This window comes from Ovis canadensis, chromosome 10, assembly GCF_042477335.2.
Source record: "Ovis canadensis isolate MfBH-ARS-UI-01 breed Bighorn chromosome 10, ARS-UI_OviCan_v2, whole genome shotgun sequence".
In the NCBI taxonomy this organism is placed as follows: Eukaryota; Metazoa; Chordata; class Mammalia; order Artiodactyla; family Bovidae; genus Ovis; species Ovis canadensis.
In genome coordinates this window covers 57985766-58129944 of record NC_091254.1, presented here as the reverse complement: position 1 = coordinate 58129944, position 144179 = coordinate 57985766, and positions in this window count along the sequence as shown.

Sequence of the window (144179 nt, the reverse complement as noted above, 5' to 3'; positions counted from 1 at the left end):
ACCAGGGAGAGCAAAACTGATGGTACAGTGCATCTGTGCATTGAACATTTCATGGCTCAAAGCCACCAGACTCTTTTCTGCATGACCAACTGACTAATTGCTGTACTTGGCCTTTTCTATTCTCTTCAATTAATGCAATGCACAATTGCACATAGCAACAGAGTCACCCATACAGAACAGAATCTGGGCCAGAATTAGGCTCTAAATCCCAGAAGCACCTGTTACAAATATAATATGTCCAGATGGTCCAGTCTTTGTGAGGAAGTGTCAAGCATTGACTTATCTGTCTCTCTTACTTTTGGTTTAAGGTCAAGAACATGATCTGTTGGAAGCAAGGAGCCAAATAAAAATCATAAAAATTATATCTGGGATTACTGTAGAAACTTCACAATTTGTTTATCTGAATCTTTATTGCCCACTGGAGCTCATTGTTATCATTTTCTAAGCATGCAAATGGGATTAGTCTATGATTACATGGCTGGCTTCAGTATAATTAGATAGATTTATTTAAACACAGCTGTAAATCATAAGAAAAAATATGAAATATTTGATGATTGTAAATTCAGCATTTTGTATATTCAAACTGTAGTCTTCAATCAGTCTCATTGTTCTGATTTTGTTCAGGATTCTAGGAAATGCAAAATACTACCTCAGCTTAGCTCAGCTCTTTATTGTTTTCATTTCAAGCATACAGCAAAATAAGTATGATATTATATTATAATATGTTTCAAGTGAATCTTAATGATATATAGCTTTCATATTCTTCCTTTTTCCTCTCACTGACATATTTAAATTATACTTTTGTCATATGCATAATCCTTGGCAATAAGAATTAACTCTCATGAACCATCTCGATACTTTAAAAAATTTACAAAAGATGTTTATATGATACATCAAAGTTTTGCTCCTTGTTCTCAAATTTTATATCATATATTATTAACTTCTCTTGGAATTAACATTTTATGCAAATTGTCTTCGAGAGGAAAAGTTATTTTCTGAAAACAACCATGTTATTATAGCCACAAGTCCATTTGTTAAAAATTGAGTAATTCTCAAGTATTGCAACCAACAGGAAGTGTTATTTTTGTTTTCCTGCTTGTGCCTAAGCTTTAAGGAATTTTGCTACCAAAATGATCACACTGGCTGTCTCTCCTTTCAGACTTAGATTGGATATAATATGTACAGTTCATTCTACAACTTTTATTCCAAGTCAAAATTACCAGTTGACAATAATTTTTTTAATTTTACCCTTTGATTTTTTAAAATATAAATTTATTTATTTTAATTGGAGGTTAATTACTTTACAATACTGTATTGGTTTTACCATACATCAACATGAATCCGCCACGGGTATTTGATTTTTTTCTTTAAAGAAGGATACATTTTAAAGACAGTAGGGTCTAGATCTTTCTTTACTTTCTTACTGAGATTAAGTTATGACATCTGTTGTCACACAATATTCAAAATCCAAACTGATGCTCTTCATCATTATAAAGAAATGGTGCATATTCTAATGAAGTGTATTATAATTTTAAGGGTTTCTCAGGTGACTCAGTGGTAAAGAATCCATCTGCCAAAGCAGGGGATAAAAGAGACTCCAGTTCAATCCCTATGTCAGGAAGATCCCCTGGAGGAGGAAATGGCAACCCACTCCAGTAATCTTGCCTGGAAAATCCCATGGACAGAGAGACCTGGCAGCTACAGTCCATAGGGTCACAAAGAATCAGACATGACTGAGCATGACCTGTTTATAATTTTAAGAAGTTGCATTAGAATAACTACAGACTGAGTTGTTTAATTAATAAAATTTCATTTATAAAATCATCCTGTAAAAGCTCAAAAGATTAAGAAATTGTCTACTCAAGACATGTAAAATCTATATATTCTGAAAGAAAAAAAAATTGTACTGAGAATAATATTTTTGAAGTTAACTTTGTTGAGATGTTCCAATTTCTAATTAACATTTATTTACCCAAAATCTCTTGTTTGGGAATTGCCTATGGGTTGGCAGTACGCTTAAACACTAATGTTTTAAGTTATGCATATTCATAGTGAACTTATATTTTAATATTATAGAAAAAATTGTTAGAGCTTCTATATTGAAAGATCAGGTTACAGTTGCCACTAAAGTAAAATCAAGGTTGTGATTTCTTTTTATTCTGAAGAATAATGTGTTCCTTATTTATGAGCTGGATATACCTGCTAACCTCTTTCTAAAATAACAGAAATAGAAATATTCTCTTAGTAATGTTGCTTGGTACTTGTCAGGAATGAAAATAGGAAAATAGAAATTTGGCTTCCCAAACTAACTCTTACTCAAAAAGAAAGGAAATAGTCAAGCACCTAGTTAATACGTTTTACTACAAATGCCTACTGGAAACAACTATGAAAGCTACACAAAATATATTGAAGTATGTCTGAAGAAATCAAGGAGATAGGATTTATGAAGAAATTACAAATGGAAATCTGTGAGAAGAGGAATGATACATAGGTGAAGTATTGAAGATATGTCTATTCATGAAAACATAGTTGAAAAATGAAGGGCTAAATGCAACTAAATATATTGGAGCTATGGTTATTTATGTACTTAGGAACATTGGACATGGTGAATTTAAATAAATCAATATTCACAGGGAATAAAGACTAATTGTAACTCATCCTAACCTCTCAGTGGATTAAATTAACCTGGCATTGCTAGTGCCCATTGCCTAGTAATCTCCCAGAATTCAGTGAAATACCTTTTGGAGAAAGATAATATCATGCAGAGTCTCAAATTATCCCAAGTATTTTCACAATATCTATTGTAGGTGTAAAAAGTTATCAAATATATATTGGGATAGTATTTTGTGATAAAAGCAAGAGAAATAAGAGATAGTAAGGAAAGATAATGGAGAGAAATCAGGTGATATCAATGTCACTAATTTGTTTAAGTTAATTAAGCCTGATATATTTAAGGAATTAGAAGGTAATAGCAATTTTGGCAGTAGACTAGTAACTGTACAAACATACAAATAAACTTTAAAAAGAGTACCTAATATATGAATATATCAATGAATCAGATAGTGCTAAATCTATTATTACACTGGGATATATAATCAATCCTCTCTATTCGTGGATTCCAAACTTGCAAATTCACCTATTTGGTAAAATATTTTTGTAACTCCAAAGTCAACATATGTGGTGCTTTCATGGTCATTCACTGACATAAACATGTGGAAAACCATGGAGATTTTGAGTCACATATGTATATATTCCCAAATAGATAAAATAAGGCAGCACTCTGCTTTCTTGGATTAGAGTTCAAACTCTTGCTTCTTGACCTCCACACAGACTTCTCAGGAGACAGATAAGATGGTCTGGTATTCCTGTCTCTTTAAGAGCTTTCCACAGTTTATTATGATACACACAGTCAAAGGCTTCAGCATAGTTGATGAAACAGAGGTAGATTTTTTGTTTTTAATTCCCTAGATTTCTCTATGATCCATAAAATATTGACAATTTGATCTCTTGTTCCTTTTCCCTTTCTAAACACAAATTGAACATCTGGAAGTTTTGGGTTCACATAATGCTGAAGGTTTAGCATGCAAGATTTTAAGCATGACCCTGTTAGCATGGGAGATAAATGCAACTGTTCGATGGTTAGCACATTCTTTAGTACTACCTTTCTTGGGAATTGGGATGAAGATCAATCTTTCCCAGTCCTGTGGCCACTGCTGGGTCTTCCAGATTTGCTGACATATATAATGCAACACCTTGATGGCATCATCCTTTAGGGTTTTTGAATAGTTCTACTGGAATTCCATCACATCCACTAGCTTCATTAAGAGCAGTGCTTCCTAATACTCACTTGACTTTGCTCTCTAGAATGTCTGGCTCTGGGTGGCTGACCACACCATTGGTGTCATCTGGATCAACTCGATCTTGTTTATACAGTTCTTGCATGTATTCTTTCCATATCTTCTTGATCTCTTTAGTATCTATTAGGTCTCTACTGTTTATATCCTTTATTGTGCCTACCTTTGGGAAAAATGTTCCCTTGATATCTCCAATTTGCCCAAATGGGTCTCTAGTCTTTTCCCTTCTTTGCTTTCATTTTTTAAAAATTAATTAATTTATTTTAATTGGAGGCTAATTACTTTACATTATTGTAGTGGCTTTTGCCATACATTGACATGAATCAGCCATGGATGTACATGTGTTCCCAATCCTGAACCCCTCTCCCACCTCCCTCCCCATCCCATTCCTTAGAGTCATCCCAGTGCACCAGCCCTGAGCACCCTGTCTCATGCAACTGTCTCATTTATTTTTATACATCATTCATTGACAAAGACCTTCTTGTCTCTCCTTGCATTTCTTTGGAATTATGCATTTAGTTGAATATTCCTTTCACTTTCTCCCTTGCTTTTGGCTTCTCGTCTTTCTTTAGCTATTTGTAAGACCTCCTCAGATAACCATGTTGCCTTCTTGCTTTTGTTTTTCTTTGGGATGATTTTCTTCACTGTCTCCTGTACAATATTATGGACCTCCCTCCATAGTTCTTTAGGCATACATTTTACAAGTTCTAATCTCTTGAAAATATTCATTGCCTTCACTACACATTCATAATGGATAAGCTGTCCCTGGACGGCCTAATGGTTTTCCCTACTTTCTTTAGTTTAAGCCTGAATTTTGCTATAAGAAGCTGATGATCTGAGTCACAGTCAGCTCCCAGTCTTGTTTTACTGACTGTATACAGCTTCTCTGTCTTCAGCTACAAAGAATACAGTCAATTTATTTTGGTATTGGCCATTTGGTTGTGTCCATGTGTGATGTGTCTCTTGAAAACGTGTATTTAGTATTATTAATGTATTCTCTTGAAATAATTCAGTTAGCCTTTGCCCTGCTTCATTTTATTCTCCAAGGCCAAACTTGCCTATTACTCCAGGTAGCTCTTGATTTCTTACTTTTGCATTCTAATCCCCAATGATGAATGGAACTTTTTTTTTTTTTTTTTTGTGCTAGTTCTAGGAAGCCCTCTAAGTCTTCAAAAAACTGATCAACTTTAGCTTCTTCTGCCTTGGTGGTTCAGTTCAGTTCAGTCGCTCAGTCGTGTCCAGCTCTTTGTGACCCCATGAATCGCAGCAAGCCAGGCCTCCCTGTTCATCACCAGCTCCCAGAGTTCACTCAGATTCACGTCCATAGAGTCAGTGATGCCATCCAGCCATCTCATCCTCTGTCGTCCCCTTCTCCTGCCCCCAAACCCTCCCAGCATCAAAGTCTTTTCCAATGAGTCAACTCTTTGCAAGAGGTGGCCAAAGTACTGGAGTTTCAGCTTTAGCATCATTCCTTCCAAAGAAATCCCAGGGCTGATCTCCTTCAGAAAGGACTGGTTGGATCTCCTTGCAGTCCAAGGGACTCTCAAGAGTCTTCTCCAACACCACAGTTCAAAAGCATCAATTCTTTGGTGCTCAGCCTTCTTCACAGTCCAATTCTCACATCCATACATGACTACTGGAAAAACCATAGCCTTGACTAGATGGACCTTAGTCAGCAAAGTAACATTTCTGCTTTTGAATATTCTTCTTAGGTTGGTCATAACTTTGCTTCCAAGTAGTAAGCATCTTTTAATTTCATAGCTGCGGTCACCATCTGCAGTGATTTTGGAGCCCAAAAACGTAAAGTCTGACACTGTTTCCACTATTTCCCCATCTATTTCCCATGAAGTGATGGGACCGGATGCCATGATCTTCGTTTTCTGAATGTTGAGCTTCAAGCCTAGTTTTTCACTCTCCTCTTTCACTTTCATCAAGAGGCTTTTCAGTTCCTCTTCACTTTCTGCCAGAAGTGTGGTGTCATCTGCATATCTGAGGCTATTGATATTTCTCCCAGCAATCTTGATTCTAGCTTGTGTTTCTTCCAGTCCAGTGTTTCTCATGATGTACTCTGCATAGACATTAAATAAGCAGGGTGTCAATATACAGCCTTGATGGATTCCTTTTCCTATTTGGAACCAGTCTGTTGTTCCATGTCCAATTCTAAGTATTATTTCCTGACCTGCATACAGATTTCTCAAGGCATATATAAGGGTTACTGTGATGTTGAATGGCTTGCCTTGGTAAATGAACTGAGATAATTCTGTCATTTTTGAGTCTGCAGCCAAGTACTGCATTTCAGACTCTTTTGTTGATTATACAGGCTACTCCACTTGTTCTATAGGATTCTTGCTCACAGTAGTAGATACTACTCATTCCTAAAATGTTAATGTTTCTTCTTGTCATTTTCTGCTTGACCATGTTCAATTTACCTTGATTCATGAACTTAACATGCCAGATTTCTGTGCAATATTGTTCTTTGCAGCATTGGATTTTACTTTCACCTCCAGACACATCCACAACTGAGTTCATTTCCACTTTAGCCCAGCTGCTTCATACTTTCTGGGCCTATTAGTAGCTCTCCTCCACTCTTCCTCAATAACATATTGGACACCTTCAGACCTGGGAGACTAATCTTTTGGTGTCATATCTTTTTGTATTTTATACAGTTCATGAGGTTCTCACAAGTATACTAGGGTGGTTTGTCATTCCTTCCTGCAGTGGCTCACATTTTATAGATCTCTCCGCTATGACCTGTCTATCCTGGGTGGCCCTACTTAGCCCTCACAGCTTCAGTGAGTTACACAAACCACTTTGCCATGACAAGGCAGTGATCCATGAAGGGGATCACTAAGAACACAGTCTTAGTTGCACTATAATCTTCTTTGGAGTTACTAAATTCAGCCAGTATTAAAGGAGTGGGGGCCAAATAATCTTCAGTCATGTTGAAACCATAACATTAAAAAAAAAAAGTGACTAAAATAATAGATGAGAATTGTGACTCTGTTTGGCGAAGGCAATGGCATCCCACTCCAGTACTCTTGCCTGGAAAATCCCGTGGACAGAGGAGCCTGGAAGGCTGCAGTCCATGGGATCGCTGAGGGTCAGACACGACTGAGCGACTTCACTTTCACTTTTCACTTTCATGCATTGCAGAAGGAAATGGTAACCCACTCCAATGTTATTGCCTGGAGAATCCCAGGGATGGGGGAGTCTGATGGGCTGCTGTCTATGGGGTCACAGAGTTGGACACAACTGAAGTGACTTAGCAGCAGCAGCAGTGACTCTGTTAATGCATTTGAAAATCTGAATGAATTAGCTTAATTTATATAAAAATAATATGCAGTTTTGGAAGGCAAGACATGATAAACTTTTATTGATCAATAAGTATTAAAATAATTGAAGGATACTCATAGTGGGCATCTCACAGTCACTAATACTTTGTCTTCCCACTGAGAAAGATCAAAATGGAATCACAATACACCAAAACTTATGAGATACAACAAAAGGAGTACTAATAGTTATAGTGAAAATTTATACATTAAAAAAGAATAAAAATTTTAGGTCAAGAACCTAACATTATACCTCAAGGAACCAGAAAAAGAGCAAATTAAAATAAAATTTTACAAAGGAAAGAAAATGTTTAAGATTAGAGGAGAAATTCATTAAATTGAGACAACAGGAAAGAAAATCAAGACAGCTAAGATTTTGTTCTTTGAAAAGATTAACAAAATTGGTAAATGTCATATTAACCGTATTAGACCACATTAACACAATGAAGAACAGAAACCATATGCTGAATTCATTTGATTTGGAAAATAATTTAAGAAAATTTAATACTTTTCCATGATAAAAGTGCTAAACAAACTAGGAATAGAAGAAAATTGCCTCAATATGATATAAGTCATATATGTCAGGCTCATAGTTAATATCATACTCAATAGTGAATACCTGAAAACTTTCCTTCTCAGATTAGGAGTGAAGCTAGAATGCTGTATCTCACAACTTTTGTTCAACATAGTAATGAACATTTTAGCTAGAGCAATTAGACATGAAAGAGAACTAAATCCATTCAAATAGGGAAGGAAGTGGAAAAATTATCTCTCTTCATAGATGATAAGATCTTGTATGTATAAATCGATAGCAATTCAACAAAAAAGTATATAGAACAAATAAAGAAATTCAACAAAAGTAATAGGAAATAAAATCAATACACAAAAATCAGTTGTTTTCTTTATATTAGCGATGATCTACATATTAACAATTTCCCGAGGGAAATTCAAAAATTTTTATTATTTTTTGAGTATTTATTTTATTTTATTTTATTTTATTTTTTCTTGTTGGCTGTCCATTTTATTTTTTTATTTTTTTTAATTTTTATTTTTACTTTTTTTTACTTTACAATACTGTATTGGTTTTGCCATGCATTAACATGAATCCACCAGGGGTGTACATGCAATCCCAAAATTTTATTTTTATTTTATGGGGCTTCCCTGGTGGCCCAGAGGTTAAAGCATCTGCCTGCAATGCAGGAGACCTGGGTTCAATCCCTGGGTCAGGAAGATCCCCTGGAGAAGGAAATGGCAACCCACTCCGGTATTCTTGCTTGGAGAATCCCATGGATGGAGGAGCCTGGTGGGCTACAGTCCACGAGGTCGCAGAGTTGGACACAACTGAGCGACTTCACTCACTTTCACTTTTGCTTTATAATACTGTATTGGTTTTGCCATACATTGACATGAATCAGTCACGGGTGTACAGGAGTTCCCAAATAGCTTTTAAAAATATATTTAGAAATTAACCAAAGAGATGAAAGACTTATGCAGTGAAAAACATAAAACTTTGCTGAAAGAAATTAATAGAAACACAAATAAATTGAAGGCATTTTGTTTTCAAGGATTGAATAACTTAATATAGTTAAGATGTCTATACCACCCAAAGTGATCTATAGTTTCAGTACAATATCTATCAAATTTTCAATGGCATTTTTTTAACAAAAATAGAAAAAAAAGTCATCCTATAATTTATATGAAATTGCAATATCCAAAACCATCTTGTGAAAGAAAAACATAGCTGGAGTCTGCATACTGCCTTATATCCAAATATTTTAACAAATTTGAAGCAGTAAACCAATGTGGTATTGGCATTGACTGACATAGACAAATGGAAGAGAATAAGGAATCCTAGAAATAAATTTTCACATATATAGCCAAATTATCTTCAGCATGACATTTCATGTGACATCATGTGCATTTCGTAGAGTGTATCACCATTCTAGTGAATACAGTAATTCTGATGGTCAAATAACTATCAGCAGTACTATATACTGGATTTATCCCTTTAAGAGTCATACTATTTATACAAGGCTCTAAGAATTCCTACAACAAAGAACCCTTTCCACAAACATATAGTTTGAATTAAGTTTCTCTAAAACACATCTAGGGCATGCTTCACTAGAGAAGTAAAAAGAAAAGACTGTGTAAAGAAATAACTGATAACTCAGTTGGTAAAGAATCCATCTGCAGTTCAGGAGACCCTAGTTTGTTTCTTGGGTAGGGAAGATCTCCTGGAGAAATTTATTCTTGGATTTCCCTTGTGGCTCAGCTGGTAGAGAATCTGCCCACAATGCGGCAGACCTGGCTTCAATCCCTGGGTTGGGGGATCATCTGGAGAAGGGAAAGGCTACCCACTCCAGTATTCTGGCCTGGAGAATTCCATCAACTGCATAGTCCATGGGGTTACAGAGAGTAGGATATGACTGAGTGACTTTCACTTTCACTTTCACTTTCAAAGCAGCCTAACTAAAATGCTAAAATGTTTAAAGTTGAAATTTAAAGAGTGAAATACAAATAAAGGAAAATTGTTTGAACAGGAATAAAGCAAAATTAGATGATTCAAATGGCTAAAAGAATGTGACATAAAGAGATTGACTTAAACTGAATTTTAAAAAAGGAAACTTCAGAGGACTAAACAATAATTTAGAATAGAAGTACATACACATTTCAAAGTTAAAATTCTCTACTAAATATATGTTCCTAATTTCTTCTTCTTAGGAACTCCTTCAAAGAAAAAAAGAAAAAAACAGAAACAAAAACAAAACCACATGACATGGCATTTCTGAAAATCAATTAAACAAATGGAAAAACACCATAAAATCCAATACCCAGATTCCAGTGGCTCATTTTTCCCACTCCACACTAAAGTCATTCAGCCCTTCCTTTGGATATACATGTGATTATAGTACCTGTTTTAAGAATATTGACTTAAATATGAATACTGTTGATGGCTACACATCTGGCAGAAAGATTGCCTAATGATTCTCTAGATTCTGTTATAAAATTATAAAATTCATCAGTTTCTGCAGGACATGAGACCAAAGTGATGGATGATGTTTGAAAAGGTCAATCCATTTGCTTGGATATTTTTATTTGTGAGGATCTGATAGTTAATCAGAGATTATTAAAGTTGCAAATTCATTTGTGTGTTCCTTGATGAGAGTGACCATGTCACAGGCATTTTTATTTCAGCAATTCCACAGAGTATATTGTAATTAGTGGCCATTTGAATAAATATTTAATGAATTATGCATTTTGAAAAGCCATTTTGGCATCAATAGTCAAAGCCAAAACTAAAAATCCAGATGTCTGGAAAGATAGTGAAAAAATGATGATGAATACAAAATTTAATTTGCTATTATGATGTAGATTTTAAAAAGGCTCATAAATAGTGTTCAGATGACTTCTTAAATATCATGTATCTTGTCATATTCATCTTTCACAATATGGCTATAATGTACTTTCTTAGTACCCCCTACTCCCCCAGATATTATACAAGCACATCTTAATCACTATCTTTTGCTTGACCTTCTGGCTGAATGATCTTGCCAGTACAGATTTGAAATGGAGAATCTGGGACAGAATAACACATAACTCTCTGGTATTTAAAGCAATAAAAGTCGGGAAAATCTAACAACTTCAGAAGGCATTGTTAGAAAAAAACATTTAAAATTATTTTAATATTCCAGTAGTTTTATTGTAAAATTTATGGCACATGAAACAAAGGATATTTAGAATAATTAATGACATTAAATATTTTTATAAGACCATAGTTGAAATATGTTAGAAAATCATTACTTTGTTTTATCCATATATTAATATATATAACAATAAATATTATTTATTTACTGCTGCTGCTATTGCCAATTCATATTCTGAAAAAAAAGGATATGGATAATTTTGGTTTAATTTTCATTTCAGTAAATTCAGTAAAGACACAGTAGATCTTGATAATGAATATCCAATCTACATGTATTGTGCAACATAATAGCAGAACATATGTAACATTTTCAAGTGTAACTTGCAGATAAAATTGGTAACAGTGGCTTGATATAGTAAGAGTGTTCTTTTATATGTTTTCCCCAAAAATGACACTCAAACATTACTTCACAGATGTGTTTTTTTTTTTCTTGTTTCATTTATCCTATTGAATTTTAAGTTCTTTTCAGTGGATATAGTCAGATGATGAAAGTGGTATATCCAGTTTCAAACTATGGTGTGTATTTGATTGTATGGCTGCACGTCAGTGCACTTAGAATAGATGGCACATGTCTTTAGGAGTAAAAATATCAATTATGATCATTTATAGATTTTGTGCAAAGAAAATATCTCTGCAGTATGAAATCTAAGGTTAAACATTAATGTCAAAAACAAATTGGTTTCTAGCTATATTTATGATTGTGAATTGAAGTCTAATGATCATGATAAATTAAAAAGTTGCCTAGTTTTAATTTTGAATAAATTATAACAGCACATATTAGCCATATATGTGCCTAGTCAGTCAAAGCATTTATTTGTTTTCAGCCCTATGTTTTTGTTTACTTGTTTTGTAAAATAATAATAATAATTTAATGGTTAGGAAAGAAAATGCACCAAAGCGCCCTGAATTATATACTATTAAAGCTATATATGAAATAGATGGGGAAACAGTGGAAACAGGGTCAGACTTTATTTTGGGGGGGCTCCAAAATCACTGCAGATGGTGACTGAAGCCATGAAATTAAAAGATGCTTACTCCTTGGAGGAAAAGTTATGACCAACCTAGATAGCATATTCAAAAGCAGAGACATTACATTGCCAACAAAGGTCCATCTAGTCAAGGCTATGGTTTTTCCAGTGGTCATGTATGGATGTGAGAGTTGGACTGTGAAGAAGGCTCAGTGTCCAAGAGTTGATGCTTTTGAACTGCGGTGTTGGAGAAGACTCTTGAGAGTCCCTTGGACTGCAAGGAGATCCAAGGAGTCGATCCTAAATGAGATCAGTCCTGGATGTTCTTTGGAAGGACTGATGCTGAAGCTGAAACTCCAAAACTTTGGCCACCTCATGCAAAGAGTTGACTCACTGGAAAAGACCCTGATGCTGGGAGGGATTGGGGGCAGGAGGAGAAGGGGACAACAGAGGATAAGATGGCTGGAAGGCATCACTGACTCGATTGACCTGAGTTTGAGTGAACTCCGGGAGTTGGTGATGGACATGCAGGCTTGGTGTGCTGTGATTCATGGGGTCGCAAAGAATCGGACACGACTGAGTGACTGACCTGAACTGAACTCATGATATGTGAAAGTGAAAGAGAACTTATGAAAGTAGGTCAGTCGTGTTGACTCTCTGCAACCCCATGGACTGTAGTCCATGTAATTCTCTAGGCTAGAATACTGGAGTGGGTAGCCTTTCCCTTCTCCAAGGGATCTTCTCAACCCAGGGATCAAACCCAGGTCTCCTGCTTTGCAGGTGGATTCTTTACAAGGTGAGCCACAATGGAAGCAACAAAATAATGGTAATATTTTAAAGATAGCTTGAAAATATATGGTGATCAGAAACAGCTATTCACATAGAAAACTTGGAATATTGTCAAACAAAAATAGCATTATTTATCATTTTTCCATAGAGATGATAATTTAGTGTTCAATTCAGTCCAGTTCAGTCACTCAGTCATGAGTTTATACAAACTCATGTTCATTGAGTCGGTGATGCCATCTAACCATCTCATCCTCTGTCGTTCCCTTCTCCTCCTGTCTTCAATCTTTCTCAACATCAGGATCTTTTCTTTTTCTTTTCTTTTTTTTTTTTACAAGAGGTTTAAGGTTATTGTATTGCTCCAAGGAGGATACAGATTTTTATTACACAGATTTTTATGCATATTAAAAATTTTACATTAAAGGAACATATAAAAGGTATAATATCTTGACCAGTAGAGTAGGAAACAAAGAAAATTAAGAAAAATATATATATATATATATATATATATTTAGTTTTCTATTTTCTAAATTTTAAAATCTTTAATTCTTACATGCATTCCCAAACATGAACCCCCCTCCCACCTCCCTCCCCATAACATCTTTCTGGGTCATCCCCATGCACCAGCCCCAAGCATGCTGCATCCTGCGTCAGACATAGACTGGCGATTCAATTCACATGATAGTATACATGTTAGAATGTCATTCTCCCAAATCATCCCACCCTCTCCCTCTCCCTCTGAGTCCAAAAGTCCGTTATACACATCTGTGTCTCTTTCCCTGTCTTGCATACAGGGTCGTCATTGCCATCTTCCTAAATTCCATATATATGTGTTAGTATACTGTATTGGTGTTTTTCTTTCTGGCTTACTTCACTCTGTATAATCGGCTCCAGATTCATCCATCTCATCAGAACTGATTCAAATGAATTCTTTTTAACAGCTGAGTAATACTCCATTGTGTATATGTACCACAGCTTTCTTATCCATTCATCTGCTGATGGACATCTAGGTTGTTTCCATGTCCTGGCTATTATAAACAGTGCTGCGATGAACATTGGGGTACATGTGTCTCTTTCAATTCTGGTTTCCTCGGTGTGTATGCCCAGAAGTGGGATTTATGGAAAACCCTTAAGACTCCACCAGAAAATTACTAGAGCTAATCAATGAATATAGTAAAGTTGCAGGATATAAAATCAACACACAGAAATCCCTTGCATTCCTATACACGAATAATGAGAAAGTAGAAAAAGAAATTAAGGAAACAATTCCATTCACCATTGCAACAAAAAGAATAAAATACTTAGGAATATATCTACCTAAAGAAACTAAAGACCTATATATAGAAAACTATAAAACACTGATGAAAGAAATCAAAGAGGACACTAATAGATGGAGAAATATACCATGTTCATGGATTGGAAGAATCAATATAGTGAAAATGAGTATACTACCCAAAGCAATTTACAAATTCAATGCAATCCCTATCAAGCTACCAGCCACATTTTTCACAGAACTAGAACAAATCATTTCAAGATTTGTATGGAAATACAAAAAACCTCGAATAGCCAAAGCAATCTTGAGAAAGAAGAATGGAACTGGAGGAATCAACTTGCCTGACTTCAGGCTCTACTACAAAGCCACAGTTATCAAGACAGTATGGTACTGGCACAAAGACAGACATATAGATCAATGGAACAAAATAGAAAGCCCAGAGATAAATCCACACACATATGGACACCTTATCTTTGACAAAGGAGGCATCAGGATCTTTTCAAATGAGTCAGGTCTGCGCATGAGGTGGCCAAAATATTGTTTTTATAGTAGTTCATATATACACATTAACTTCATAGAATTTTTACAAGATTGTCGAGAAGTTGATTAAAAAAGAAACATAAAAATTGCAATTTTTTTTTAAACAAAATACCTGCAAAAAAATCGAGTGCTTAATTAGAGTGGAGAGTGGAGCTTGCATTTAAATAGAATTATCAGGAGAGACTTTTCTAAAAGATGATGTTCAAGCTCATAAACACAATGAAGAAAAAATAGCCGGACAAATAGAATGAAGAGAGGTAGAGTATTGCAAGTTGCAAATGCAAATGTTCCTATTATGTTAAACATCCTGATAGATTTGAGAAAGAAGATGTGTCAAATAACAAGTAGAAACAAGGTCAGAAAGGCAGGCAACAGAGGTAATGCCATGCATTCTAGGATGTGGTATAAAGGTAGGATTTTATTTTGGGTAAAATAGAAAAACAGAGAACGTTTGTTAATGGCTAATAAAGTTAGGCTCAGTTTGACTATGGGTAGGACTAAAATAGAAATGGATCTTACTTACTTAGAAGAAAGGATTGGCAGGGTATGCTAATGAATTGGAAGCTGGTTAGTGAATAAAAGGGGGAGTGGTCATGGCTTTCCTAAGTTTATTGGTTGAGCAAGGGCAAGGATGGTAGTCTTATTTAGAGAGATGTGAAAAACTGGCTTGGAGATGGGAAAATATTGTGAGAAATTTAAAAAAAAGTTTTAATTTAGTCATATGGTTTGAAATATATTTGAAATATATAAGTGGAAGTTTTACAGGGTAAGGTGGCTATGTGTCAGAGGTGACGTGTGATCTGAAAATTGGTAAATTACAGCATAAATAGAGTATTCAAAAAGCAAAATTGAGAGTCTACCTAGGTAAAAAGTATTGAGAATAAAAATGAGCCAAGTTATGATAACAGGAGGCAATTCAACATTTAGAGGAGGATGATATCTAGGCAATATTGCTGGGGGAAAAATAATCTCCTAATTATGATGTTAGAAAGAAAAGAAACTAAGGAAAGAAAACTGTATAATAAGCTACAGTTTACTTAAATATATACTTTAGGGATTTTCCTCCTGGTCTGGAGGTTAAGATTCTATGCTTTCATTGCAGGGGGTGTGCGTTTGGGATGCCAGGTGATGCAGTCAATAATAATAATAAGTATATACTTTAAATTTATTTTTTTATTTTTTTAAATATTTGAATTAACTTTGTAAAGAGAAGCTTAGAAAAATCATATATAATTACTGACATGTTCAACTCACTTCTGTGATTTTATTTGATTTATTTCATATTTCCCTTGTATTTTGGTATGTTTAAAGTGTTTCTCAAAAATGAATTATTATTAAAGCTATTTTCATTTTGCCTGAATACAAGTGCATATTTATGACTCATGTATTTTAACCATTTCCTAAATGCTGAGTATAGATCTCAAGACTTGGATAAAGAAGATATAAATACATACTCTTTGAATCAACAAATATTTTAGTTGTCAATATGTTCAAATATCCCCACTCTTAAATAATTTCCCCTGTATCAAGGATTTATGTCTTTCTAAAAAGGATGGAAATGAAAGTGTTAGTCACTCAGTCATGTCCAACTCTTTGGGACCCCATGGACTATAGCCAGCCAGGCTCCTGTGTCCATGGAATTTCCAAGACAAGAATACTAGAGTAGGTAGCCATTCACTTTTCCAGCAGATCTTCCCGACCCAGGGAGCAAACCCATATTCCATGAAGATTTTTTGCCATCTGAGTCACCAGACAAACGCTAGTGAAAATGTTTAGCTATTCAGTTGTGTCTGACTCTGGGATCCCTTGGTAAAACTGCATAAGTTGTAACTTTTTTTAAAAAAATTCCATATATTATTTTACCCTTTTATTATTGTGATAAAATTTCTATAAAATAATGGACTCTTTGTTTGCTTTAAAGTTATTTGAAAACACTCCAAAAATATTTAAAACCTGAAATATTGAAATTTCTATTCTGTCTGATATTTAATGCAGGAAAAGTTGAGTCCTAATATTTATGAGGATATTGATAGCATCTACAGAGGTCCATTCTGGCTATCTGTATTTGTTATTGTTTAGTTGCTAAATGATGTCCAACTCTTTGGGATCCCATGGACTGTTTCCCACCAGGCTCCTTTGTCATGGGATTTCCTGGGCAAGAATACTGGAGTGAACTGTCATTTTTCTCCACATCTCCGGCACTGGCAGATGGATTCTTTAATGCTGATGGCTCACTGTACTTGTGGATGAATTACTCAACACGTTTTCAGTGGGAACATGAGCCACGTTTTGTAACTGAGGACTCTAGAGAGGCATTGATTGAAAGTTTTCAGGATTAAATTACACAGGGGGAAGAAGGGGGAATTATGTTGATTTGGAGGGAACTCCTTTCAAAGTGTCTTCTATTTTGGAGGCTAATCCAGAGATGAGTGAAGGGCAACTGGTTGTTGAAAAGATCAACCATGAATCTAGAATGGATGAAAACGACCCCCTCAAAAGAAGTCTAGCCACAGAAAGAGTGTTGGTAGAATTGGTTAAATTGCTTAAGAAACAGGCTTCTATCAGAAACTTAGGATAAAATGACAATGGGAGAAATTTCTCTGTGCCTTCAATGGCAAATTAAATGATTAAATAAAATATGGTTTTATGAAAGATTGGTTTCATGTGAAACACTGTTTGCTGTTATCAGTTCTGTTAATAAAAATGTTCTTATACTTTCTTATTGAGAGTGCATATAAATCTGGAAAACAAACTGCTTAATATATTAGGGATGATGATGTAATTTGTTGTTAAAATTGTGATGCTTTGGAAAATAAAATTGGGCTTTGCCACTAAATGTGTTAGGGCAGGGCTTCCCGTGTGGCTCAATGGTAAAGAATCTACCTGCCAATGCAGGAAACATAAGAGACATGGGATCAATCCCTGAATTGGGAAGATCCCCTGGATGAGAGCATGGCAAACCACTCCAGTATTCTTGCCTGGACAATTTTCATGGAAAGAGGATCCTGGCAGTCTACAGCCGGTAGGATCACAAAGTGTTGGACAAAACTGAGGCAACTAAGTATGCATGCACATGTGTTAGGGCAACTAGCATAAACTAGACTGAGATAACAAGGACATCTAACCATTTTAATTATGCAACAAACTTCTCAGGCGATATGAGTGGAGAGTAGGCTTTTAGATATTCTTCAATACAATATAACCTGAATATTTCTTGTAAGGTAGGTGTGTGTGTGTATGTGTGTGTGTGTGTATTTAAAGAGTCTTTTGTTTTTGGAAATGGAAAGATTTGATTGAAACTTTAAGAATTGATCAAGAAATGCCATTCTGAATATTAAGGAAAACATCAATAGCTTCATGGGATAGCTCAACTGTGAAAATTAATATTGTAAATTTTGGGTAAGTGGACACTTTTCTCTAAATGAATAATATTAAAATTTTGAAAATTATCAAATAGAAAACATTGTTGTAATTTATTTCTTAAAGTCCGTATGAATTTATCTCAATTTTTAAATTAAGCCACTGAATTCCACATCACATATTTGAAACTCAAATAGTTACTTCAAAGCCATGTATTTTTTTTTTTTTAACCTGCAGGCAGCACAGAGGTTTGTTTTGGACGTAAATTAAAACTACAAATGACTAATATCTGCACTATTTATAGGCACCAGTTAGTTTGTCATTAGTGTTATGTTAAAGATAATTAGTCACATACCCTAGAGGGAAAGTCAGGGCACAAGATAATTATATGTCTACTTCTTTATAACTCAGCTCCAGGGACCACTTTGCTCAAAATTTAACTTTGATTCAAATCATCTCTTGTTAAACAATTTTTCTTTAATTATTTTAAAATATTATTATAGTTGATTTACAATAGTGTGTTAGTTTCAAGTGTATAGCAAAGTGATTTAGTCATACATACATATATATTATTTTTCAAATTCCTTACCATTGGTGTTTAAAGAACTGCCATTTCCCTCTGTGACTGAGAATTCTACTCTGTAGTGCTCCCTGTGTCTACATTCAAAATTGGTCCCTGAGATCATCTTTAGAGACCTCTAGCACCAGTAAAATCCTTCATATTGAGCATAGATATTTAGCCTGTAAAAGTGGAAAATTTCCCTCCAACAGGCATCATAACCATTTTTCACAATGCATATTAATCTTTTCCAACTTTGTTTCGTTAAAGCAAAAGTTGCACTGGACGATTTTACACAGGAAAGAAAGACTTAATTTTAGCTACTGCAATAGGAGAGAGAGACTAGAACTCAGCCTGAACTCAACATGGGTGAAAGAGAAGGTGACAGAGTTTTTAAGTACTAGTTTTTAAGTAGTTGGATGCCTTGAGTTATTCTTGAGTTTTCAAAAGCAAATGTTTTTTCTTTGTGATTAGGTCACCTGTGCTTGTGAATTGGCAGTCACCAATATTAGGCTCCTACCTTCACAAAAGACTGAGAGATGGGGATGTAATCTCTATTGACATGTGATATTTCAAAGAGGTATCTCCCACATCATTGAGAAAGACATTCATTGGTTTTCAGACTGGCAAGAGTACTTTAAAATTATTTATATGCATATCAAAGGAATGATTTTATAATTACATGATTTTAAAAAAAATCAATTCTTTAAGAAAAGGAAGATTGAGAGTATAGAGTTAGCAAGAAGCCAGTCAAAAGTTGTCAAGCTGTGGGGAAGGCTGCCGTTTTGGTCATGTTCATGCTATCATATAGCTAATACCTACCCTGTGAAGACCAAATCTACTTAAGGACCTTGTCTCTCATTAGCTTTTCTATCAATTAGAACAATTTGGTCCTTGTTTTCTTGTCAGAGCGATAGGCTATTGTGCCTTATAATTGTCCTCATGCTATACTGATCTCTTAAGACTTTTCTAGTCAGTGCAGCTCTTGACACAAAATAAGACAAACCAAAATATTATTTTCATTCTCATCTACCAGCCCAAACTTCTCCTATGTCACTTACCATGTCAATCCACCTGAGTCTTGTACTACTTTTCAAAAATAGATTCATATTTTTTCTCACTCATTAGAAAGCATTCTATGAAATAAAACTATAAAATCTAAATATATAACTTTAAAGACATACATTTAAGTTCAGATCAGTACAGTATGATTCAGTTTACCAGGTATTTGGCAATATTTTAACAATTAAAAATATTAATATTGTTGACTGAATTTAGTGGCGAGCTTCCCTAGTGGCTAAGATGGTAAAGAATCTGCCTGCAATGCAAGAGACCTGGGTTTGATCCCTGGGTCAGGAAGATGCCCTGGAGAGGGGAATGGCACCCCGCACCAGTATTCTTGCCTGGAGAATTCCTTGGACAGAGGAGCTTCACATAGAGTCACAAAAATTCAGACACAACTGAGTGACTAACATTTATATACTTAATTTACTGGTAAGCATTCATTAAGTGGAAAAATGGTATGATATGAAAATATAATTAAGTGTAATAAATATATCATTAGTTAGTAAACTAATTAATTAATAAAACATAAAGTTTTGCCTGTCATGACATATAAAACAAGGATAATTATTTGATGTATTTTCAGCTGTTCAATTTAAAGTTGAAGAAAGGATATAGTAACCTGTAGAGCTGGACTACTAACCCAGATTAAAATGAACTTTAAATTACTTATTTAATTATGTAGATAATTAGATCTATTTACTTAATAGATTATCAATATATTACAGGAATGCTTCAGATTAATTACTATGTCATTTTAAGGACATTTCTCTGATAATTTTTAGTACCTGCTTTATCAATATAGTTATATTTTTGAAAATAGATGCATGTTGCAACATCAAGAACTTAATTATTTACCTCTGAGTAAAATCATATAGTGCAGAGAACATAGCATTGGAATTTAGAAAATCATGGTATAAATACAAATTATGCCATTACAGGCTTAGGACTTGGAAAAAGCAGATGTTGCTCTTTGTTCCAAAGAATATATGGCTGTTAAGTATAAAGATTGAAGGTAGGAGAAGGGGATGACAGAGGATGAGATGGTTGAATGGCAGATGAATGTGAGTTTGAGCAAGCTCTGGGAGTTAGTGATGGACAGGGGAGCCTGGCGTGCTGCAGTCCATGGGGTCACAAAGAATTGGACATGACTGAGTGACTGAACTGAACTGAACTGAAAAATAAAGATGCTTTTATTCAGCACTATCAAATAAAGGTATGTGTCAAGAACAAAAGCCACAGGAAAACTGCTCCTAGTTTATATTGAGAATAAGATCAAAATAGTAAGATTCATTGAAACAATGATGGCAGAGTTTCTGCTCCACAAAGTTTGCCATACTGAGGGTTACAAACAAATATGTAGGCAATTACAATATACTGTCCTGAATTTTATCATGTGAAGACAGAATGATACATTATCAGGCTTACTTATGGGAATGATTAACATAGAGTTAATATGTAAAGCTCAAAGGCAAATGAAACTAGCAGGAGTTATAGCCAGAGGAGATATGTGAGAAAACCAAAGAACAGTGAGAATTTGGGACTTCTAAATATTTATTTTGGAGTTTATGCTTAAATAATTTAAGCATGTAAGTAATATTATTTAGTTTGCATTTATAAAAATTAACTTTTTTAATTATAAGGGGTTCCTCAGAAAAGTCCAGGACAAGAAACAGAAAATCCAGTTATGAAGCTCTGTGATGAAAGGCAGATTAAACTGGTAGTCCATTTATACCTACTCCAGTGTTCTTGCCTTGAGAATCCCAGGGACAGGGGAGCCTGGTGGACTGCTGTCTATGGGGTTGCACAGAGTCGGACATGACTGAAACGACTTAGCAGCAGCAGCAGCAAAGTGCTCTTTGAAGGTCTACTATGTAAACTAGTATGAACTGAAGGAGATGCAGCAGATATTAATAGAAAACAAATTACACAGGGCTGAGATTAATTTCAAAATTGGAAATGGTTAGATTTACGGATTGTATTTATTCCATTTTTTTTTTGGTAGAATATAAGCAGAAAGTATGCTAATGATGTTGGAAAAATTAAAGGGATAAATGGTAGTGAACAATTACTATTTATTTTTCAAAATTTCAACAGTCAAGAAATCCTTTCTTTTGGTTATGGATATTTATGTACAGAACTCATACCCCAGGGATTGCATTGAATTTGTAAATTGCTTTGGGTAGTATACTCATTTTCACTATATTGATTCTTCCGATCCATGAACATGGTATATTTCTCCATCTATTAGTGTCCTCTTTGATTTCTTTCATCAGTGTTTTATAGTTTTCTATATATAGGTCTTTAGTTTCTTTAGGTAGATATATTCCTAAGTATTTTATTCTTTTCGTTGCAATGGTAAATGGAATTGTTTCCTTAATTTCTTTTTCTACTTTCTCATTATTCGTGTATAGGAATGCAAGGGATTTCTGTGTGTTGATTTTATATCCTGCAACTTTACTATATTCATTGATGATCTCTAGTAATTTTCTGGTGGAGTCTTTAGGGTTTTCCATGTAGAGGATCATGTCATCTGCAAACAGTGATAGTTTTACTTCTTCTTTTCCAATTTGGATTCCTTTTATTTCTTTTTCTGCTCTGATTGCTGTGGCCAAAACTTCCAGAACTATTAATTTCACAATTTGTATGGAAATACAAAAAACCTCGAATAGCCAAAGCAATCTTGAGAAAGAAGAACGGAAAGGGGGAATCAACTTGCCTGACTTCAGGCTCTACTACAAAGCCACAGTCATCAAGACAGTATGGTACTGGCACAAAGACAGACATATAGATCAATGGAACAAAATAGAAAGCCCAGAGATAAATCCACACACATATGGACACCTTATCTTTGACAAAGGAGGCAAGAATATACAATGGAGTAAAGACAATCTCTTTAACAAGTGGTGCTGGGAAAACTGGTCAACCACCTGTAAAAGAATGAAACTAGATCACTTTCTAACACCGTACACAAAAATAAACTCAAAATGGATTAAAGATCTAAATGTAAGATCAGAAACTATAAAACTCCTAGAGGAGAATATAGGCAAAACACTCTCAGAAATAAATCACAGCAGGATCCTCTATGCTCCACCTCCCAGAATTCTGGAAATAAAAGCAAAAATAAACAAATGGGATCTAATTAAAATTAAAAGCTTCTGCACAACAAAGGAAACTATAAGCAAGGTGAAAAGACAGCCTTCTGAATGGGAGAAAATAATAGCAAATGAAGCAACTGACAAACAACTAATCTCAAAAATATACAAGCAACTTATGCAGCTCAACTCCGAAAAATAAACGACCCAATCAAAAAATGGGCCAAAGAACTAAATAGACATTTCTCCAAAGAAGACATACGGATGGCTAACAAACACATGAAAAGATGCTCAACATCACTCATTATTAGAGAAATGCAAATCAAAACCACAATGAGGTACCACTTCACACCAGTCAGAATGGCTGCGATCCAAAAATCTGCAAGCAATAAATGCTGGAGAGGGTGTGGAGAAAAGGGAACCCTCCTACACTGTTGGTGGGAATGCAAACTAGTACAGCCACTATGGAGAACAGTGTGGAGATTCCTTAAAAAATTGCAAATAGAACTCCCTTATGACCCAGCAATCCCACTTCTGGGCATACACACCGAGGAAACCAGAATTGAAAGAGACACATGTACCCCCAATGTTCATCGCAGCGCTGTTTATAATAGCCAGGACATGGAAACAACCTAGATGTCCATCAGCAGATGAATGGATAAGAAAGCTGTGGTACATATACACAATGGAGTATTACTCAGCCATTAAAAAGAATTCATTTGAATCAGTTCTGATGAGATGGATGAAACTGGAGCCAATTATACAGAGTGAAGTAAGCCAGAAAGAAAAACACCAATACAGTATACTAACACATATATATGGAATTTAGGAAGATGGCAATGACGACCCTGTATGCAAGTCCGGAAAAAAGACACAGATGTGTATAACGGACTTTTGGACTCAGAGGGAGAGGGAGAGGGTGGGATGATTTGGGAGAATGGGAATTCTAACATGTATACTATCATGTAAGAATTGAATCGCCAGTCCATGTCTGACGTAGGGTGCAGCATGCTTGGGGCTTGTGCATGGGGATGACCCAGAGAGATGTTGTGGGGAGGGAGGTGGGAGGGGGGGTCATGTTTGGGAATGCATGTAAGAATTAAAGATTTTAAAATTAAAAAAATAAATAAATAAATTAAAAAAAAAAAAAGAACTCATACCCCAAATTGAAACAGTGACACCAGAAAGTCACTTATCTGTACCCTCTTTGCTAAAGCATTAACTAGTTTGGTATTAATGACTGAGCAGTTAAAGACCACCAAAACCAAACTGTAGTCCCACAAAGTCAGATTTACTGACCCATAACAAAGGAAGATGACCCAGAAGACTGAGAATTGCAGTTAAATAATGAGAAGAAGGCCACTTATAAGTTTTGGGTGCTTGTTGAAGGATTCTGCAGAGGACCTCAGAGAAGCAGGGATCAGTTCTGGATTGGTTGCTTTTTTCAGAAAGATCAGCATTGATTAGAGATTTAGGAGGCTTTTTTTTTTTTTTTTTTTTTTTTACAAACAAGTGTCCCCAGTTAGGGGTAGGAATAGAGCTGGGGCATTACTGGTACAAAAGAGGTAGTCAATCAAACAGAAGTCGTTATGGCAATTAACAGCTCCTATAGCAATGGCACTCCACTCCAGTACTCTTGCCTGGAAAATCCCATGGAAAGAGCCTGGTAGGCTGCAGTCCATGGCGTTTGGAAGAGTCAGACACGACTGAGCGACTTCTCTTTCACTTTTCACTTTCATGCATTGGGGAAGGAAATGGCAACCTACGCCCGTGTTCTTGCCTGGAGAATCCCAGGGACAGAGGAGCCTGGTAGGAGGCCGCTATGGGGTCGCACTGAGTTGAACATGACTGAAGCGACTTAGCAGCAGCGGCAGCAGTATGACCTTAGGGGGAAAAGATGTCTCTGTTCATTTTGCAACTGTTTCGACATTTGTCTCCTCTTATTCTGATTAATGGCAGGGTTGCTTTTTTTTTTTTTTTTCCTTCTGTGTCGTTTCACTTTTTTATTTCTGAATAGTTTTCATTCATTGTCTGCAGTCTGACAATTTGATTAACTCATCCCTGACTTTGATTCAGGAACTAGAAGGAAGAGATTTCTAGTGGTAGGCCAGAATAACAGTGGTAGAGCATCCATGTAGGAGACAGCAGCTGGTATAGGCAAAATCTGTACACTCCCTTGTCAGCACTGATGGCAGCAGTTCTCAGAAGAAATGCCCTAATTTTGGTTACTCGAGATGCTTCAACCTATCCAAGCTCTTGTTTCTGCCTATGTTCCAATATTAATATTTATACATAATTCTGTGAATTTCCTAGTGACCTGTGGACAATTACTTTCTGTTTTTCTGATAAAATCTCATTGTGATCTTTCATCAGCAAATATACTAAAATTGTAATAATATAATGTTGTTTATAAAAATTAAACCACAAAAGGAATATCCAACTTCTGGGTAAATCTGCCTTGTAATGTGGCTTAGCTTCCTGTGTGTTTGAGAATGAAAAACTAATTTAGAACTTTAAATATTACAAACACATATGATTTTGTGAAGAGATTTCTAGCCTCTATCAGGAGGTTTAAAAATCACCTTTACAAGTGAGCAAGCCTAAATCTTAAGCTTTATTGACTTTAGAGAAAATCTAACCCAGATAACTTGAAAGTCAAACATGGTGATTTAGACAGTAGACCTTATTCCTCCTTGCCTACTGAAACATTGTCTCTGGATTCCCTGGTTATTCTGATGAGTCTACTTGCAAGAATCCACCTGCAATGCAAGAGACCAGGGTTTAATCCTTGGTTTCGGAAGATCTCCTGAAGAAGGGACTGGCAAGCCACTCCAGTAATCTTGTTTGGAAAATTTCATGGACAGAGGAACCTACAGTCCATGGCGTCATAAAGAGTTGGATACCGCTGAGTGACTAACACTTTCACTTTGGAATTTCTGCTTGCTGAGCACTCTTTCAAGTTCTTTCTCTTCTGATTCTGATGTATTTGGTATTTTAGTGCTGTCAACTGAGTGAAAATTGCACAATGTAAAAGTTAAGAGTTAAGCTTTTTGGAGAATCTGACTGAGAATTATAGCCCAGGAGACAGCTTCTTAGGTAGCTCTGAAGAATTTCTATCAAAGGTTAAGGAAAGAGATAGGATATATGTGAACACTTGCTGGGAAAAAAAAAAAAAAGTGTCAAACTTCCAAAAAGTTTTACTAATCACCAAGAATACACATCTCAAGTTGATGATTTTAGTACTTTTATTTGTATAGGAAGATTTAAGAATCTAGATTCATTGAGATTATTCCTTAAATATGCATCTTAACTATTTAGAGCCAGTATCCAAAGAACAGAATGCTTCCTGTTTTTCTCCATCTTGAATTCTACTCAAAGTATACTATCAGTAGGTGACTGCAGTGATTGATAAATTGATTATTACATTATTAGAACTGAAATGGTATGCAGCATTCTCTGCTTATAGTGTTATCCAGTCCAATGCCTGGGTTTCTTTGAATTAATAACCCTATTAGGTGAGGGTAGGAATTTGTTAGAAATCTCTCCTTGTAAGCATTTTAAAAATGCTTGCTATAAAAACAATGAGTAAATAATGAAAATAAATTGTGCTTGAATGATGATAGAAAATAGTGAAGACCCATGTTTATCTGACAGACTGCAAGTCAAGCATTGTTTATAAATATATTTGCCTTTATTTTGGATGAGAATTACCAATATTTATTTTAATTACATAATCTCTGACTCCAATGGCCTGACAGATCATTGATAGTTTTTAAATAGTTTCAGTAACTCTACTTAATGAGAATATTATAATCAATGTACAATGGCTGTCAAAATACAAAGAAGTAATCATAAGAAACTCATGCAGTAGATTACTTTCATTTCAGTTTTCACAAGAAATAGCCAAACTAATGATGGGGATAGCAAACTATTTATATTTCAGTATATAAAAATTGCATATCTGCAAATTTGTTATCATTTGTAATATTATTAAAATGACTTTACTATGGTTAATATAGTATTAATGAGGTTTAAAAGTTAAGCAAAATAGAATTTTTATTTCATACAAGAGTTTAAATAATTTAAGAAGTCATTGGGCAATAGGTTGGGGTTTATTTTAGTAATCATAATAAAATATTAGTGCCTAACTTAAACTGAGTTACAAACTGAGAGAGACAAAGAAATAACAGGGATATAGAATTTTCTCCTGCACTGTTATCCTTCTTCATCCTCAAGTTTCCCACATTTGTCTGTGCTCAGTTGCCATATTCACCAAATCTTTATCAGAGGATGGTCCTCAGACTTTAGTTTAATATTTATATAATCATGGTTTTGAGGCATCTCACTTTAATATGAAATAATTCTTAGGTTTCATCTCTCATTTCTTCTTTGAAATACTTGAATAATCCATTTTCTTACATAAACTTTTGACCCATATCCAGGGTTCAAGGATATTGTTGTTAATCACTCAGACATAGTACCTACTATTTTTCCTCCAGAATTGAAGAGCTTAGTTTCAATTTTCTACTCACACAAGGAAAAAATAAAACACAGGAAAAGTCAATGTAATAAATAAATACTTCATAGAAAAATGGAGTGCTTGTGAATATCCAAAAGAATACATACCCATAGTTCATGGGTGGGCAAACAATCAACAGAAAAAAAACTTCTGGTTATTCTGTTTATATTTTTTAATGAAACTGCAAAATGGGCTAGTAAGCAGAGCTTGCTTACAAAAGTGTCCCATTTTTAACATCATACTGTTAAAAAGAAAAAGAGAGATCAGGGACTAATACTTCACTCTTCAAAGCTAAGTGCAAATGTGATTTTTTTTTTAATGTGGTTAATTAAACATCATTTTCATTACTGGAAAATGTACAATATAAATGTGTGTGTGTGTGTGTTAGTCTCTCAGTCATGTCAAAATCTTTGCAACCCATCAGGCTCATCAGCCCATGGGATTCTCCAAGCAAAAATAGTGGAGTAGTTGCTATTTCCTTCTCTAGGACAATATAAATGCTGTAAGTTAAATTAAAAGATATTATTAAAAGTAATGGGTTAGATCAAATGGTTTTAAAAGTGAAAGGAAAACAAGTTACTTATAAAACTATTATTATAAAATGCAAATATTTCATTTATAATTGTGTATCACTTTCAGCTGAACAGTCCAGGTAAAGTAAAATAAATGGAGTTACATTTCAAAGATTTACTTTATAAATACCATTTACTTATATTTGATAATATTTTATCATTTTTAAGTGACAAAACATAGCCTATATACTTCATTACAAATATATTATTTTTGTGTAATGTACTCCACACTCAAAAAACTAAGATCATGACATCAGATCTCATGACTTCATGGCAAATAGATGGGGAAATAATGGAAACAGTGACAGACATTTTCTCGGGCTCTCTGTAGATTGTAATTGCAGCCATGAAATTAAAAGACACTCGCTGTTTAGAAGAACAGCTGTGACAAACCTAGACAGCATATAAAAAAGCGGAGACATTACTTTGCCAACAAAGGTCCATATAGTCAAATTTATGGTTTTTTCAGTAGCCATGTATGGATGTGAGAGCAGGACCATAAAACTGAAGAATTGGCGCTTCTGAACTGTGGTGCTGGAGAAGACTCTTAAGAGTTCCTTGGACTGCAAGGAGATCAGCCAGTCAATCATAAAGGAAATCAACCCTGAATATTCATTGGAGGAACTGATGCTAAATCTGAAGCTCCAATACTTGGTCCACTTGCTATGAAGAGCTGGCTCATTGGAAAAGACCCTGATGCTGGGACAGATTGAAGGCAGGGGGAGAAGGGGCAATGGAGGGTGAGATATTTAGATGGCAACACCGACTCAATGGACATGAGTTTGAGCAAACACCCATGAGATGGTGAAGGACGGGATAGCCTGGCATGTTGCAGTCCATGGGGTTGCAAAGAGTCAGAAATGACTGAATGGCAACATCTCAAATAAAAGAAGGAAGCCTGAAGTTTTAGAGTTACAAATAAATAAGGGAGTCATCCTTGAATCTCATTGAGTTTTTGACTGTATGAGGATGGAAAGATGTAACTGCATATTATTAATGAATATGTAAATATGCCAAAGCCTTTGACTGTGTGGCCCACAATAAACTGTGGAAAATTCTGAAAGACATGGGAATACCAGACCACCTGACCTGTCTCTTGAGAAACCTATATGCAGGTCAGAAAGCAATAGTTAGAACTGGACATGGAAAAATAGACTCGTTCCAAATAGGAAAAGGAGTACGTTAAGGCTGTATATTGTCACCCTGCTTATTTAACTTATGCAGAATACGTCATGAGAAACTCTGGGCTGGAAGAAGCACAGCTGGAATCAAGATTGCTGGGAGAAATATCAATAATCTCAGATATGCAGATGACACCATCCTTATTGCAGAAAGTGAAGAGGAACTAAAAAGCCACTTGATGAAAGTGAAAGTGGAGAGTGAAAAAGTTGGCTTAAAGCTCAACATTCAGAAAACTAAGGTCATGGCATCTGGTCACATCTCTTCATGGGAAATAAATGGGGAAACAGTGGAAGCAACGTCAGACGTTATTTTTTGGGCTCCAAAATCACTGCAGATGGTGATTAATTAAAATTAATGAAATTAAAAGACGCTTACTCTTTGGAAGGAAAGTTATGACCAACCTAGATAGCATATTCAAAAGCAGAGACATTACTTTGCCGACTAAGGTCCGTCTAGTCAAGGCTATGGTTTTTCCTGTGGTCATGTATGGATGTAAGAGTTGGACCGTGAAGAAGGCTGAGTGCCGAAGAATTGATGCTTTTGAACTGTGGTATTGGAGAAGACTCTTGAGAGTCCCTTGGACTGCAAGGAGATCCAACCAGTCCGTTCTGAAGGAGATCAGCCCTGGGATTTCTTTGGAATGAATGATGCTAAAGCTGAGGCTCCAGTACTTTGGCCATCTCATGCAAAGAGTTGACTCATTGGAAAAGACTCTGATGCTGGGAGGGGTTGGGGGCAGGAGGAGAAGGGGATGACAGAGGATGAGATGGCTGGATGGCATCACTGACTCGATGGATGTGAGTCTGAGTGAACTCCGGGTGTTGGTGATAGACAGGAGGGCCTGGCGTGCTGTGATTCATTGGGTCACAAAGAGTCGGACACGACTGAGCGACTGAACTGAACTGAAGTGAACTGAAAGCATTGTCAATATATGTAAGATGACAAAATCCAAATACCAGAGGTGTTTTATTCTTTTACTTTTTAAAATTTTTCCCCACAGTGAGAAAGGAAACCAATTAAGTCTTTACTAGCAAAGATACTGTTTGTATATTCATAAGTTACCTGAAGACCTGCCAAATAACTCAAAAGACAATATACAGATTCTGGATCAAGAGGGTGTATTGTAGTTTTATTTTGAATATTTAAAAGTTCTATAGTCATTTCCCTCCATTTTCAATTGATAAAGATAATCTCAAGGAAAGACTATGTATGCACACAAAATAGGTTTGATCTCATGAGATTTTGCTGGGACATTTTCCCAGCCTGAATAGAACTTTAACATATAAGGCTTTTTATGTTTGAGGCTTTTTATGTTTATGTTTATAATTTTCATAAGAATTTCAGATTAGCCATTTAAAAGCCTCTTGAGGCATGAAAGCCAAGGAAAGAACTCACCACTGGATTTCACCTCCACATTCATTTCTTCTCCAGGTCTTTAAAATATGCTAAGCAATTTATGCCCTCCAGGAAGTGACTTTTTGTATTCATCTTTAAGACTGGAAACCTTATAAACTAAGCACCTAGACTGGTTTCCCAAGGTTTTGTAAGCATTGGTTCCCAAATTCAACCTTAGTTCCTTTAAATTATCTGATCATACCTATGGACAGCTTATCTTTGACAAAGGAGGCAAGAATATACAGTGGATTAAAGACAATCTCTTTAAGAAGTGGTGCTGGGAAAACTGGTTAACCACTTATAACTAGAATGAAACTAAAGCAGTTTCTAACACCATACACAAAAATAAAATAAAAATATATTAAAGATCTAAATGTAAGACCAGAAACTATAAAACTCCTAGAGGAGAACATAGGCAAAACACTCTGACATAAATCACACCAGGATCCTCTATGACCCGCCTCCCAGAATATTGGAAATAAAAGCAAACATAAACAAATCGGACCTAATTAAAATTAAAAGCTTCTGCACAACAAAGGAAAATATAAGCTAAGTGAAAAGATAGCCTTCAGAATGGGAGGTAATAATAGCAAATGAAGCAACTGACAAACAACTAATCTCAAAAATATACAAGCAACTTATGCAGCTCAATTCCAGAGAAATAAACGACCCAATCAAAAATTGGGCCAAATAACTAAACAGACATTTCTCCAAAGAAGACATACAGATGGCTAACAAACACATGAAAAGATGCTCAACATCACTCATTATTAGAGAAATGCAAATCAAAACCACAATGAGGTACCATTTCATGCCAGTCAGAATGGCTGTGATCCAAAAGTCTACAAGCAACAAATGGTGGAGAGAGTGTGGAGAAAAGGGAACCCTCTTACACTGTTGGTGGAAATGCAAACTAGTATAGCCACTATGGAGAACAGTGTAGAGATTCCTTAAAAAACTGGACATAGAGCTACCTTATGACTCAGCAATCCCACTGCTGGACATATATACCGAGGAAACCAGAATTGAAAGAGAGATGCGTACCCCAATGTTCATCGCAGCACTGCTTATAATAGCCAGGACATGGAAGCAACCTAGACGTCCATCAGCAGATGAATGGATAAGAAAGCTGTGGTACATATACCACAAAGGAATATTACTCAGCCATTAAAAATAATACATTTGAATCAGTTCTAATGAGGTGGGTGAAACTGGAGCCTATTATACAGCGTGAAGTAAGCCAGAAAAAAAAACACCAATACAGTATACTAACACATATATATGGAATTTAGGAAGATGGCAATGACGACCCTGTATGCAAGACAGGGAAAGAGACACAGATGTGTATAACGGACCTTTGGACTCAGAGGGAGAGGGAGAGGGTGGGATGATTTGGGAGAATGGCATTCTAACATGTATACTATCATGTAAGAATTGAATCGCCAGTCTATGTCTGACGCAGGATGCAGCATGCTTGGGGCTGGTGCAAGGGGATGACCCAGAGAGATGTTATGGGGAGGGAGGTGGGAGGGGGTTTCATGTTTGGGAATGCATGTAAGAATTAAAGATATTAAAATTTAAAAAAATAAAAAAAAAAGAAAAACACCAATACAGTATACTAACGCATATATATGGAATTTAGAAAGATGGCTAAGATAACCCTGTATGATAGACAGCAAAAGAGACACAGATGTATAGAACAGTCTTTTGGATTCTGTGGAAAAGGGAGAGAGTGGGATGATTTGGGAGAATGGCATTGTTACACGTATACTATCATATAAGAAACGGATCTCCAGTCCAGATTCAATGGAGGATACAGGATGCTTGGGGCTGGTGCACTGGGATGACCCAGAGCGATGGTACAGGGAGGGAGGTGGGAGGGGGGGTTCAGGATGGGGAACACGTGTACCCTGTGGCAGCTTCATGTTCATGTATGGCAAAACCAATACAATATTGTAAAGTAACAAAAAAAAGATTTGAGAAAAATAAATTATCTGATCATAGCTAAATAAGTATCATTCTCAAATATAACATTCCAGAGAAGTTATTGGTTTCAAAAATAATGCCCCGATCATGTCCTATTAACAAAGAAATGCAGATTCTTTCTGTGCAAAAAGGATAGTTTTCATGGAATTAAAAATACTCAATGAGAGTTTCTAAATTGTGGAGCTGTCAGGCTGCTGTTGTTGTTCAGTCACTCAACCATGTCTAACTCTTTGTGACCCTATAGACTACAGTACGCCAGGCTGCCCTATCCTTCGCAATCTCCCGGAGCTTGCTCAAACTCATGTTCATTGAGTCGGTGATGCCATCCAACCATCTTGTCCTCTGTTGTCCCCTTCTCCCCCTGCCTTTTATCTTTCCCTGCTTCAGGGTATTTTCTATTGAGTTGAATCTTCACATCAGGTGGCCAAAGTATTGGAGTTTCAGCTTCAGCATCAGTCCTTCCAATGAATATTCAGGACTGATTTCCTTTAGGATTGACTGGCTGATCTCCTTGCAGTCCAAGATTCTTCTCCAACACCACAGTTCTAAAGCATCAACTCTTCAAGCACTCAGACTTCTTTATGGCCCAACTCTCACACTCATATGTGATTACTGGAAAAACCATAGTTTTGAATAGATGGACTTTTGTTGGCAAAGTAATGTCTGTGATTTTTGTATGCTGCCTAGGTTTGTAATAGCTTTTCTTCCAAGAAGCAAGTGTTTTTTAAATTTCTTGGCGACAGTCACCATATGCAGTGATTTTGGAGCTCAAGAAAATAAAGTCTGTCACTGTTTCCATTGTTTACCCACTTATTTACCATGAAGTGATGGTACCAGATGCCATGATACTCAGCTTTTTAATTTTGAATTTTAAGCCGGCTTTTTCTCTCTCCTCTTTCATCTTGATCAAGAGGCTCCTTAGTTCCTCTTCATTCAGTGCCATGCTGAGTTGTCAGGTTGGGAGTAAAATACATCACTTACAAAAACTTCTATTTTCAAAGGCTTAGTTAATTAAATTGCTATGAGTTTTAATAGTTTAAGAGGAAGATTTCTCATATACAGAAAATAAAACAATATACTTCCTTGACAGTGCAGTGTTTAAGACTTCCTGGTCCCGCTTCAAAGGGCACAGATTTGATCCCTGGTCAGGGAACCAAGATCCTGAATGTTGGGCAATGCATCAGGGAAAAGAAAATAAAACACTAAATCATCAACAATATGCCAAATATAAACCACAACAGTTTCTCATTAGTTTACTGAGTCCTGTGTAATTATCTTTGTTTTACTCCATGTTGGGTTAGTGGTCTCATGAATCCAGTTTGTTATTCACTAATGTTTAGAAACTCTGACTCAGTCCACATGTATGATTTCTGACTTGTTTACAATTATGCCCTCCAATGTGTGTCCCCATAGTTACCTGGTATAGTTTTTTCCATGGAAAACTGAAATTACTCTTTGTTAAAAAAAAGAAGCAGTTTGGCCTACAGTTGACTGCAAGAATTTTCAGGAATGCATCAAAGTAATATATGAATTGTCATTCCATGACAAAAACTTAAAATGACTGTGACTAATTTGTAATTTATCATTTTCAGAATTGAAAGATTGATGAGTTTTCATAATAAGACTGGTATAACTGGCAAGGAAATTCTGTACTTTGCATGACACACTTCTCATGCGGCTCAGAGGTAAAGAATCTCTTTGCCAATGCAGGAGATGCATGATAAGCGGGGGTTCAATCCCTTGGTTAGGAACTTTCCCTGGAAAAAGAAAGGCAATCTACTCCAGTATTGTTGCTGGGAAAATTCCATGGACAGAGGAGCCTGGCAGGCTATAGTCTATGCAGTCACAAAGAGTAAGACACAACTGAGCATGTGTGATGGTAATGATGATAACATGTAAGACAAAAGTAAATCTCCCCCAATATTATTTCTGAATGTAATAATTGACACATTTTTAAAGAAAAGGGTTCAGTTCAGTTCAGTTCAGTCACTCAGTCATGTCCGACTCTTTGAAACACCATGAATTGCAGCACTCCAGGCCTCCCTGTTCATCACCATCTCCCGGAGTTCACTCAGACTCACTTCCATCGAGTCTGTGATGCCGTCCAGCCATCTCATCCTCGGTCGTCCCCTTCTCCTCCTGCCCCCAACCCCTCCCAGCATCAGTCCTTTCCAATGAGTCAATTCTTTGCATGAGATGGCCAAAGTATTGGAGCTTCAGCTTTAGCATCATTTCTTCCAAAGAAAACCCAGGGTTGATCTCATTCAGAATGGACTGGTTGGAAATCCTTGCAGTCCAAGGGACTCTCAAGAGTCTTCTCTAACACCACAGTTCAAAAGCATCAATTCTTCAGTGCTCAGCCTTCTTCACAGTTCAACTCTCACATCAATACATGACCACAGGAAAAACCATAGCCTTGACTAGCCCTACCTTAGTCGGCAAAGTAATGTCTGTGCTTTTGAATATACTATCTAAGTTGGTCATAAATTTTCTTCCAAGGATTCCATCTATTTTATAAAAATACTTAATTACAATCTTTACAGAGAAAAAAATCTTCAGATAAAATATATTCCTGACACCTAATTAACCATGGTGTTGGTAGGTTAGTCACTAGGTATTGTTTGACACTTGTGACGCCATGGACTATATAGCCCACCAGGATCTTCTGTGCATGAAATTCTTCAGGCAAGAATATTGGAGTGGGTTGCCATTCCCTTCTGTAGGGGATCTTCAAAATGAAGGGATAGAACGCTAGTGCCCTGCATTGCAGGTGGATTCTTTATCAACTAAGCCATAAGGGAAGACCCAATTAAACATAATAAGCACATATGTAGAAAAATAGCAAAATTTTTCAAGAATATCAACTAAGTATATTGCATTGAAAGTAAGTGCTTAATATCTGTAAGTGAATAAAGCTCCTTAAATAACTGATGAGAGTGCCCTAGAGGAAAACTACTTACTGAGAAGGAGTTAAACTTAAATTATGACATACCACTATACTGTTACCTGATTTTAGTCAAAGCAGATTTAGAGCTCTTATAAATGGAACCATACTATAAACTGTGAAGCACTGACAATTTGCTAGACATTTTCCATACACAATTTCTTAAATATTTACATTAACAACAATTTACCATAGAAACAAAATGTGGGAAAGACTGTGTATCTCTTCCTGTTTAAGAACACTTCAAATATAACTCAACAGTAGCAACATATCACATAAACATATTATTTCCAGTTCTTTACAATTTACAAGATCAAGGAACAATTTTTCTAAAACACAAAGATATGGCCAGGGTAGAGAATTTGGAAAACAAAAGTGAAGGATGACTTTTTATTTTTAATTTTTATTTTTACTTTATTTTACTTTTCAATGCTGTATTGGTTTTGCCATACATTGACATGAATCCACCACGGGTGTACATGCGATCCCAAACATGAACCACCCTCCCACCTCCCTCCCCACAACATCCCTCTGGGTCATCCCCGTGCACCAGCCCCAAGCATGCTGAATTCTGCATCAGACATAGACTGGCGATTTGATTCTTACATGATAGTATACATGTTTCAATGCCATTTTTCCAAATCATCCCACCCTCACCCTCTCCCTCTGAGTCCAAAAGTCCGCTATACACATCTGTGTCTTTTTTGCTGTCTTGCATACAGGGTCATCATTGTCATCTTTCTAAATTCCATATATGTGTGTTAGTATACTGTATTGGTGCTTTTCTTTCTGGCTTACTTCACTCTGTATAATCGGCTCCAGTTTCATCCATCTCATCAGAACTGATTCAAATGTATTCTTTTTAATGGCTGAGTAATACTCCATTGTGTATATGTATCGCAGCTTTCTTATCCATTCATCTGCTGATGGACATCTAGGTTGTTTCCATGTCCTGGCTATTATAAACAGTGCTGCGATGAACATTGGGGTACATGTGTCTCTTTCAATTCTGGTTTCCTCGATGTGTATGACCAGCAGGGGATTGCTAGGTCATATGGCAGTTCTATTTGCAATTTTTTAACGAATCTCCACACTGTTTTCCATAGTGGCTGTACTAGTTTGCATTCCCACCAACAGTGTAGGAGGGTTCCCTTTCCTCCACACCCTCTCCAGCATTTACTGCTTGCAGATTTTTGATTCACAGACATTCTGACTGGTGTGAAGTGATAACTCATTGTGGTTTTGATTTGCATTTCTCTGATAATGAATGATGTTGAGCATCTTTTCATGTGTTTGTTAGCCATCCGTATGTCTTCGTTGGAGAAATGTCTATTTAGTTCTTTGGCCCATTTTTTGATTGGGTCGTTTATTTTTCTGGAGTTGAGCTGCATAAGTTGCTTGTATATTTTTGAGATTAGTTGTTTGTCAGTTGCTTCATTTGCTATTATTTTCTCCCATTCAGAAGGCTGTCTTTTCACCTTGCTTATATTTTCCTTCGTTGTGCAGAAGCTTTTAATTTTAATTAGATCATATTTGTTTATTTTTGCTTTTATTTCCAGAATTCTGGGAGGTGGATCATAGAGGATCCTGCTGTGATGTATGTTGGGGAGTGTTTGGCCTATGTTCTCCTCTAGGAGTTTTATAGTTTCTCGTCTTACATTTAGATCTTTAATCCATTTTGAGCTTATTTTCGTGTGCAGTGTTAGAAAGTGATCTAGTTTCATTCTTTTACAAGTGGTTAACCAGTTTTCCCAGCACCACTTGTTAAAGAGATTGTCTTTACTTCATTGTATATTCTTGCCTCCTTTGTCGAAGATAAGGTGTCCATAGGTGTGTGGATTTATCTCTGGGCTTTCTATTTTGTTCCATTGATCTACATTTCTGTCTTTGTGCTAGTACCATACTGTCTTGATGACTGTGGCTTTGTAGTAGACCTGAAGTCAGGCAAGTTGATTCCTCCAGTTCCATTCTTCTTTCTCAAGATTGCTTTGGCTATTCGAGGTTTTTTGTATTTCCATACAAATCTTGAAATTATTTGTTCTAGTTCTGTGAAAAATATGGCTGGTAGCTTGATAGGGATTGCTTTGAATCTGTAGATTGCTTTGTGTAGTATCCTCATTTTCACTATATTGATTCTTTTGATCCATGAACATGGTATATTTCTCCATCTATTAGTGTCCTCTTTGATTTCTTTCATCAGTGTTTTATAGTTTTCTATATATAGGTCTTTAGTTTCTTTAGGTAGGTATATTCCTAAGTATTTTATTCTTTTCGTTGCAATGGTGAATGGAATTGTTTCCTTAATTTCTTTTTCTACTTTCTCATTATTCGTGTATAGAAATGCAAGGGATTTCTGTGTGTTGATTTTATATCCTGCAACTTTACTATATTCATTGATGAGCACTAGCAATTTTCTGGTGGAGTCTTTAGGGTTTTCCATGTACAGGATCATGTCATCTGCAAACAGTGATAGTTTTACTTCTTCTTTTCCAATTTGGATTCCTTTTATTTCTTTTTCTGCTCTGATTGCTGTGGCCAAAACTTCCAGAACTATGATGAATAGTAGCGGTGAAAGTGGGCACCATTGTCTTGTTCCTGTCTGTAGGGGAAATGCTTTCAATTTTTCACCATTGAGGATAGTATTTGCTGTGGGTTTGTCGTTATAGCTTTTATTATGTTGAGGTATGTTCCTTCTATTCCTGCTTTCTCGAGAGTTTTTATCATAAATGGATGTAGAATTTTGTCAAAGGCCTTCTCTGCATCTATTGAGATAATCATATGGCTTTTATTTTTCAATTTGTTAATGTGGTGAATTGCATTGATTGATTTGTGGATATTGAAGAATCCTTGCATCATGGTGTATGATCTTTTTAATGTGTTGTTGGATTCTGATTGCTAGAATTTTGTTGAGGAATTTTGCATCTATGTTCATCAGTGATATTGGCCTGTAGTTTACTTTTTTTGTAGTATCTTTGTCAGGTTTTGGTATTAGGGTGATGGTAGCCTCATAGAATGAGTTTGGAAGTTTACCTTCCTCTGTGATTTTCTGGAAGAGTTTGAGTAGGATAGGTGTTAGCTCTTCTCTAAATTTTTGGTGGAATTCAGCTGTGAAGCCATCTGGACCTGGGCTTTTGTTTGCTGGAAGATTTCTGATTACAGTTTCAATTTTCATGCTTGTGATGGGTCTGTTAAGATTTTCTATTTTTTCCTGGTTCACTTTTGGAATATTATACTTTTCTAAGAATTTGTCCATTTCTTCCACGTTGTCCATTTTATTGGCATATAATTGCTGATAGTAGTCTCTTATGATCCTTTGTATCTCTGTGTTGTCTGTTGTGATCTCTCCATTTTCATTTCTAATTTTATTGATTTGATTTTTCTCTCTTTGCTTCTTGATGAGTCTGGCTAACGGTCTGTCAATTTTATTTATCCTTTCAAAGAACCAGCTTTTTGCTTTGTTAATTTTTGCTATGGTCTCTTTTGTTTCTTTTGCATTTATTTCTGCCGTAATTTTTAAGATTTCTTTCCATCTACTAACTCTAGGGTTCTCCAATTCTTCCTTTTCTAGTTGCTTTAGGTGTAGAGTTATGTTATTTATTTGACTTTTTTCTTGTTTCTTGAGGTATGCTTGTAGTGCTATGAACTTTCCTCTTAGCACTGCTTTTATAGTGTCCCACAGGTTTTGGGTTGTTGTGTTTTCATTTTCATTAGTTTCTATGCATATTTAGATTTCTTTTTTGATTTCTTCTCTGATTTGTTGGTTATTCAGAACTGTGTTGTTCAACCTCCATATGTTGGAATTTTTAATAGTTTTTCTCCTGTAATTGAGATCTACTCTTAATGCATTATGGTCAGAAAAGATGCTTGGGATGATTTCAATTTTTTTAAATTTATCAAGGTTAAATTTATGACCCAGGATGTGATCTATCCTGGAGAAGGTTCCATGAGCACTTGAGAAAAAGGTGAAATTCATTCTTTTGTGGTGAAATGCCCTATAGATATCAATTAGGTCTAACTGGTCTAATGTATCATTTAAAGTTTGAATTTCTTTGTTAATTTTCTGTTTAGTTGATCTGTCCATAGGTGTGAGTGGGGTATTAAAGTCTCCTGCTATTGTTGTGGTATTGTTAATTTCCCCTTTCATACTTGTTAGCATTTGTCTTACATATTGCGGTGCTCCTATATTGGGTGCATATATATTTATAATTATTATATCTTCTTCTTGGATTGATCCTTTGATCATTATGTAGTGGCCTTCTTTATCTCTTTTCACAGCCTTTGTTTTAAAGTCTATTTTATCGGATATGAGCATTGCCACTCCTGCTTTCTTTTGGTCTCTATTTGCGTGGTATATCTTTTTCCAGCCTTTCACTTTCAGTCTGTATGCCTCCCTTGTTTTGAGGTGGGTCTCTTGTAAGCAGCATATAGAGGGGTCTTGTTTTTGTATCCATTCGGCCAGTCTTTGTCTTTTGGTTGGGGCATTCAGAACATTTATGTTTAAGGTAATTATTGATAAGTATGATCCCGTTGCCATTTACTTTATTGTTTTGGGTTCGGGTTTATACACCCTTTTTGTGTTTCCTGTCTAGAGGATATCCTTTAGAATTTGTTGGAGAGCTGGTTTGGTGGTGCTGAATTCTCTCAGCTTTTGCTTCTCTGTAAAGCTTTTGGTTTCTCCTTCGTATTTGAATGAGATCCTTGCTGGGTACAGTAATCTGGGCTGTAGGTTATTTTCTTTCATCATTTTAAGTATGTCTTGCCATTCCCTCCTGGTCTGAAGAGTTTCTATTGAAAGATCAGCTGTTATCCTTATGGGAATCCCCTTGTGTGTTATTTGTTGTTTTTCCCTTGCTGCTTTTAATATTTGTTCTTTGTGTTTGATCTTTGTTAATTTGATTAATATGTGTCTTGGGGTGTTTCACCTTGGGTTTATCCTATTTGGAACTCTCTGGGTTTCTTGGACTTGGGTGATTATTTCCTTCCCCATTTTAGGGAAGTTTTCAGCTATTATCTCCTCAAGGATTTTCTCATGGTTTTTCTTTTTGTCTTCTTCTTCTGGGACTCCTATAATTCAAGTGTTGGAGCGTTTCATGTTGTCCTGGAGGTCTCTGAGATTGTCCTCATTTCTTTTAATTCGTTTTTCTTTTTTCCTCTCTGATTCATTTATTTCTACCATTCTATCTTCTATTTCACTAATCCTATCTTCTGCCTCCGTCATTCTACTATTTGTTGCCTCCAGAGTGTTTCTGATCTCATTTATTGCATTATTCATTATATATTGACTCTTTTTTATTTCTTCTAGGTCCTAGTTAAACCTGTCTTGAATCTTCTTAATCCTTGTCTCTAGGCTATTTATCTGTGATTCCATTTTGATTTCAAGATTTTGGATCATTTTCAGTATCAATATTTGGAATTCTTTCTCAAGTAGGTTCCCTATCTCTTCCTCTTTTGTTTGGTTTGGTGGGCATTTCTCCTTTTCCTTAACCTGCTGAGTATTCCTCTGTCTCTTCATCTTGGTTATATTGCTGTGTTTGGGGTGGCCTTTTAATATTCTGGTAATTTGTCGAGTTCTCTTTATTATGGAGCTTCCTCACTGTGGGTGGGGTTGTATCAGTGGCTTGTCAAGGTTTCCTGGTTAGGGAGGCTTGTGTTGGAGTTCCGGTGGGTGGAGCTGGGTTTCTTCTCTCTGGAGTGCAGTGGAGTGACCAGTAATGGGTTATGAGACATAAAAGGTTTTGGAGTAGCTTTGAGCTGTCTATATATTGAAGCTCAGGGGTGTGTTCCTGTGTTGCTGGAGAATTTGTGTGGTATGTCTTGCTCTGGAACTTGTTGGCCCTTGGGTGGAGCTTGGTTTCAGTGTAGGTATGGAGGCATTTGATGAGGTCCTATTGCTTAATGTTCCTTGAATTCAGGAGTTCTCTGATGTTCTCAGGCTTTGGACTTAAGCCTTCTGCTTCTGGTTTTCAGTTTTATTTTTACAGTAGCCTCAAGATTTCTCCATCTATACAGCACTGATGATAAAACATCTAGATTAAAGATGAAAAGTTTCTCCACATTGAGGGACACCCAGAGAGGTTCACTGAGTTACATGGAGAAGAGAAGAGGGAGGGGGTAGTTAGAGGTGACTGGAATGAGATGTGGTGAGATCAAAAGAGGAGAGAGCAAGCTAGCCAGTAGTCACTTCCTTATGTGAGCTCCATAGTCTGGAATGCTCAGAGGTACTTACGGAGTTATGCAGGGAAGAGGAGAGGGAGGAAGTAGACGGAGGTGGCCAGGAGGATAAGAGAGAGGAATGAAAAGGAGAGAGACAAAACCTGCCAGTAACCAGTTCCTTAGGTGCTCTCCACCATCTGGAACACGCAGAGATTTACAGAGTTGGATAGAGAAGAGATGGGGGAGGAAAGAGACAGAGGCCACCTGGTGGAGAAAAAGGAGAGTCCAAAGGAGGAGAGAGTGGTCAAGCCAGTAATCTCACTCTCAGGTAAAATTGGGTAGTGAAGTTTGGGTTTTTAAATGTACAAAATTGACAACAAAAACCAAAAAGCAAAGATTAAAAATCTAGAGTAGAGGTTGGATTTTCAAAAATACAATATTAAAGAAAAGAAGCAGAAGGAAAAAAGAAAAAAAGAATAAAAATAAAAAAATAATAAAAATCCACAAGAATTATTAAAAAAAACTCCAACAACACCACATAAAGATTGCATATGGTGTTTGCCTTAAAAAAATTAGAGTCTTTTTTTTTTTTTGAAAAGTAATAGTAGGTTATAGAAATAAAAATTAGAGGAGAAATAGAAGACTTAACAATTAAAAAAAAGTGAGGAAAAAAGAAGCAAGAAAAAAAAGAAAAAGAAAGAGGGGAAAAAAAAAAGGAATGATTGTAAAAATAGTAAAGATGTAACTGGACCTTCTCTGATGTTGTGGGCAGTGTGGGGTCACTTCCAAGGCAGTTCCCTCTGTTTAATTTCTTCTGTTTGCTGGTTTTTTAGGCTCACTATTTCAGTCGCACTGTGGGGAGGGGGGGATGCTGCAAACAAATAGCACTGTCGTGTGCACACAGTGTCTCAGCCCCGCTGGACCTGTCCCTTCTCGCGGCGCACAAACCGCTCCGGTTCTATGATGCTTAGCTGGGAACAATCTGAGGCCGGCCCTAGGCTGTGTGCACCTCGCTGGTCTAAGCCGATCAGGTTTGGCGCTCAGGTAGCCCTCAGAGGCTCAGATTCTACTGGGACTGTGTTTTGTGCCCTTCCCAGGTCCGAGTAGCTCAGGAGTTTGGAGAGAGCGGTGGCTGTGACTTGTCGCCTTTTCTGTCTCTGCTGCTCAGTTTTCTGGGTGTACCACTGGCACCCCTTGTGAGGCAGATGGTGACTGTCCAGCACCCCCCGAAATCTTAGCAAAGAAGCCTGCTTGCAGTTTGGTAGGTAGAGTCTCTCCGGGGCTGCAATTGCCCCTTTCCAGCCCTTTCAGCTCTGGCTGCCTGTCCCTGGTAGGGGATGGTCTGCAGCCAGCTATGGCAGTGTCTTATGTTCAAGCTTTTCACATGGTAGCTATCCCACAGTCTGGTTTGCTAGCCCAAGTTAGATCATTCTGGTTACTCGTGGGGTGTTCCTGCCTGATTCTTACAAACCTCTGCAGCCCGTGCCTCCTGTGCTTCCCTGCCCTGCCCCCACTTGCTAGTGGCGGATGCAGGCGTCTGTGCTGCTTTTCCGCTGGGAGAGTTACTGTTGGGCTTGTAATCTGTTGGTTTTATTTATTTATTTATTTTTCCTTCCTGTTATGTTGCCCTCTGTGTTTCCAAGGCTCGCCACAGACTTGGCAGGGAGAGTGTTTCCTGGTGTTTGGAAAGCTCTCCTCTTAAAATTCCCTTCCCAGGACAGGCTTCCCTTCCCGGGATGGAGCTCCCTCCCCACCTCCTTTGTCTCTCTTTTCATCTTTTATATTTTTTCCTACCTGTTTTTGAAGACAATGGTCTGCTTTTCTGGTTGCCTGATGTCCTCTGCCAGCATTCAGAAGTTGTTTTGTGGAGTTTGCTCAGCGTTGAAATGTTCTTTTGAGGAATTTGTTAGGGAGAAAGTGGTCTTCCCGTCCTATTCCTCTGCCATCTTAGGACTGCCCCTGAAGGATGACTTCTTAGTCTTTTTTTTTTTTTTTCCCCTGAGAGAACAGATCTTAGGCAGTGTTCAACAATTTCACCAGAATGGATAGCAGTTTGATGCATTCTTACATAGTTAAGATTTTATTGACTGTATGACACAAAATAAGGGCTGATTGATTATATTCTTTGCAGCCAAAGATGGAGAAATTCTATAAAGGCAACAACAAAAAAAAAGACCAGGAGCTGACTGTGGCTCAGTTCATGAACTCCTTATTACGAAATTCAGACTCAAATTTAAGAAAGTAGGGGAAACAGGTAGACCATTCAGGTATGACCTAAATCAAATCCTTTATGATTATACAGCGGAAGTCAGAAATAGATTGAAGGGCCTAGATCTGATAGATAGAGTGCCTGATGAACTATGGAATGAGGTTTGTGACATTGTACAGGAGACAGAGATCAAGACCATCCCCATGGAAAAGAAATGCAAAAAAGCAAAATGGTTGTCTGGGGAGGCCTTACAAACAGCTGTGAAAAGAGCAGAAGTGAAAAGCAAAAGAGAACAGGAAAGATATGAGCGTCTGAATGCAGAATTCCAAAAATAGCAGGAAGAGATAAGAAAACCTTCTTCAGCGATCAATGTAAAGAAATAGAGGAAAAGAACACAATGGGAAAGACTAGAAATCTCTTCAAGAAAATTAGAGATGCCATTTCATGCAAAGATGGGCTAGATAAAGGACAGAAATGGTCTGGACCTAACAGAAGCAGAAGATATTAAGAAGAGGTGGCAAGAATACACAGAAGAACTGTACAAAAAGATCTTCATGACCCAGTTAATCACGATGGTGTGATCACTCATCTAGGGCTAGACATGCTGGAATGTGAAGTCAAGTGGGCTTTAGATAGCATCACTATGAACAAAGCTAGTGGAGGTGATGACATTCCAGTTGAGCTATTTCAAATCCTGAAAGATGATGCTGTGAAAGTGCTGTACTCAATATGCCAGCAAATTTGAAAAACTCAGCAGTGGCCAAAGGACTGGAAAAGGTCAGTTTTCATTCCAATCCCAAGGAAAGGCAATGCCAAAGAATGTTGAAATTACTGCACAATTGCATTCACCTCACATGCTAGTAAAGTAATGCTCAAAATTCTCCAAGCCAAGCTTCAGCAATACGTGAACCGTGAACTCCCTGATGTTCAAGTTGGTTTTAGAAAAGGCAGAGGAACCAGAGATCAAATTGCTAACATATGCTGGATCATGGAAAAAGCAAGAGAGTTCCAGAAAAACATCTATTTCTGCTTTATTGACTATGCCAAAGCCTTTGACTGTGTGGATAACAATAAACTGTGGAAAATTCTGAGAGACATGGGAATACTAGACCACCTGACCTGCCTCTTGAGAAATCTGTATGCAGGTCAGGAAGCAACAGTTAGAACTGGACATGGAACAACGGACTGGTTCCAAATAGGAAAAGGAGTCCGTCAAGGCTATATATTGTCAGCCTGCTTATTTAACTTATACGCAGATTGCATCATGTGAAATGCTGGACTGGAAGAAACACAAGCTGGAATCAAGACTGCTGGGAGAAATATCAATAGCCTCAGATATGCAGATGACACCACCCTTATGGAAGAAAGTGAAGAGGAACTATAAAGCCTCTTGATGAAAATGAAAGAGGAGAGTGAAAAAGTGGGCTTAAAGCTCAACATTCAGAAAACAACGATCATGGCATCCAGTCCCATCACTTCATGCGGAATAGATGGGGAAACAGAGGAAACAGTGTCAGACTTTATTTTTTGGGGCTCCAAAATCACTGCAGATGCTGACTGCAGCCTGGAAATTAAAAGACGCTTTCTCCTTGGAAGAAAAGTTATGACCAACCTAGATAGCATATTCAAAAGCAGAGACATTGGTTTGTTGACTAAGGTCCGTCTAGTCAAGGCTATGGTTTTTCCTGTGGTCATGTATGGATGTGAGAGTTGGACTGTGAAGAAGGCTGAGCACCAAAGAATTGATGCTTTTGAACTGTGATTTTGGAGAAGACTCTTGAGAGTCCCTTGGACTGCAAAGAGATCCAACCAGTCCATTACTGAAGGAGATCAACCCTTGGATTTCTTTGGAAGAAATGATGTTAAAGCTGAAGCTCCTGTACTTTGGACACCTCATGCAAAGAGTTGGCTCTTTGGAAAAGACTTTGATGCTGGGAAGGATTGGGGGCAGGAGAATAAGGTGATGACAGAGGATGAGATGGCTGGATGGCATCACTGACTTGATGGATGTGAATCTTAGTGAATTCCAGGAGTTGGTGATGGACAGGGAGGCCTGGCATACTGCGATTCATGGGGTCGCAAAGAGTTGTACACAACTGAGTGACTTAACTGAACTGAACTGAAATTGTAAAGAATCTGCCTGCCAATGCAGGAGACTCGAGGGACATAGGTTCAGTCCCTGGGTTGGGATGAACCCCTGTAGGGGAAATGGCAACCCACTACAGTATTCCTGCCTGCAAAATACCGAGGACAGAGCAGCCCAGCGGGCCACAGTCCCTGTGGTTGCAAAGAGTCCTAGAAGACTAGGTGACAGAGCATGCGCGCACGTGCACACACACAGAGAGACACACAATACAAATTATTCCTATATATTAACAAAAAGCACTTAAAGTACATTTCTACACAAATACTTGTATGGAGTATTCATTAATGCTTCATTTCAATAGCCAACATATAAATGTATACAAAATGTAGTATATTCATGTAAGAGACTACTACTACTCAGCAATAAAAGGGGGCTATATGATGCAATGAGATGAATTAATCTCAAAAATGACATTGGGAAATGAAAATAGGGAAAAGGTATGCATACTGTATTATTCCACTTATGTGAGTTTCTAGAAAAAGCACATCTAATCTATAGTGATAGTGATTGTAGATAGGTGATTGTCTGGGGGAGAGTTAAGAAAATGAAATGCTAAAGTACAAGAGAAACTTCAGGGGTGATAAAAAGAAGAATGGTGGTTTTTATATACAAACATAAATATATGTGTATATATAGCATATATGCAAATTTAAAATATACAAGTATAGATAACCTACACTCATTTTTAATAAAAATTATATCCCACTAATACTTATTTTTAAAATATATTTTAAAGAATAAAATATTTTATATTTCAAAACATCTGAAAGTACAGGGGAGAAAACATTTGTTTTAAAATTAAATACTGCTCCCCCAAAATCATTCCTTTGTTCCTCTATGACAATTGTCTTTCCTTTCATATACTTTTACTTTTCAATAAATAGTGATACATGTTATAGTGGAATGTCATGGAGGCCATATACAGACTGGTAAAGCATACAGCTTTAGATTAAGGTTGCCTCATTTAAATCCTATTTCCACTCTTAGTTAGAAGAGTGGAAGACCTTGTGCAAGTGTAAGATCGTAAGCAAGTCTCTCAAGTTCTCTGTAAATGGCAGTGATAGTAGTAGAATCTGATACTAACCAGGATCCTTGGCCTTCTCCAGTCAATAGAAATTGACCAGAGACCAAACAAGAAATTCAGGAAAGGCTTTGTTAGGGGAGGGAGAACAAGTAACAGGTTCCCCTTGCTCACTCACTCTCCAAGGCAGGGTTAGAGGGAGCTTGTTCCTTATATGGGTTGAGGGTAGGGTGTGTCCAGGGGTTGGGTCAGAGGACTGGCTTAGGTTTTTTGTTCACCCCTCTGGTGGTGTTGAGTGCAGGGAACTTGCTCAGTACCCTGATTTTGTTCCCACAACCCTGCTTTTCTCCAGGAACTTCTGAAATGGCGGTTGGTTTGTTGTTGTTGTTTTTGTATCTTTTGTTTATAATTTGCCCCAGCTGCACATGCACACAGTTATTTTTAGTTCCATAAAATGTTTTTTTTTTTTTTTTTACTTTATTGCTTAGAAGAGAGGTTTGTCCAATTGTAAACACTGCAGTACTGCAGCAAAGTGTCCTGAGTCCCAGCCTGTCTCAAATCTATCATATATTGTTAAGATTAAATGTTTTAGTACATGAAAAGCTCTTACTTATGTACCTAGCAAATACCAAAGTTTATTTGTGTTAACTATTTTTCTTGTCTCTCTTCTTTTTATATAAATGAAATTGGTTTAAAAGAAACAAACAAAAACTCTGTAGCACTGCATTAAATATATGGGCTATACAGATAAAAATTAGCACAAAAAGTGTCTCTATAAGTAATCCTAGAACAACTGCTAGAAAACAAAGATAATGAGGTGTATCCAATAAGCTGATAGATGCAAAAATAATTAATCCAACAGAAGCCATTTTGATCCAACAAAATTACACTCTTAGGTATTTACCCAAGAGAAATGAAAACATACGTCCATAAAAACATTGATAGTAAGCCAAATGCCCATCAACAGATTTTGTATAAACAAACCCTGGCATATGCATACAATGCATTTCCAACCAGCAATAAAACAGAAACAAACTAATGATATTGACACAACAAAATGATGAATCTCAAAAATATTATGCTACATGAATAAAGCCAGAAACAATATTTACATTTTTTATTATTTCATTTATGTGAAACTCTTCAACAGGGAAAACACTGTAACATTATGGAAATCAGATCATTTTAGACGGGATGGAAGTGAAGAAGGTTTGACTGTCTAAAAATATGAAGGAATATTTTTGTTCGGTCGGTATACTTTATATTTTAATTTAAGTGTTTATTATATAGGTGCATACATTTGTCGAAACTCACTGAACTAAACATGTAATGTTCATTTTTTAATGTAACATATAATTCAGTAGAATTATTAAGTGCATGCACAAACACACACACAGATGTTTTCATGCCTGAGACAGAGCTTGTATGAGCAATTCAGATTAATGTTTCATTGATATATTGTTGCTGTTCATTCACTAAGTCATGTCTGACTCTGTGACAATACGGACTGCAGTATGTAGGCTCCTTTTCCCTTCACTATCTCCTATAATTTGCTCAAATATATCTCTTTTGAATTGGTGTTGCTGTCTACCCATCTCATCCTCAGTGCCTCCTTATTCGTTTGCCTTCTATCTTTTCCAGCATCAGGGTCTTTTCCAATGAGTTGACTCTGCACCAGGTGGCCAAAATATTAGAGCTTAATCTTCAATATCAGTACTTCCAATGAAGATTCAGGGTTGATTTCCTTTAGGATCAACTGGTTTGATCTCCTTGCAGTCCAAGAGACTCTATAGAATATTTTCTTGTACCATAATTAAAAAGCATCAATTCTTTGGTGCTTAGCCTTCTTTATGGTCCAACTCTCACATCTGTACATGGCTACTGGAAAACCATAGCATTGACTATATGGATCTTTGTCAGCAAAGTGATGTCTCTGCTTTTTAATACATTGTCTAAGTTTGTCATAGATTTCCTTCCAAGGAGCAAATGTCTTTTAATTTCATAGCTGCAGTCACCATCCACAGTGATTTTGGACCCCAGGAAAATAAAATCTGTTACTGTTTCCACTTTTCCCCCATCTATTTGCCATGAAGTGATGGGGCTGGATGCCAAGATCTCAGCTTTCTTTATTTTATGTTGAGTTTCAAGTGACCTTTCAGCTATATTAGGAGATAATAATAAAACCAAGATCATAGATAATAGTGCCATTGTAGTAAATGGAGATTGTACTAGTGCAGGCATTGAAAGTTTATTCCTAGGGAAGAATTAAAAGAGAGTTTGTAGAAATAAAATTGCTGAAGATGGGTAGGATGTAGAAAGACAGAAGTGGGAAGAGAGGAGGAGGGAGAAGAATAAGGGGTAAGGAGTGTGTTTGTGTGTATGAGAGAGAGATAGAGTGAGGGGAAAAGTATTTCAAGATCAACAATATGGACTGAGAAGACACAGTGATACAAAATCAAATTAAAAAGCCATTGCACAATTTTTTTTTTTTAAGAAGAAACCTGAGGTGAAACCTACCAGTGTTATAACATTGAACAAGTAACCCAACTACAATTTTTGAAATTCAGATTTGTTTTCTAGAGAAAAAGATACAATACCTAATATTCATATAAAAAGCTATGAGATATCACATATTAAGAACCCACCTCAGTCCCTGAAACATTCTCTGGAATAGGAAATAATTATGAGAAAATGATTGCTTTTAAGACTGAAATATTGCACTACAGCATAAATGCTACTTTGGGGAAAGAATTGGGAGATTATGTGTAGCAGCAGACACGATTGAATATACTTTGAGGAAGATTAAGTGAACAGGAAAAGCACCAGCAATGTTTCCTCCCCAAAAGCCATAAAAGTTATTAGTCATTAAAGTTATTAATGCTAAAACATATTGTTTTCTACTTTTTTCAATATTAAGTCTGGCCAACTACTGGTTACTGTCTCACGCCAAAGAACTCCTCAAAATGGATATATCTTGGTTTGGTCCAAGACCGTGATGAATTACATCTAAATAGCATAACTCTATTGATTGGTGAAATGTATTCACTGCATGAGAAACTGCTTGGTTATGGGTATGTATTCAGCTTCTTCAGTTCCGTTCAGTTGCTCAGTCGTGTTCCATGTGTTGCAACCAATGAACCACAGCATGCCAGGCCTCCCTGTCCATCAATTCTGCGGCACTCAGCTCTTTTCACAGTCCAACTCTCATATCCATACATGATCACTGGAAAAACCATAGCCTTGACTAGACGGACCTTTGTTGGCAATGTAATGTCTCTACTTTTCAATATACTGTCTAGGTTGGTCATAACTTTTCTTCCAAGGAGAAAGCGTCTTTTAATTTCCAGGCTGCAGTCACCATCTGCAGTGATTTTGGAGCCCAAAAATTGAAGTTCGATACTGTTTCCACTGTTTCCCCATCTATTTCCTATGAAATGATGAGACCAGATGCCATGATCTTAGTTTTCTGAATGCTGAGCTTTAAGCTAACTTTTTAACTCTCTTCTTTCACTTTCATCAAGAGGCTTTCTAGGTCCTCTTCACTTTCTGCAATAAGGGTGGTGTCATCTGCATATGTGAGGTTGTTGATATTTTTCACAGCAATCTTGATTCCAGCTTGTGCTTCTTCCAGCACAGTGTTTCTCATGATGTACTCTGCATATAAGTTAAATAAGCAGGGTGACAATATACAGCCTTGAAGTACTCCTTTTCCTACTTGGAGCCAGTCTGTTGTTCCATGTCCACTTCTAATTGTTGCTTCCTTACTTGCATATAGGTTTCTCAAGAGGCAGGTCAGGTGGTCTGGTATTCCCATGTCTTTCAGAATTTTCCACAGTTTCTTGTGATCCACACAGTCAAAGGTTTTGGCATTGTCAATAAAGCAGAAATAGATGTTTTTCTGGAACTCTCTTGTTTTTTCCATGATCCAGCGGATGTTGGCAATTTGATCTCTGGTTCCTCTGCCTTTTCTAAAACCAGCTTGAACATCTGAAAGTTCACGGTTCACATACTGCTGAAGCCTGGCTTGGAGAATTTTGAGCTTTACTTTACTAGCATGTGAGGTGAATGCAATTGTGCAGTACTTTGAGCAATCTTTGGCATTACCTTTCTTTGAGATTGGAATGAAAACTGACCTTTTCCAGTCCTTTGGCCACTGCTGAGTTTTCCAAATGTGCTGGCATATTGAGTGCAGCACTTTCACAGCATCATCTTTCAGGATTTGAAATAGCTCAACTGGAATGCCATCACCTCCACTAGCTTTGTTCATAGTGATGCTTTCTAAAGCCCACTTGACTTCACATTCCAGGATGTCTGGCTCCAGGTGAGTGATCATACCACCGTGATTATCTTGATCGTGAAGTTCTTTTTTGTACAGTTCTTCTGTGTATTACTGCCATCTCTTCTTAATATCTTCTGCTTCTGTTAGGGCCATAACACTTCTGTCCTTTATCAAGCCTTTATTTGCATTAAATGCTCCCTTGATATCTCTAATTTTCTTGAAGAGATCTCTAGTCTTTCCCATTCTGTTCTTTTCCTCTATTTCTTTCCGTTGATCGCTGAGGAAGGCTTTCTTATCTCTTATTGCATTCTCTGGAACTCTGCATTCAGATGCTTATATCTTTCCTTTTCTCCTTTGCTTTTGACCTCTCTTCTTTTCACAGCTATTTGTAAGCCCTCCCCAGACAGCCATTTTGCTTTTATGCATTTCTTTTCCATGGGGATGGTCTTGATCCCTGTCTCCTGTACAATGTTGTGAACCTCTGTCCATAGTTCATCAGGCACTATATCTATCAGATCTAGGCCCTTAAATCTATTTCTCACTTCCACTGTATAATCATAAGGGATTTGATTGAGGTCATACCTGAATGGTCTAGTGGTTTTCCCTACTTTCTTCAATTTAAGTCTGAATTTGGCAATAAGGAGTTCATGATCAGAGCCATAGTCAGCTCCAGGTTTTGTTTTTGCTGACTGTATAGAGCTTCTCCATTTTTGGCTGCAAAGAATATAATCAGTCTGATTTCGGTGTTGACCATCTGGTGATATCCATGTGTAGAGTCTTCTCTTGTGTTGCTGGAAGAGGTGATTGCTATGACCAGTGTTTTCTCTTGGCGAAACTCTATTACCATTTGCCCTGCTTCATTCTGTATTCCAAGGCCAAATTTGCCTGTTACTCCAGGTGTTTCTCGACTTCCTACTTTTGCATTCCAGTCCCCTTTAATGAAATGGACATTTGTGTCTGTGTGCTAGTTCTAAATAGTCTTGTAGGTCTTCATAGAACCATTCAACTTCATCTGCTTTAGCGTTACTGGTTGGAGCATAGGCTTGGATTACTGTGATGTTCAACGGTTTGCCTTGGACACCAACAGAGATCATTTTGTCGTTTTTTTTGCGATTGCATCCAAGTACTGCATTTCAGACTCTTTTGTTGACTATGATGGCTACTCCATTTCTTCAAAGGGCTTCCTGCCCACAGTAATAGATATACTGGTCATCTGAGTTAAATTCACCCATTCCAGTCCATTTTAGTTTGCTGATTCCTAGAATGTTGACACTTACTTTTACCATCTCCTGTTTGACTACTTCCAATTTGCCTTGATTCATTTACCTATCATTCCTATGCAATATTGCTCTTTACAGCATCAGATCTTGCTTCTATCACCAGTCACATCCACAACTGGGTATTGCTTTTGTTTTGGCTCCATCCATTCATTTTTTTCTGGAGTTATTTCTCTACTGATCTCCTGTAGCATATTGCACACCTACTGACCTGGGGAGTTCCTCTTTCAGTATCCTATCATTTTGCCTTTTCATACTGTTCATGGGGTTCTCAAGGCAAGAATACTGAAGTGGTTTGTCATTCCCTTCTCCAGTGGACCACATTGTGTCAAAACTCTCCACCATGACCCACCTGCCTTGGGTGGCCCAACAAGGCATGGCTTAGTTTCATTGAATTAGAAAAGGCTGTGGTCCTAGTGGGATTAGATTGACTAGTTTTCTGTGAGTATGGTTTCAGTATGTTTGCCCTCTGATGCCCTCTTGCAACACCTACCATGTTACTTGAGTTTCTTTTACCTTGGACATGGGGTATCTCTTCATGGCTCTTCAAGCAAAGAGCAGCCATTACTCCTTACATTGCACGAGGGGTATCTACTCACCACCACCCCTCTAGACCTTGAATGTTGAGTAGCTCCTTTCGGCACTCCTGCTCCCGTGCAGCCACAAATATACAAAAAGAACAAAAATATATGTTTCAAAATTTATCTTTGTGATTTCTCTGGTTTGGGTCTTGGTATTATTATTACTTTTTCAAATAACTTTATTTATTTATTTTTGGCTGTGCTGTGTCTTGGTTGCTTCATGGGTTTGCTTGTTTGTTTGTTTGTTTTAAGTTGCAGGGAGCATGAGCTATTCTGCTTGCAATGTGCAGGCTTCTTATTGAGGTGACTTCTCTCATTGCAAAGCAGGGCTCTAGGGCATCTGCATTTCAGAAGTTGCAGTACATGGACTCAGTAATTGTGGTTCTTAGGCTCTAGAGCACAGTCTCAGTACTTATGGCACATGGGCTTAATTACTCTGCAGCATGTAGGATATTTCTGGCCCAGGAATGGAACATTGTCTCCTCCATTGACAGAAGGATACTTTACCACCTAGCCACCAGGGAAGTCCAGGGGGGCCTTGGTATTATTAATAATGGGATATTTTAATTTACTTTAATGTTATATCCACTTAGTTATTCATATTGGACATTTATTAATGGGTACTTAAACACCAAGCCAGGCTTCAGCAATACATGAACCATGAAATTCCTGATGTTCAAGCTGGTTTCAGAAAAGGGAGAGGAACCAGAGATCAAATTGCCAACATCCACTGGACCATGGAAAAAACAAGAAAGTTCCAGAAAAACATCTATTTCTGCTTTATTGACTATGCCAAAGCTTTTGACTGTGAGAATCACAAGAAACACTGGAAAATTCTGAAAGAGATGGGAATACCAGACCATGTGACCTGCCTCTTGAGAAACCTATATGCAGGTCAGGAAGCAACAGTTAGAACTGGACATGGAACAATAGACTGGTTCCAAATAGGAAAAAGAGTACATCAAGGCTGTATACTGATACCCTGCTTATTTAACTTCTATGCAGAATACATCATGAGAAACGCTGGACTGCAAGAAACACAAGCTGGAATCAAGATTGCCATGAGAAATATCAATAGCCTCAGATATGCAGATGATACCACCCTTATGGCAGAAAGTGAAGAGGAACTAAAAAGCCTCTCTCTCTTTTTTATTTTTAATTTTATTTTTACTTTATTTTACTTTGCAATACTATATTGGTTTTGACATACATTGACATGAATCCACCACCGGTGTATACGAGCTCCCAATCCAGAATCCCCCTCCCACCTCCCACCTCATATCATCTCTCTGGATCATCCTCGTGCACCAGCCCCAGGCATCCTGTATCCTGCATCGAACATAGACTGGTGATTCGTTTCTTACATGATAGTATACATGTTTCAATGCCCTTCTCCCAAATCATCCCACCCTCTCCCTCTGCCTCTGAGTCCAAAAGTCCATTCTATACATCTGTGTCTCTTCTGCTGTCTCGCATACAGGGTCATCATTGCCATCTTTCTAAATTCCATATATATGTGTTAGTATACTGTATTGGCGTTTTTCTTTCTGGCTTACTTCACTCTGTATAATTGGCTCCAGTTTCATCCATCTCATTAGAACTGATTCAAATGTATTCTTTTTAATGGCTGAGTAATACTCCATTGTGTATATGTACCACAGCTTTCTTATCCATTCATCTGCTGATGGACATCTAGGTTGTTTCCATGTCCTGGCTATTATAAACAGTGCCGCGATGAACATTGGGGTACATGTGTCTCTTTCAATTCTGGTTTCCTCAGTGTGTATGCCCAGGAGTGGGATTGCTGGGTCCTAAAGCAGTTCTATTTGCAATATTTTAAGGAATCTCCACACTGTTCTCCATAGTGGCTGTACTAGTTTGCATACCCACCAACAGTGTAAGAGGGTTCCCTTTCCTCCACACCCTCTCCAGCATTTATTGCTTGCAGACTTTTGGATCACAGCCATTCTGACAGGTGTGAAATGGTACCCCATTGTGGTCTTGATTTGCATTTCTCTAATAAGGAGTGATGTTGATCATCTTTTCACGTGTTTGTTAGCCATCCGTATATCTTCTTTGGAAAAATGCCTATTTAGTTCTTTGGCCTATTTTTTTATTGGGTCGTTTATTTTTCTGGAATTGAGCTGCATAAGTTGCTTGCATATTTTTGAGATTAGTTGTTTGTCAGTTGCTTCATTTGCTATTATTTTCTCCCATTCAGAAGGCTGTCTTTTCACCTTACTTATAGTTTCCTTTGTTGTACAGAAGCTTTTAATTTTAATTAGATCCCATTTGCTTATTTTTGCTTTTATTTCCAATATTCTCAGAGGTGAATGATAGAGGATCCTGCTGTGATGTATGTTGGAGAGTGTTTGGCCTATGTTCTCCTCTAGGAGTTTTATAGTTTCTCGTCTTACATTTAGATCTTTAATCCATTTTTAGTTTATTTTTGTGTGGGGTGTTAGAAAGTGATCTAGTTTCATTCTTTTACAAGTGGTTAACCAGTTTTCCCAGCACCACTTGTTAAAGAGATTGTCGTTAATCCATTGTATATTCTTGCCTCCTTTGTCGAAGATAAGGTGTCCATAGATGTGTGGATTTATCTCTGGGCTTTCTATTTTGTTCCATTGATCTGCATTTCTGTCTTTGTGCCAGTACCAAACTGTCTTAATGACTGTGGTTTTGTATTAGAGACTGAAGTCAGGCAGGTTGATTCTTCCAGTTCCATTCTTCTTTCTCAAGATTGCTTTGGCTATCCGAGGTTTTTTGTATTTCCATACAAATCTTGAAATTATTTGTTCTAGTTCTGTGAAAAATATGGCTGGTAGCTTGATAGGGATTGCATTGAATCTGTAGATTGCTTTGTGTAGTATCCTCATTTTCACTATATTGATTCTTCCGATCCATGAACATGGTATATTTCTCCATCTATTAGTGTCCTCTTTGATTTCTTTCATCAGTGTTTTATAGTTTTCTATATATAGGTCTTTAGTTTCTTTAGGTAGGTATATTCCTAAGTATTTCATTCTTTTCGTTGCAATGGTGAATGGAATTGTTTCCTTAATTTCTTTTTCTACTTTCTCATTATTCGTGTATAGGAATGCAAGGGATTTCTGTGTGTTGATTTTATATCCTGCAACTTTACTATATTCACTGATGAGCTCTAGCAATTTTCTGGTGGAGTCTTTAGGGTTTTCTATGTAGAGGATCATGTCATCTGCAAACAGTGAGAGTTTTACTTCTTTCTTTTCCAATTTGGATCCCTTTTATTTCTTTTTCTGCTCTGATTGCTGTGGCCAAAACTTCCAGAACTATGTTGAATAGTAGTGGTGAAAGTGGGCACCCTTGTCTCGTTCCTGACTTTAGGGGAAATGCTTTCAATTTTTCACCATTGAGGATAGTGTTCGCTGTGGATTTGTCATAGATAGCTTTTACTGTATTGAAGTATGTCCCTTCTATTCCTGCTTTCTAGAGAGTTTTTATCATAAATGGATGTTGAATTTTGTCAAAGGCCTTCTCTGCATCTATTGAGATAATCATGACTTTTATTTTTCAATTTGTTAATGTGGTGAATTGTATTGATTGATTTGCGGATATCGAAGAATCCTTGCATCCCTGGGATAAAGCTCACTTGGTCATGGTGTATGATCTTTTTAATGTATTGTTGGATTCTGATTGCTAGAATTTTGTTGAGGAATTTTGCATCTATGTTCATCAGTGATATTGGCCTGTAGTTTAATTTTTTTGTAGTATCTTTGTCAGGTTTTGGTATTAGGGTGATGGTGGCCTCATAGAATGAGTTTGGAAGTTTACCTTCCTCTGCAATTTTCTGGAAGAGTTTGAGTAGAATAGGTGTTAGCTCTTCTCTAAATTTTTGGTGGAATTCAGCTGTGAAGCCATCTGGACCTGGGCTTTTGTTTGCTGGAAGATTTCTGATTACAGTTTCAATTTTTGTGCTTGTGATGGGTCTGTTAAGATTTTCTATTTCTTCCTGGTTCAGTTTTGGAAAGTTGTATTTTTCTAAGAATTTGTCCATTTCTTCCATGTTGTCCATTTGCATGTAATTGCTGATAGTAGTCCCTTATGATCCTTTGTATCTCTGTGTTGTCTGTTGTGATCTCTCCATTTTCATTTCTAATTTTATTTATTTGATTTTTCTCTTTGTTTCTTGATAAGTCTGGATAATGGTTTGTCAATTTTATTTATCCTTTCAAAGAATCAGCTTTTTGCTTTGTTGATTTTTGCTATGGTCTCTTTTGTTTCTTTTGCATTTATTTCTGCCCTAGTTTTTAAGATTTCTTTCCATCTACTAACTCTGGGGTTCTCCATTTCTTCCTTTTCTAGTTGCTTTAGGTGTAGAGTTAGGTTATTTATTTGACTTTTTTTCTTGTTTCTTGAGGTATGCCTGTATTGCTATGAACTTTCCTCTTAGCACTGCTCAAAAAGCACTTGATGAAAGTGAAAGAGGAGAGTGAAAAAGTTGGCTTAAAGGTCAACATTCAGAAAATGAAAATCATGGTATCCAGCCCATCACTTCATGGGAAATAGATGGGAAACAGTGGAAACAGTTTCAGACTTTATTTTTTGGGGGGCTCCAAAGTCAGTGTAGATGGTGACTGCAGCCATGAAATTAAAAGACACTTACTCTTTGGAAGAAAAGTTATGACCTATCTAGATAGCATATTTAAAAGCAGAGACATTACTTTGCCGGCTAAGGTCTGTCTAATCAAGGCTATGGTTTTTCGTGTGGTCATGTACGGATGTGAGAGTTGGACTGTGAAGAAGGCTGAGCACTGAAGAATTGATGCTTTTGAACTGTGGTGTTGGAGAAGATTCTTGAGAGTCCCTTGGACTGCAAGGAGATCCAACCAGTCCATTCTGAAGGAGATCAGCCCTGGGATTTCTTTGGAAGGAGTGATGTTAAAGCTGAAACTCCAGTACTTTGGCCACCTCATGCGAAGAGTTGACTCATTGGAAAAGACTTTGATGCTGGGAGGGTTTGGGGGCAGGAGGAGAAGAGGATGACAGAGGATGAGATGGCTGGATGGCATCACTGACTTGATGGACGTGAGTTTGAGTGAACTAGAGGAGTTGGTGATGGACAGGGAGGCCTGGCATGCTGCGATTCATGGGGTCGCAAAGAGTCGGTCACGACTGAGCGACTGAACTGAACTGAACCTTTTATTTATTAATTTTAACTGAGGAAAAACAATATATAAGCATTTAAGGAAGATATCACATTTACCAAAATAATATATTATAAAGAAATGCTTTCTTTTTTCTTCTTCTTTTTTTTTTTTTTTTTAGTTAGGTCCCTAGAAATGTTTTCTTAAGTGCTATGTAGATTTAGATTCAAAGCTTGAATTTTAATGAATTTTAAACTAGCACTTTTATTCAAAGGAAAAGAATGGATTTGTTGAGTTTGAACAGATCTCCTGAAGAGTGTCAATATAAACATGTCTTTATAAACACTGTTTAAGTGGATTCACAGGCAGAAAGTGGAGCAGGAACTGGCAACCCACTCCAGTATTCTTGCCTGAAGAATTTCATGGCAGAGGAGACTGGTGAGCTACAGCCCATGGGTTCACAAAGAGTCAAACACCACTGAACAACTAGCACACACACTTAGGCATAAAGGAGGGGTGCATTAAAAGTTACTAGTTTCTCTTCCACCTGAGAAACAAATGGTATTTCTTAGCCATTGAAAATTTGAACCTAGATCTGTACTGTCCCAGTCAGGATTGCACAGTGAAATTTTACATTTAATTTGTCCAAATGTAGTTGACTCCTTTTGCCTCACCTGTGGTGTTTTCCAACCCTGCCATCTGTGCTGGGATTATTTACATTAAATTAGAACGCTTAGGTTTATTCCCTGCTAGTAAACTGGCTCAAGCTTCATATTATTCGTTGTTACCATCAATAGATTTCTACTGAGATTTGCCTCCACTAATATTACCTGTAAAAATATTAGTTGTACACCTTCTTGTATCACTGGGATATCCCCCCCCCCGCCCTTTTAATTTCCCTTTAGCTCTCTTTATAATTCGAGTGTTTGGTATTTTGTGTTTGTTTTTTCCCATAATGCCCCTTTTGTGTTTGAATACTTCTTGTCTGCAAATACTAAAAACACCTTGGTGGAAAAAAAAAAAAAAACACCTTGGTGGTTGCAATTGTTCATGTACAACAATTTATATCATTACGTTTCTATTCATGCTACCAAACCGTATATGCTTTTGAAAATAGAAGACCAATGTACCCCCTACTTTTTGTCTGGAGCATTGGGGAACTTGCTAAGCTTTCAAACTCACTTGTCCAAGTCACAGAAAGCTAAAATAAGGGACAAAAAGTAGGAAGCTAGTACAACAGGAAAATTGATAGCAACAAGATAAATGTTTATAAAAATGATATAAAATGTAATATAAGGTGTTATATTACAGAATATTTCCAAGTTTGTATCATAATGTGACCACTTGGTTTTGAAAAATAGTCATAGTACTCAGAAACTCTAGAAGAAAGCATTAATCTAATGTAAAACATTTGCTATTCTTAATATATAAACTGCCATAATTTTATAGGCTTTCCATTCATTTTCAATCCATAAGCAAAGGATAAAATATATCAAAGTTAAAATGTTTTTCAAAGTGATATTATCTTTGAAGAAATCTTTTGATCAAAACTGATGCATTTTATCTGGATGTATTTTCTCTTTATTGGATATAAAATTTTCTTTGCAACATTTCTCTTTACAATGTTATGATTAACTTGTTCATGTTCTCTAGTATTTCTCTAATTTTCCAATTATTTTTTCCAATCAATTATCTAAATATTATTCTTTAGTCTTCAAAATCATGTTTGTGTTTTATTTATCTATATATTTTCTAGTGTAAGAGCTTCCCACATAAACATTGTGAATCTGATACATGTTACCATACAAAATTTCTAGTTATTTTCCAAAACTAAAGCAATAAAACAGAAAAGATTGTGTATATATTTTGACATGGTTGTAAAGTGAATTGGAAGTGGGAAAGCAAATTAAGTAACTTTTTTTTTTTTTACAATTATTATCTTTAAAAGATTGAAAACCAAGGGTATGAAACTTCAAAAGTGTTTGCATCATTCACTCATTTGTAACTTAAAATAGTGTAATTATATGATCATATTGTTATCCCTAGTGGTTCAGCTGGTAAAAAGAACCTGATGGCAATACTGGAGACCCAGGTTATTTCCTGACCCTGGGTCAGGAAGATCCTCTGGAGAAGGGAATGGCAACCCAGTTCAGTATTCTTGTCTGGAGAATTGCATGGATAGAGGAGTGTGGTGGGCTACAGTCCATAGGGTCACAAAGAGTTGGATATGACTGAGTGACTAACACTTCACCTCATTGTTACCCTATGTTAATGTTTTTGTCTGTAGTGCTAATTTTTTTTTCATGCCTAGAAAATTTAAGTATGCCTTATATTAGTGACTTTAAATGCTACATATTTTATTCCATAGAAACAAGACAAGGAGCTGACTGTGGCTCAGATCATGAACTCCTTATTACCAAATTCAGACTTAAATTGAACTTAATATAAACTTAAATCAATACAAATGTATCAATATTGTGACTGCACTACAGCAACTTTTAATGGTCTATTGATACATCTAGATAAATACTATGGGAATATAGTCATTGAAAATTGAAAATATGCAATTTTATTTCTGGTTTCATGGCACTCAATATACTTCCAACTTCTTATTTAACAAGCATGGTGGTAAAGAATCCACCTGCCCTGGCTAACCATTCTCCATGAATGAAGCAGGGCACTCAAAGCCAGTGCTCTGGGACAACCCAGAGGGTTAGGATGGGTAGGGAGATGGGAAAGGTGTTCAGGAATGGGGGTGACACATGTATACCTGTGACTGATTCATGTCAAGGAATGGCAAAAACTATCACAATATTGTAAAGTAATTATCCTCCAATTAAAATAAATAAATAAAAGAATCCCACCAACAGTGTAGGAGGGTTCCCTTTTCTCCACACCCTCTCCAGCATTTATTGCTTGCAGATTTTTGGATCGCAGCCATTCTGACTGGTGTGAAGTGGTACCTCATTGTGGTTTTGATTTGCATTTCTCTAATAATGAGTGATGTTGAGCATCTTTTCATGTGTTTGTTAGCCATCCGTATGTCTTCTTTGGAGAAATGTCTATTTAGTTCTTTGGCCCATTTTTTGATTGGGTCGTTTATTTTTCTGGAATTGAGATGCATAAGTTGCTTGTATATTTTTGAGATTAGTTGTTTGTCAGTTGCTTCATTTGCTATTGAATGGATAAGAAAGCTGTGGTACATATACACAATGGAGTATTACTCAGCCGTTAAAAAGAATTCATTTGAATCAGTTCTGATGAGATGGATGAAACTGGAGCCGATTATACAGAGTGAAGTAAGCCAGAAAGAAAAACACCAATACAGTATACTAACACATATATATGGAATTTAGGAAGATGGCAATGACAACCCTGTATGCAAGACAGGTAAAGAGACACAGATGTGTATAACGGACTTTTGGACTCAGAGGGAGAGGGAGAGGGTGGGATGATTTGGGAGAATCACATTCTAACATGTATACTATCATGTGAATTGAATCGCCAGTCTATGTCTGACGCAGGATGCAGCATGCTTGGGGCTGGTGCATGGGGATGACCCAGAAAGATGTTATGGGGAGGGAGGTGGGAGGGGGGTTCATGTTTGGGAATGCATGTAAGAATTAAAGATTTTAAAATTTAAAAAATAAAAAACAAACAAAAATAAATAAATAAAGAAATAAAAGAATCCACCTGCCAATGCAGGAGATGTTGGAGACAAGGTTTCGATCCCTGTGTTGGGAAATTCCCTGGAATAGGAAATGGCCAGTCCAGTAATCTTGCCTGGAAACTAATATGGACAGAGGAATCTGGCGGGCTATGGTTCAAGGGGTCACAAAGAGTCAGACATGACTGAGCAACTTAGAATATATGCATGCATGCACAAGCTATGCAGATCAAATGACAACTTAGAGTAAGGAAAACACTACCAGAAATATATAGTATCTAGGAAATTACATGAATTATATGAGTATTTATTGAAAATGTATCTCATTTAGAAAACAACATGTACACCCATGGCTGACTCATGTCAATGTATGGCAAAAACTACCATGATATTGTAAAGTAATTAGCCTCCAATTAAAATAAGCACATTAATTAAAAGTAAAACAACCAAATGTCTTTATTGTGAAGACATTTTATTTCTAGAACATTGAGGACACTACAATAATTCCTTTACACAGTGAATCATAGGCTACTCCAGCTCTCTTTGACATCTTGCAACTTATTTCTCTACCCATAGTACTATTTCTATGCTAAAACATTACAATAATATAAAAGTAACTGCTAAAAACAAAAGTATCATTTCTTTTTGTTTGTTTGTTTCTTTTTTTTTCCATTTAGGGAAAATCTGTCATAAATAAAAGTGAACAACCAAGAGTGATGGGTTGCTGAATTTTTTTAGAAATTACTGCTTTATTTTATTAAACATAAATGGTAAAGAACAGGCTTAATTTTCTATCAGTTAATAGGCAATTTGAAAAAATAGAAGTTTGTTTACTAGTGACATGAAATTTCTTCTTCTTTTTTTGGCTTCCAAATACAGGTATATTCTTCTTTAGTTATAAATTCAATCAAGAATTTTTATAATGTATATCTTCATTATTCCAGACACTATGTTAGGCATTAGAAAACAATAGTCAACATGATATATGGTTACCAAAAATTCCTAATCAAGAGACTTCTCCCTGAAACATTTGAAAATTCATAAATGGTTCTGCAAATTAAGCAGAAAGTATAGACTAGGTATTATTAGTAAAGGGAAATATAATAATGAATCTTATATTTCATTCAAGCATCATGAAACAATTATGAGGACAGCTTGATAACAGCTTGAGTTTCAATATTATTAATTAAATCAAATACTTAACTTGTGTTTTAGTATTCGAAATAAATCATACATAAATTGGTTAATTCCTCTTTCCTACTGCCTTTGAGATATATAGTGAAGGCAATTATGACTGTTTATCTGCTCTCTTAGATGAAAGCTCTAATGCATCAAGATTGTAGCCAACTATGATAGCATTGTTGTTGTTGCTTTGGAAATTATCTTCTTTTTTAATGTATTTATTTTTGTATTGAAGGATAGTTCTTTACAGAATTTTGCTGTTTTCTGTTAAACCTCAGCATGATAGTGGTTTTTCTCACTGATGTGTCTTAGAAACAGTCTCCTAGCAGCTCAGCTTTTATTCACAACAAAATATGCCAAGAGAAATGACCTTTCTGCATATTTATAATTTTCAAAGGAAATTTCAGAGAACTTTCATTTTTATACAAAAAAATTAGACTAGCCAAATAAGATGAATGAAGTTTTGACTGAATGCTTTTGGCAGTAAATAAATCAAAGCTTAAAAGTTGCTATTAAGATGTTAGTTGCTAAAATGCCTCAAAGATTTTATACAAGACAATCAAACTGCTGTTCAGTCATCCTGCAGGACTACGAACTATTAATGAAGATAACTCTGGGGTTTGGGAGGAGCCAAATCAATCAAACAATGAAATAATCAGTTTCCTTGCATAAAGGACTCTTAAGACACACTTGACTTGTTCATATAGAAATGGCCATCTCTATTTTATATATATACACATGTATATACATATATATCAGGAGAAAGCAATGACACCTCACTCCAGTACTCTTGCCTGGAAAATCCCATGGACAGAGGAGCCTGGCAGGCCATAGTCCATGGGGTTATGAAGAGTCAGAAACAACTGAGTGACTTCAATTTCACTTTTCACTTTCGTGCATTGGAGAAGGAAATGGCAACCCACTTCAGTGTTCTTGCCTGGAGAATCCCAGGGACCAAGGAGCCTGGTGGGCTGCCGTCTATGGGGTCGCAAAGAGTTGGACACGACTGAAGCGACTTAGCAGCAGCAGCATACATATATATTAGGATTAGTAAATTTTACACTAAATACATTTCCTGAGATTTTTGATGTAAAAATAAAACAAAGACAGCTGGAAATACTGGCAAAAACTAAAGAGGTCTCCCACCCAGGTTTCTAGACATTTTCAGGGACTACATCTTTTTCTTTGTAATAAGGTTGCTCAAGTCAAAATAATAAAACTGTTCTTCAGTCATTTAAACTTTTTAATTCTGCTTGGTGAAAGGAACTCAAGAAAACAATATTTGTTACCATTTTCTGCACAGCACTTAGACTTCCTATTGCGACAATCCTCTTTCACTTATATGTGGTATTTCTAAGTAGAGCAAACGTCTGGCTACCATTCTTCAGATCCTTAACTCTCCAGTTAACTTTTTAATACTTATTCTGTTTGAAATACTCTCTCACTTCATTGTATTTTAGAGAATTACTTTTGGTCTTAGCCTTTAATGTTTTCAAAAATAAAATAATCAAATTTTCATGAATGTTTGCACTTTGGAAGAGCAATGCCTGAAGTTAGATCTGAATTGTTACATATTGTTTTCTAATGTTCCACTAGAAACTTAAGCACCTTGTTCTTTTTCAATTTACCGATGGTCATTTAGTAGTTTTCTTATACTTGACTATCTAAAGGACACTAACAAAGATTAAAAATTAATTATTTAATCCATGTACTTGCAATTAGTATTCAGTTATGATTTGTAAATGAGAATTGTACCTGCCATGTTTATCATAGTAGCAACCATGTTTTAACTTATTACTGTTGTAAGGGTCACTGAGGTTATAACAGACCATTAAAATGTGATATGTAAATCTAATCACAATTTAGCTTGGTAAAAAAAGAGGTCTGTAAAGACTGCTGGTTACCTTTCTTCACTTCACGTGTGTATCAAATATCTGATTCTAAAAGGCAATACTTTCATGCATCCCCAGGCTTGTCTAGATATCTATATAGAATTGCCTTTGAAGAAGTTATTTAGCTCAAAAAATTATGAATAATAATGGATGAAGTTCATGAAAAAATGGATGCATATTCTATACTAAAAAGTATAATTTCTCACTATCTATTTATGTGTATGCTTAGTCGCTCAATCATGTCCAACACTTTGTGACCCTTTGGACTATAGCCCACCAGGCTATAGTTGATCCCTAAGGAGTTACATTAGATAGTGTATCTCTGACCGTGTAGTCTTAGGTAAAAGGTATCAGTAATTCATGTTGAAATATAAAGTTAGATGCATTAATAATAATATGCATACAATTAATTTATTTGATATATAATAAAAGGCCAATATCATATTGAAGAAAATATTTATAGCTTTAGTTTAGAATAAGTGTTCTGCTTTTTGGTTTGCTTTTTTTTTTTAAATTCACAAATGAGTATTGAATTCTGCTCAGTGATTTTATTATATCTATTGCAATTACTGTATTGTTTTTACTATTTATTTCAATAAAAGAGTAGATTATTCATAGGAAAATCTCTTGACAAAATTTAAAATAAGCTGATGATTTCTTTTACATTTATCTTTCTTAGAGGCTGCCGATCTTCTTGCATCTATGAGTTGATGTTCTCCCTAAGACTTATGAAATATTTGACAATTTCTTTATTTTTCTGCCCAAGCCTCCCTCTACCTTCCTTCAGAGAGTTCAGTTGTTATACTGTTTGATACTGTCCCACAGGTCATTGTAGCTCTGTTGGTTATTCTTCAATTATTTTCAATGTTCTTTGTTCTGAATAATTTCTATTAATTGATCTTCACATTTGTTAACAGTTTCTTCCATCTCCAGGGATTTTTCATCTAAACTATTGAAATTTTCCATTCAAGTTTCGCGTATTTTCTTGTTTTCACTTTTCTGCTGGATTCTCTGTCTACTTACTCATTACTTTCTGCTTTAAATAAAACAAGAATTTGATTGCTTTAATCATATTTAAAATGGCTTCTTTACCATTTTTTGTCTGCTTAATTCAGCATAGGTGCCTAATCTTCCCTGATGTGCTTTAGGTATTGGTGCTTATCCCAATTCCCAGGTTACTTTAGAGTGATTTTATTTTTACATCAGCTACCTGCCCACTCACAGAATGGTGAAATCACAGAAGGTCCCTACTTGTCACCACCTCAGGAAAAGTTTGAAACACCTTGATCTGTACTCAGCCTTATCAGAGTATTGTTTTTTCTGAGGTCTGCTGGCAAATCTACACCTATTGTACAGCCAGGAAATGACTATTAAGACTTTTTTGTCCTTTTATTGTGTCTTTTTCTATGCCATCAGCTCTGTAATAGTCTCCATCTAGAGTCATGAGAAACTATTACTCTAATGTCCCCTCTTTAGCTAGTTGTCTTAGTTGGATTACAGAGGCAGGAGGGAAATTAAAACTCTTCTTGTGTAGTAAAACATTAGCTGTTAGTCTTAAATACCTAAGGAAAGATTACTCATTTGTGCAGTACATAATGTGCTGTTTCATTTTTAGAATTAAAAAAACAAAATTAGTCATACACAGTTTAATACTTCTTGATGTCTGGTGTTTATGCATCAGTTTTAATCTGACTACTCAGATATTTGAAAAAAAAAATGTTTTTAAGTCCAAAATGTTAGAAATAGATTCTTCTTGAAACAAAAAATGATTTTATTTACCAAACACTATAACCAAATAATCCCAGTAGCAACATTCACAATACTTACTGTTGAGTTACATTTTACTTTTAACGAACAGATCTAAAATCTTTATACATCATTGAAACATAATGAATTCAAGTACATATTGCTGTTACTACAGTTTTTTTTACCATAGTTTTTGTTGGTTAAGGGAAAAAATATTCATAGTAGCCTCATGAGTCTGTCTGTTTTTCAGTGGAATTAGTTGTAATGGCTCACCTTTCACCTTTCATTTCTGATTTACTTGTTTCAGTCTTCTATATTTCTTAGTTAGTCTAGCAAAATATTTGCCAACTTAAAAAAAAAAAGCTCTTATTTTTGTTGATTTTTTCATATTGTCTTTTTAGTCTCCTTATTTATACTCTAACCTTTGTTATTTTCTTCTTTCTGCTAACTTTAGGCTTAGTTTAATGTTTTGATTTTAGTCCCTTGAGATACAAAGTGAGATTGTTTAAGAGCTTTCATTTTTGTCTCACAGTAGATGCTTATCTCTTTAAACTTCCCTCTTAGAGCTACTTTTGTATCATCTATTACATTTTATCTTCCTATTTTTGCTATTTTCAAGGTTTGTTTTTTTATTTCTCTTTTGATTTCTTCTTTGACCCATTATTGTATTGTTTAGTGTAAATATTGTCGTTTGTGAATTTTTCAGTTTTCTTCCTGTCATTGATTTTATTTTTATACCATTGTAGTCTAAAAATGTTTTGGCTATGGTTTAAATCTTCTTAAACTTGTTAAGAGTTGTTTGGTGGCCTAACATAATCTATTCTGAAGAATATTCCCTGTAATATATTGAGAATAGTTTTAAATTTTTATTAAAATAATATAGCAATATGTATGCTTTGTCTAAAAATGCTTTATTGACTGCTTCATTTTTAAGTTTTGTATGGGACAGAAAAACACTTTAGTTAATTAGACTGATCTCATTTACATAAGTGTATGCTGTAGTTACCTGGAGGAGAGCACAGCACCCCACTCCAGCATTTTTGCCTGCAGAATCCGCATGGACAGAGGAGCCTGGTGGGTTACAATCCATAGGGTCACAAAGAGTCAGGCACAACTGAGCGACTAAGAACAGCACAGCACATACAGTGGTAAAGAGTCTACTTGCAATGCAGGAAATGTAGGAGATGTGGGTCTGATTCCTGGGTAGAGAAGATCCTCTGGAGAGCATGGCAACCCATTCCAGTATTCTTGCTGGGAAAAATCTCATGGACAGAGGAGTCTGGAGGGCTACATTCCATGGAGTAACAAAGAGTCAGACACAACTGAAGCAACTGAGCATGGCACAGCATGCATACAAACTCACAAATGTTTTGTCATGGCAGTTAAGATAGTATGATGGCTTGGTGGACAGAGGTAATTTACATTTTGGAATCAGAGAAACCATAACAAAAGAAGTCAATTTGAATAAAATTTAAAAAATGTAAATTTGCAGAGCAGCAATGGAGACACAGACATAGAGGATAGATTTATGGACACTGGGGGAATACATGAAGGAAAGGGTGGGATGAAAGGATGGAATGACATATAAACTATCATATGTAAAATAGATAGCCAATGGAAATTTGCCATAGGACTCAGGGAAATTAAACTAGGGCTCTGTAACAACATAGAGGGGTGGGATCGGGAAGGAGGTAGGATTTTCAAGAGGGAGGGGTGATAGCTGATTCCCCCTATGGCTGATTCATGTTGGTGTTTGGCAAAAAACAACACAATATTTTAAAGCAATTATCTTTCAATTAAAAATAAATACATTTAATTTAAAATATCATTTCATAAAAAGAGTCCAGGGGAGAGATGTTTATCAGAATATGTAATACAAATGCCTTGAGACTAGCAATAGCTTGCTGTGTTATAAGTTATTATGATTGAGGCACAAAAGTAAAGACATTTCAGGTGAGAATACAAATAACCAGGGGCTGAAAAGTTCATATGTATAGATGAAAATAAGTAGCATATAATTTTATTGCTTAGATAAGTTAATATACATTCTCCATATTTAAAACTAAATTTTATCTTTTTATCCAACAATATTCCATATTTTATATATCCTATGTTTATGAAATGATACCTAAATAAATGAAAATAACTGTTTCCCAATCTCAAAATCTTTTAATTTTAGTATATTTTTTATTGTTTTAAAAAAGAAACACAGTATTGTTCATTCCAAAGTATAAAAATATTTTTTATTAGTTTCCTTTGTTAATAAAAAATGTTATCAGTAAACAAAGGTTATTTTAGCCATCAAATCACCACCACAGCCACCCATGATGGTAAGCTCTGAGGGAACTTTGAGTGAGACAAATGGGCTGCCCACTGCCAAGCCCTCATCCATGGCAGCCACCTACAAAGTTGTGCTCAAAGGAAAACTCAGCAGAGGAAAATACAGGCTAACTGGTCCAGATAGCTGAGATGTTTGTCAAAGGGATGATTTCAATGATTCCAGACTCTTGCATCTTCCCATATGTAGAAAAGCACTAAATTCATTAAACTGAGGTATCTATTTTTCTTTAATTAACATTATTTTTTTGTTTTATGTTCCTGATTCTTGTTGCAAAACCCTTACATATCCTGATACCTCTCTTACCTCTTCAAAGCAATCCCTCATAGCTATCTGAGAGGCTGTGTCCTGGGCTTAAGTCCTCAGTTTGTCTGTCAAATAAAACATAATTCTGAGCTCTTAGGTTGTGCATTCCTTTCATTTAATAGCTTCATCATTTTTATGTTCATCAAAAATTAAAAGTGTTCTTTTATTAGAAAACTATTAGCATTTTTGCTTTATACCACTTTCAGTAATTATTCTCAAACTATACTATTGTCTTATACTTTAAGAAGTAAATCAATATATCAAAACATTATTCCTGAAAACAAAAGTACTCCCTCAAAATGCATGCTATTATAATAAGATACTTCAAACTCATGTTTTATCTACCTACTTTTAGAATCAACTATAAAAATTATGTAAATTATATTTTCTTTAAAGTTAGATATAATAAACAGTCACTCTAAAAAGTTATATAACATTTAGAAATTGCATTCATTATGAAAATCAAGCTCTTTTAAAATTTAAAGATATGAGCAATATTTTAATTTCTAAATGGTAAAGCAGCAGTAGAAAGAAAAGGAATTCTAGATGATGTTAAGATCAAGGATCTAGTTTGAATAAAATGGAAATTAAAGAAATCATGATCCTGAAAATACAGCATGCTGACCAGTTAATTTATGTGAAAGACACCATTTCTCAGAATGATGACAGGCCTTGGAATGAATATAATGATGACAACTTCCAGCTGTTAAAATATTCTATTTATCAAAAATTGTTACCAGGATTGAACATGCTGTATAGGAAGGAATATTGGTGGAAAGCTGTATCGTTCTGGTAAAAAGTTTCCACTCAAAACAGCTAAATCCATTATGTAAGTAAGGAAAACAAAGTTATATCTTATTAAGTAGAATTTTCTCTCAGACATTCAATTTTAGGATCTTAGGTTATAAATATAGTACACCAAAGTACTGAGCAAAGTACTAGAATAATCTGGGGGAAGTATCTTAATATTAGACCATAAATTATTTCTGTAAATAATTTTTCAAGCAAAGTGGTCAAAACTGAGACTTAAGAAGAAAAAAAAAGAAGCAAAATAACCAAATATGAATTTAAAACAATTGACCATGAGGAAGTAGTAGTATATAACATGAATATCTGAAATAAAGTAGCAAAGATCAGATATATCAAACACTAATTATAAAAATAGGTTATCATTCTATATATTTGAAAAAATAATTGATGAATTAGAATGCCTGAAAGAAATATAAAATTTCAACAGATTTAGCAAATAATCAGCAATCTACATATTGAAGATGTCCAAAGAATGTCAAATAAAATGAATAAAAGATGATATATAGAATAGAATTCAGATACACCAAAGGAGAAGTATGAAAATCAATAAGAAACAATCTCAAACACAGGAAAAAAGTCAAATGAGATAAAATAATATCAAGTAGATTGAATGATCTCACTGAATCAACAAGGTAAGCATCAAGAATAAGATGAGCACAATGCAAGCAATATGTTAAAAGAAATTATCTGGCATCTTAAAGTTCTAAAGTAAATAAAAGTCTTAAGAAATTTCAGGAGAAACCACAATAAAAAATATTTCTCTCAGCAAATTTTCAACAAAAGTAATTTTAAGGGCTAAGCTTCAGAGAGAGGGAAAGAGTTCTGTTTGGGGGTCTAAGATGCAAGAAGGGTTTTGCCTTGAAAAAAAAAATAGAATACACATGAAGAAGGAACAAATGAAACTATAAATTACTAGAATCTTTCAGAATGTGCATAAAGGTATCAATGAATTTTAGGTTATGATATGATATAAAGTAAATGATAAATTTTATATATGGTAAAGTCTGTATGGATCATTGAAAAACAAAGATAGATATATAACCATCAAAAAGAAGGATATAGGTGAAACAATTTTTAAAATAATGGAATCCAGAAAGCAAAACAAATTAATAAACATAACTACAGAGAAACAGAGTCATATATACAAAGAACAAACAGGGGTTTGCCAGAGGGGAGAGGAGTGTAGAGATGAGTGAGAAAGGTCAGGGAGATTAAGAGGTACATATTTCCAGTTATAAAATAAATGAGTCATAGGGATAAAAATGACAGCTTAGGAAATACAGCCAATAATAATATATTTTTGTATGGTGAAAGATGGTAACTAGACTTATTGTGGTGATCAATTTTGTAATGTATAGAAATATCAGATCACTATGTTGCCCAGGAACTAATATAGCATTGTAGATAAATTCAACAAATAGACAAACTCAGATAAAAAACGGTTAGATTTGTGCTTACTGGATGGGGAGTGTAGGGGTAGCGGGAATTGGATGAAAGTGGTCTAAATGTACAAATTCCCAGTTACATATAAATATAATTACCACTGCTTATGTTATATATCAAAGTTGCTAAGATAGTAAATCCTAAACTTTCTCAGCACAAGAAAAAATAAAATTGTTTGTTAAAATTTTGTGTCTGTATGAGATGATGGATGTTCACCAAATTATTGTGGTAAAAATTTCATGATATATGTACATCAAATCTGTGAATTATAGAGTGCAATATGTCAATCACATCTCAGAAAAATCTAGAAGAAAGAAAGTAAATTAAGAAGAAAAAATTAAATATAGAAAAATTTGAAATTTCAGAATAAAAAATCAGATATTCATAAACATATACACTATATCACATATTATTTCAGTTTCAAATATGGACATTACATGCCTATATCATATATTTGAAAGTGTCCTAGATGAAGCATTTCCATATTTCTTAAAATTGTTATTCCAGATCATGCTAATCACTGTAAACACAAGAAAATAGAAATAAAAATAAATTCATACAGGCAAATGTAGTATATCTTCTGTGGGAAAAAAAAGGAAAAGAGAAAAATTAATATTATTCAGAAAAAAAAGGAAAAATACAGTTTCATCAATAAACAGCAGTTTATTTGAAATAAAATTAGAAAAAAAAGAGCAATGCCATCCTTGTAGGAAATAAAACATATTACCTAATGGAATTCCAAATCCAGGAAAAATATCCTGATAAGAACAAAAGTGAAATAAAAGTAATTTTAGATCAAAACTAAAACAATTCATTAGAAGGCAGACATAAAGCAAAGAATCTCATTCAATTTTAAAAATATGGTTTTCTCAAATTACTATTCCCTCAAATATTTAACTCATGCAGATTATAACTATAAAAGTTTTTGTCATAAATTAAAATCGAAATAAAATATTTTTAAAATTTGTGAAAAGTTAAATCTCTTACATGTTAATATGGATATTATACTTTTATAAAAAATGATGTGTGCCAAAACAACAATTATTGAGAAAATGTGAATTGTTTTTCATTACAGTAGTTATGGTTAAAGCCTAACTTCATATATTATGGCTTTAATCTCATATCTGCTTCTTCATTCAACTTCTTTTATATTGTGTTGGTTGAAGCAGATAAAAAAATATTCTCAGGTAGCTGAACAAAAGTATTTTAAAAGTATTTTTAGACAACCAGGTATATTTTTCTTTAACAACCAATATTAGCTGACAAATGATAGATTCTTCCAAGTTGTTTAAAATGTAGAATCCGAGGGCATTAATGAAAATTTCATAATCAATTTAATTTTTATTAATTGCTGTATCTTGTATACTCAACAAAATTCTTTTTTTTCTCTTAGTATTTTTTTAATTAAAGGATAATTGCATTACATAATTTTGTTCTTTTCTGTCAATCCTCAACATGAATCAGCCACAGGTATACATATATCCCCTCCCTTTTGAGAGGGATATATCTCTCTCCCACCTCTCTCCCCTTCCCACCATTCTAGGCTGATATAGAGATCCTGTTTGAGTTTCCTGAGTCATATAGCAAATTCCCATTAGCTATCTACATTGCATACAGTTATGTAGGTTTCCATGTTACTCTTTCTACACATCTCACCCTCTCCTTCCCACTCCCCATGTCTATAAGCCTATTCTCTATGTCTGTTTCTCCCCTACTGCATTGTAAATAAGTTCTTCAGTACCATTATTCTAGATTATCTATTATGTGTTCAGTTCACTTCAGTCCCTCAGTCAGGACCGACTATTTGCATCCCCATAGACTGCAGGACTTCCCTGGTGGCTCAGACAGTAAAGTGTCTACCTGCAATGTGGGAGACCTGGGTTCAATCCCTCGGTCAGGAAGATCTTCTGGAGAAGGAAATGGCAACCCACTCCAGTATTCTTGCCTGGTAAATCCCATGGATGGAGGAGCCTTGTAGGCTACTACAGTTCCTGGGGTCACAAAGAGTCAGACACAACTGAGTGAATTCACTCACTCACTCAGACTGCAATATGCCACTCTTCCCTGTCCATCACCAACTACTGGAGTTTACTCAAACTCATGTCCATTGAGCCAGTGATGCCATCCAACCAATTTGTGCTCTGTCGTACCTTTCTCCTCCAACCTTCAATCTCTCAAAGCATCACGGTATTTTCCAACCAGTCAGTTTTTCTCACAGATGGCCAAAATATTGGAATTTCAGCTTCAACATCAGTCCTTCCAATGAACATTCAGGACCAATTTACTTTAGGATGGACTGGTGGGATCTGCCTGCATTCCATGGGACTCTCAAGAGTTTTCTCCAACACCACAGTTCAAAGGCATCAATTCTTCAGCACTCAGCTTTCTTTATAGTCCAACTCTCACATCCATACATGACTACTGGAAAAACCATAGCTTTGACTAGATGGATCTTTGTTGGCAAAGTAATGCCTCTGCTTTTTAATATTCTGTCTAGGTTGGTCATAACTTTTCTTCCAAGCAGCAAGGGTCTTTTAATTTCATGGCTGCAGTCACCATCTGCAGTGATTTTGGAACTCCCCAAAATAAAGTCTGTCACTGTTTTCACTGTTTCCCCATCTATTTGCCATGAAGTTATGGGACCAGATGCTATGACCTTAGTTTTCTGAATGTTGAGTTTTAAGCCAACTTTTTCACTGTTCTCTTTTTTTTTTTTTCATCATAAGGCTCTTTAATTATCCTTCACTTTCTGCCATAAGTGTGGTGTCTTCTGCATATCTGAGGTTATTGATATTTCTCCCAAAAGTTTGACTCCAGCTAGTGCTTCATCCAGCCCAGTGTTTCTCACAATGCACTCTGCATAAAAGTTAAATAAGCAGGATGACAATATACAGCCTTGATATATTCCTCTCTTGGTTTAGAACCAGTTTGTTGTTCCGTGTCCAGTTCTAACTGTTGCCTCCTGACCTGCATACAGATTTCTCAAGAGGCAGGTCAGGTGGTCTGGTATTCCCATCTCTTTAGGAATTTTTCAGAGTTTGCTGTGGTCCACACAGCCAAAGTCTTTAATATAGTCAATAAAGCAGAAGTATATGTTATTCTGAAACTCTCTTGCTTTTTTGAAGATCCAAAAGATGTTGGCAATTTGATCTCTGGTTCCTCTGCCTTTTCTAAAACCAGCTTGAACATCTGGAAGTTCATGGTTCTTGTACTGTTGAAGCCCAGCTTAGAGAATTTTGAGCATTACTTTACTGGTGTGTGGGATGAGTTCAATCGTGCAGTATTATGAGGATTCTTTGGCATTGCCTTCTTTGGGATTGAAATGAAAACTGACCTTTTCTAGTTCTGTGGCCACTGCTGAATTTTCCAAATTTGCTGGCCTAGTGAGTGCAGCACTTTTACAGCACCATCTTTTAGGATTTGAAATAGTTCAACTGGAATTCCATCTCCTCCACTAGCTTTGTTCATAGTGATTTTTCTCAAGTGCCACTTGAATTCACATTTCAGGATGTCTGACTCTAATTGAGTGATCACAGCATCATGATTATCTGGGTTATGAAGATATTTTTTGTATACTTCTTCTGTGTATTCTTGCCACCTCTTCTTATTGTCTTCTACTGCTGTTAGGTCCATACAATTTCTGTCCTTTATTGAGCCCATCAAGGCATGAAATGTTCCCTTGGTATCTCTAATTTTCTTGAAGAGATCTCTTGTCTTTCCCATTCTATTGTTTTCATCTATTTCTTTGCATTGATTACTGAGGAAGACTTTCTTATCTCTCTTTGCTATTCTTTGGAACTCTGCATTCAGTTGGGTATATCTTTTATTTTCTCCTTTGCCTCTCACTTCTCTTCTATTCACAGCTATTTGTTAGGCCTCCTCAGACAACTGTTTGGACTTTTTGCATTTCTTTTCCTTGGGGATGGTCTTGATCCCTGTCTCCTGTACAATGTCACAAACCTCAGTCCATAGTTCTTCAGGCACCTTATCAGATATAACCCCTTGAGTATATTTGTCACTTCCACTATATAATCATAAGTGATTTGGTTTAAGTCATACCTTCATGGTCTAGTGGTTTTCCCTACTTTCTTCAATTTAAGTCTGAATTTGGCAATAATGAGTTCATGATCTGAGCCACAGTCACCTCCCAGTCTAGTTTTTGCTGACTGTATAGAACTTCTCCATCTTTGGTGGCAAAGAATATAATCAATCTGATTTAGATATTGACCATCTGGTGATGTCCATGTGTAGAGTCTTCTTTTGTGTTGTTGGAAGAGGGTGCTTGCTATGACCAGTGTGTTCTCTTGATAAAACTCTATTAGGTTTTGCTCTGCTTTATTCTGTACTCCAAGGCCAAATTTGCCTCTTACACCAGATATTTCTTGACTTTCTACTTTTTTTTTTGCATTACGGCACTGTATAATGAACAGGACATCTGTTTTGAGTGTTAGAGCTTGAAGTTATATGTAGGTCTTCATAGAACTGTTCAACTTCAGCTTTTTTAACATTACTGGTCAGGGCATAGATTTCCATTACTGTGATATTGAATGATTTGCCTTGGAAACGAACAGAGGGTCATTCTATCATTTTAGAGATTGCATCCAAGTACTGCATTTCAGACTCTTTTGTTGACTATGATGGCTACTCCATTTCATCTAAGGGATTCTTGCCCATAGTAGTAGATAAAATGGTCATTTGAGTTAAATTCACCCATTCCAGTCCATTTTAGTTCTCTGATTCCTAAAATGTTGACATTCACTCTTGCCATCTCTTTTCTGATCACTTCCAATATGCCTTGATTCATGGACCTAACATTCCAGGTTCCTATGCAATATTGCTCTTTATAGCATCAGGCTTTACTCCCATCACCATTCATAGCCACAATTCGGTGTTGTTTTTGCTTTGGCTCCATCCCTTCATTCTTTCTGGAGTTATTTCTCCACTGATCTCCAGTAGCATACTGGGCACCTACTGACCTAGGGAATTCATCCTTCAGTGACATATTTTTTTGCCCTGTGCAGCTGCTGCTCCAGTGCCTACCATCTTGCTGGGGCTTCTCTGCCATTGGAGATGGGGTATTTCCTCACAGTTGTTCCTGTGCGGTGCAGCAGTTAGAATATATTTATTTTTCTCTTTCTGACTCACTTCATTCTGTATAATAGGTTCTAGGTTCCTCCATCTCATCAGAACTAACTCAGATGCCTTCCTTTTTATGGCTGAGTAATATTTCTTTTTGTATATGTACCACAACTCTTTATCCATTCATCTGTCAGTGAACATCTAGGTTGCTTCCATGTTCTAGCTTTTGTAAATAGTGCTGCAATGAACAATGGGATATGTGTGTCTGTTTCAATTTTGGTTTCCTCCACATATATGCCTAGGAGTCGGATTGCTGTGTCATATGGTGGTTTTATTCCTAGTTTTTATAAGGCATCTCCATATTGTCTTCCGTAGTGGCTGTATTGATTTACATTCCTGCCAACAGTGCAAGAGTGTTCCCTTTTTCCACATCCTCTCCAGCATTTATTGTGTGAAGATTTTTGATGATGGCCATAGTGACTGGTGTGAGGTGATATCTCATTGTAGTTTTGATTTGCATTTCTCTAATAATAAGTGATGTTGAGCATCTCTTCATGTGTTTTTTAGCCATCTATATGTCTTCCTTGGAGAAATGTTTGTTTGGGTCTTTTTCCCACTTTTTGATTGGGTTGTTTGTTTTTATGGCATTGAGTTGTATGAGCTGCTTGTATATTTTAGAAAATAATCCCTTGTCAGTTGTTTCATTTGTTATTATTTTCTCCTATTCTGAGGGCTGTCTTTTCACCTTGCTTATAGTTTTTCTTGCTATACAAAAGCTTTTAAGTTTAATCAGGTACCACTTGTTTACTTTTGTTTTGTTTTTATTTCCATTACTCTAGGAGGTGGGTCATAAAGGATCTTGCTTTGATTTATATTATCTAGTGTTCTGTTTATGTTTTCCTCTAAGAGATTTACAGTTTCTAGTCTTATATTTAGGTCTTTAATCCATTTTGAGTTTATCTTTTTGTATAGTGTTAGGAAATGTTCTAATTTCATTCTTTTACATAAAGCTGTCCAATTTTCCCAGTACCATTTATTGAAGAGGCTGTCTTTGTCCTAATATATATTCTTGCTTCCTTTGTCAAAAATAAGGTACCATAGGTTCATGGGTTTTCTCTGGGCTTTCTATCTTGTTCATTTAGTATATATTTCTGTTTTTGTGCCAGTACCATACTATCTTGATGACTGTAGCTTTGTAGTATAATCTGAATTCAGGAAGGTTGATTCTTCCAGCTCCATTTTTGTTTCTCAAGACTGCTTTGGCTATTTGGGATCTTTTGTGTTTCCATATGAAGTGTGAAAATTTTTGTTCTAGTTCTGTGTAAAATGCCATTGATAATTTGATAGGGATCACATTATTGATATTGAAAGGATATTGATTATTGCTATCATGGATTGATAGGAATTTATAGATTTCATTTGGCAGTATAATCATTTTCAAAGTATTGATTCTTCCTACCGAGGGATATGGAATATCTCTCCATCAGTTTATGTCATCTTTGATTTCTTTCAGTAGTGTCTTATAATTTTCTGTATACAGTTCTTTCATCTCCTTAGGTAAGTTTATTCCTAGATATTTAATGCTTTTTGTTGCAATGGTAAATGGGATAGATTCCTTAATTTCTCTTTCTGATTTTTCATTGTTAGCATAAAGAAATGCAAGTGATTTCTGTGTGTTGATTTTATATCCTGTAACATTGTTAAGTTCATGGATTAGCTCTAGTAATTTTCTCATATTATCTTTAGGGTTTTCTATGTACAGTATCATGTCATCTGCAAACAGTGAGTGCATTACATCTTCTTTTCCAGCCTGGATTCCTTTTATTTTTTTTTTTTTTCTTCTCTGATTGCTGTAGCTAGGACTTCCAAAACTATGTTGAATAATAATAGTCAAAGTAGACACACTTGTTCCTGATCTTAGGGGGAATGTTTTGAATTTTTCTCCATTGAGAATAATATTTACTGTGCTGTTGCTGCTAAGTCACGTCAGTCTTGTCCAACTCTCTGTGACCCCATAGATGGCAGCCTACCAGGTTCTGCTGTCCCTGGGATTTTCCAGGCAAGAGTACTGGAGTGGGTTGCCATTGCCTTCTCTGAATATTTACTGTAGGTTATCATATATGGCCTTTACTATGTGGAGGAAGCTTCCTTCTATGCCCTTTTTTGAAGAGTTTAATTATAAAGTGTGCTGAATTTTTTCAAAGGTTTTTTGTGCATCTATTGAGATTATCATATATATATATATATATAGTTATTTATTTATTTTACAATATTGTATTGGTTTTGCCATACATCAACTTGAATCCACCATGGGTGCACACGTGTTCCCAATCCTGAACCCCCCTTCCACCTCCCTCCCCATACCATCCCTCTTTCAATTTGTTAATATGGTGTATCACATTGATTGTTTTGCATATATTGAAGAATCCTTGCATTCCTGGAATAAACCCATCTTGATCATGTTGTATGAGCTTTTTGATGTGTTGCTGAATTCTGTTTGCTAAAATTTTGTTGAGGAATTTTTATCTATGTTTATCAGTGATATTAGTTTATAGTTTTCTTTTCTTGGTGTTGTCTTTGTCTGGTTTTGGTATCAGGGTGACGCTGGCCTTGTAGAATGAGTTTGGAAATGTTCCTTCTCCTGCAGTTTTATGAAACATTTTTAGAAGGATAAGCATTAGCTTTTCTCTAAATGTTTGATAGAATCCTTCTGTGAAGCCATCTGGTCCTGGGTTTTTTATTTTGGGGAGATTATTGATCACAGCCTCAATTTTGGTGCTTCTAATTGGGTTGTTCATAATTTCTATTTCTTCCTGGATCAATCTTGGAGGATTGAATTTTTCTAAGAATCTGTCCATTTCTTCCAGGTTATCCATTTTATTGCCTTAAGTTGGTCATAATAGTCTCTTATAATCCTTTATATTTCTGTAGTGTCTGTTGTAAACTGTCCTGTTTCATTTCTAATTTTGTTGATTTGTTTCTTCTCTCTTTTTCTTGATGAATCTGGCTAAAAGTTTGTCAATTTTATCTTCTAAAAGAACTAGTTTTAGTTGTATTAATATTTGCTATTGTTTCTTTCATTGCTTTTTCATCTATTTCTGTTCAGATCTTAATGATTACTTTCCTTCTACTAATTTTGATCTTTTTTTGTTCTTTGTCCAGTTGTTTTAGGTGTAAAGTTAGGTTGTCTATTCAATGCTTTTCTTGTTTCCTGAGGTATGATTATATTCCTATAAACTTCCCTCTTAAAACTGCTTTCAGTGAATCCCATAGGTTTTGTGTTCTTGTGTTTTCATTGTCATTTGTTTCTAGAATTTTTTTAAATTTAGCTTTTGTTTTCTTCAGTAACCTGTAGGTTATTTAGAAAATGTTGTTTAATCTCCATGTGTTTGTTTTCTTACAGTTTTTCTTGTAATTAGTATCTAGTATCATAGAGTTGTGGTTAGAGAAGATGCTTGATATGATTTCAATTTTTTTTAATTTACTGAGGTTTTTTTTTGTGGCCCAAGATGTGGTCCATCCTGGAGAATGTTCTATGTGCACTTGAGAAGGTGTATTCTTCTGCATTTGGATGGAATGTCCTGAAGATATCTGTGGGAATCATCTCATCTAATGTATCATTTAAGACTCGTTTTTCCTTATTAATTTTCTGCTTTGGTGATCTCTCCATCTTTGTAAGTGGCATGTTAAAGTCTCCTATTATTATTGCATTACTGTGAATTTTTATGTTTATGTGTGCTAATATTTGTCTTATGTATTGAGGTGCTCCTATGTTGGGAGCATAGATATTTAAAATTATTATCTCTTCCTCTTGGATTGACCCCTTGATCATTATGTTGAGTCCTGCCATATCTCACATAATCTTTATTTTAAGGTCTATTTGGTCTGATATGAGGAATGCTACTCTGGCTTTTCTTTTGCTTCCCAATTGCATGGAATGTAGTTTTCCTTCTCCTCACGTTCAGTCTATAAGTGTCTTTAGGTCTGAAGTATGTTTCCTGTCAGTTCAGTTCAGTTCACTCGGTCGTGTCTGACTCTTTGCAACCCCATGAATCGCAGCACCCCATGCCTCCCTGTCAATCACCAACACCCGGAGTTCACTCAGACTCATGTCCATCAAGTCAGTGATGCCATTCAGCCATCTCATCCTCGGTCGTCCCTTTCTCCTCCCGCCGCCAATCCCTCCCAGCATCAGAGTCTTTTCCAATGAGTCAACTCTTTGCATGAGATGGCCAAACTACTGGAGTTTCAGCTTTAGCATCATTCCTTCTAAAGAAATCCCAGGGCTGATCTCCTTCAGAATGGACTGGTTGGATCTCCTTGAAGTCTAAGGGACTGTCAAGATTCTTCTCCAACACCACAGTTCAAAAGCATCAATTCTTTGGTGCTCAGCCTTCTTCACAGTCTAACTCTCACACCCTTACAGGACTACTGGAAAAACCATTGTTTTGACTAGACGGTCTTTAGTCGGCAAAGTAATGTCTCTGCTTTTGAATATGCTATCCAGGTTGGTCATAACTTTCCTCCCAAGGAGTAAGCGTCTTTTAATTTTATGGCTGCAGTCACCATCTGCAGTGATTTTGGAGCCCCAAAAAATAAAGTCTGACACTGTTTCCACTGTTTCCGTCATCTATTTCCTATGAAGTAATGGTATCAGATGCCATGATCTTCCTTTTCTGAATGTTGAGCTATAAGCCAACTTTTTCACCTTCCACTTTCACTTTCATCAGGAGAGTTTTTAGTTCCTCTTCATATTCTGCCATAAGGGTGGTGTCATCTGCATATGTGAGGTTATTGATATATCTCCTGGCAATCTTGATTTCAGCCTGTACTTATTCCAACCCAGCATTTCTCATGATGTATTCTGCACAGAAGTTAAATAAGCAGGGTGACAATATACAGCCTTGACGTACTCCTTTTTCTATTTGCAACCAGTCTGTTGTTCCATGTCCAGATCTAACTGTTGCTTCCTGACCTGCATACAGATTTCTCAAGAGGCAGGTCAGGTGGTCTGGTATTCCCATGTCTTTCAGAATTTTCCACAGTTTCTTGTGATCCACACAGTCAAAGGCTTTGGGATAGTCAATAAAGCAGAAATAGATGTTTTTCTGGAACTTTCTTGCTTTTTCCATGATCCAGCGGATGTTGGCAATTTGATCTCTGGTTCCTCTGTCTTTTCTAAAACCAGCTTGTACATCAGGAAGTTCACGATTCATGTATTGCTGAAGCCTGGCTTGAAGAATTTTGAGTATTACTTTACTAGCATGTGAGATGAGTGCAATTGTGCAGTAGTTTGAGCATTCTTTGGCATTGCCTTTCTTTGGGATTGGAATGAAAACTGACCTTTTCCAGTCCTGTGGCCACTGCTGAGTTTTCCAAATGTGCTGGCATATTGAGTGCAGCACTTTCACAGCATCATCTTTCAGGATTTGAAATAGCTCAACTGGAATGCCATCCCCTCCACTAGCTTTGTTCGTAGTGATGCTCTCTAAGGCCCACTTGACTTCACATTCCAGGATATCTGGCTCTAGATGAGTGGACACACCATCATGATTCTCTGGGTCATGAAGATCTTTTTTGTATAGTTTTTCTGTGTATTCTTGCCACCTCTTCTTAATATCTTCTGCTTCTGTTAGGTCCAGACAATTTCTGTCCTTTATCGAGCCCATCTTTGCATAAAATGTTCCCTTGGTATCTCTAATTTTCTTGAAGAGATCTCTAGTCTTTCCCATTGTGTTCTTTTCCTCTGTTTCTTTGCATTGTTCCCTGAGGAATACTTTCTTATCTCTTCTTGCTTTTCTTTGGAAGTTTGCATTCAGATGCTTTTATTTTTCCTTTTCTCCTTTGTTTTTCAACTCTCTTCTTTTCACAGCTATTTAAGGCCTCCCCAGACAGCCATTTTGCTGTTTTTGCATTTTTTCCCCCCATGGGAATGGTGTTGATCCCTGTCTCCTGTACAATGTCACAAACCTCATTCCATTGTTCATCAGGCACTCTATCAGATTTAGGCCCTTAAATCTATTTCTCACTTCCACTGTATAATCATAAGGAATTTGATTTATGTCATACCTGAATGGTCTAGTGGTTTTCCCTACTTTCTTCAATTTAAGTCTGAATTTGGTAATAAGGAGTTCATGATATGAGCCATAGTCAGCACCTGGTCTTGTTTTTGTTAACTGAATAGAGCCTCTCCATCTTTGGCTACAAATAATATAATCAATCTGATTTCAGTGTTGCCCATCTGTTAATGTCCATTTGTAGAGTCTTCTCTCGTGTTGTTGTAAGAGGATGTTTGCTATGACCAGTGCATTCTCTTGGCAAAACTCTATTACTTTTTGCCCTGCTTCCTTCCATATTCCAAGGCCAAATTTGCCTGTTAGTCCAGGTGTTACTTGACTTCCTACTTTTGCATTCCAGTCCCCTATAATGAAAAGGACATCTTTTTTGGGTGTTAGTTCTAAAAGGTCTTGTAAATCTTCATAGAACCATTCAACTTCAGCTTCTTCAGCGTTACAGGTTGGGGTATAGACTTGGATTACTGTAATATTGAATGGTTTGCTTTGGAAACGAACAGAGATCATTCTGTCCATTTTGAGATTGCATCCAAGTACTGCATTTTGGACTCTTTTATTGACCATGATGGCTACTCCATTTCTTCTGAGGGACTCCTGCCCACAGTAGTAGATAAAATGGTCATCTGAGTTAAATTCACTCATCCCAGTCCATTTTAGTTCACTGATTCCTAGAATGTCGGCGTTCAGTCTTGCCATCTCTTTTTTGACCACCTACAATTTGCCTTGATTCATGGACCTGCCATTCCAGGTTCCTATGCAATATTGCTCTTTTTTTTTTTTTTTTTCACTTTCTTTTTTTTTTTTTTTAATTTTATTTTTTTTTTTATTTTTTTTTTTTAGTTTTTTATTTTTTACATTTTAAAATCTTTAATTCTTACATGCATTCCCAAACATGAACCCCCCTCCCACCTCCCTCCCCATAACATCTTTCTGGGTCATCCCCATGCACCAGCCCCAAGCATGCTGCATCCTGCGTCAGACATAGACTGGCTATTCAATTCACATGATAGTATACATGTTAGAATGTCATTCTCCCAAATCATCCCACCCTCTCCCTCTCCCTCTGAGTCCAAAAGTCCGTTATACACATCTGTGTCTCTTTCCCTGTCTTGCATACAGGGTCGTCATTGCCATCTTCCTAAATTCCATATATATGTGTTAGTATACTGTATTGGTGTTTTTCTTTCTGGCTTACTTCACTCTGTATAATCGGCTCCAGTTTCATCCATCTCATCAGAACTGATTCAAATGAATTCTTTTTAACCGCTGAGTAATACTCCATTGTGTATATGTACCACAGCTTTCTTATCCATTCATCTGCTGATGGACATCTAGGTTGTTTCCATGTCCTGGCTATTATAAACAGTGCTGCGATGAACATTGGGGTACATGTGTCTCTTTCAATTCTGGTTTCCTCGGTGTGTATGCCCAGAAGTGGGATTGCTGGGTCATAAGGTAGTTCTATTTGCAATTTTTTAAGGAATCTCCACACTGTTCTCCATAGTGGCTGTACTAGTTTGCATTCCCACCAACAGTGTAGGAGGGTTCCCTTTTCTCCACACCCTCTCCAGCATTTATTGCTTGCAGATTTTTGGATCGCAGCCATTCTGACTGGTGTGAAGTGGTACCTCATTGTGGTTTTGATTTGCATTTCTCTAATAATGAGTGATGTTGAGCATCTTTTCATGTGTTTGTTAGCCATCCGTGTGTCTTCTTTGGAGAAATGTCTATTTAGTTCTTTGGCCCATTTTTTGATAGGGTCGTTTATTTTTCTGGAGTTGAGCTGCAGAAGTTGCTTGTATATTTTTGAGATTAGTTGTTTGTCAGTTGCTTCATTAGCTATTATTTTCTCCCATTCAGAAGGCTGTCTTTTCACCTTGCTTATATTTTCCTTTGTTGTGCAGAAGCTTTTAATTTTAATTAGATCCCATTTGTTTATTTTTGCTTTTATTTCCAGCATTCTGGGAGGTGGATCATAGAGGATCCTGCTGTGATTTATGTCTGAGAGTGTTTTGCCTATGTTCTCCTCTAGGAGTTTTATAGTTTTACAGCATCGGACCTTGCTTCTATCACCAGTCACATCCACAGCTGGGTATTGTTTTTGTCTTGGCTCCATCTCTTCATTCTTTCTGAAGTTATTTCTCCACTGATCTCTAGTAGCATATTGGGCACCTACTGACCTGGGGAGTTGCTCTTTCAGTGTCCTATCATTTTTTTCTTTTCATACTGTTCATGGGGTTCTCAAGGCAAGAATACTGAAATTGTTTGCCATTCCTTTCTCCAGTGGACCACATTCTGTCAGACCTCTCCACCATGACCTGCCTGTTTTGCATTGCCCTGTGGGCATGGCTTAGTTTCATTGAGTTAGACAAGGCTGTGGTCCTAGTATGATTAGATTGACTAGTTTTCTGTGAGTATGGTTTCAGTGTCTGCCCTCTGAGGCCGTCTTGCAACACTTACCACCTTACTTGGGTTTCTCTTAGCTTAGGCATGGTGTATCTCTTAACAGCTGCTCCAGGAAAGCACAGCTGCTGCTCCTTACCTTGGACGAATAAGTCAAGTTTTCTATTTCTTCTTGAATAAACTTTGCTAGCTTATAACTTTAATAAAGGCTAAGTATCATCAAGGTTGTTAAATTTATCCTTTAATTTCTACATTCTGAGGTCTTTAATTCTTCACTTTGTCATTAGATATTCTCTTTTGTCAGTTTGTCTATACTTGATCTATATTACTGTTCTGTTTGATGAATTTTAGCTGTAGTTCCACTGAGTTTCTTGTTTCTATTGTCAGATTTATAGTGTTTTTTTTTGTTTGTTTGTTTTATTTTTCAGATTTGCTTTTTCTTTTATCCTACTCTCTCTGGATTAAATTTACCTTACATTTTCTAGCTTATTAAAAAAAACACATAAGATAATTTGTGATGATCTGTTCTAATAAAAATATTTAATGCCATAAATTAAACATTTAGCAGGATTCCACAAATTTTGCTTTTTTTGCAATCAATTCAATTTTTTTCTAATATTATTTATAATTTCCTCTTTGACATACAGGTTCTTTAGAAATGTGATCTCTGATTTTCAAATATTTGTAGATATTCCAGTTATTTTCTTATATTGGCATTTTCTCCCATTTCATTACAGTAAGAGATAATTCGTGTGAATTTTATTTTTAAACAAAATATGCTGAGGTACCTATTATAACACAGAATATGATCTTTATTGGAGAAAGCTCTTGTGTGTTTGAAAATACTGTATCTACTGCCATTTTGGAGGGAGTAGTCTACATTTTTCAATTAGGTCCTCTTGTTGATGTTGTACAAGTCTACTCTGTCCTGGCTGATTGTATACTTTTCAACAAGTTATTCACATAGGAGTGTAGGAGTCTTATAAGTACAAATGTGGATTTGTCTATTTCTCTTTTCATTTCTCTTAGCTTTTGCTCCATGTGTTTTGAAGTTCTATATAAGTTGCATGTGCGTTTACTACCATTATATCTTCTTGTTAAATTGATCTCTTTTTCTTCAATTACTGTGTTTTAATTCCTAAAGTTGTTCCTTTTTTTTGAATATTAAAAAGTATGTTTTGTGTTATGTTATTATCACGAGTAAAGCATTATTTTGTTCAAATATTTGGTGAAATACAGTTTTTATCTTTTAATTTTCATTTACCATTTTATTTTCAGAGTTGATTCTAATAGATAACACCGTATTGGGTGTTTACTTTTTACACAATTTTACAATCTGTATTTTTAACTGGTATGGTTATTCTATTCATATTTAATCTAATATTGACATGGTTGGATTTAAGTATTCTATTTCCTTATCCTCTGATATATTTCCTGTGACCTTTTTCCCAACTTCCCTTGCCTTCTTTTAGGGATTCCCTGATAGCTCAGTTGTTAAAGAATCCGCCTGCAATGTGGGAGACCTGGGTTTGATTCCTGGGTTGGGAAGATCACCTGGAGAAGGGAAAGGCTACTCACTCCAATATCCTGGCCTGAACATTTCCATCAACTGCATAGTCCATGGGGTCGCAATGCATTGGACACAACTGAGCAACTTTCCCTTTCACTGCCTTCTTTTGCAATATCTATTTCAGTGTTTTTAATATTCTATTTTATAACTATTGAATTTTTGTCCATATCTATATTTGTATATATATGCATCTATCATCTTACCATCTTCCGTACTTCCTTCATTCACTCTCTTTTCCTTCTTTTTTAGTGGTTCCTCTACTACTAAGTCGCTTCAGTCGTGTCCAACTCTGTGCGACCCCATAGATGGCAGCCCACCAGGCTCCCCCATCCCTGGGATTCTCCAGGCAAGAACACTGGAGTGGATTGCCATTTCCTTCTCCAATGCATGAGAGTAAAAAGTGAAAGTGAAGTCGCTCAGTCGTGTCCAACTGTTAGTGACCCCATGGACTGCAGCCTACCAGGCTCCTCCATTCATGGGATTTTCCAGGCAAGAGTACTGGAGTGGGGTGCCATTGCCTTCTCCGAGTGGTTCCTCTAGGGGTTATCAATATACATCTCAAAACTTTTACAGTCTAGCTGATTGTTAATATTTGCAACTTGAAGCAAAATTTGGAAGACCTTCAAACATATAAGTATCTTTACTTCATATAACAATTTTATAATTTTTGCTTAAAATGCTCATATACATTTTAAATAACTTGAGATTACGAAAGTAGGTTTTTTTTTTAAATTTTCTCAGATATCACTCTTTTTTTTTTTTTTTTGCTTTTTCTATCACTGTAGTATCGTGTCCCTTTGATATGTCATTTCAGCTTTTATAACTTTTTTTTTTACATTTTCTTAATGCAGTTATATTGGCAATACACTTTCTTAATTTTTCTTCATCAAGAATAACATTAATTTACCTTTCTTTCTAGTAAGGAATTCTGCATCTGGAATTCTGTGTTAACAGTTTTTCCTTTCAGAACTTTAAAGATGTTCTTGTCTTCCAGCTTCCATTATTTCTGATGAGAAATCCACAAATATTTCAATTTTTTATATCAATAGGTAATATGTCAGTTTTTCTAAGGAGAAGGAAGTGGCAACCTATTCCATTATTCTTGCCTGGAGAATCTCGTACAGAGTGGAGCCTGGTGGGCTATAGTTCAAGAGTTCACAGAGTGGGACATGACTAAATAACTGAGCACTCACTTTTTCTAGCTCTTTTCAAGATGTGTGTACATAGATACATATATATATATATACTCATGTAGAATGTGTGTATACATTATACATATGCGGTGCTGTGCTAAGTTGTTTCAGTTGTGTCTGATTTTTTGTGACCCCATGGACTGTAGCACACCAGACTATTCTATCCATGGGTTCTCCAGGCAAGAATACTGCAGTGGGTTGTCATTTCCTTCTCCAGGGGATCTTCTCGACCTAGGGATCAAACCTCAGTCTCTCATATCTTCTGCCTTGACAGGTGGATATTTTACCAGTAGTGCCACCTGGAAAGCCCACATTATATATACGTATATAAAAACTTGCATTGTATATCTATTATTTACAAGTGTGTGTGTAAATATATATGCCTATTTTGGAATTCATTTATTTTATTTCATCTGTAAATATATAAATGTATGCTTTTCATTCACTTGTGTCATTTTCAACCATTATCTTACATTTTTTTCTACCTGAGATTTTTTTTTTCAATTCTCTATATGACTCCATAACATTAGTGTTATCCTTTTGTTATTATCCCAACAGACCCTTAATCTAAGATTTTGATTCTTTATCTTTTCACCACTCTTCTGATTAGACCATTTCTAATGACAAGTTTAATAACTCTTCTCTCAAAATTTCCATTCTACTCAAGTTCATCTACTAATTTTTTAGAAGATACTATACTGTCATGTGTTTAATTGCTTTTGGATTCTTTTTATAATTTTTATCTTCCATTATTTTGTGGTGTTTTTTATTTACCTTAAACATAATTTAATAAAGCTTTATAATCTTTGATAATTCTGACCTCTGAGCTCCCATCATTGAGATCTGCTCTGTAGAGAATTGCTTATATTTTCCTGATTCCCAAATGTATATTGCCTAAACTTTGATTCTTGCTAAAATCTTTTAGAGAATTTCACTCTCGTTGGTCTTCCTTTTGTCCTATAAGTTTTGACCATATGTTCTATCTAATTTACTATAGATGATGGTTCAAATGTCAGTATTATTCTTCCAGACTTTGTTATGCTACTTGGAAGTTGATCCATGAATGTGTCCCACATGTTTTAACCTGCGTGTTATATCATATTTCAATTCCCAAAGATGTTGCTGTGCTGCTTTGGATTGGCCTGTGGATGTACAGCTCAGGAGTGAGACAGGAACTACTACAGTTTCACAGACAGACTGTAGAATGTCCTTCTTCCCTACTCTTCAGAATACTTCCTGCTCTCTCTTGCTGACAGTGATCTCTTTTCCAGGATAAACTAGCCAGAGAATAAATAGGATTTCTTTTGGTGACTTAGTGACTACCATATGGTTGCTTGTACTTTTGCAACTGGGGATCACCTCAGAAAAAAACAAGAGTAAAAGAGAATAATCCCTTTCTCCACCACAACCAAGTCTACAAGATTTTTTTTTAATGTAATTATTTATTTATGGCTCTATTGGGTCTTAGTTGTGGCATGTGGGCTCTTTCATTGCAGCTCATGGGCTCTAGAGCACCGAGGCTTAGGAGTTGCAGTGCACATGCCTACTCCACAAGACGTGTGGTCTTAGTTCCCAAACCAGGGATTGAACATATGGCCCTTTCATTGGAAGGCAGATTCATAACCACTAGACCACTTGGGAAATACAGTCTTTAGGTTTTCACTCTCCTGCACAATCTACTCTTTTTTGAGCATTTTCAGAATTGTCAGGTAGTTATTTTTTGCTTTTTACCTAATAACTTTTAGATGTTTTCAGCAAGAAATGGCTTTTGGAGGAACAAAAAATGACTTTTTAAAAAATATGTATTTTATACTAAAAAATAAAAAGTCATTATTTTGGGAACTCCTTATAAATTATATGGATGTGCCTGCAATGAAGGAGACCCAGGTTCAATCCCTTAGTCAGAAAGATTCCCTGGAGAAGGGAATGGCAAACCACTCCAGTATTCTTGTCTGGAGAATTCCATGAACTGAGAAGCCTGTTGGGCTACAGTCCATAGGGTCACAAAGAGTTGGAAACTACTGCACAAGAGTTGGAGTGACTAGCACTTTCACTTTCAAGATAAGTTTTACTTGAAACCCTACTTTTTGATGGCGTTAAATTCCAACATTTAGGCTATTCTTAATAACCTTTCAATTTCCTTTAAAACCATATAAGTCATTGACACTCACAGAGTCTGACTTGCACTTGTTTTCTAGAGCTTTTTTTATGTGTGAAGAATTTTAAGTTTAAAAAAGTTTGTAAACTCTTAGGAACATTTATTGTCATGGATTATCCTGCCATTCTTAAAACATTTCCACCTATGTCTCAAAAATGTCCCTGTTATGATTTTACCCTTGCTTCTATAAATTGCCACCTATCACCCAAAACTAGATAGAGTCCTCTATAATCAGAAAAAAAAATCTGAGATTTTCACTGTTATCTTGTATAATGTGTAGTTTAAATCCTGTCACATATTGAATAGGGAAACAATGCATCATTATTTTTTCTCTTTTCTGTATTAAATAGGCCTGTGCTTATTGTGCTTAGCGCTTCTCTGTATTCTATAGGTTTTGGATATTTTAATACTTTGCTCTTTATCCAATTATTGGTTAGTGTTTCCCTTAAGGAGTATCAGTGAATATTAAGTACAATGTATTACGAAGACTGGATTTCCTTTTGTTTTTGAATATATTTTAATGTAAAACATATTTAAAATGTTAAGTTGGTGCCTCATATTGATCTTGCACTCAGTTAGGAGCTCTTGCTTCTAATTTATTTTCCTTGATTTATAAAGCTCCCTTCTCTCATTCCTCCTTGATTAGATTAATTTTTGAAACTGAATATTGTGGTTAATATAATGTTTTCCCAATTTCATTGTATAAAGTTGGACTTATTTTCTCAAAATATTTTATTTTTTTACTTTTATGGTCTCTTTGAAATTCATGTTATATCTTTTTTTCGGGGAGAGGGCAGGCTATACATACATGACATTTATACATATATTTGATAAGCATGTCTTTAAATATTCTCCTGAGCACAAAACTACTTCTAGTCAAATCTCAGATACAATATTTACTTCTTTGGTTACACTGGCCAGTTAATCAACATTATGTGGGCACAATTATGTTCAGTTAATGATGAATCTTTCTCCTTAAATAGATTTTAGTTGTTGTTGTTTTTAAGATATACATACAACTTAACTTTCAATTTCTTTGTCATCTATTTAAAGATTTATTGTAAAGATAAATCTTTATGTTCATATACTGTCTGATAAAGCTACCAATTTTGAAAATACAAAATATATTCTGTAGGCCAGATGTATAAGCTACTTGACAGATGTTGTAGCCCTACTTTAGCTTCTCAATCAGTCTCTTACATGGATTTACTGTTTTTTTTTGGTGCAAGAAGTGCTCAGTTTTAGTAAAGATGCCAATAATTTCATAAGCAATGACCTTGGCACAAAGTAATATTTCCAAAATCATAAAGCAGCAGCTGTGTGAAATTCATTATTTATCTTTTTTATACACAATGTGTTTACTTTTGAATTTTACTTTTTTTTCCTTATAAATGTAATTCAGTAACTTGTTACTTTGAAGTTCTACATAAAGAAAAATGTGTAAGTGCTTATAATAATATAAGATATTTAACTCATCAGGATTCTAACTGCAGGCATTTGCTTTAGATAAGTGTTTAAGCATTTACTGTATAATAGTCAGAACAATCATAAAAGGTTAATTATACTATGTTCTTTGCACCCATTTATATTTCCTTAAAAAATAGACACTGGATCATAAAAAAAAAAAATGTTTTCTTTAAGGCTCGACCAACTTTTGAATCAGGAAAATAACAAACAATAAAACATGCCTTTACAAAATATTCATAGCATCATCTGAAAATCACTTTCTTAAGAAAAAATACATCTTTAACATTTTTTAGTACTCATAAATGAGGACAATATGGAAAAAAAAACCTTAATACTTTGTAATATGCTAAGCTTGCCATCATTCAATGTTAAATGGTGTTAATAGCTAAATATACAGCAGAAGATATAAAGATCATGCTTAAATGTGATGCTATGTGTATTTGAAAAGTGAATAATGTAAATAAAATGAAAACTAAATTAAATTCAGAAGATTGTGATTCATGACAGTTGTGTGGTTTTTAATTTTCAAATTTACTTGGTTTTTGTGTAGCTCTGTTTGTTTGTTTTTTAAATAATTCTATTTCATAGTTTTCAGTGATTTTTTGAAACAAACATATATTGAGATAGCATAAATTTTAGAAAATATAGTTCTTTTATAAGTTTTCTAAGAATCATTGAACAAAATGAGTCAAGATAACATGATGTTGAGAGAAAATAAGAGCAGCATTTTCATTTAACCAGTTAAAAAATTTAGTGATATAAATTATATTTTCTTAGTTACTCCACTGCTTAATACAATTATAACACACAGTAAAGAATTTCCTATTTCTTATTATTTATATTAAGTAATACAAAACAATGAATAAACATACTCCCTTTAAATGTCTGGTCGGTCTTAGTGTCTGTCTTTTAATTAATTTTTTAAAAATATTTTTCAACTACCATTCTTTGTTTATATCTGACATGTGTTCTTTGTGACTGACTGTATTATTCACATCAAAAATTTCAAACAGTAATTTTTCTTAAGGAAAATGACACATACAGATGAAAAAGGCATAGAGTAATTTATGTTATAGAAGAAAACTGATTTTATTTTATTTAGCCTGACATGTACAGACTTACCACAGTCTTAATGATTCAGTGTAGATAGTGCAGATTTCTGGATCACATATCTCATTTTTCATTCTTTAGTAAATTAATTATTCTTGGTACACATTACTGCCTTTTTGATGGGAGCTGGCTTCCTTGTGATGTTCTTGATCTTAGAGGAAATGCTTTCAGCTTTTTACCATTGGTTAAAATGTTAGCTATAAGTTTGTTATATATGGCCTTTATTGTATTGAGGTTTGCTTATTCTGTATTGACTTTGCTGAGCCTCTTCATGAAAAATGGATGTTGAATTTTCTCAAAAAAATGTTTCTATCCATAAAGATGACTGTATGATTTTTTTTGTTCAGTTTAGTAACATGGCATATCATATGACTGATTTGCAATCTATTGTATTGAAACTTCCTTGCATCCCCTGTATAAATCTCATTGGATAAAGATGTGTGATCTTTTTAATATATTGTTAAATTTGGTTTCCTTTTACTTTCATTGAAAAATGTTGCCTCTATGTTCATCAATGACCTATAATTTTAATTTTTTACACAATATCTTTGTCTCATTGGTATCAAAGTAATGCTGGCCTCATACAATTAGTTTAAAACATTCTTTTCTGTGAAACTTTGGAAATAGTTTGAGAAGAATATACATTAACTCTTTACATATTTGGTAAAATACACCTCAGAATCAGTCTGGTTCTGAATTCTTGTTCTGTCTTGGGAGACTCTACATTTCTAGGAATTCGTTCATTTTTTCTAGGTTGTTCATTTTATTGATTTTTGTTTCCAATTCTAGTCTGAAGCTCAAACAAATTTTAATAACCGGACAGTTTTGCTCTCCCATCTCCTCATATTTGCTGTTTTGACATCATATTTTGTATTTATTAATTTATACTGAAAGAGGAACTCCCCAGGTCAGTAGGTGCCCAACATGCTACTGAAGATCAGTGGAGAAATAACTCCAAAATGAAAGAAGGGATGGGACCAAAGGGAAAAAAAAAAAAAAAAAAAAACAGCTGCAGATGTGACTGGTGATGGAAGCAAAATCTGATGCTGTAAAGAGTAATATTGCATAGGAACCTGGAATGGCAAGTCCATGAATCAAGGCAAATGGGAATTGATCAAACAAGGGATGGCAAGACTGAACGCTGACATTCTAGGAATCAGCGAACTAAAATGGACTGGAATGAGTGAATTTAACTCAGATGAACATTATATCTACTACTGTGGGTGGTAATCCCTCAGAAGAAATGGAGTAGCCATCATGGTTAACAAAACAGTCCAAAATGCAGTACTTGGATTCAGTCTCAAAAATTACAGAATGATCTCTGTCTCCAAGGCAAACCATTCAATATTACAGTTATCCAAGTCTATGCCCCAACCAGTAATGCTGAAGAAGCTGAAGTTGAACTCTACTATGAAGACCTACAAGACCTATTAAAACTAACACCCAAAAAGATGTCCTTTTTGTTATAGGGGACTGGAATGCAAAAGTAGGAAGTCAAGAAACACCTGGACTAACAGGCAAATTTGGCCTTGGAATATGGAATGAAGCAGGGCAAAGGCTAATAGAGTTTTGCCAAGAAAATGCACTGGTCATAGCAAACACCCTCTTCCAACAACACAAGAGAAGACTCTACACATGGACATCACCAGATGGTCAACACCAAAATCAGCTTGATTATATTCTTTGCAGCTAAACACAGAGAAGCTCTATACAGTCAACAAAAACAAGACCAGGAGCTGACTGTGGCTCAGATCATGGACTCCTTATTATGAAATTCAGACTCAAATTGAAGAAAGTAGGGAAAACTGGTAGACCATTCAGGTATGACCTCAATCAAATCCCTTATGATTATACAGTGGAAGTGAGAAATAGATTTAAGGGCCTAGATCTGATAGATAGAGTGCCTGGTGAACTATGGAATGAGGTTCATCGTACAGGAGACAGGGATCAAGACCATCCTCATGGAAAAGAAATGCAAAAAAGCAAAATGGCTCTCTGGGGAGGCCTTACAAACATCTGTGAAAAGAAGAGAGACAAAAAGCAAAGGAGAAAAGGAAAGATATAAACATCTGAATGTAGAGTTCCAGAGAACAGCAAGAAGAAATAAGAAAGCCTTCTACAGCGATCAATGCAAAGAAACAGAGGAAAAGAACACAATGGGAAAGACTAGAGATCTCTTCAAGAAAATTAGAGATACCAAGGGAACATTTTATGCAAAGATGGGCTCGATAAAGGACAGAAATGGTATGGACCTAACAGAAGCAGAAGATATTAAGAAGAGGTGGCAAGAATACACAGAAGAACTGTACAAAGAAGATCTTCACGACCCAGATAATCATGATGGTGTGATCTCTAATCTAGAGCCAGATATCCTGGAATGTGAAGTCAAGTGGGCCTTAGAAAGCATCATTATGAACAAAGCTAGTGGAGGTGATGGAATTCCAATTGAGCTGTTTCAAATCCTGAAAGATGATGCTGTGAAAGTGCTGCACTCAACATGCCAGCAAATTTGGAAAACTCAGCGGTGGCCACAGGACTGGAAAAGGTCAGTTTTAATTCCAATGCCAAAGAATGCTCAAACTACCGCACAATTCCACTCATCTCACATGCTAGTAAAGTAAAGTTCAAAATTTTCCAAGCCAGGCTTCAGCAATTTGTGAAGCATGAAATTCCTGATGATCAAGCTGGTTTTAGGAAAGGCAGAGGAACCAGAGATCAAATGACCAACATCTGCTGGATCATGGAAAAAGCAAGAGAGTTCCAGAAAAACATCTATTTCTGCTTTATTGACTATGCCAAAGCCTTTGACTGTGTGGATCATAAGAAACTGTGGAAAATTCTGAAAGAGATGGCGATACCAGAGTACCTGACCTGCCTCTTGAGAAATCTGTATGCAGGTCAGGAAGCAATAATTAGAGCTGTACATGGAACAACAGACTGGTTCCAAATAGGAAAAGGAGTATGTCAAGGCTGTATATTGTCACCCTGCTTATTTAACTTCTATGCAGAGTACATCATGAGAAACTCTGGGCTGGAAGAAGCACAGGCTGGAATCAAGTTTGCTGGGAAATATATCAATAACCTCAGATATGCAGATGATACCACACTTATGGCAGAAAGTGAAGAGGAACTAAAAAGCCTCTTGTTGAAAGTGAAAGAGGAGAGTGAAAAAATTGGCTTAAAGCTCAACATTCAGAAAATGAAGATCATGGCATCCGGTTCCATCACCTCATGGGAAATAGATGGGGAAACAGTGGAAACAGTGTCCGACTTTATTTTTTTTTGGCTTTAAAATCACTGCAAATGGTGACTGCAGCCATGAAATTAAAAGGTGCTTACTCCTTGGAAGAAAAGTTTTGACCACCCTAGATAGCGTATTCAAAAGCAGAGACGTTAGTTTGCTGACTAAGGTCCATCTAGTCAAGGCTATGGTTTTTCCTGTGGTCATGTATGGATGTGAGAGTTGGATTGTGAAGAAGGTAGAGCTCCGAAGAATTGACGCTTTTGAACTGTGGTGTTGGAGAAGACTCTTGAGAGTCCCTTGGTCTGCAAGAAGATCCAACCAGTCCATTCTGAAGGAGATCAGCCCTGGGATTTCTTTGGAAGGGATGATGCTAAAGCTGAAACTCCTGTACTTTGTCCACCTCATGTGAAGATTTGCCTCATTGGTAAAGACTCTGATGCTGGGAGGGATTGGGGGCAGGAGGAGAAGGGGACGACATAGGATGAGATGGCTGGATCGCATCACTGACTCAATGGACATGAATCTGAGTGAACTCCAGGAGTTGGTGATGGACAGGGAGGCCTGGTGTGCTGCGATTCATGCGGTCGCAAAGATTCGGACACGACTGAGCGACTGAACTGAACTGAAATAAGTAGTTACCGTGGATACTCATGATTTACTACCTTTGTGTTTTAACCTTCTTACTGGCTTTGCACATGGGTAATGAATTCCCATAACTGTATATTTTCCTTTATAGAAGAGACAGTTTCATAATTTTAATATTTCTAATTGAGGCCTTTTCTTTTTAATTTAGAAAAGCTCCTTTTACATTTCCTGTAAAGCTGGTTTGGTTATGTTGAAATCTTTTAGCTTTGGATTGTTTGTAAAACTTTTGATCTTTCCATAAAATCTGAATGAAATCCTTGGCAGGTAGACTATTCTTGGTTGTAAGTTTTCCTTTCATCACCTTAATTATATCATTCCACCTTCTTCTGGACTACAGTTTGTGTTGAAAAGTCAGCTGATAGCCTTATGGAAGATACTTTGCAGGTGGCGTTGGTTTTCCTTTACAACTTTTGATATTCTGTCTTTATCTTTAATTTTGACATTTTGTAATGTGTCTTTGTGTGATCCTCCTTGAATTGATCCTATGTAAGACTCTGTGCTTCTTGGACCCAGATGTCTGTTTCCTTTCTCAGTTAGGGATGTTTTCAGGTATAGCTTCAAATGTGCTTTCTGCCCCTTTTTCTCTCACTTATTCTTCTGGGGCTGCTATAATATGAGTATTAGTATGCTTAATGTTATCTTGGTGGTCTTTTAAACTGCGCTCATTTTAAAAATTCTTTATTTTCTTCCTTTTAGCTTTAGTGATTTCCACTACCATGTTTTTTATGTCACTGGTCTGGTCCTTTGTATCATCTAATCTATTGTTGATTCCCTCTAGTGTACTTTTCATTTCAGTTATTGTAGTCTTCATGTCTACTGGTTCTTATTTACATTTTCAAACTGCTTGTTTAAAACTTCTAACTTCTTACTCTGTTCATCCAATTTTCTCTCAAGTTCTTTGAACATCTTTATCTCCACTTCACTTTGTTCATCATCTGGGGTTTTGTCTTGTTTATTTGTTTACATATACCTCTGTCACTTCTTTTTGCCTAATTTAGTTTTTTTTTTTTTCCTATGTATTTTGTAGGTTGGTTCTGTTTACCAGTCTTGGAGAAGTTGTGATTTATAAGAACATGTATGAGTCCAAGCAGCACACTCCTCTCTGGTTGCAGAGCTGTACGTTTTGAGTGCCCCTTTATTTGGGCAGTTTGAGTCCTTTTGTTTCAGCAGGCTGACTGCTGTCCATGATCTTTCAGACATGATTTTCCCTCTTTTCTGGTTAGTTGTCAAGCTTTGCCTTATGCAGAGGTTGCTGATGACTGGTGGGTGGAGCTGGGTCATGAGTTGTATACCTGCAGAGTTCCAGTGGGTCTCAGGATTTGTGCTAGCCCATTAGTAGTTTAAACTGGTTTCTGGGGTGGGTATGTTGCAGGGACTGGGGATCCTGTATCTAATGTCATCCTAGTGGATGGGATTTGTTCCTAAAAAGGCTGGCTATGGAGTCCAAGATATATAAAATCTGGTATCAGTCTGCTGGGCAGTGTGTCTGGATCCCAGGATGGCTGCCTGAGGGGTCCATTTTGTCTTGGAGCTGGTGTCAGCCTGTTGGCCATTGATCCAGGAGCTTTCTGGGGTTGGTTTTGACCACTCTTGGGTGAAGCCAGGGCTCAAGTTGTCCCAGGGCTCATGCTGGTTTACTGGTGGGTAGAGCTGAGTGCTGGGGTCTAGGGCAATAGGGCCTTGGAGGTCCAATAGCTGGTGTCAGCCCACAGGTGGGAAGGGTAGATCCTGGGGTATCTGACTGAGGTGCCCACACTCTCCCAGAGCTGGTGTAGTTGTATTGGTGAATGGGGCCAAGGCCTAGGTGGTTCCAAGTCTAATACCAGCTCACTGGAATACAGTATTAAGTCCCAGGGTTTCTGGCCCTGGGGATCCCTTTGGTGGTATGTTGATCCCCTAGTTGTGGATCTGAGCCTCAAGTTGTCCTGGGATTGTTTCCTACCCAGGTGGGTGGGTAAGGCTAGTGAAAAGCTAGTGCTGGCCCACTAATGGGCATATTCGAGTCTTGGGGTCCCTGGCTGCATGGCTATGGGTGTCCTAGCACTAGTGCTGCCCCAGTGGTGTGTGGAGCTGGGTCCTGGGCTTTCTGGCAGACATAACTGTATCCTGTATCCTGGTATAGTTGTGGACACAGGAGGTTGAGAGGCAGACCACCTTCTGGTGGTGAAGCTATGTCTTCACTTGGCTGATAGCTTGGCCTAAGGCATCCCAGTATAGACACTGATAGGCTGCTGAGCAGGTCTGGATTCCAAACTTAATAAGATGGAGTATTCTAAAATGGTGCTTCTCAGCACCAGTGTCCACATGGTAAAATGATCTCCCCTAAATGCCTGCCAGCAGTGTTTATGTCCACAAAGTGAGTTCTGGTTGCCTGCTGCCTCACTAGGAGGCTCTCCAATATGAGCAGATAGCTCCTTTCAACTTGCTGCTGCTCTGAAGGCCTAGAGTGTGTGAGATTTTGTGTGTGCTTTTTAGGAGCAGAGTCTCTGTTTTCCTCATCCCTTTGGCTTTCCTAAAAGTAAGTTTGACCAGCCTTCAAAACCAAATATTCTGGAGGGTCATTTTCTTAGTTCAAGATCTCCAGGAGAGGAGCTCAATGTGGGTCTTGGATCACTTGTTCCTTGGCGAGAAACTGCAATTCTAATTGCTTTTCTGTTTATCCCTCCCCACCCCTCAATCACCCCAGGAGTAGGGGTTTCCTAACTGTCGCATTCTGGTTTATTTTTTATAACTTTAGGTATAGAACATATTTTATGGTAGTCTTCCGGTCTTTCTCATCAATAGTTGCTATTTAAATTGGTGTAATTTTTAAGTGAAGGTAAGCTCAGGCTCCTTCTATTCCATTTTTTGGCCATTTTCTCTACCAGTGAGTCTTAAAGATTATAGCCGGACGAGGGAATAGCTGACATGGTGCAGTACAAGGACACTGAACTCATCTTCACTTAAAAATTACAGCAATATTGTTTTTTTTCTCTTCCTTCTTCATTTTCTTTTTGGTATCCTTTGACAGTTTGCCTTCTTCTCCTTCTATATGCCTTAGTGTCAGTTATTGGCCCTTGCCTTAACCAGTTCTCTCTCCTGAGGAGACTTCATCCACAATCTTTCTCAGTTACTATTTAGAAATATAGTTGAGAACTGTAATTGAAGTTTCAAGCCCATTTATTTATTTGCTTTTGACATTTCCAATAGGACAAATAGGCAATTAAAATTCAATATGCCAAAAGCTGAATTTATCCTCAGTGCCTCTCTTGTTCTCTACTCCTGACACTCTAATTACTAAAATTTCACCCTCCCCCATGTTCTTGGGGAGGGGAACCAGTCATGACAGTTGGTATTCTAGACATTATTCCTGACTCACTATTTTCTCTCATTCCAATATTCTGTCATATTCTGACATCCAGCATTTAAATTCTTTTCCAATTTATCCACTTGATGTTTTTAATCACTAATTCTTGACAAGCACAAGATTCTTCTTGATTATCATGATTAATTGTACAAATTGGAACACTTTTGAACATGAAAATACTGATACAGTTACTTACTATGAATACAATTGAAAATAAATAATAATTGTACTCTCCTTGAAAGATGGACATTATAATTATCCCTCCTTTAAAGGTCTTACCTTATCAATGCTTGATCCTACACCCAATCATTCTCTCCACTACAAGAAGAGTTAATTTTTGTAATGAAAACTCAATACAGCAATAAAGTTTTTTGCATTACTTTTATTTTTATTTTTTTATGTTCCTTGCTTTTATTTATTTTTTAAAGATTTTAAAATAAAAAAAATATATATATGTTGAAAATTAAAAAATAAATAAAAATAAAAATAAAAAATTTGCATTACTTTTAGAATAATAATACAATTCCTAACATGATATGTAAGGCCTTCCATAATCTGGATCTTGCCTACATCTTAAAATGCATCCTATGTTTCTTTCTTTCCTGCTCACTCTGCTGCAGCCACTGGGCTTTTCTTTCAATTTCCCAAATTGTCTTTGCAATTCAAGGTTTTGCATGGATTGTAGCCTCTAAATTACATAATTTTCCCCCTTCCATTCTGCATAGATAGTCTCAATTTTGTATTCAAAGCTTAGAGGAAATATTACTTTCTCAGGGAAGCCTTCCACTGTAACCCTATTTGAGACTAATCTCTAAGAAACACTCACAGTTGACTGGCTTTTCCTTTTCAACCCTTCTCACATGTACTGCTTAGTTTTGTAATTATTAAATGCAGGCTTCCTACTGTAATGTCTGCCTCCTACAGGAAGCAACTTGAGTATGTCTTTCATCTTACTATCTTTAGTGATTAAAAATTCATTATGGGGGGAAAAAGTGTTTATTGAGAAAAGCAAGCTCATAAAAGGTCAAAGTACCTACTGTCTGCTTGATTTTTCTTTAGTTCAGTGTTTGATTTGGTAATGAACCTTATCTGTCCTGATGAGGATGGGAAAAGATAGGACAATAGCACAGGAAAGAAAGTGGGCCATTTTGTGTGTATGTCTGCAGTTTTAGTATTAACTTTTCATCACTTGGCATTTTAACAACCTTGTTGTCACAAAATGGATTTTTAATTGGCAAATCTGATAGATTATTTTGAGACTTTATCTTTTTTGTTTTTATAGTGCTAACAAAAATCTCTTTTCTAAAGATTTTTCAAATTCTGCCATCTCTTGTTTTTCCCTCTACCTCTTTGACAGCTTCTCTGGGGTTTTCCTTCTTCTTGTCCCCTATGTTTAGACATTCTAGGAGATTCACTGATTTTATTAATAAATACTTACTTGCATACTTTTGCCTATTTTTAGTTATTCATTCATTCATTCAAGTAATATTTCTTAGGTGTTTCCTGATGCCAAACTCTTACACATGAATTGAACAAGGCAAATAAAATCTCTGCTCTTTTAGCACTTGCTAGATATACAATAATGAGTATATCATGAAAGTTTCCTGCTATGATAGGACTTGAATTTTAGTTAGTGAGGAGGAGAGGTGAGATAGGGAGAGAAGATAAATTAATAATAAAGCAAAATAACAAAATATTATTATCTTAAGAAAATAAATCACTCTATGTATTATTTTGAATACTGTCATCAAGAAAATTTCTCTTAATAGACACAATACAGGCTGCGAGTTAATTGATGAATATCAATTAAGTCTCAAATGAATCTACCAGATTAATGGAAATAGCAAAAACAAAGATACTTAGGAGGGAATGGAGTTGGACATTCCAGAGTACCAAAAACTAGTGGTGATGGAAATTAGCAAAAGAAGAAATACTAATGGGAGAATCACAATCTAACTATTTTTGCATTTTTCTCCTTCATAGATCATAGGTAATACTTTGGGCAATTGTAAACTGTATCTTATCCCTGGGCTATGGTAAACAAATCCTTTTTTATTTCTTCTGTTATGATTTCTTTATCATGCAAAGAGTAGAATGTCATCTTAGGCAACTTTGTTGTCTGCAAAGTCTGTTCCCATTGATGGCTCTAATGTTAATATCTTCTCTGATATCTCATCTGGTAAAGAATGCACCTGTAATGCAGGGGACCCTGCTTTGATTCTTGGGTCAGGAAGATCCACTGCAGAAGGGATAGGCTACCCACTCCAGTATTCTTGGGCTTCCCTTGTGGCTCAACTGGTAAAGAGTCCGCCTGAAATGCAGGAGACCTGAGTTTGATTCATGGGTTAGGAAGATCCCCTGAAGAAGGGAAAGGCTACCCACTCCAGTATCCTGGCCTGGACAATTCCATGGGCTTTATAGTCCTTGGGGTCACAAAGAGTCTGACATGAGTGAGCCACTTTCATTATGTGTGTATAACCTATATGATGCCTTTAGGTTCAATACTATAGAGAAATATGTTTATTTTCCATTTGAACTTATGTATTCTATTATTAGCTCAACAGTATTTTTCCTCCAACTGTGCTTTTCCTGCTTGTGGCACAGGCTTCTGTTTCCTAAATTTAATTTTGCTTAATCTTCCTTATTTATAAGATCCTTGAAATGGTAACCCACTCCAGTACTCTTGCCTGGAAAATTCCATGGACTGAGGAGCCTGATAGGCTACAGTCCATGGGGTCGCAAAGAGTTGGACACAACTGAGCGACTTCACTTTCACTTTCCTTAATATAGCTACTATTTCATTCACTTTGTTGCTCTCCATTACACAGAGATCAGTTAATCAAAAAACTGTACATTTAAAAAATACTGACTAACCTGTGGAGGGAGGTGGGAGGGGGGTTCAGGATTGGGAACACATGTACACCCGTGGTGTATTCATGTCAATATATGGCAAAACCAAAACAGTATTGTAAACTAAAATAAATAAATAAACGCATTCTAAATGTGTAGGCCTTCTTAGTTCTTCACAGACCTACTAACGATTTGAATCTCTGATGCTATAACAGCAATGTCTCCAATCCAAGTACTGATATAAGTTTTTTTTAAGCAGATGTGGAATTGAATAGATTGGATTACAAATAGAGATTTGAGAGTCATTTTAATAGAGACATTGCCATACAAATGCAGTGGATAATACTGCCAAGACAGTGGTAAGTGTGATACAAGGACCAAGAATACATTTCTGTCTCCAGCTTTAACCTTTGAAAACACTGACCTTGATAAATCCTTTAATAGAGCTCATGCCTCTCATTTCTCCCACTGTCATGGTTGTTGTCAGTGTAAATAATTGGTTGGCTTGCCTACTCTTCTTGTCATCCCAGCTTCATGGATGGATTTTTAGACTAGGAAAATAAAGCAAAGCACATCCTGAATTCAAATTGCAATGATTGTGGCAGCCTGCTGCCTCAAATATTCTTCTTGACCAATAACACTATCAGAACACATTGAGACACGCAGCATAGTAAGAGTTAGAGGAATGATGTCAGATGCATTTCTCAGATATTTTCCACATCTTTTCCTCTAACTTCATTTACCCTCTAACCTTAATCTTCTATGAGAAATTAAAGCTAAATATATTTAAACTAAATTTAACATCTTTTTAAAAATCTATACAAATCCCCCCTGCATTTTCAGATTCCATGATTGCACTACAATTGCATTAAACAACAATATTAAAAAGTGATCCCCATTTCTTGCCTCTTTTATTTTTAATCAACAGCCAAGCTTTAAAATATCTAAACTATATTGCATTTCATATCTATCCATCTCCTTCCTTTCCCACTGTATCATCTTGCTATTGGACCATATAACTCTTCTTATCTCTTCCTGCAGCTCCATCTTCATTCATTATATTGTGAGATGTTACCTTAAAACAATTACAAGCATGCCTCTTTGACTATAATATGCATACTGGATTACCACCACCAGTTATGTAGTCAATATTTCTATCCTTTGAAGCAAAGATTTAAAAATAGGGTCCCATCTTGCCCTCATCTTTTATTACTTACACATGGCACTCCAAACAATCATAACATTTATAAATTAACACAGTTGTACTTATGCATCCTTATTCTAAAAAGCATTTTCTTGTAAATATGTATATCTGGAAATTATCTTCATATTTAAAGATTAACCTAAACAACCATTTTCTGAAGGACTTGTCTTATTCTTCATGAATATGTTTTCCTACTTTACTTTGATGTGTTGAAGTCATGGTATATTTTACTTTTCTTAAACTTTTATAATTAAGATATATTGCAATGTAATTTATGCTTATTTGTGGACTTGTCTTACTGTACTAGACTTTTAATCTTTCCACTTTAAAATAGTATTTTTTTTCTTTCAAATGCAACAGCTCTCACATTTGGATACACCATGTTTTTAGTAAATATGTGATTATCCGATGTAAATATGTGAATCAATTTCTCTAATGGCATATGCTTTCATAAAAAATGGTGGTCTCTGACTGCTGAAGAATTGATGCTTTTGAAATGTGGTATTGGAGACGACTCTTGAGAGTCCCATGGACAGCAAGGAGATCCAACCAGTCCATTCTAAAGGAGATCAGCCCTGGGATTTCTTTGGAAGGAATGATGCTAAAGCTGAAAGTCCAGTACTTTGGCCACCTGATGCCAAGAGTTGACTCATTGGAAAAGACTCTGATGCTGGGAGGGATTGGGGGCAGGAGGAGAAGGGGATGACAGAGGATGAGATGGCTGGATGGCATCACTGACTCGATGGACATGAATCTGAGTGAGTTCCAGGAGTTGGTGATGGACAGGGAGGCCTGGCATGCTGTGATTCATGGGGTCACAAAGGGTCAGACATGACTGAGCGACTGAACTGAACTGAACTGAACTGAAACTAGTTAAACATCCAAAATAAACTAATCCTAAAATATTTGAGCTTCACTAAATATATTTAAAGCTAAAGAAACTATGGTGTCTATTTATTTCATGTTTCTATTTCTCCCCGATTGCAAAAACAAGATTCATAACTAGTGCAATTTCCACTGTATATTAAGCTATTGGATTAGAAAACCAGATATTGCTATGTCTAATTTTATGTAGAAAAACTCTAGTTTCCAATAAATTTTAAAACGACCCTCACATTTCCAGCATCCTTTTCAGTTCAGTTCAATTCAGTCCCTCAGTCGAGTCCGACTCTTTGCCACCCCATGAATCGCAGCATGCCAGGTCTCCCTGTACATCACCAACTCCCAGATTTCACTCGGACTCACATTTATTGAGTCAGTGATGCCATCCAGCCATCTCATCCTCTGTCGTCCCCTTCTCCTCCTTCCTCCAATCCCTCCCGGCATCAGAGTCTATTCCAATGAGTCAACCCTTTGCATAAGGTGGTCAAAGTACTGGAGTTTCGGCTTTAGCATCATCCCTTCCAAAGAAATCCCAGGGCTGATCTTCAGAATGGACTGGTTGGGTCTCCTTGCAGTCCAAGGGACTCTCAAGAGTCTTCTCCAATACCACAGTTCAAAAGCATCAATTCTTCAGTGCTCCGCTTTCTTCAGTCCAACTCTCACATCCATACATGACCAGTGGAAAAACAATAGCCTTGACTAGACGGACCTTAGTTGGCAAAGTAATGTCTCTGCTTTTGAATATGCTATCTAGGTTGGTCAGACCTCTCTCCTTCCAAGGAGTAAGCGTCTTTTAATTTAATGGCTGCAGTCACCATCTGCAGTGATTTTGGAGCCCAAAAATATAATATCTGGCACTGTTTCCACTGTTTCCTTATCTATATCCCATGAAGTGATGGGACCAGATGACATGGTGTTCATTTTCTGAATGTTGAGCTTAAGCCAACTTTTTCACTCTCCTCTTTCACTTTCATGAAGAGGATTTTTAGTTCTTCTTCACTTTTGGCCATAAGGGTGGTGTCATCTGCATATCTGAGGTTATTTATATTTCTCCCAGCAATCTTGATTCCAGCTTGTGTTTCTTCAAGTCCAGCGTTTCCCATGATGTACTCTGCATATAAGTTAAATAGGCAAGGTGGCAGTATATTGCATGGATTTACTCTTTTTCCTATTTGGAACCAGTCTGTTGTTCCATGTCCAGTTCTAACTGTTGCTTCCTGACCTGCAAACAGATTTCTCAAGAGGCAGGTGGTCTGGTATTGCCATCTCTCTCAGAAATTTCCACAGTTTATTGTGATCGACACAGTCAAAGGCTTTGGGATAGTCAAGAAAGCAGAAATAGATGTTTTTCTGGAACTTTCTTGCTTTTTCCATGATCCAGTGGATGTTGGCAATTTCATCTCCGGTTCCTCTGTCTTTTCTAAAACCAGCTTGAACATCAGGAAGTTCATGGTTCACATATTGCTGAAGCCTGGCTTGGAGAATTTTGAGCATTACTTTACTAGCATGTGAGATGAGTGCAATTGTACAATAGTTTGAGCATTCTTTGGCATTTCCTTTCTTTGGAATTGGAATGAAAACTGACCTTTTCCAGTCCTATGGCCACTGCTGAGTTTTCCAAATTTGCTAGCATATTGAGTGCAGCACTTTCACAGCATCATCTTTCAGGATTTGAAACAGCTCAAAAGGAATGCCATCACCTCCACTAGCTTTGTATATAGTGATGCTTTCTAAGGCCCACTTGAGTTCACATTCCAGGATGTCTGGCTCTAGATTAGAGATCACGCCATCATGATTATCTGGGTCGTGAAGATCTTCTTTGTACAGTTCTTCTGTGTATTCTTGCCACCTCTTCTTAATATCTTCTGCTTCTGTTAGGTCCATACCATTTCTGTCCTTTATCAAGCCCATCTTTGCATGAAGTGTTCCCTTGGTATCTCTAATTTTCTTGAAGAGATCTCTAGTCTTTCCCATTGTGTTCTTTTCATCTATTTCTTTGCATTGATTCACTGAAGAAGGCTTTCTTATCTCTTCTTGCTATTCTCTGGAACTCTGCACTCAAATGCTTATATCTTTCCTTTTCTCCTTTGCTTTTTGCCTCTCTTCTTTTCACAGATATTTGTAAGGCCTCCCCGGACAGCCATTTTGCTTTTTTGCATTTCTTTTCCATGGTGATGGTCTTGACCCCTGTCTCCTGTACGATGTCATGAACCTCATTCCATAGTTCATCAGGCACTCTATCTATCAGATCTAGGCCCTTAAATCTATTTCTCACTTCCACTGTATAATTATAAGGGATTTGATTGAGGTCATACCTGAATGGTCTACCGGTTTTCCCTACTTTCTTCAATTTGAGTCTGAATTTCATAATAAGGAGTTCATGATCTGAGCCACAGTCAGCTCCTGGTCTTGTTTTTGTTGACTCTATAGAGCTTCTCCATGTTTGGCTGCAAAGAATATAATCAAGCTGATTTTGGTGTTGACCACCTGGTGATGTCCATGTGTAGAGTCTTCTCTTGTGTTGTTGGAAGAGGGTGTTTGCTATGACCAGTACATTTTCTTGTCAAAACTCTATTAGCCTTTGCCCTACTTCATTCCACATTCCAAGGCCAAAATTGCCTGTAACTCCAGGTGTTTTTTGACTTCCTATATTTGCATTCCAGTCCACTATAACAAAAAGGACATCTTTTTTGGGTGCTAGTTCTAAAAGGTCTTGTAGATCTTCATAGAGCCATTTAACTTCAGCTTCTTCAGCGTTGCTGGTTGGGGCATAGACTGATTCCTGTGATACTGAATGGTTTGCCTTGGAGACAAACAGAGATCATTCTGTAATATTTGAGATTGCATCCAAGTACTGCATTTTGGACTGTTTTGTTGACTATGATGGCTACTCCATTTCTTCTGAGGGATTACTGCCCACAGTAGTAGATATAATGGTCATTTGAGTTAAGTTCACCCATTCCAGTCCATTTCAGTTCGCTGATTCGTAGAATGTCGACGTTCACTGTTGCCTTCTCTTATTTGACCACTTCCAATTTGCCTTGATTCATGGACCTGCCATTCCTGGTTCCTATGCAATACTGCTCTTTACAGCATTGGACCTTGCTTCTATCACCAGTCACATCCACAACTGGGTATTGCTTTTGCTTTGGCTCCATCCCTTCATTCTTTCTGGAGTTATTTCTCCACTGATCTCCAGTACCATATTGAGCACCTACTGGCCTGGAGAGTTCCTCTTTCAGTATCCTATCATTTTGCCTTTTCATACTGTTCATGGGGTTCTCAAGGCAAGAATACTGAAATGGTTTGCCTTTCCCTTCTCTAGTGGACCACATTCTGTCAGACCACTCCACCATGACCCGCCCGTCTTGGGTTGCCCCGTTGGCATAGCATTCTTTTACTTTTAATATTTTCTTCTACATATAGGGAAAAACCAGAAGACATTTTACAATAAGGAGTATAAATCATTAGCTAATAAACATCTTGATATAATTTGTGAGTATTTCCTTTGAGCCAGGTCATTTTATGTGTTTCACTGCATTAATGTTTAAGGCATTCTAATTAATCAAATTCAATAATTAGCTATAGTTTGCTAATAAAAGGAGATCAAAAATAATAGATTACCATGTTAAGACTTTATAATCTTTAAATTTCAGAATTTAAAATTCTGATCATTCAAATCTGGCCATCTACCACCAAACATTTAATCACATCATCACAGGGTCTATGGTAGATGAAAGGGCCATGTTTTCTCTTGAACAAACAGGAAAAAATTCTCCAGTGAAGAGGAGCCATCTGTTAAATTAAAAATGTGGTCTAAGCTTTCTAAGCAGAGGGAATAACACATGCAAAGTAGCTGAGGCAAAAATGAGAAAGGTATTTTCTACAAACAGTAACAAAGATGGCGTCTGTGGCTAGAAAGAAGAACAACTGTTATAAAGTCAAAGAAGTCTTGGTCACTGCTCTGTATTTTATTCCATGTTCAATAATTTACCTTTAGAGAGCTTGCTTGCTTTGTTTCAGTTACAGCATATTAATATTAGCAGGAGTCTATATAGTAACCTTTTTCATATGGTTTCTATCAAGATCAGTTGAATTAATACTATAACAGATTGTGATGTACATTGAATATTCAATAAATATTAACAACTCTTATTACATTTTAAACTGGATGAGACTCTTAAGTAGATGCTCTTCCATTTTTAATTTAAAAAATGGGAGTTCATTCCCATAAAATGAAAAGGAATTATTTTCCTTTAGCATTTATTATGCTAGAAAAATAGAAAGCATATATTCCAAAACATATAAAATATTAAAAATGAATAAATTAGCAAATTTAATAAAAATTGTGGAAAAAGTGAAGTGAAAGCTGCTGCTAAATTTGATTCCATTAAAAAATCTAAATACAAGCAAAGAAAAGAGTTAAAACACATTTTTTTGTAACAAGCAAATATACACAATAAAGCACCAATCAAATATGAATGCAGTATATGTCAAGGGATTAAATGGATGTATATCAAGATGTAGTTTTAACTACAATTAGAAATATAAAAATAGCTGTCAAAAATATTATCATACTTTTAGAAATTAATCTCTTTAAAATTAAGTAAACACAATAAAAAATAGCATTGAAAACAATATTAGTTAGAATTTTTATTTAATAAAATTGACTATTAAATTTTGTTATATTAAAATTAATAAAATTTATTTTATTAAAATTATGAAAAGTAAAGTCAAACATCATACTGAATCCTTGTCTCAGATTCTTTACCACTGCATCACCTGGCATTTCTTTATATTTGGATAGTTATGTTTACCTTATGAAACATATAAAATGTGACTTTAAAAGGAAATAAAAGTGCAAAACAAAGCACCCTGTTAGATGGAACTTCACTTATAGATTATTTTATTAAAAAAATTATAATTTATTATTAAATTAATTGGGATTCCCAGGTGGTGCTAGTGGAAAGGAACATGTTTTCCAGTGCAGGAGACATAAAGAGACATAAGTTCGATTCTTGGGTCAGGAAGATCCCCTGAAGACAGGCATGCCTACCCACTCCGGTATTCTTGCCTAGACAATCCCATGGCCAGAGGAACCTGGAACGCTACAGGGTCACAAAGTCATACATGACTGAAGTGACTTAGCATGCAAGTTGGGGTTGTCTTTTAAACTAAGAATTTTGTGACAACAAATGCATATAAAAATTTCATTTGGTTGCATTCTTTTTAACTACAACTAAAATAAAAAGACAATTGTGTATCTATTACTATATTACATAAATATATCTTGTATACTTAATATATGCTACATATATATTTACTATATTAACATATTTTTACCATGTTTTATTTATTATAGTGCATGCTTTACAAAAAAAAAAGACAAAGAAAATGTCTAAGCCTTTTCTATTGGTTTGTTATACCTGCTGTATTTATAAAATGGTATATATGAGTGTGTGATAATGTGAATTATTATCTAGGCATTTTTGAAATGAGCTATTTTTTATATTAATGCATCTTATGTAGGCCATCTTATGTAGGTCATCAAAATAAGCAAAATAGAAATTTAGTTATTTAAAAATGAAAATGAAAATAGTATATTAGAAAAACTAAACACTGGATCCTAGAGGAGCAATTGTTCTAACACAAATTATCCTGATTGGTTTTTTAATGGACAATTTGCATTTATTGTTAAAACTTGAAAAAAATATTCTTTTGAGTTCAAAGACATTCTGAAAAAAAATAAACATATTTTTATAAATATTATGAAATGAATATTGTTTGCTTTTTATTTGCATGTGAATGGTGCTTTATACCATTTGGGAATAATTAAGAAGAAGTAACTAGATAATGAATTAGCTACAGATTAAGATTTGTATTTTGATCCATGGTCCACATTAGCACAAAAATAATTTTTGCTTTACTTAAAAATAAATAAGAACCCTAGGAAAATGTCCAAGTAGAGAAGTAGTTTTCTATGGAGCAGATTTCTATTTTGAATATGCACAATTATTGAATTCATAATGCTATATTTACTTAGAAGTATTTTTTTTTTAAGTTAGCTATCACTTCAACCTTGTAACTGTCTCAGGAAGGATGAGAGAGGAAATAGTGTAACGCACTTTTTATGTCTTCTACATTTAACTGGCATCTGGTTCCTACCTGATGCAAAATGATTCAGAATATATAATAAATAGAAAGTTACTCAGTCATGTCTGACTATTTGTGACCCCATAGACTATACAGTCCATGGAATTTTCCAGGCCAGAGTACTGTCGTGGGTAGCCATTCCCTTCTCCAGGGGATTTTCCCAACCCAGGGATCGAACCCAGGTCTCCCATATTCCAGGCAGATTCTTTAATAGCTGAGCCACCAGGGAAGCCCAATATATGCATCTATATATTAAAGGCTTGCTGAAGATAAAATAATGACCAAGAAATGCAAGTTATTGAGAGACTGTTCTTTTCCTTTTCTTAAATTTAAACCCATTTTGCAACTGGTCATTGGTATTTATTTTGCTTCCTGAGTTTCCTTAGCTACTTAAAAAAAGCTTGTCTTCTTTCCTATTGGATATTATGTTTTTAATACCCTGAATTTAATCACACATAGCATTAAAAGTGTCTTAAAATGCATTTTCCATTAAGCAATGTACTTTCAATAGGATCCTAGAGAAAGATGCATCCCTTTGATTTTTTCATTGCAATTTCATTTTATGCTCACTTCCATAATTTCTTCTAAAATGTAGTAACTGTATTAAAATATTTTAACTATTTTATACTGAAATATAGTTGATTAACAATGCCATGTTTGTTTCAGGTATACACTAAAATGATTACGATATACATACATATATATACATATATACTTATATATATATAAGGCAGCAGGGGGTGAGATAATTAGATAGCATCATTGACTCAAAGGACATGAACTTGAACACACTCTGGGAGATGGAGGACAGGGAAGCCTGGCATGCTTCAGTACATGGCATCACAACTTGTCAGACATGACTTAGTGACTGGACAACAATAACAACATGTGCATGTATACATCAGTTGGTAAAAAAATCTACCTGTAATACAAGGGACCCAGGTTCAATTTCTGGGTGGGAAGATCCACTGGAGAAGTAAATGGTGACCCACTGTAGTATTCTTGCCTGGAAAATCTCATACACAGAGGAGCCTGGTGGACTGCAGTCCATGGGGTTGCAGAGAGTCAGACATGACTAAAGAACTTAAACCACTACCATATATACATGCATCTATTCTTTTTCAAATTCTTTTCCCTTTAAAGTTGTACATAATATCAAGCAAAGTTTTCTGTGCTATACAGTAAGTCCTTGTTGGTTAACCTTTTTTAAAATATAGCAGTGTGTACATGTCAATCCTATTTTTTTTTTAGTTTTTTATTTTTTAAATTTTAAAATCTTTAATTCTTACATGCATTCCCAAACATGAACCCCCCTCCCACCTCCCTCCCCATAACATCTCTCTGGGTCATCCCCATGCACCAGCCCCAAGCTTGCTGCATCCTGCGTCAGACATAGACTGGCGATTCAATTCTTACATGATAGTATACATGTTAGACTGTCATTCTCCCAAATCATCCCACCCTCTCCCTCTCCCTCTGAGTCCAAAAGTCCGTTATACCCATCTGTGTCTCTTTCCCTGTCTTGCATACAGGGTCGTCATTGCCATCTTCCTAAATTCCATATATATGTGTTAGTATACTGTATTGGTGTTTTTCTTTCTGGCTTACTTCACTCTGTATAATCGGCTCCAGTTTCATCCATCTCATCAGAACTGATTCAAATGAATTCTTTTTAACGGCTGAGTAATACTCCATTGTGTATATGTACCACAGCGTTCTTATCCATTCATCTGCTGATGGACACCTAGGTTGTTTCCATGTCCTGGCTATTATAAACAGTGCTGCGATGAACATTGGGGTACATGTGTCTCTTTCAATTCTGGTTTCCTCTGTGTGTATGCCCAGAAGTGGGATTGCTGGGTCATAAGGTAGTTCTATTTGCAATTTTTTTAAGGAATCTCCACACTGTTCTCCATAGTGGCTGTACTAGTTTGCATTCCCACCAACAGTGTAGGAGGGTTCCCTTTTCTCCACACCCTCTCCAGCATTTATTGCTTGCAGATTTTTGGATCGCAATTGTTCTTCATAGTGGCTGTACCAATTTATATTCCCACCAACAGTGTAGGAGAGTCTCCTCTCCACACCCTAAGTATTTGCTGTTTGTAGATTTTTTGATGATGAACGTTCTGACCAGTGTGAGGTGATATCTCATTGTATTTTTGCTTTCATTTCTCTAATAACAAGCACTGTTGAACATCTTTTTGCATGCCTCTTGGCCATCTGCTTGTCTTCTTTGGAGAAATGTCTATCTAGGTATTTTCCCCATTTTTTTTTAAATTTATAAATATATATATATTATTGAAGTATAGGTGACTGACAATATTTTGGGTGCACAGAGAAGGGATTCAGTTATACATATACATATATTATTTTTGAAATTATTTTCCATTATAGGTTATTACAAGATATTGGCTATAGTTCCCTGTGGTATACAGTAAACCTTTGTTGCTTGTTGCATAACTAGAAATCTAGCACTCCATTTATACTAAGTCAAACAAGTGGAATCAAAATGTCATAAATTTTGTTAGGCAAAAATTAATAAACTTTCTGAAATAGATATTACACTTGATAAAGCTTGAGAAATAATCTAAAACATAAAATAGAGATGGAGAAATTGAAAAACAAACTAAATGAAACGGGATCACTGGATATGGAATAGAAAAAGTGAAACAAACTAAATAAAAGTAAAAGATTATCATACAGTCCCATTGATTTTAAATGTGACTGCTCATTAGAAACATATCTGGACCTCTGAAGAAAAAGAAAAGCTATATCTGGGCATTTGTATTTTTCAAAAATTTCAAGATAATACTGACATGCATCTGGATTTTAAAAAGTGATTACAAGTTTTTCTATTAAATGGTAGGTTTGATGATATATAGAGTTGCATTATTTTTCTGTTATTTTCTGTACCATTATCATGATATAATAGTATTAAGCAAGTGATATCATAATGCAATGATATTAATCAAGAAATATTGATTATCAGTTTTCATAATCAATAGCCAGACAAAAAATAAAATTAATTACAATTGCAAGCCATAATGGGAACATGATTAATTTAACAATATAAAATAATTACATTCAATTTGAGGGGTCAAGCAGAATGATGTGGTAAGTGGAAGTGCACACATGCACATGTTTTCATCCACCCAGCCAGTCTATGTCTTTGGTTGGTACATTTAATCCATTTACTTTTAAGGTAATTATTGATATGTATGATCCTATTACATTTTTAATTGTTTGGGGTTTATTTTATGTGCTTCTTTTTTGCTTGTTTGTTTGATTTTTTTCCTCTTGTGTTTATTACCTAGAGAAGTACCTATGCATTTGTTGTAAAGCTGGTTTGGTGGTGCTGAATTCTCTTAAAGTTTGCTTGTCTGGAAGGCTTTTGATTTGTCTGTTAAGTCTGAAGGAGAGTCATGCTGGGTAGAGTATACTTAGTGGTAGGTTCTTCTTCCATTTCATCACTTTAAATATATCATGTCATTCCCTTCTGGCTTATAGAGTTTCTGTTGAGAATCAGCTGATAGCCTGATTCAACTTATTTATGTCTCATGCATGATTATATTGCCCTTAAATCTTCTTCCTCTGATCATTGTTCACCTTAATATCTTCTTTGTTTAGATTCATATTACCACTTCTAAACTGTAACCAATAACGCTGAAGAAGCTGAAGTAGAACAGTTTTATGAAGACCTACAAGACTTTTTAGAAATAACACCCCAAAAAGATGTCCTATTCATTAGAGGGGACAGGAATGCAAAAGTAGGAAGTCAAGAACCACATGGGGTTACAGGCAAATTTGGCCTTGGAATGTGGAATGAAGCAGGGAAAAGACTAATAGAGTTTTGCCAAGAAAATGCACTGGTCATAGCAAACACCCTCTTCCAACAACACAAGAGAAGACTCTACACATGGACATCACCAGGTGGTCAACACCAAAATCAGATTGATTATATTCTTTGCAGCCAAAGATGGAGAAACTCTATACAGTCAACAAAAACAAGACCAGGAGCTGACTGTGGCTCAGATCATGAACTCCTTATTATGAAATTCAGACTCAAATTGAAGAAAGTAGGGAAAACTGGTAGACCATTCAGGTATGACCCCAATCAAATCCCTTATGATTATACAGTGGAAGTGAGAAATAGATTTAAGGGCCTAGATCTGATAGATAGAGTGCCTGATGAACTATGGAATGAGGTTCACGACATTGTACAGGAGGCAGGGATCAAGACCATCCCCACGGAAAAGAAATGATAAAAAGCAAAATGGTTGTCTGGGGAGGCCTTACAAATATCTGTGAAAAGAAGAGAGGCAAAAAGCAAAGGAGAAAAGGAAAGATATAAGCATCTGAATGCAGAGTTCCAAAGAATAGCAAGAAAAGATAAGAAAGCCTTCTTCAGTGAATCAATGCAAAGAAATAGATGAAAAGAACACAATGGGAAAGACTAGAGATCTCTTACCAAGGGAACATTTCATGCAAAGATGGGCTCGATAAAGGACAGAAATTGTCTGGACCTAACAGAAGCAGAAGTTATTAAGAAGAGGTGGCAAGAATACACAGAAGAACTGTACAAAAAAGATCTTCACAACCCAGATAATCATGCTGGTGTGATCTGTATTCTAGAGCCAGACATCCTGGAATGTGAAGTCAAGTGGGCCTTAGAGAGCATCATTATGAACAAAGCTAGTGGAGGTGATGGAATTCCAATTGAGCTGTTTCAAATCCTGAAAGATGATGCTGTGAAAGTGCTGCACTCAGTATGCCAGCAAATTTGGAAGACTCAGTAGTAGCCACAGGACTGGGAAAGGTCAGATTTCATCCAATCCCAAAGAAAGGCAATGCCAAAGAATGCTCAAACTACCGCACAATTGCACTCATCTCACATGCTAGTAAAGTAATGCTCAAAATTTTCCAAGCCAGGCTTCAGCAATATGTGAACCATGAACTTCTTGATCTTCAAGCTGATTTTAGAAAAGACAGAGGAACCAGAGATCAAATTGCCAACATCCACTGGATCGTGGAAAAAGCAGGAGAGTTCCAGAAAAAACATCTATTTCTGCTTTATTGACTAAACCAAATCTTTTGACTGTGTGGATCACAAGAAACTGTGGAAAATTCTTAAAGTGATGGGACTACCAGACCACCTGACCTGCCTCTTGAGAAATCTGTATGCAGATCAGGAAGCAACAGTTAGAACTGCACATGGAACAAAAGACTGGTTCCAAATAGGAAAAAGAGTACATCAAAGCTGTATACTGTCACCCTGCTTATTTAACTTATATGCAGAGTGCATTATGAGAAATGCCGAACTGGAAGAAACACAAGCTGGAATCAAGGTTGCTGGGAAAAATGTCAATATCCTCAGATATGCAGATGACACCACCCTTATGGCAGAAAGTGAAGAGGAACTAAAAAGCCTCTTGATGAAAGTAAAATAAGAGAGTGAAAAAGTGGGCTTAAAGCTCAACATTCGGAAAACAGAGATCATGGCATCCAGTACCATCACTTCATGGGAAATAGGGAAACAGTGGAAGCAATGTCAGACTTCATTTTTTTGGGCTCCAAAATCATTGCAGATGGTGACTGCAGCCATGAAATTAAAAGACGCTTACTCCTTGGAAGAAAAATTATGACCAACCTAGATAGTATATTCAAAAGCAGAGACATTACTTTGCAGACTAAGGTCCGTCTAGCCAAGGCCATGGTTTTTCCTGTGGTCATGTATTGATGTGAGAGTTGGACTGTGAAGAAGGCTGAGTGCTGAATTATTGATGCTTTTGAATTGTGGTGTTGGAGAAGACTCATGAGAGTCCCTTGGACTGCCAGGAGATCCAACCAGTCCGTTCTGAAGGAGATCAGCCCTGGGATTTCTTTGGAAAGGATGATGTTAAAGCTAAAACTCCAGTACTTTGGCCACCTCATGTGAAGGGTTGACTCATTGGAAAAGACTCTGATGCTGGGAGGGATTGGGGGCAGGTGGAGAAGGGGATGACCGAGGATGAGATGGCTTGATGGCATCACTGACTCAATGGACGTGAGTCTGAGTCAACTCCGGCAGTTAGTGATATACAGGAAGGCCTGGCGTGCTGCGATTCATGGGGTCACAAAGAGTCGGCCCCGACTGAGGGACTGAACTGAACTGAAACAGTACTTTATACTTGTCTATCCTGTCTTAGTTTTTCTTTCTTTTTCTTTTCTGATTTTTAATTCACCATGATTTTCTCTTTTTTTCCTATTATTTCTCTGTCCAGCTTTCTCAGGCTCTGCTGCTGTTTTTCCCCTCTTTACTACCCAAGTCTTGATTATACTTAATTTCATGACATTCACATTTATCCCCTCTTGGATATCCTCCTTTTGTCCAGTGTAGAACCAGGATATCATATGAGTTATTTTGAAGATTTGCATTTAGAGATTATTTTCTGTGTAAAAAGGACTTGTATATTTAAAATTATATAACTAAACACGTTTCCAAGGGACTTTATTGAGCAAGGCATACAACAGTTAGAGGTGGCAGAAATGAAATTTTTTCTTCTATTTCCAAAATTCAAGTTCTACAGCAAAAAACCTTTATAATATTGGCTACATTATGCACCCTCTCTTTGTCTCCATTTCTTCACTTGAAAAGAGAAAGATAATAGAGTCTACCTCACAAGATATTGTGAAGAGTAAATTAATTATCAAAGGTAGTGTGTGTATAACAACTTCTGACATATAATAAATAATTTGACTAAGAACATCTAAAAATAAAAAACAAACAAACAAAACAACCTCTGGAATTCCTATTTTCAGTGTCTTGGAAACCTCTTAATTTTTTTTTTTTTGTATGGGGAGGATGTATATATTTTTAATTTAAAATAAATTCTTTTAGAATTAAATTTTAGCCTGACTTAATATTTAATCTCATTTAAGTTAACAATTAATATTATAGGACTACTTCCATGTATTCTCTGTGGTATATCTAGGCAAAAACAAATGCTTACAAATATTATGTTAGAAGAAGGCTGTCCTGTCTGTGTTCTCTTTCATGGTCTTTATCAGCCTCTTTTGGGATGTCCCACCAGATGTCCCATCATCTGATTCTTGGGTACTGTGTTCTGTCTTCTCATTATCCTTACTGATGCAACTCATTCAAGTTTCTGTGACAAAGTCAAGGCATTGTGATTGCTTCTGAGGACTAAAGCAGCTCCTCTACTAACTTCTTTTTCCATATCAACTTTTCCTAACTCTACAGATCCTCTGAGATCCATTCACCTATTTTCCCCATTTTAAATTTCCATCCTGGAGTATCTTCCATTAGATTTCATATCTCAAGGTATGGTGACTCATCTATAATTCTTACTTTTCTGATGGGTGACTTCAAATACTTGTCACTTACAAACACTAGAGTTTAAGAGTTTGGGAAATAGAGGAGAATGCCAGTTATCTCAGACTTCTCTGCTTGGCACATTCTCATACTCACCACTGGCCTGTCTCCTATTGCCTCTGCCCCATAATGCTGCAGAACTCATTGACAGTCTTCTCTTAGATTCTCAGGAGAAACTTGGGACATAATATTTCTTGTGCTTGTACATCCCTCTTTTGGAGATCTGATCTTTCAATTTTAGTCCCATCACACCCCTACTGGCCCTATGTCTCTCTGCTAGGAGCACTGACTGCATACAAGTGCTAGATACTTTTCCTCAGATCCTTTCAAAAGCCTTGTTTCAGATGAGAAACATCTTTTAATTACTTATGTAGTAGTGGAACAATGACCTTCTGGAATATACTCTGCTCTGTCCAATATTGTAATCAACTTTTGGAATTCTAGTCCTCTAGCTCTGGCTCAATAACCCAAGTCTTTCAGCCTTTAAAACAAACAATTTTTTTTTCTCCAACTATCCACTACAAATTAAATTCTTATAACAAAGACTGTAATTGCTGAGAATAAGATTTTTCTTGCATCTCTTTTTATGTATGTATGTAGCCATAATTAATGCTACCGGCTTCATATTGGAAGGTGTCTTAAATTCTTGAGAAAAATGGTCATGGGAAAAAAAATCCCCAATTTATCTTATACTCAGTTACTTTACACTTTCACTATAAAAAGCAAGTAACATCAGAGACCATCTAAGGACGTCTAAGGTTTAAGTTTTCCACATTGCTCTCTCCATCTGTTTGTCTTTCTCCACATCTGTCTACCTGTCTCTAATAATTTTCAGCTTCCTATGAGTTAATAAGTTGCAATGCAACTAGAGCACATACTATTTTATAATTTCTCTTTTTTTTTGAATTTTTATTCAGTCTGTAATGTCCCTGTATGTCCACTCACCTGGAAGATTCCCATCTATCTTTCCAGAGGCAACAGCCACCAAATCACTATTTCTGATAGAGACCACGTTTCAACTCATGTCACAATAGGAATGCTGTCTGTGATTGCTAGGATGAATGGTTTTTCCAGCGATCCCTGTTTTTTTTTTATTTTTTTTTAAACACCATAAATATTTTGTATTGGAGTATAGCTGGTAACAATGCTGTCGTAGTGTCAGGTGAACAGCAAAGGGACTCAACCAGACATATTCATGTATCCATTCTCCTCCAAACCACCCTCCCATTCAGCCTGTAAAATAACAAAGAGCAGAATTCCATGTGCTTTACAATAGGTCTGTTTGTTATTCATTTTAAATATAGCAATGTGTACATGATCTTCCCAAAGTGCCTCACTATCCCTTCCCCTTGGCAACCATAAGTTCATTTTCTAAGTCTATGAGTCTCTTTCTGTTTTGTACATAAATTCATTTGTTCAGCTAAGTGTTTATTTCTCATTTATTCATTTTTTTTAAATTGAGGTATAATTGCTGTGGGCTTCCCAGGTGGTTCTAGTGGTAAGGAACCTGGCTGCCAATGCAAGAGATGTAAAAGAGTCAGGTTGTATATCCAGGTCAGGAAGATCCCCTGGAGGAGGGCATGGCAACCCACTTCATAATTCTTGTCTGGGGAATCCCATGGACAGAGGACCCTGGTAGGATACAGTCTATGGGATTTCAAAGAGTCAGATAAGACTGAAGTGACTTAGCATGTGCTGACAGCCATAGTGGTTTTACACTTTTGTGCTAGTTTCTACTATACAATGAAAGGAATCCGCTATATGATATGTAAACTTCCCTTTTGGATCTCCCTTCCATGCCCCTATTCATCCATCAAGTATTTTTGAATAAAATGTTAAACTAAGCCAGCATCATCTTCCATGTTGCTGAGTTAGTTCTACTGCGCTTCATATTCCTTTTAACAGAATAACCAAAGTCATCCAAAATTTTCTGACCATCCACACACTGCCTTGAATATCTCAACTCTAGATTGCTTTCTAGTCCAAAGTTTCCTAGTTTCTCTGTAAATCTTAATCTGGAATCAATTATTTTCATAAAATTCTATTTCATTTCTAAGCACTTTCTCTCCTCTTTGCCTTAGTTGCTAACAACTTATATTCTTAGATCACAATTATCTTGCATTTATTCAAATGAGAACTTTTTTTGCTTTCTATCATTACTTTTTTGTGTTTGTTTCTTTTTATTTTGTATAACCTTCTCCCATATACTGAAGTACAAATTTGGAATATATTTTCTAATTTTTCCTCCATTTACATCTCCAAATATTTCTCCATATTTTTCTGAAAAAGAAGTATTAAACAAAACAAAGAAAGAGAGAGAAAGAATAACAACAAAAGACCGTTCTTTGAAGTTCATGTTGTAAGATATTATGTTTCCCCTTGCATTCATGTTGAGATACCTTGCTTACTACCTATCTTTTAGATTTTCTTTCCATTGCTACTGCTGTTATCATTCTTTACAGGTCTATATCCATGTGACTAACTCTTATTCAAACAATATTTAGAATGAAATGCTTGTTAACTAGACTCCAATGCTGCTGCTGCTGCTGCTAAGTCGCTTCAGTCGTGTCCGACTCTGTGAGACCCCATAGACGGCAGCCCACCAGGCTTCCCCGTCCCTGAGATTCTCCAGGCAAGAACACTGGAGTGGGTTACCATTTCCTTCTCTAATGCATGAAAGTGAAAAGTGAAAGTGAAGTCGCTCAGTCGTGTCCGACTCTAGCGACCCCATGGACTGCAGCCTACCAGGCTCCTGCATCCATGGGATTTTCCAGGCAAGAGTACTGGAGTGGGGTGCCATTGCCTTCTCCAAGATTCCAATAAGACATATCAAATGTCAAAGTCTTTCTGAGATAAATGAATACAGGCAGACTTTATGAAAGCAATTATTGAAAATATCCTTTTTGCACACTTATGCATTTTGAAAGTGTTTAAAAAGAGTGAGAGTGCAGAGTAAGACAGAAATTTGTAAAGAGAATAACTTTAGAGAAATCTTTAGTAAAGAACACCGTCTATTTTTCCTTCAAAGCAAGCACTTACTTAAAACATATTACTATAACTACTATCCTGCTCCTCTCTTGGGTGAACTAAATAATAAGGGATAGGCTATACAAATTTTCCACAGAACCTATCTCTACCTCCTTCCTAAAATATTCATCTCTTTGTTTCTATGAAATTTCACTTGTCTGTTAATCACTTTCTTTAGTATTTCTTCTCAAGCATTTATTTTAAATCAAAACCATTCCAGTATGCATTCCCTCAGGTCATGAAAATTAAAGTTTTTGCTACTCCCATCTACTTCTTTTCTTAGATGATATTATTATTTACCATATATGTAAATAACATACATATTTTGAAAACTTTGAAACGTGACTCTTCAAGGTAGTCATCTATAAAATCTTCACTTGTATATTATAGCGCCCACTTGACATCTCTGATTTGACACTTTGTAGTATCAGATTTTTAAATTAATACATGTAAATGCAACTATGACTTCCTCCTAACCAACCTCAAATCTGTTTCCACTTCACTTCTAGTAGTATAACCATCAAATTGCTGATGACAGACATAGAAACCCACAATAACTCTCACTTTTTTTTCTTCAATTCATCAAGTACAATCAGTTTTACTCTTAAATATTATACCTGTTCACTCCTCTTCTGCACTGCTACCATCGCAGTCAAAGTTATCAACACATTTATCTATGAAATACACTATATTTGTATCATAATCCATATTCCTATTTCTACTTTTATCCACTTTCAAATTATTCCACACAAAGTAGCCAGAATAATCTTACAAAAATTCTACATTAGATCATATCGCCAATCTTCTCAAATCTCTAAAACAATAATAAAATTCATTTTCTTTACTATGGCTTACAAAGGCCTATTTTACCGACCCAGTTATCCATCATGTTATTTTGAGCCATCTCCTCTAGTCACTTTATTTTAGACACATTGGCTTTCTGGTGCCTCCTGCATTAGCCAAGCTCTACTATAACTTAGATGTGTTGCACCTACATTTTTCTCATATATGAATTAGGGTCCATTATTATAAAAAATATTAGTTGATTCCCTCATTTTGATCTTGGATTAAATATCATCCATAATGTAAGATATTATCTGACGGTCCTATAACAATCTATAATTAGTTTGTATCTAATCTATTTCTCATTGATTATCCTCCCCACACTTTTTCCTTATCTATATATTTAATTATATTCCTTGTATCAACATTTCAATAATTTATGTTCCTTCTCATTTGACTAAAATATTATTTCTGAATGTGGAAATGGGATATTTTTCTCTCCCTTATAAAGTCCCAGAACCCAGAAAAATGCTTGATATTTAGTGGGTAAAGACTCTGTTGACCAAATCTTGAGAGACTGTTGCAAAGTAAATGCCCTATGGAAAGTGCTACCTGAAATGTTGTGTGTGTGTGTGCAAGTGTGTTTCCTTGCATGTGTGCAAATTAGTGCAACAGAGTTGAAGGCAGAAGTCTGTATCTGGGGGAAATTAAGTCATCAAAATAACATAAAGATCAATTTGTAATTATAAGCAATACAAAAATAAAAAGGTCATAACTAAAGATAGTTTGATAGGAACCTGGTCTAGTAGTTTAGTAAAGAAAAGAATAATGGCACACAATTCTTGAATATCGTTTGGCTATTAGAGTTATATCTCTTCACATATGTCAGTGAATCAGTTGGTAGATATAACACTTTTCCAGGATTACTGACTCTGGGTCCTTCACATTTTCAATTTGGATTCTCGGTTCCTTTTCTTGAAACTCCATATTATAAGTTAGGATTAACTTCTTTGGCTTAATAACTTGGGCTTCTACTATGTCTCTGACTCTATATTTTCTAATAATTTTAGCATTTCTTGTAGCTAATTATTTTCTTGCCTAATTATTGAAGAATTTCAGTGACCACACTTTTTCTTAAACTCTTGCCAGTATTACAAGAATGTTTCTTCCTTCCTTCCTTTCTTCCTTCATCCTTCTCTTCCTTTCTTTCTTCTTTCCTTCTTTTCTTACTTCAATAAATTTAATATCTATCATATCAGGAATGTTACAATATATAACTATTACAGAGTGGACAAATTTCATGCATTCACGATGCTAGATATAGATGGAGAGTAAATTGCCCGGAGAAATTTCAATAACTTCAGATATGCAGATGACACCATACATGGCAGAAGGTGAGGAGGAATTGAAGAGCCTCTTGATGAAAGTGAAAGAGGAGAGTGAAAAAGTTGGCTTAAAATTCAACATTCAAAAAACTAACATCATGGCATCCAGTCCCATCACTTCATGGGAAATAGATGGGGAAACAATAGAAACAGTGACAGACTTTATTTTCTTGGTCTCCAAAATCACTGCAGATGGTGACTGCAGCCATGAAATTAAAAGATGCTTGTTTCTTGGAAGAAAAACTATGACAAAACCAGACAGCATATTGAAAAACAGAGAAATTACTTTGCCAACAGAGGTCCATCTAGTCAAAGCTATGTTTTTTCCAGTAGTCATGTATGAATTTGAGAGTTGGACCCTAAAGAAGTCTGAGCACCAAAAAATTGATTCTTTTGAACTGTAGTGTTGGAGAAGACTCTTGAGAGTCCCTTGGACTCAAGAAGTTCAATCCAGTCAATTGTAAAGGAAATCAGTCCTGAATATTCATTGGAAAGACTGATACTGAAGCTGAAGCTACAATAGCTTTGGCCACCTGATGCAAAGAACTGACTCCTTGGAAAAGACCCTGGTGCTGGGAAAAATTGAAGGCAGGAGCAGATGGGGACAACAGAGGCTGAGTTGGTTAGATGGCATTCCCAATTCAATGGGCATGAGTTTGAGCAAACTCTGGGAGTTGGTGACAGACAAAGAAGTCTGGTATCTCAGTCTGGCTGCAGTCCATGGGGTCACAAAGAGTAGGACACAACTGAGCGACTGAATCGATCTGAACTGAATAGACAGTAAAAGTAAAAAGTATTGAGACCTGTTGATTTATAATACATTCTTAAAGAAAAACAGAGTGGCAAGAATGGAAGAATTTTAGACTGAGGATTCAGAAGAAGGCATTATATTTAATCTGATAACACAGTTTGAAAAAGCTGCCAACTAGGTGAGTGTCTGGAAGAAGGTTGGACCACACAAGGGCAGCTGGTGTTATAAAGTCTGCTAGACATAAATTAATTGCCATTTCAAGGGTCAGGAAAAATAGTGGGTTGAAGCTTAGTAACTGAGGACAAGGTCAGCGACTAGATGGTATTAAGTTGGCAGGAACAATATCATGAAGGGAATACTGTGGGCCAGGGTAAGGAATCTGAAGTTTATTTTAAAAGTGTGAACATTATTGCATAGTTCGGTTCATATAAAGGACATGATGTAATTCAAGATTTTAAAGGAACCTTCTGTCTGATATATGGTAACACTAAATTGTCATACCGTGAGATCTGTGTGACAAGGAGTAAGATCTGACAGCATAAAACATCAGAATAGAAACATAAAGCAGAAAGAATTAATTACCTCTTAGAGAACTGATGAAATGGATATCAAGTTATATACAAACAAAAATCATTTCTAGTACTGCCAATGTCTCTTTTACTTTTGTCTTCTGAGTCATTAACATGACAATAACATTCTATTCATGTCTCACTTGAAAATCATTAAAATTGTGACTTTTTCAATCAGATCATTATAAATCAATCATAAAAAGTATTCTAAGTTTTCTGAAGTCATTTAAACTAGAGAGAAAGTAAGTTATATCCATGAACTCCATTTTTTACTTATTCCTATACAAATGTGTAATTCAGGTATTTAAATTACTCTTTAAATAAGTCTCTGCAATATACTCATTGTCTTTTATACAACAAATGGAGTTTCCTTTTATATTTTGGGCAGTTCTTCCTTTTATATTTTGGGCAGTTCTTCATTCTCTTTCACTTCTATTATACTGTTATGTGAAATATAGCCCTTTGTTTGTTGGTAGATATGTGTGAGAGCTTGACTTGGCAAGATCTCTTCAACTTCAGCAGGAGTCATTGACCTTTGCAAAATAACTTTAATGCAATGCCTTCCTTGTATTAAACTTCCTGGATAGCTCAGTGGCAAAGAATCCACCTGCCAATGCAGGAGACTTAGGAGACACAGGTTCAATCCCAGGGTCAAGATCCCCTGGAAGAGGAAATGACAACCCAGTCCAGTATTCTTGTCTGGAAAATCCTATGGATAGAGGACTCTGGAGGACTACAGTCCATAGGGTCACAAAGAGTTGAACACAGCTGAGTGACTGATCACACATGCACACTTCCTTATAGTGACATTGTTTGTAGTTATTCCTGCTGAAAACTTCATGATTACTCTCATTTATGCAAGTGGTCGGTAAATTATGATCCTGCCAATTATTTTGTAAATAGTCTTATTTAAACCCAGCCACATCCATTTGTTTACATATTGTCTATGACTGCTTTAGTGCCACAACAACAGAGTGGAGAAGTTGTGACAGGAACATTATGGCTGCATGACAGAGACCATATTATTTTATGGTCAAACATATTTTATAATTTTAATCTATATTATAATTATGCCAGACGGTAAAAAAAATCTGCCTGCAATGTGGGAGACCTGAGTTTGATTCCTGGGTTGGGAAGATTTTCTGTAGGAGGGAATGGCAATACACTCTAGTAGTCTTGCTTGGAGAATAGCCATGGACAGAGGACCCTGGCAGGCTACTTTCAAAGAGTAGACCCCTCTTTGGGGTGGCAAAGTGTTGGACATGACTGAGCAACTAAGAACAGCACATAATCATGCCTTAATGTGTAAGGCATAATTATAATATAAAATACTGGAATTTGCAAAGAATTTTAATATGCATCAGTTTTTATCCACAATTTTGTGAGTTAGGTATTATCATTTTTCATATGAGCACCTGAGAAGCTAACTATGTCCCATATGCATATTTTAATATTGGCAGACAAAAAACATATTTAGATCTATGCATAAAATATCTTTAAATAAACAAGAAAATAGGATGATTGGCTGCTGGACCATGCCATATCTAAATAGCCCAAACAAGTCTTTATAATATTTTTAAAAATTAATATAATATTATAATTAGACATTAAACTTTTCTTGAGTATAAAATTGTCAGTTCAGAAACAATTACACTAATCAAACACATTCCTGACTAGAGTTAATTAAAGAAATAATATTAATTTTCAATTGCCTTCCATTTAGTTAACTAATGCTGATTAAGATGATGACTTTTAATCTCCAATCAAGTTTCTCCAATTATTAAGTTCATAGTTTTAATTTATCAGTAAAACTCCTGTATATTGAGAAAGTCATTTTGTGTATATTTGAGGATAAATGGATTTGTAATTATTCCAATTATAACTTGACAGATTTGTTTTCTACATAGTTTGCGTTGATTTCAACTCTCATAAAAATAAATTACAACGTGAAATAGTGATTAAAAATCATATGTTTAATTCTACTTTTCCTAGTACAACATAAAACCTGGATGATTTGATAGCAAATGAAGGAGATCAACCCTGGGATTGCTTTGGAAGGAATGATGCTAATGCTGAAACTCCAATACTTCGGCCACCTCATGTGAAGAGTTGACTCATAGGAAAATACTTTGATGCTGGAAGGGATTGGGGGCAGGAGGAGAAGGGGACGACAGAGGATGAGATGGCTGGATGGCATCGCTGACTCGATGGATGCAACTCTGAGTGAACTCCGGGAGTTGGTGATGGACAGGGAGGCCGGGCCTGCTGCGATTCGTGGGGTTGCAAAGAGTCGGACACGACTGAGCAACTGAACTGAATTGAAGTGAACTAAAAGTTGTCTTAAAGCTCAACATTCAGAAAATGAAGGTTGTGGCATCCAGTCCCATCACTTCATGGGAAATAGACCAGGAAACAGTGGAAACAGTGTCAGACTTTTATTTTGGGGGGCTCCAAAACATTGCAGATGGTGACTGCAGCCATGAAATTAAAAGACGTTTACTCCTTGGAAGAAAAGTAATGACCAACCTAGGCAGCATATTCAAAAGCAGAGATACTACTTTGCCGATTAAGGTCCTGCTAGTCAAGGCTATGGTTTTTCCTGTGGTCATGTATGGATGTGCAAGTTGGACTGTGAAGAAGGCTGAGGGCCAAAGAATTGATGCTTTTGAACTGTGATGTTGGAGAAGACGCTTGAGAGTCCCTTGGACTGCAAGGAGATCCAACCAGTCCATTCTGAAGGAGGTCAGCCCTGGGATTTCTTTGGAAGGAATGATGCTAAAGCTGAAACTCCAGGACTTTGGCCACCTCATGTGAAGTGTTGACTCATTGGAAAAGACTCTGATGCTGGGAGGAATTGGGGGCAGGAGAAGAAGGGGACGACAGAGGATGAGATAGCTGGGTGCCATCACTGACTCGATGGACGAGAGTCTGAGTGAATTCCGGGAGTTGGTGATGAACAGGGAGGCCTGGCGTGCTGCAATTCATGGGGTCGCAAAGAGTCGGACACGACTGAGCGACTGAACTGAACTGAACTGAACTGAACTAATTCTTAAATATTTGAAAATTAAAATCAATGTTTAACTCTGTCTGTCATTATAAGTTTGGAATTCTCATTGTGAGTGACATTTTTCTGTTCCTCTTATCTATCACATACTTAATACACAGCCCTTTAAAAAATAAATTTTAATAATCAAATGATTTAAGGAATAAAAACAAATTTCTGTTCCATAGATAAAGGTAAAAATTGAGAAAAGAATAAGAATGAATTGCAAGTAGCAATATTAACTTATACTCTAAAAACTATCTAGAAATTAAAATCTTACTAGCACAACACGCAATTCATTTCCGAATACTTCATGTTTTACCCTCAAATAAAAATATGTATAATTTACTGTTTTCCAATCAGAATGAAAAGGAAAAGATTTCCACTTCAAGGAAAATATGTATAAGAATTTTGTAGGCATAGATTCTAATTTTTTTTTCTGTAAAATAAAAGTATGTTTTAATCTTTATCTTGGCTATTATAAATTAGATGACAAGATTCAGGTGCTTCAGTTTGTTAGAAAATATTGTGGAAGATGAACTAGAAATGTTTTTCTTATTTCTATCTGAAAGATAAGTAGATTCAAAAGGAAACAAAACAATTTTAGAAGAAATGAAATAATCAAATTTTAATAATTCTAACTGTGTTATAGGCAGATGACATCTGTGTAATTGATAATCATAAATACAAATTGATAATTATTTGTATTATTTGTGCAGAATATTTTACTCCAACTAGATTGTTTCCATTAGCTTTAGTTTTTATTATTTATTAGTTGATGTGCCTAAGATATGGCTAGTATCCATAAATATGCAAAATTTGGCACTAACATTTTTGTCTTTGTCTTTTTGCACCTATATAAAAGACATTTAGTAGTAACAGTTTAAAAACTAATGAGGGTAAAATGCTAACCAGAAAGATTGCATATATGACTGTAATTATGGTTTTAAGACAAGCTCAATATAAGCATTAGAGTGTAATTATTTCTTATAATTATTAGATAAAAGCGATGTCAACTTGGAATTATATGTAGTTCTTTTTGTAGTGCAGTCTATTGTTTACATTTTCCATGCTACTAATTTTTTTTCATATTCATCACTAATTTATTTTGCATCTGGAAGGTTGAAGCTCTTATCTCTCTCACCTATTTCTTTTCTCCTCCTCATTTCCTCCCCTCTGGCAACCACCTATTTGTTCTCTGTATTTATAAGTGATTCTGTTATGCTATTTCATTCATTTTGTTATTCTTAGAGTCCACATACAAGTGAAATCATACAATATTTGTCTTTCTCTGTCTGACTTATTTCACTTAGCATAATACTCACTAGCTCCAACTATGTAGTCACAAATAGCAAGATTTCACTCTTTGTTATGGCTGACTAAGATTCCATTGTGTGTATACATATATATGAGTGTGAAAATTATTGAATAGTTCAGTTCATATGAAGGACTTGAGGTGATTCAAAAATTTAAAGTAAACCTCTGCCCGATATATGGTGATACTAAACCATTCTCTTGGAAAATATAAAAGACAAATAAAAAATAAATATAAAATATTAAGGACAAATAGACAAAAAGATAGACAAAAAAGTTAGGGACAGAGACCTGTCCTGGGGAGTGAGTCATGAAGGAGGAAAAGTGTCCACACAGTAGAAAATCCTGTCACAGGTGGGTCTGTGAGGAGTTTTGGAATCTCAGAAGACAACATAACCAGGAGACAAACAACAACAACAACAACAACACAGAGTACATGCCTAACTGCAACTACAGAAAAGAGAACTTTCCTGCAAAAGGCTCTAACCTAACAATCTAATGAACAGCCTGATGCTGGGAAAGATTGAAGGCAGGAGGAGAAGGGGACAACAGAGGTTGAGATGGTTGGATGGCATCACTGACTCAATGGACATGGGTTTGGGTAGACTCTGGCAGTTGGTGATGGACAGGGAGGCTTGGCGTGCTGTAGTTCATGGGGGTCACAAAAATTCAGACACGACTGAGAGACTGAACTGAACTGAACTGAATGAGAAGCCTGGCCCACTCACAGAACAAAGGACTGAGCAAATACCAAAGGAGAGCTAGCCAGCTACAGACCCGCCTCTCCCTGTCCAGAGGCAGAGAGGAAGGCTTGCAACAGCCAGAGCCAGAAGGTAAGGGGCTATTACAACCTAAGCCCCAGAGATGGCATCTTCCACCAAACTGAGAGCAGGCTCCCAGCTGCTCACTACATCTTCCTGAGATCCTGGATGCTTGACTTCAATTAGGAGGGTCACAGCCTGAGATCAGCTGTCCAGAAGATACCTGAGAGTTTTCCCTCATGGCAAACCTGAGACAGTGCTCTCGGGACACACAGGGAAACTGAGTACCTAGGACCGGGAGGTGTTTAAGATGCAGGGCCCACTTGGGACAGTGCACTGGCCAACCACCTGATCCCCTGAGCTGCTCAGACATGGGAAGGGCACAAACACATGCCCAAAACACAAAGACTGAGCCAGAACTGTGTCTGAGTGCCTCTTGTAAAGGTACGGGTCAGCAGTGGCCTTTTACATGAGCTCTGGGTGCAGCAGACCTGGGAATGGCATAAGCCCTCTTGGAAGAGGTTGCCATTAACCCCACCATAGAACCACCAGAACCTTCATAAGACTGGGGAAATAGACTCTTGGAGGGCACAACAACAACAACAACCTCCGCACCAAGACCCAGGAGAAAAGAGTAGTGACACCACAAGAAACTGACCCAGACATTTGCATGAGTGTCCAGGAATCTCTGGTGGAGGCATGGGTTGGTGGTGACCTGCTTCAGGATTACAGGCATTGAGTGTAGCAGTGTGTGACTGAGACATTTTTAAGGAGGTAACCATTAGCTTCATTACCTCCACCATAGTTTGGCCTCAGGTCAAGCAACAGGGAGGGAATGCAACCCTGCTCATCAACAGAAAACTGGATTAAAGATTTACTGAACATGGTCCTGCCCATCAAAACAAGACCCAGTTTCCCCCTCAGTCTCTCTGGAAGCTTCCATAAACCTCTTATCTTTATCCATCAGAGGGTAGACAGACTGAAAACCAAAATTACAATAAACTAACCAATCTGATCATGTGGACCCCAGATTTGTATAACTCAATGAATGTATGAACCATATCAGGTAGGGTCACACAAGATGGATGAATCATGGTGGACAGTTCTAACAAAATGTGGTCCACTGGAGAAGGGAATGACAAACCACTTCAATATTCTTGCCTTGTGAACCCCATGACCAGGATGAAAAAGAGCAAAAATAGTATACTGAAAGATGAACTCCCCAGGTGGGTAGGTGACCAATATGCTACTGGAGATCAGTGGAGAAATAACTCCAGAAAGAATGAAGAGATGGAGCCAAAACAAAAACCACACCTATTTGTGGATGTGACAGGTGATAGAAGTGAAGTCTGATGCTATAAAGAGCAATATTGCATAGGAACCTGGAATGTTAGGTCTATGAATCAAGCCAAATTGGAAATGGTCAAACAGGAGATGGCAAGAATGAACATTGACATTTTAGGAATCAGTGAACTAAAATGGACTGGAATGGGTGAATTTAACTCAGATGACCATTTTACCTACTCCTGTGGGCAAGAATCCTTTAGAAGAAATGGAGCAGGGCAAAGGCTAACAGAGTTTTGCCAAGAGAACACACTGGTCATAGCAAACACCCTCTTCCAACAACACAGGAGAAGACTCTACATAAGGACATCACCAATGGTCAATACCGAAATCAGATTGATTACATTCTTTGCAGTCAAAGATGGAGAAACTCTATACAGTCAGCAAAAGAAAAAAAAAAAAAAGACTGAGAGCTGACTATGGCTCAGCTCATGAAATCCTTATTCATACTTAAATTGAAGAAAGTAGGGGAAACCAACAGACCATTCATGTATGAACTTAACCAAATCCCTTAAGATTGTACAGTCGAAGTGAGAAATAGATTCAAGGAATTAGATCTGAGAGAGTCCCTGAAGAAAATGGATGGAGGTTTGTGACATTGTACAGGAGGCAGTAATCAAGATTATCCCCAAGAAAAAGATATTCAAAAAGGCAACAGGGTTGTCTGAGGAGGCCTTACAAATATTTGTGAAAAGACGAGGAGAGAAAGACATAGGAGAAGAGGAAAGAAATACCTATTTGTATGCATAGTTCCAAAGAAGAGCAAGGAGAGAAAAAAAGTCTTCCTCAGCAATCAATGCAAATAAACAGAGGAAAATAATTGAATGGGAAAGACTAGAGATCTATTCAAGAAAATTAGAGATACCAAGTGGAAACAGTGTCAGACTTTATTTTGGGGGGCTCTAAAATCACTACAGATGGTGATTGCAGCCATGAAATTAAAAGACGCTTACTCCTTGGAAGGAAAGTTATGACCAACCTAGATAGCATATTCAAAAACAGAGACATTACTTTGCAGACTAAGGTCCATCTAGTCAAGGCTCTGGTTTTTCCAGTAGTCATGTATGGATGTGAGAATTGGACTGTGAAGAAGGCTGAGTGCCCTAGAATTGATGCTTTTGAACTGTGGTTTTGGAGAAGACTTGAGAGTCTCTTGGACTGCAAGGAGATCCAACCAGTCCATTCTGAAGATCAGCCCTGAGATTTCTTTGGAAGGAATGATGCTAAAACTGAAACACCAGTACTTTGGGCACCTCATGCGAAGAGTTGACTCATTGGAAAAAACTCTGATGCTGGGAGGGATTGGGGGCAGGAGGAGAAGGGGATGACAGAGGATGAGATGGCTGGATGGCATCACTGACTCAATGGACGTGAGTCTGAGTGAACTCCAGGAGTTTGTGATGGAGAAGGAGGCCTGGCATGCTGCGATTCACGGGGTAACAAAGAGTCAGACACGACTGAGCAACTGAATTGAACTGAACTGAACTGAACCGGAGGGAACATTTCATGAAAAGATGAGTACAATAAAGGATAGAAATGGTATGGACCTAACAGGATCAGAAGATATTAAGAGGGTGATCTTTAGGGGAAATGCTTTCAATTTTTCACCGTTGAGGATAATTTTGCTGTGAGTTTATCATATATGGCTTTTATTATGTTGAGGTATGTTTCTTCTATGCTTGCTTTCTCAAGGGTTTTTATCATAAATAGATGTTGAAGTTTTTCAAAGACTTTCTCTGCATCTATTGAGATAATCATTTCACTTTTGTCTTTCAATTTGTTAATGTGGTGTATCACATTGATTGATTTGCAAATACTGAAGAATCTTTGCATCCCCTAAAATCAAAAATAAGACAAGTGTGCCTACTCTCATTGCTACTTTTCAACATAGTTTTGGAAGTTTTAGCCATAGCAATCAGAGAAGAAAAAGATTAAAAGGAATCCAGATTGGAAAAGAAGTAAAACTCTGACTGTTAGTAGATGACATAATCCTCAACATAGAAAACCCTAAAGACAATACCAGAGAATTGCTAGAGCTAATCAATGTATATAGTAAAGTTGCAGGGTAAAATTAACAAAATAAGAATCAATATAGTGAAAATGAGTATACTATTCAAAGCGATCTATAGATTCAGTGCAATCCCTATCAAGCTACCAATGGTATTTTTCATAGAACTAGAACGAATAATTTCACAGTTTGTATGGAAATACAGAACACCTTGAATAGCCAAAGCAATCTTGAGAAATAAGAATGGAACTGGAGGAATCAACCTGCCTGACTTCAGACTGTATTACAAAGCTATTGCAATCAAGATAGTATGGTACTGGCACAAAGGCAGAAATATAGATCAGCGGAACAAAATAGAAAGCCCAGAGATAAATCCATGCACCTATGGACACCTTATCTTTGACAAAGGAGGCAAGAATATACAATGGAAAAAAGTCAATCTCTTTAACAAGTGGTACTGGGAAAACTGATCAACTACTTGTAAAAGAGTGAAACTAGAACACTTTTTAACTCCATACACAAAAATAAACTCAAGATGGATCAAAAATATAAATGTAATGTCAGAAACTATAAAACTCCTAGAAAACATAGGCACTCTCTGACAAAAATCACAGCAGGATTCTCTGACCCACCTCCCAGAGTAGTGGAAATAAAAGCAAAAATAAACAAATGGGACCTGATGAAACTTAAAAGCTTTTGCACAATGAAGGAAACTATAAGCAAGGTGAAAAGACAGCCTTCAGAATGGGAGAAAATAATAGCAAATGAAGCAACTGACAAAAAATTAATCTCAAAAATATACAAGCAGCTCTTGCAGCTCAATAGCAGAAAAATAAACGACCCATTCAAAAAATGGGTGAAAGAACAAAACAGATATTTCTCCAAATTAGACATACAGATGGCTAACAAACACATGAAAAGATGCTCGACATCACTCATTATCAGAGAAATGCAAGTCAAAACCACACTGTGGTACCATCTCACACTGGTCGCGATGGCTGCGATCAAAAAGTCTACAAATAATAAATGCTAGAGCTGGTGCGGAGAAAAGGGAACCTTCTTACTCTGTTGGTGGTGATGCAAACTAGTACAGCCACTATGGAGCACAGCATGGAGATTTCTTAAAAAACTGAAAATAGAACTACCATATGACCCAGCAATCCCACTGCTGGGCATATACACTGAGGAAACCAGAATTGAAAGAAAGATGCATATATCAATGTTCATTGCAGCACTGTTTACAATAGCTAAGACATGGAAGGAACCTAGATGTCCATTGGCAGACAAATGGATAAGAAAGATGTGGTACAGATACACAATGGAATATTACTCAGTTGTTAAAAAAATGCATCTGAATCAGTTCTAATGAGGTGGATGAAACTGGAGACTATTATATAGTGTGAAGTAAGTCAGAAAGAAAAACACCAGTATAGTATATTAACATATATATATGGAATTTAGAAAGATGATAATGATGACCCTATATGTGAGACAGCAAAGGAGACACAGAGATAAAGAACAGATTCTTGGACTCTGTGGGAGAAGGTGAGAGTGGGATGATTTGAGAGAATCTCAATGAAACATATATATTACCATATGTGAAATAGATTGTCAATTGAGGCTTGATGCATGAGACAGGGTGCTCAGGCCTGGTGCATTGGGATGACCCTGAGGGATGGGATGGGGAGGGAGTTGAGAGAGGGGTTCAGGATGGGAGACACATGTACAACCATGGCTGATCCATGTCAAAGTATAGCAAAAACCACTACATATGCTAAAGTAATTAGCATCAAATTAAAATAAATTAATTAGTCAATATAAAATAAAATCACTGCAGATGGTGACTGCAGCCTTGAAATTTAAAAAAAAAAATGCTTACTCCTTGGAAGAAAAGCTACGACCAACCTAGACAACATATTAAAAACCAGAGATATTACTTTGCCAACAAAGGTTCATCTAATCAAAGCTATGGTTTTTCCAGTAGTCATGTATGGATGTGAGAGATGGACTATAAAGAAAGTTGAGTGCCAAAGAATTGATGCTTTTGAACTGTGGTGTTGGAGATAACTCTTGAGAGTCCCTTGGAGTGCAAGGAGATCCAACTAGTCCATCCTAAAGGAAATCAGTCCTGAATATCCATTGGAAAGACTGATGTTGAAGCAGAAACTACAATACTTGGGTCACCTGATGTGAAGAAATGACTGATTTGAAAAGACCCTAATGCTGAGAAAGATTAAAGGTGGGAGGAGAAGGGGAAAATAGAGGATGAGATGGTTATGTGGCACCACCGACTTGATGGACATGAGTTTGAGTAAACTCTGGGAGTTAGTGATGGACAGGGAGGCCTGAAATGCTGCAGTCCATGGGGTTGCAAAGTCGGACATGACTGAGCGACTGACTGAACTGGATTAAGTACAAAAAAATATAAAGAAAGAAAGAAAGAAGAAGAAGAAGATGTGGCAAGAATACACAGAACTATACAAAAAAGATCTTTATGACTCAGATAACTATGATGGTGTCATTATTCATCTAGAGCCAGAGATCCTGGAATGAGAAGTTAAGTGGGCCTTAGGAAGTATCACTACAAACAAAGCTAGTGAATGTGATGGATTTCCAGCAGAGCTTATTCAAATCCAAAAAGATGATGTTGTGAAAGGGCTGCACTCAGTATGCCAGCAAATTTGGAAACTGAGCAGTGGCCACAGGACTGGAAAAGTTCAGTTTTCATTCCAATCCCAAAGAAAGGCAATGAAAAAGAATGTTTAAACTATTGCACGATTGCACTCATCTCACATGCTAGCAAAGTAATGCTCAAAGTTCTCCAAGACAGGTTTCAGATGTTCAAGCTGAATTTAGAAAAGGCAGAGGAACAAGAGGTCAAATTGCCAACATCCACTGAATCATCAAAAAAGCAAAAGATTCCTGAGAAATATCTATTTTGGCTTCATTGACTATGCTAAAACCTTTTACTGTGTGGATCACAACAAACTGTGGAAAATTCTTAAAGAGATAAGACTACCAGATCAGCTGACCTGCTCAGTTGTGTCCAACTCTTTGTGACCCCATGGACTGCAGGACCCCAGGTTTCCTGAGAAATCTGAATGCAGGTTGAGAAGCAACAGTCAGAACTGGACATGGAACAACAGACAGGTTCCATATCAGGAAAGGAATATGTCAAGGCTGTATATTGTCACCCTGCTTGTTTAACTTATATGCAGGGTAAATTATGCTAAATGCCAGGCTGGATGAAGCACAAGCTGGAATCAAGATTGTGGGTAGAAATATCAATTATGTCAGATATGCAGATGATACCACCCTTATGGCAAAAAGTGAAGAAGAACTAAAGAATCTATTGATGAATATGAAAGAGGAGAGTGAAAAAGTTGGCTTAAAACTCAACATTTAGAAAACTAAGATCATGACATCTGGTCCCATCACTTCATGGCAAATAGATTGGGAAACAACAGAAACAGTGACAGAAACTTCAATGCTTTGGCCACCTGACGTGAAGAAGAGAGTCATTGGAACAGACCCTGATACTGGAAATGATTAAAGGTGGGAGGAGAAGGGGACCTCAGAGGATGAGATGGTTTGATGTCATCACCAACTCGATGGACATGAGTTTGGGCAGGTTCTGGTAGTTGCAGATGGACAGGGAAGCCTGATGTGCTGCATTCCATGGGGTCACCAAGAGTTGGACATGACTGAGCGACTGAACTGAACAGAAATTGTTATATGGTGATATATACACACACACATATATATTACCTCTTCTTTACTCATTAACCTATTGATGGGCATTTTGCTTGCTTCCATAATTTGCCTATTGTAAATAATGCGGTAATGAGCATGTGTGTCCCTGATGACTCAGTGGGTAAAGAATCTGCCTGCAATGCAATGAAGATAGGGATGTATCTATCTTTTCTAATTAATGTTTTAATATTTCTTCAGGTGAATAACAAGCAGTGGATTTGCTGGATCATATTGAGGAAATTTTGTACTGTTTTCCACAATGGCTGCACAAATTTAACTACCTACCAAGAGGGCATGTGGGTAACCTTTTCTCCACATCCTCAGCTAAATTTACAATATGTTGACTTTTTTATAACAGTCATTCTGACACATGGGAAGGGATATTTAATTATGGTTTTTATTTTCATATCCCTGATGATTAGCTATGTGAGTTTCTTTTCATATACCTCTTGTCCATCTTTATGGCTCCTTTGGAAAGCTAAGTATTCAGATTTTTTACCCACTTTAAATTGAGTTTATTGAAAGGTTTTTTTTTCTTTTTTTTTCCAGAAGTTTGTCCTTAAAACATAAGAATTGAAGTTAATTTTGGACATTTCCTAAAACAAAATTTAGTTTAATTTAATAGGAGAAATAAAACTCTTAAAATTCCTAAATGCCCTACAATGATTAAACACATTACATTAGTAATATAATTAATGACTTATTTAGTAAAATGAACCTATGAATTTTATATAACTGTTATCAAGTACTAAAGTTTTTTAAAAAGAGTAGTGATTCTAATCTACATTATATTTACAAAAAATGTGGCTATATATATATATATATATATAGTGATTGCAAATACTCAAATTTTGCATCTGTAATTGAAGTGAAAAAACTGACTTGTTAATTTTATTGCTCTGATATGAATGTACCAGTGAGGTTTAAAATAGACAAAAAGTCCCTTTCTGTTGCTTTAGTTGGTTGTTTTTTTGTGTTTTTTTTTTTTTTATGTTGAGTTTTGTTACTTCTTTATACATTTTGGATATAACCTCTTATCAGATATATTATTTGCAATAATTTTTCCCCTTCAGAAGGTGTTATTTTTCTTTTGTTGATAATTTTCTTCACTGTACAAAAGCTTTTTAGTTAACATAGTCTCACTTGTTTACTTATTTTTAAAATTACATTTATCTATTTTAAATTGATTGATGATTGCTTTACAATATTGGTGCACTTGTATATTTTTGCTTTTATTTCCATTTCCTGAAAACATAACCAAAAAGTATTATTAAGGCCAATGTCAAGGAAATTATTTCCTATTTTCTTCTAGAAGTTTTATAGTTTCTGGTCTTACATCTAAGTCTTTGAAGACCACACAGACAGGTTTAAAGATATACAGTATCCATGGATTAGAAAAATTGGTGTCATTAAAATGACAATACTACCTGAAGCAACCTACAGATTCAGTGCAATTCCTATGAAAACAAAAATGGATTTTTTTTCACAGAACTATAACAAATAATTCTAAAATTTGTGTGGAAAAACAAAAGACCCTAGGTTGCCACAACAATCTTGAAAGATAAGAATAAAACTGGTATCATGCTCCTTGATTTCAAACTGAAATACAAAACTACAGCAATCAAAACAGCACAGTACTGACACATAAACAAACATATAACTAAATATAAGGGAATGCAGAGCCTGGAAATAAACACATATATGGTCAACAAACTTATAAAAAAGGAGGTAAGATTATACACTGCAGGAAAGACAGCCTTTTGAAAAATGATACTGGGTTATCTGGCTAGCTACAAGTAAAAAATTAAAATGGACCACTCTCTCAGAGCATGCACAAAAAATAATTTCAAAATGATTTAAAGAGTCTATGTTAGCAAATTTTATTTAAAAGTAGTGTTACACTAAGGAATGAGCATCTGTCAGAGTTTCAATAAAAATATTTAATATAATTAATGAGTAATCACCTTTCTGCTAACTGTTTTCCCTAAAATATTAAGAACACAATATTTGCTATTTATGCCCAGCATATTAGTAAATATGGCTATTTGGAATGCAATGAAAATAAAATTTACAAAAATAAATTAGAGTGTTTGCTTTCAGATATATTATAATTGCCATTATTCCTGCCACCAAACTAGGGTATTAGAAAAATTAAAAAAGAAATATTCAATTCCTATTTTTAAGAATTTCATGGAGATGTAACACAAAAATGACTAGAAGAATTAAAATTCAATAAAGATTCATGTAGTAGGAATATTGTTGTAGCAATGACCTATAATTTAGTCAACTTGTCTTTATCCAAAAGCGACCTTAGAGAGTGACTTTTTTAGGGAGCCCAGAAAGACGGATTCATGAATTTTCTGCAAAAGCACTGGAAGCCATTAACCAATAAAATGTCATGCTAAATTGCTGTTACTAAATAACTGGCAATATAATAATGTACACTTCAGTTCAGTTCAGTCACTCAGTCGTGTCCAACTCTTTGTGACCCCATGAATCGCAGGACGCCAGGCCTCCCTGTCCATCACCAACTCCCAGAGTTCACTCAGATTCATGTCTATCCTATCGAGTCAGTGATGCCATCCAGCCAACTCATCCTCTGTCATCCCCTTCTTCTCCTGCCCCCAATCCCTCCGAGCATCAAAGTCTTTTCCAATGAGTCAACACTTCACATGAGGCGGCCAAAGTACTGGAGTTTCAGCTTTAGCATCATTCCTTTCAAAGAAATCCCAGGGCTTATCTCCTTCAGAATGGACTGGTTGGATCTCCGTGCAGTCCAAGGGACTCTCAAGAGTCTTCTCCAACATCACAGTTCAAAAGCATCAATTCTTCGACGCTCAGCCTTCTTCACAGTCCAACTCTCACATCCGTACATGACGACAGGAAAAACCATAGCCTTGACTAGCAGGACCTTAGTCGGCAAAGTAGTATCTCTGCTTTTGAACATGCTATCTAGGTTGGTCATAACTTTTCTTCCAAGGAGTAAGCGTCTTTTAATTTCATGGCTGCAGTAACCATCTGCAGTGATTTTGGAGCCCTCCCAAATATAAAGTCTGTTTCCACTGTTTCCCCATCTATTTCCCATGAAGTGATGGGACCAGATGCCATGATCTCCGTTTTCTGAATGTTGAGCTTTAAGTCAAGTTTTTCACTCTCCACTTTCACTTTCATTAAGAGGCTTTTTAGTTCCTCTTCACTTTTTGCCATAAGGGTGGTGTCATCTGCATATCTGAGGATATTTCTATTTTTCCCAGCAACCTTGATTCCAACTTGTGCTTCTTCCAGCCCAGCGTTTCTCATGATGCACTCTGCATATCAGTTAAATAAGCAGGGTGACAATATACAGCCTTGACATACTCCTTTTCTCATTTGGAACCAGTCTGTTGTTCCATGTCCAGTTCTAACTGTTACTTCCTGACCTGCATACAGATTTCTCAAGAGGCAGGTCAGGTGGTCTGGTAGTCCCATGTCTTTCAGAATTTTCCACAATTTCTTGTGATCCACACAGTCAAAGGCTTTGGCATAGTCAATAAAGCAGAAATAGATGTTATTCTGGAACTCTCTTGCTTTTTCCATGATCCAGCGGATGTTGGCAATTTGATCTCTGGTTCCTCTGCCTTTTCTAAAACCAGCTTGAACATCAGGAAGTTCACGGTTCATGTATTGTTGAAGCCTGGCTTGGAGAATTTTGAGCATTACTTTACTAGCGTGTGAGATGAATGCAATTGTACAATAGTTTGAGCATTCTTTGGCATTGCCTTTCTCAATTATTTGGAATGAAAACTGACCTTTTCCAGTCCTGTGGCCACTGCTGAGTTTTTCAAATTTGCTGGCATATTGAGTACAGCACTTTCACAGCATCATCTTTCAGAATTTGAAATAGCTCAACTGGAATTCCATCATCTCCACTATCTTTGTTCGTAGTGATGCTTTCTAAGGCCCACTTGACTTCACATTCCAGGATGTCTGGCTCTAGAGGAGTGATCACACCATAGTGATTATCCCAGTCCTGAGGATCTTTTTTGTTCAGTTCTTCTGTGTATTCTTGCCACCTCTTCTTAATATCTTCTGCTTCTGTTAGGTCCAGACCATTTCTGTCCTTTATCGAGCCCATCTTTACATGAAATATTCCCTTGGTGTCTCTAATTTTCTTGAAGAGATCTCTAGTCTTTCCCTTTGTATTCTTATTCGCTATTTCTTTGCATTGATCTCTAAAGAAGGCTTTCTTATCTCTTCTTTCTATTCTCTGGAACTCTGCATTCAGATGCTTATATCTTTCCTTTTCTCCTTTGCTTTTTGCCTCTCTTCACAGCTATTTGTAAGGCCTCCCCAGACAGCCATTTTTCTTTTTTGCATTTCTTTTCCATGGGGATGGTCTCTCGATCCCTGTCTCCTATACAAGGTCACGAACCTCCATCCATAGGTCATCAGGCACTCTATCAGATCTAGGCACTTAAATCAATTTCTCACTTCCACTGTATAATCATAAGGGATTTGATTTAAGGCATACTTGAATGGTCTACCGGTCTTCCCTACTTTTTTCAATTTGAGTCTGAATTTGGTAATAAGGAATTCATGATCTGAGCCACAGTCAGCTCCTGGTCTTGTTTTTTCTGACTGTATAGAGCTTCTCCATCTTTGGCTGCAAAGAATATAATCAATCTAATTTCGGTGTTGACCATCTGGTGATGTCCATGTGTAGAGTCTTCTTTTCTGTTTTTGGAAGAAGATGTTTGCTATGATCAGTGCATTTTCTTGGCAAAACTATTACTTTTTGCCCTGCTTCATTCCACATTCCAAGGCAAAATTTGCCTGTAACTCCAGGTGTTTTTTGACTTCCTACTTTTGCATTCCAGTCCCCTATAATGAAAAGGCATCCTCTTTTGTGTTAGTTCTAAAAGGTCTTGTAGGTCTTCATAGAACTGTTCAACTTCAGCTTCTTCAGTATTACTGGTTGAGGCATAGATTGGATTACTGTGATATTGAGTGGTTTGCCTTGGAGATAAAAAGAGATCATTCTGTCGTTTTTGAGATTACATCTAAGTACTGCATTTAAGACTCTTTTGTGACCATGATAGCTACTCCATTTCTTCTGAGGGATTCCTGTCCACAGTAGTAGATATAATGGTCATCTGAGTTAAGTTCACCCATTCCAGTCCATTTTAGTTTGCTGATTCCTAGAATGTTGCTGTTCACTGTTGCCATCTCTTGTTTGACCACTTCCAATTTGCCTTGATTTATGGACCTGACATTCCAGGTTCCTATGCAATATTGCTCTTTACAGCATTGGACCTTGCTTCTATCACCAGTCATATACACAGCTGGGTACTGTTTTTGCTTTGGCTCCATCCCTTCATTCTTTCTGGAGTTATTTCTCCACTGATCTCCAGTAGCATATTGGGCACCTAATGTCCTGGGGATTTCGTCTTTCAGAATCTTATCACTTTGCCTTTTCATACTGTTCATGGGGTTCTCCAGGCAAGAATTCTGAAGTGGTTTGTGATTCCCTTCCCCAGTGTACCACATTCTGTCTGACCTCTCCACCATGACCCGCTCATCTTGGGTTGCCCTGCAGGCATGGCTTAGTTTCATTCAGTTAGACAAGGCTGTGGTCCTAGTGTGATTAGATTGACTAGTTTTCTGTGATATGGTTTCAGTGTGTCTGCCCTCTGATGCCCTCTAGCAACACCCACTATCTTACTTGGGTTTCTCTTACCTTGGGAGTGGGGTATCTCTTCACAGCTGCTCCAGCAAAAGGCAGCCAATGCTCCTTACCTTGGATGAGGGGTATCTCCTCACTGCCGCCCTTTCTGACCTTCAACGTGGAATGGCCCCTCTAGGCCCTCCTGTGCCCATGCAGCAATCTGGGCTCCATTCTTGGACGGCAAACTGGTCACTCAGGCTTCCAGCCTCCTCCCCAGTGTTTGGCTCTACGGCTTCCGCAAAATCTCAAAATCACCCTGGATCAGTGCAGCCATTGAGGGAAGTGGACTGGCTCTGAAGAAGCCTAGGCAAGCCCAGGCAGAGTTCGCTTCATGGTCCATCCTCCTGCAGGAACCAATGTACACTTAGAAATTTTTTAAAACATGAATTGAAATAACCATATCTTCGGAAGACTAGAAGTTGACTAAATATTTCATGGGCACTAAACAATTATAAAGGAAAATAATTGCATACAGAGATACAGAATTTCTAAGTGAAATGAACCATAATCGGATAAAATAAATGATGACTTAAAGGAATGTTGATTGGGTTATTTGATATTGAACTCTATGAGCTGTTTGTGTATTTTGGAGATTAATTCTTTGTTGATCACTTTGTATATAAATATTTTCTCCCATTCTTAGGGTTATCTTTTTGTTTATGGTTTCGTTTGCTGTGAAAATGCTTTTAAGTTTAATTAGATTTCACTTGTTTATTTTTATTTTCATTATTATAGGGAATGGATCAAATAGATTCTTGCTGTGATTTATATTAGAGATTGTTCTGCCTATATTTTCCTCTAAGAGTTTCAGAGTACTTAGTCTTACATTGAAGTCTTTAATCTATTTTGAGTTCACTTCTGTGTATGGTGTTAGAGAATGTCTTTCTTTCTTTTTACTTTAAACTCTCCAGTTTTTCCAGTTCCACTTATTGAAGAGAGTATCTTTTTTCCAATGTATATTCTTCCATCTTTTATCATAGATTAGATGACAATAGGTGTATAGTTTATCTCTGACCTTTTACCCCATTCCATTGATCTATATTTCTCTTTGTGTCCCAGTACCATATTGTTTTGATGACAGTAGCTTTATAATACAGCCTGAATCAAAGAGCCTGATTTCTTCAGCGCTATTTTTCTTTCTCCAGATTGCTTTAACAGTTCGGGTTCTCTTGTGTTTCAAAACAAAATGTTAAATTGTTCTAATTCTGTGAAAAATGCCATTGGTTATTTGATAGAGATTGCATTGAATTTGTATATTACTTTGGGTAGCATACACATTTTGACAATATGGAAGTTTCCAATGCAAAGACAGATGCTTATATCATTTTTATTTCTTTCATCAGTATCATAGATTTTTGAGTACAAGTATTTTGCCTTTTTTAGGTATGTTTATTCATCAGTTTTTTTTTTTTCTTTTTCATATGATAGGAAATGGGATTTTTCTTTAAATTATATTTCTGGCATTTAGTTTTTAGTGTATAAGAATGAAGAGATTTTTGTGTATTAATTTTGTATCCTACAACTTTACCAAATTCATTGATGAACCCAGTAAAAAAAAAAAAAAAAGGTGGAAGACCTAAATAGACATTTCTTCAAAGAAGACATATAGATGACCAAAAAGCACATAAAAAATGCACAGTGTCACTAATTTTTAGGGAAATTAATCTCCAAACAAATGAGTTAT